This window comes from Cupressus sempervirens, chromosome 11 (genome assembly GCF_028749045.1).
Source record: "Cupressus sempervirens isolate cs-2001-9-10 chromosome 11, ASM2874904v1, whole genome shotgun sequence".
Taxonomy (NCBI): domain Eukaryota; kingdom Viridiplantae; phylum Streptophyta; class Pinopsida; order Cupressales; family Cupressaceae; genus Cupressus; species Cupressus sempervirens.
This window is the reverse complement of record NC_143128.1, coordinates 23,648,006-23,792,184: the sequence shown is the minus strand read 5'-3', so window position 1 is coordinate 23,792,184 and position 144,179 is coordinate 23,648,006. Positions and strand designations below refer to the sequence as shown.

General features: G+C 36.6%; 1 protein-coding gene across 1 annotated transcript; it reads right to left on the bottom strand.

Moving 5' to 3' along the window:
* Positions 1-43,663: 43,663 nt before the first annotated feature.
* On the bottom strand, positions 43,664-109,697 carry LOC149528044 (NAD(P)-binding Rossmann-fold superfamily protein). The gene is made up of 13 exons (XM_089811713.1): positions 109,563-109,697; positions 109,113-109,230; positions 108,300-108,396; positions 107,950-108,014; positions 107,746-107,831; positions 107,412-107,496; positions 107,244-107,314; positions 91,518-91,649; positions 44,944-45,059; positions 44,667-44,790; positions 44,524-44,592; positions 44,276-44,396; positions 43,664-44,096 (listed from the first exon to the last, which is right to left on the bottom strand). The coding sequence occupies exons 2-13, from the start codon at positions 109,216-109,218 to the stop codon at positions 43,960-43,962; spliced, it is 1,209 nt and encodes a 402-aa protein (XP_089667839.1). The 5' UTR covers positions 109,219-109,230; positions 109,563-109,697; the 3' UTR covers positions 43,664-43,959.
* Between the last annotated feature and the right edge of the window lie 34,482 nt (positions 109,698-144,179).

Below are 144,179 nucleotides of genomic sequence, written 5' to 3'. Positions count from 1 at the left end.
TCACAAAGGTATATTTGAAGAGTTGATATCACCAAATCAAGATTAGAGAAGGAGATGAGTGGAAGACAACCTTCAACTCAAAGGAGGGCTTGTAAGAGTTTTTATTCATTCCTTCTACGCTAACCAATGCACCAAGCTCATCCATGCAGTTCATGAATGAGGTATTGATAGTTCCTAAGTAAGTTTTTTAATGTTTACTTGGATGATATTTTGATTTTTATTAAGACACTAGAGGCACATATAATCCATATCCATAGGTTCCTTGAGAATTTAAGGGAAGAAAAGTTGTTGATTACCCTTAAAAAGTATAGTTTTTTGAAGATAGATTTACTGTACTTTGGATTTTTTGTCTCAACAGATGGTTTTTAAAGGGGCCCAAGGAAAGTGAAGGTTATCGTTGAATAGCCTACTCCAAGGAATTCTATTGAGCTAAGATTTTTCTTGGTTTGGATAGATTTTATAGGAAATTTGTCATAAACTCCAATAGTATATGTGGACCCTTGAATGAAATAATGAGAGGGGATAGGAAAGACTTCGAGTGGACTATAGGAGGAGGAAAGAGTTTTGAATTATTGAAAAGAAAACACACAAAGAAACCTGTTTTGACACCTTGATGTTTTAATAAGGTTTTTCAAGTAGACTATGATGTTAGTGGTAATATCATTGAGTTTTTTTGAGTTGGGAAGGTAAACTCGTTGCTTATTTCAATGATAATTTGAATGATGTCAAAAAATAAAAATGAGTAGGGGTTTTATGCTATAGTTCAAGCTTTGAGGAAGTTGACACATTATTGTTTTCCCACAGAGTTTTTTTTGTTAATTGGTCATCTCAATGGATGACAGAAAGGGTACTAGTAAGGGAGCCTAATTCCTTGACTCTTATCAATTGATTGCTCAAGTAAGAAGCGAAACTCTCCAATAGCTCGTATTTGAAAAAATTAAGAAATGATGAAAGGGGGAGGGGATGAATCAGTATTTCAAAAATTTAAAAGTAAATACAACTAAAAGAACACAAAGAAAAAAAAAGACATGGAAATTTATCTCATGGAAAGCCTTTTGAGTAAAAACTATGGTATCACTAATCATTGCAAATGTGGTCTACAACCTAGTACATCCAAGGCTCCAACCTTCTCAACAAAAAATAGGCTTCAACCTGATCAGATTGAAGCAACTACCTCTAGAGGCCACAACCTCTAGCTAACTAATGAAGTGATTGTATTACAACTAGTTTTTAATCTTATTTTATCATGAAGTGATAAAATTTTATAGACAAGAATATAGATGCAATAATTTCTTCCTTCCTTATTTTATATCACTATCTTCTTTCTTCAAATGAAAATGTCACCCTCTGATTCACACACTACCCAAAGAATTGAAAAACCTATTTACGTTCCTCACTCTTTGCATGCATATCAAAATCATCTTTGACATGGATATGCAACTTGTCCATAATATTCTCATTGCTAGCTGGATGAAAGTAACCACTAAAGTATGATTGTTACATCTTGCAGTCAAAAATTCATGAATCCCACACAAAGAGCGTTGACAATTACAATGGGTGCAGTGAAGAAATCTTTCCAAGAAGTTCAACACTTGGAAACTTAAAGACACAAACTGCAAGAAGGGCTTCTGCAAAACCATTTCTCATGGACCAAATATTCTCCAATGTACTTCATTCTCTTGTGGACTAACATTCTCTCGTGGATAACTTTCTTGTGGATAAATTTTCCCATGCAGAACTTTCCCGTGGAGAACTTTCCTATGGAGGACTTTCTCGTGGAGAACTTTCCCATGGACAAATTTTTTGATTGAGAAATTTCTCATGGAAAAACTTTCTTGTGGACAAAATTTCTTGTGGATAAACTTTCCTGTGGGAAAAAAAATTGTGGACAAATTTCCCGTGGACTAACCTTCTTGTGGACTAACTTTCCATGGACTTCATTTTCTCATGGAAACAAGTCACTCAGCCTAGAAGATTGAAATGAAAAATACTAACAATCTCCCCCTATTTTTCATTGATGGAAACCCATATTAATAGCACAATATTCCTAAAACTAAGTTTTTTTGAAACTAGACATACAACCCCCCCTACAAGCATATGACATAACACCCCCTTTGACATCAATGACCATTAGATATAGCAATGAAAATTTCCCCTAAACATATGTCATTTAATTAGGCAGAAGAACACCAACCTTGTTTTGAAGATACTCAAAGTGTTCTTGAGATAACAGTTTTGTAAAAATGTCAGAAGCTTGTTCCTTTGAACAAACATATTCTATCTTGGCCACGTTGTTAGCAACTTTCTATTTCAAATAATAATACTTAATAGGAATGTGCTTGGTGCAGGAGTGCATAACAGGATTCTAAGAAATACCAATGCCACTCATATTATCACATTATATGCAGATGGGATTATCAAACTGAATCTTATAATCAATCAAAGTGTTATGCATCTAAATTACCTGAGTGCAACATGAAACTACAGCAATGTATTACACTTTAGTAGTAGATAAAGAAGTGCAAGATTGTTTCTTGTTGAGCCATGTGATGGAAATATAAGAGGAATAACTAAGAGGGGAGGGTTGAATCAATTACCACTCAAATAAATCCTAGATCCCTTTGATGTCAACATAGAACGTAAACTCTAAAATATTGTAGCTCACTAAACACACATGCACTTGGTAAATACTGATAATATGTTGTAATTCAGTAACCACTAAAATAACAACTATAACTCAGCAAATGCTTAACATTAAAACCTTAGGATATTATCTATGACTAACCTTAATTAACTTAGTCTCATACACAAGACAGAAATAGCATGAACACAAGTGACACCAAGATTTAACATGGAAACCCAATGTGGAAAAACCACCAATTGCAACTAGTTATTGATTTTCACTTTTCTAAACTAAGCCCTGTTAGGATCCAACCCTGTTAAGAGTTACAAAACACATTGTTAGGTGTGACCCTATTACAATATTTAATCACCCTATTAGGAGTGACCTTGTTAGAGGTCTTTAGACACTTCAATCTAGAAATGCCTCCTTGGTAGAGGATTCGCAAATAGTTGTTAAGCCAACTTTATTAAGAGATTTAAATCATTGCTACAATGGTTAGAGAGTAACAATGAGATGACCTGATTTCTGATGCAATTATATTGCTGATTTCATATCTCAATTCTGGCTTGAATACTTGATCCTTCCTAATTAAATGTATCTTTGCATCTCCTCAAGGATATTTTGCTTATCCTTCTAATTTACTTCCTCTTAGCATCTTCTATTGTTCCATGTACTCACACTCACATTCAATCCTCTATTTGACCTTATACTTATATCATATCCATTGTCAAGTTGTCTTGAATACAACTTAGAATAATTAATATTCATCTCCTCAGTCAACTAGAACTAACAAACAAAACAATTAAACTTAATATGTCAAAACAAGAAAATCCTTTGTTAGCCAACCTTGCTCGGTAGACACTAACTCAAAAATGATTTTCCTATGTTAACCAAGTGAACTTGGTTAAAACTGCATCTTTACAAACTTCCTTTGGTAGTCGAGTGAGCTCGGTTAACACTCAACTTTCACGAACTTCTCTTCGATGCCCAAGTGAACTCGGTAGACACTATCTTTTTAACTTGGCAAACACTAGAATGCTCGGAAAACACAAGAAAATATCTCTGTCACCTGAGTGAGCTCAACATACACTGACTGGTAAAGATATGACATTTTGTGTAACATCAAAGACAATACATAATTAGTCAATTATTTTCAACAAGCCATTAAAGCAAACAATTTCCTAGGAACAAAGCATACCCACTTGTGTTATTTTTGCCATCCACCAAGCCACCCTAATCTGTATATATAAAGGTTCTAAGAGAGATATTAGAACTCTTAGGAAACCAAAGACCATATTCAATAGTTTTTTTTTTAAATTTAAAATTATCGTAAAAACTTTAAAATATGTTTGCTTGGGAAATGCTTGAAATCTAGTGACATAACCAATAACCTACATGATGTCTAGTCTGGTGGGAGTAACAAACAACAATCTTCCAACCATAAACCTATAGAAAGTTTGATCAACACTAGGGGATACATCATCCTTTCTTAGTTTGCATTTAGTTTCCATGGGAGTGCTAACCGTATTGCAATCTTCCAACTTAAACCTTTTAAGAAGCCCTTTAACATATTTAGCTTGTGAAATAAAAATACCAAGTCAGCTGATTGACTAATTTGCAGCCCAAGAAAACAAGATAGCTCCCCCATCATAAACATTCCATATTCATTTTTCATACAATCAGAAAAAAAAATTGTTCATTTGGAGTTATCACTACCAAAAATCATATCGTTGACATAGACAACAACAATAAGTGTGTTGTTTCCTTCTTTCTTGACATACAAATTTTTATCCACATACCCTTTCTTGAATCCTTGTTGTTGTAAGTAGTTGTGCAGCTTGTCATACCAGGCCCTAGGGGATTGTCTTAAGCCATAGAGTGTCTTTTTCATCTCACACACATAGTCCAAATAATTAATCAACACAAAACCATATGCTTGCTCCACATCAACTTCTTCATTCAACTTGTCATTTATGAATTTTGTTTCAACATCCATTTGAAATACCCTAGAACCTTTGAAGGAAGCAAAAGCGAGAAATATTTGAATTACTTCTAGCCTAGCAATGGGAGAATAAGTATCATCAAAATCCACACATTCAACTTATAAGTGGCATTTGCAAACCAAGTGAGCTTTGTTTCTAACAACTTTACCTTCTTCATTTACATTATTACAAAACACCCCTTTTGTCCCAATCACATCCTTGTCCTTGGATCTTGGCAAAACCTCCCAAGTATTGCTATTGTTGATTTTCTCTATCTCTTCCTTCATCACTGCTATCTAGTTCTCATCCTTGGTTGTCTCTTTATAACATTTTGGCTCACACAAAGACATGAATGAAATATCATCACCCTCAAAAAAATTAACATCCTTTCTAGTATCCCTTGTTCTTCTTTCAGCTATTACTTGATCTAAGGGATGATTCTTTTGAACAAAATTAGGAGTTTTAAATAAAGGGGAATCATTAATTTCACCTTGAATATCATGCTCAAACTGCCCATGTGAGGTTTTATCTTTGTTACGTGAAGGAAATTCATTTGCACTGTGTGATTGAGTCCTTTCTTTGGCATCTTCAACAATTTTGTTGGTTGATCCAGTTTGTGTGGGAGGTAATAAAGAAGATATAGTAGTCTTGATCTGAATTTTTTCTTCATTTGGGTTGTCCATATTCTCACCAGAATTGTTAGTAACCTCAAGAATCCTAACATTAGCACTTTCAACAATTTTATGTAACCTTTTATTGTAACACTTAAAAGATTTCTCTTTCAGGAGTACCCAAGAAATGATCCCCTCATCAAATCTAGAATCAAACTTACCCAAGTTCTCTTCATCTCTTCCAATATAACATGGGCTACCAAAGATTTTGAAATGCTTGACTGTAGCTGGTTTACCTTTCCAAAGTTTGTGTGGAGTCTTGTTGAACTTGAACCTTAAAAAGGACCTATTTTGAATATACACAATTGTATGGACAACTTCTTTCCATAATGTATCACTTACTTTCCTTTCATTCATCAAACAATGTGTCATCTCTTATATTGTTCTATTTTTCCTTTCCACAACACCATTTTGTTGTGGAGTTCTTGGGATTGAAACATGTCTTCTAATGTCATGAAGTTCACAAAAGCTCATAAACTAATTAGATGTCAATTATCTACCATTATCAGAATGCAAACATTTGATCTTCAAATCAATTTTGTTCTCAACTAGAGCTTTAAAGACCTTGAATTTTTTTAAAGCTTTTCATTTTTCTTTTAGAAATCAACCCATGTCATTCATGTACAGTCATCAATCAACAACATAAAATTCCTCTCACCTTGAAGGCTTGATGTCCTAGTTGTCCCAAAAAGGTCTATGTGCACTAACTCAAGTGGTTTGGATCTGGTATTTTATTTTCATACGAAGGAAATTCTAGTTTTCTTGCCTTCTTGATAGTTCTTGGAAACAATATCAATTTGCTTCTCTATCTTTGGCATGTCTCTAACTGCTTCCTGTAGACACCTAAATTTGATTACACCGCTTTGGTAATCATATTTAGCTATCTCTAAAGGCATCATTAATTAAATTCCTATTTATTTAATCCTTTTCCATCCCCTAGCTGATTAATTTAATTAATCATCTATAGTCCTAATTGATAAATCAAATAACTTATTATTTATCAATTAAATTATATTCTTCTATCTAATTCCAAAATCTCCATTTATTAAATAAATCTATTTGATAAATAAATCCCTCAATCTAATAACCCCTAACATATTCCTAAACCCCCCTTTTAGCCTAATCCACCCCATCCACCCATACTAACTAGGCTTAGTCACTAACTCACCCACCCTCATTAATGCCATCCACTTGCATATCTCTAACAAGCTTAATCTAATCCTAAACCCAAGCCTAATCCCCTCCCTAACCTTGTCACATTCCCTAAGAAAGCTTAAGACTTTCCTAAGCCAAGCAAAGTCAACAATCTCAACTCCCTCCAAAATATCCCAACCACTAAGCCTTCAATGCTCTTACAAAGCCATAAAGACTCTTACAAGCCCATTCATTACTCTTACAAGCCATTTATGAAGGGTCTTTATGAAGATATTATCCTTTGAGCCTCCTTTGTTGACTCATATATCCTCTTTCCTCCATCCACTCACCCTGTGACATGTGTCACTTCCTGGTTGGTGCTAAACAAGCACAATCCATGTGCTCCCCTTTGAGTGCATCCTAGCCCTCCTTAAGCTTTCATCTCTCCTTGCATCTTAACTCTCAAACTCTCAAGCCCTTAGCCTCTAAATTGAATCCCCTCCTAAGCCATTTCATCACAACCTTTTGAACTAAAGTTATAATGCTAGTTTGAGAAGCAAAGCCTTAACCATACCCTTATAATGCCAAATTGAGAGCTCACAAAGCTACCAATTTGACATTACCCATCCATCTCCATTGAAGCTATTTTGAGAACCTTGAGCATACATACCAAATCTAACCAAATAGACTCATCCCCAAATCAAGAGAACAATCTCATTGAGAGAGCCCCTTAATGGCTCACATTCTCATTTGAGTTTTGTTTCCTTTTAGTCTCTCTTAAAGTTTATATTAATCTTTGTTAGTTAATGCTTTGTTCCTTTAATAGATTAGTATTACTTGCTAACATATTAGTATACACATTTTTTCACGGCCGGTGGGACCCCGCTATGGGTCATATCAATCCATGTTTTGTTGTTTAAAACTAACCATCTAACGTTTTTTGTTGTTTGAGTGAGTTGTAGGGTGTTTTTCTTGTTTTTGCAGGTTGAAGGGTGCCCTTAGGAAGAAGACATACCCTCTAAAATCTGAAAATAATCAAAAAATTAAAAAATTCTAAAAAAAATCTACACATTTCAATTTTTTTCACATAGTGTCGTCTCTACAGATTGGCGTCTGCACCTGCAATCTGTCATCTCCGCAACCAAACTAACATCTCTGCAATTTGGCATCTCCACCTGGTCTTCTGCTGTCAACACCGCCACTAGACTGTCGTCTTCGCATCCTTGACTGTCATCTCCGCAGATCAGCGCCTCCACCAGATACTCTGTCGTCTTCGCCGTCGCCTCTAGTCTTTTGTCATCTCCACCGCCGCCAACCTCAACTGTCGTCTCCGCAAATCGACGTCTCCATCTGTTTTCTAGTTAACTGCGCTGCCAAACTAAGCTGTCGTCTCTGCCTTTTTCTTTGTCATCTCCGTAGATTGGCGTCTTCACATTTCAGCATCTCCATAGTTTGGTGTCTCCGCCTGATGAACTGTCGTCTCTACCTATTATTGTTGCATTTTTGTTTTAGCATCTCAGTCCTTACACTTTTAGTATCAAATTTTAACTTTTGGTGGTTCCATAGAGTAGAGATTTTTCTAAGCGTTTTTACGCCTAGGAAAAATTGTTAGAATCTGAAAAGATTAATAACCCAGAAAACTAGTGCAAAGAGTAAATATCTAAACTATGAATGCAAATGATACAAAATCAAAATAGCATCATAGAGTTAGTCTCCAAGAGAGTAATGCAAATGTTGGAAGCAAAATAGCAATAAGAGGATGCAAAAACAAGAGATACAAATACAAGCCAGGTAGCATGCTTATATAGGCTATGAAGAGGGAGGAGGTGGCAACACCAACCAATGAGGAGCAACCATCTATCAGACTAAAGATAGCAAAGTATCTTCCCAAGATAGCTAATGGATGCTCACATGTAGGAAGGTGACACCTCACAACCATTCACCTAATAAGACATGCTTTATTAACCTAAACAAGATTATTAAAAGTGTAGAAAAAACCTAGCAAAATAGGAAAAATAAAAAACTACACTAACACCCTCCCATAAGCGAAGCTTAGGTGGATGCTAATCTAGCAAAGCTATGAAAGCAGGAAAGTTGGTCCCGGTAACAAGGCCTGATCAGGTACCCAATACAAGAAAAAGAACTAGATGAAGGAAACTAAGCCTCCAATCTAGGAAATATCCCAAAGAGAGGAACAAAAAAGAGCATGAAGCATCTCTGAAGCATGAAGCTGCAAACACTGTCAGAAGAAACTGCTGGAACCCCCACTGAAATAGTGCATGACCAGGTAGAGAAGACAAAGTCTGAAGAGCTGATCAATCGAAGAGGTGACCTCCAAAGGTAGGAATGAATGAGTGTCTATATAGTAGATGAACCATCTCACCGAAATGCATAGGTGCCTAGCCACTGCATCTGCCTAGTACATAGGAACAAAAACTGAATACATAGATCACTCAACCGAACCAAGGAAGCAATAGAGCCAACGGATGAACCCCCCCCCCCATAATGTTGAATAGGGAGAGGGGTGACAGGAACACTAAAATGCAATGCCAAAAACATCTACAAGAAGAAGAATTAGGAACACCAACAATGCAATAGAAGTACAAGCACAGGATAAAGGGCAGTGTCATCGACACACTGCATGGGCTAATGTCATGGAAAAAAAATTCACTTGACAAAGGTGGATGAGCACAAAATGGCAAAACATCATGACCCCCCATGGCACTTTATAACTGAGTGCGAGTACAAACAAACACAAGGTGTACAAGATCCCAGATATGCAAAAGCAAGCACTTTATCTCAGTGCATTTACAGAAAAAGGAATGCAACAAAATAGAAACATACAATGCTCAGAAGTAAGAAAGAAGAGTGAGCTAAAAGAACAGAAGAAGAGATTCCAGGACCTGTAGAATCCAAGTAATCCACCAGAGTGCGAAAGTGTAAAACTCAAAGGAGAAAGAACTTGGAGAAGAATCTGGATAAAAGACCTCTGCAACTGAATAACTCACAGAACCAGATTTCCAACGATATCTGGCGAGCCCAGAAAAGAGTCTGAATGAGCGAGATATGGCTCCCGGAAGGAAAAATAGAACATCTGGCTTTGACTGCCAAAACAGGCAACCAGACTATAGCAAAAACTTAAAAAACCCGTACCATCATCTCCATCTCAGAACCAGCTTTTCGACGCATTTTTCAAATAAAAAAAATACGTCTGTATGCTCAAGTTACGGAAGAAAAATTGACAGGGCCTCCTCATGAAGAGCATATGCTAAAAGTGAAACTTGGGCACAATAATCAAGTAAACAAATAGCACCACTACGATCTACTCGAAAAATCATGCACTTTCAAAAAAAGAATCACCTCGATACGAGGTCGTATGAGAAAGTTATGATCCTCCGAAGTTTTCAAAATGAGAACTGTGCACAATCACGGCTAAGAATCTGCAATTTCTGAAGAATTCATGCATGAAAATCAAAAAAAAACTCCATTAGTGGGTAGAGCACAAAAAATAGCCAATTTCATAACAAGAATCATCAAAATCGGAGTCCTTATGAGCAAGAATGAGACATTTGAAAACTGCGTTCAAATCTGCGACTGCCAACGGAGAGGGGTATGGTTGTAGCTTTGCATGCTTGATTCTGCAAAATATACAACTTTCATGCAAAATCTAAAAGATACCCAGATGGTTTTTCGGGGCTGCAAACAAAACTCAGAAAGCGTTTTTCTTTTTGATGTATAGAAGATGCTGCTGTAGTGTAAATTGGACGCCTTTAACAGTAAAAAATGGCTCCAAAAATCAAAAAACGACCCCAGCAACCAAAATATGACATGTAAATGTTGGATCAGCCTTCTAAATCCATCAATGGCATGCTGAAACCTGCAATACTGATTGAAAACTCCAAATATTCAAGTTGGTTGTCAGATTTGAGATTGAAACCCCAGAGAAAAATCATTTTTGTCAAAACTTTTCTAATTCTCAGGATCATCCAAAGATGCAAGAGAAGAGCATACTTCATTTTTTTTAAAACTACAATAAAATTTATTAGCCCCCCTCGAATCTCTCAAATAAGGAAACTAAAATCTACTCTTGCACATAGAAAAGCTCTGATACCATGTTAGAATCTGAAAAGATTAATAACCCAAAAAACTAGTGCAAAGAGTAAATATATAAACTATGAATGCAAATGATACAAAATCAAAATAGCATCATAAAGTTAGTCTCCAAGAGAGTAATGCAAATGCTGGAAGTAAAATAGCATTAAGAGGATGCAAAAACAAGAGATACAAATACAAGCTAGTTAGCATGCTTATATAGGCTATGAAGAGGGAGGAGGTGGCAACACCAACCAATGAGGAGCAACCATCTATCAGACTAAATATAGCAAAGTATCTTCCCAAGATAGCTAATGGATGCTCACATGTAGGAAGGTGACACCTCACAACCATTCACCTAATAAGACATGTTTTATTAACCTAAGCAAGATTATTAAAAGTGTAGGAAAAACCTAGCAAAATAGGAAAAATAAAAAACTACACTAACAAAAATAACAAAAAAAGTTTTAAAAAAAATTTCCGTAGTTAAGCTTTCATTTTGGAAGATTTTGGGTGACTAATCAATTTGCTTTTTTGTCTCATTGCAAGTTGGAGCAACAAACTTAATCATGTTTATTAGGTTTTTCGTGGAATGAACTTGCATGGTTAAACACATTTTTATTTGAATGAATGTTGCTCAAACATAATCTTAAATGCCATGGATTAAAATCAATCTTTCTTGGAATGCATGATTAAAACAAACAAACTCAATCTTGAATGCAAAAGATCAATTAACCATTGCAATATCTCACATTTCAACTTTTGGGCATAAAAAGAATCTAAATCCACATTTTTGTAATCTTCTAAGTTATAAAAATAAATAAAAACGCTTTGAGTGAGTTTGTTGTTGGACTCACCCTCTTTAATCACCTATCAATTTAACCATTGGTTGCAATCTCAATGCCATCTATGGGGATGGGTCCACCTAAGAGGGTGTTAAGTGCTCCACAAAAATCAAACTCTACTTACTTGTGTTTTTATTAGTTTTTCTAAGTTAAAAAGTTTCTTGAATGCACATTAGGTTCGCTAACACTACATTTGGGCACTAAAATTTGAACAAATCTTGACGTGGAGGGCCTCCGGGCGCATGCTTGAAATCGAATTTCCCACACTTATATTTTGGGCTTAAAACAAACTCACACTCAATTTTGAATGCCTTAAAGAAAAATCAATCGATACTTGACATGGAGGGCCTCTGGGCGCGTGAGTTTACTTTTGTTGACCCTAAATCTTCTTGGTGTATGCATTCTTCGATCGATTTTTACTTTTGTTAACGCTTCAAGTTGGAATTGAACATTGTCTCTTAAACATGAGTGCTTGCAAAGTCTAGATCAACACACATGAGAGTCAGTTGGTAAAAGAACAAGCATATTTTTTAGCCCAAGGTCATCCAAGTCTTCTCTCCTCTTGTCGTCTTTCGAGGCCATCTTGGGTGCATAAGATTAGGATCTAAAACCTTGTTTCTCTTTTTAGGAGGCCTGCTTGGGGATTTCATCACCCCTTGGATGACCTCAACTCCAGTGTCATGGCGAAGTATAAAAATTGGGAGGTGAATCCAAAGAAACCTCTCTTGGAATCAAGATTTTGTCACTCGGGCTAAGCCTCAAGGAACTTTATACCCTTGAGAAGTGAAAGAGGAGAAGTGGGTTACCGCTCCTCTCAGCTGTGTGACATCTTTTTGGTTTCATCTACGGACTTAAGCCTCTCGTACCTTGGGTATATTGAGGACTCCCTAGCTAAACTAACTGTCAGCCTTGTAGACAACCATCTAGGGTGTTAATGCGTTTGAAGTGACTGATCGAAACATTTGTAAAACATACACACTCCTTGGCGCAAGTATCACATTCTAAGAATCAAAAACTTCTATCTGGTTGTTCCTATCTATTGCTTCATTTTTTATTTGTTGAATGAATGTTTGCCAAACTTGGTCAATCCTAGCTTAGGGCATACTTAGCGTAGTCATTGCCTATTCCAGAAATTGAACAAGTCGAAACAAAATAATTGAGATCTCTCAAAGCCAAGCAAATTCAAGAATTCATGTTAGAACAACCCAAACCCAAACAGAAGTTTCACAAACCCAAACTCAAGCCATCTCAGGCATACCAAGAACTTTCAACCAAGAGAAAGGAATTAACACCAAGCCCTTGAATTGCAAAACTCCACAAAGCAAAGGACAAAGCCGCAAATGAAGCCCTTCAAGACTTTGGTTAGATCGCACTATCCAACTTAACCAACTACCAAGAGTTAACAATGCTTATGCCTTACCAACTAGGCATGATTTCTATGATTAGACCCCCTTGTTTCTCCACATCTTCTTGCATAAGCTCCACTTTAGAGTCATCCTTGTAGGAAAGCCAGCCATCTTTAGTCCTCCCCTTAATCATTTTAGCTCATCCATCTCATTTAGAACCAAACCATCTAGCCAACAATCCAAACTTCACATCCAAGCCTTCAAAATTGTTGTCACCTTGCCAAAAGTTTGCCATTCCTAACATCTTCCAAATCCACCAGCCTCACCAAGGTTATCCCTTTGACAGAGCTTTGTCTAGGGTAATCTAGCTTTTTCACTTGTTATCCCTCATCACCGTGAGCTAAAGGTTGGGATCCACAAGTGGTCAATCTCGTATTCTTCCTAAAGGATCATCAATCTATCCCTAAGTTGACACAATCACCACCAAGCTTGCACATAGGAAAGCAGACCTTTCACGATTTGGCAACATATCTTTGAAGTTAGAATCCCCAACCCAATCCTCCTTAGGTTTTGTCATATAGCTTTGCCTCAACCTAGGAAATCATTTGCATAGAAAAGCCTTCCCCTTTTGCATCCATTAGCATTGTTGCATCTCATCCCCAGGAAACATTCTGCATTTTCATGCCACCTGTCACTCGCTTAGCCAAGAAGAAGGAAACAATGGAGCTCTATCATTTGGATCAAACAGCTTCGCTATCCTTGAGCAGTCAACCATCCTACAGCCGAGAGAACACTATACCATCACCTACTGACATTGAAGCTTTCATGAACCAACCAGGAAATGCAGTATTGGTGAACGTCATTATAGACAAGAACAAAGAAACAATCATGGCTAACTTTCAAAGGGACAACATCGGAGCTTTCGACTTTGGAAGACCTCCTCCCTTATTAGATCCATCTCACCCCTTGTTTGAGCAACTCCCACCACCCATAGGCTCTTATGATTTGAATTATCCTCAATATGTGCCAAAAGAAGAGCCTCAACCCACCCCATATGATCCAACAGACCCAAACATACCAGCCTCCACTCAAGTTCAAATCTCCCTTCCGCAAGCCAATCCAGCCACCACCACTCCACCATTGGTCCATACCACTCCATCCCAAACCCCTTTCACCTAAGACACCTCATCATTCACTCCCTTCACTATCGTTGTTGTTGCTCTTCAACCCAGCCTTCCAAATCCACCCATCTCCCAAATCAGTGCTAGCATCTTTGGCCAACCTCAGCAATATACAATAGGGATGCCACCCATGGGGCCAAGCAATCAACCTTTCATCACCCCCAACTTGTTTACCTCAGCTCAGAACACAATTCCATCATTTCCACTAGGTCCTTGGAGCTCAATGTCATCAGCCACAAATCCACAAGCTACTACTCTCACTCCACAAAGCTATCAAACCCACAAGCTACTACCAATGTTCTGCCAAGCTCTCAAGTGACCCAAGCTCCTGCCACCACCCTACCAAGCTTTTAAATCCAGCCACCAAGCTATCAAACCCCATCAATTCCATTCCCAAGCTTTCAATTCCCACCACCTCCACCACCAACTAATCCATTACCTCCTATTACCAACTATTTTTCTATGCCACTTCTAGGAGGAAATCCAACACCACCAACCACCAATTACTTGGCCTCTTTTGCCATGTAGATACCTTCCCAAATGGGGGCATAGCCCACATATATTGGTCAAACTCTTCAAATCCAAATTCAAGTTCCACAAGCTACCCAATCCTTTCCGCAAGCTTCACAACCATCTTATACCTTACCTCCACAAAGAAATCCATTTATCCCACAGCCAGCTTATGTTCCTCAATCCCAACCTCAAATCCAATATCAGCAGCAAGCCTCACAACACATGCAGCAATATGTGCCCCTTCTACCTCAGCAACCCATCATCCACCATTCATTTGTCCAAGCCATGTACAATCCCTACCAGCCCATACCTCAAAGCCATCCATATTCCATTGCCCCATCTAGCACATACCTACCTCAGAGCACTCCTACATTGGGGGCACCCCAACCATCACCAATTAATGCAGAATGGGAAGTGTGTCCTTACCCATTTGATAGAGCTATTACCGTGATACCATTTCCCAAACACTTTGAGGTACCCAAGTTTGATAAATTCAGAGGAAAAGGAGACCCTGTCACACATACCAAAGAATTTTACATGCATTGCCAAGAAGTGGCATACAATGATGTCTTCCTCTTTCACCTTTTTCCCAAAAGCTTGGTTAGACCAGCTCTTGAATAGTTTTATAGAATACCATATGGCACAATTAAAAACTTTGCTGAATTGTCTGAGGCATTTGTAGCCCAATATGCCCATCTTGTTGAAACAGAGCTATTTGCAGTTGATCTTGTCCACACTAAGCAAAAAGGTGGAGAAAGCCTTCTCGAATATCTGCAAAGATGGAAAACCCTTACCACCTACATATCTTGCACCTTTCCAGAGCGCCATTTTGTGAAAATGTTTATTGATAATGCCCATCCCAGTTTGGCTCACCACATGACCATGAACTGTTTGTAGACCTACAAAGATATCAAAGAGAAAGGAATGATCCTTGAGCAAGGACTCATTAAAGATGGTGTGGTTAAGATTTACAAGGAGGCCAACCAAAATCAAACACATTCAAATGACAAGTCTAGGTATTGGAACAAATACAAGCACGTTGCAATAGATGGCGTCACTGACACCAGACATGTGAATATTGTTGGTCCTTCTCAAAACCAGTCGAACCCACCATATCAACCAAACAATCAACAAGCTATCAACTACCAACAGCAGAATCACCAAAGCTATCAAAGCCACAAACCAAGACCCAACTTCAAAGGTTCTAGCAATCAAGCTAGTGCCATCAATGTAGCTGCAGGGCAAAAGCCTAGATTCCAACCTGCACCTAGAAATTATACACCCCTTGGTGAGCCTTTGGATGTCATTTTTGAGAAATTAGTCAAGCAAAACCTCATCAAATTTCCTCCTACCCAACAAATTGACCCAAGCCAATCCAAAGCTGCATGGTACAAAGACAATGAGTACTGCAAATTTCATAGGGTAAAAGCTCACACCACCCTCAGATGCATGAAACTGAAAGATTATGTGCAGGACCTCATTGATCAGAAAGAAATCATCGTTGGTGCCCAAACCTCTCCCAATGTAGGCTTACAGATCTATCAAAATGCTTTTCCTCCTCACAACAATCAAAATCTTGGAAAAGCACCTATCCAAACCAACAACAACAACACCAACAACCGCCAGCCAAACCAACAGCATGGGAAGAACAATGACCACACTTCATCCTATATAGACTATGGTAGCCTTATAGGTTATATATTTGAGAAAGAGCCTTCTGTCAATGTTATCAATATCCAAGGACCAAACAATGAGTGTGCAGTCACCACTTGAAGAGCACGATTTAACATCGCAGGCCCACCTATCTCACCAGCACCATCAGCTCCATCAAAAGGCCAGTACAATATCTTGGAACACCTTGGGAACATGCTAGCCCAAATCTCCATTTTAGACCTTCTTCGCACTAGTCCTATATACAAAAACATCCTTGATAGTGCTCTCATAGAATCCCGTGTCCCTTCAGATATCAATGCTACTGATTTTTGTAATCTCGTTGGACACCTATCCTCCTCATGTGCCCTATCATTCAAACCCACCGACATACCCGTAGTCGAGCCAGATCACACCCTTCTGCTTCACATAGCCATCATGTTATCCAATTTTGCCGTAAAAAGTGTAATGATAGATAATGGATCAGCCTTGAATATTTGTACCGTAAAATTCATAAAACAAGCTGGGTATACTGAGGCAGATATCATCAGTGAGGTTATCACCATCAAAGCTTATGACAACTTAGAAAGAACCACAGAAGGAACTATCTTGCTACCAATCAAAGTTGGGCCAGTCATCCAAGAAACACTCTACCATGTTATTGATTTAAACCTACCATTCAACATCCTCCTCGGCCGCCCATAGATATTGGCACATCCATCGCCAGCTCATCCCACACTTGTAATGACCCAGAAACTATGCTTGCCTCCACCCTATCTACCGTGAAGATCAATAACAAAGGCTGTGGAGAATATAGTCTGTCAGAGGCATTTGCTGTTGGGGCACTCCCACTTGATCCACATGCCCATGAACGACTGACATATCACAAAGCTAAGGAGATTCCACCTCCTCGATACAAACAGTTTGGCCCAACAACCTTTGTATCCTTCAAAATCCCTCTTCATGAGGAGCTAACTCCAGACATCAACAATTGCTTACATAAGGATGCACCTCAAAGAAATCAAGCACGCCTTGATCACTTCAGCTAGAAGTATCCCCAAGAACATAAGCTCATCACTAACAAATGGAACTATCAAGGTGGTGGTCTAGGACCAGAAGAAAGAGGCATGCAGTGCCCCATTGATGCACACAAGTGGGAAATGAAGTCAGGTCTGGGCTTTGGCATACCCACAATTGGGGGCACCAATGAGAACGCTCACGCTTTTTCGAACATTCACCGCGACCTTGTCAAAATCGAAGACATTCCTGAGGAAGTTGAAAAGAGAGCCTACGACGATATCCCAGACCAAATTTCCCTTGGAGACTCTGTTCTCCAAGAACTATCCATCCATTTCATTGACCTACCACTTGCCCACCCACAACTCATAGATTCGGACCAACCAAGCGTCATACATATTGATGAGTTCACATCAGAGGAAGCACTTCTAAGATTCATGGGAGCTAACACACCTCACAAGAAAACAAAGCCAGATTCTACCTATATCTATAAGCTAGATCCCAAGGGGTATTTTGGAGAAAATCCCCAACCTGGCTCTGGTACACCCAAAACTGGAATTAAGGTGAATTCGGGACTAGCTAAGGCAACAAAGAGAGCCCCTCAAAGAAAATCCAGAGTCACAAGCAGAACATGAGGATTTAGCATTGCCTCCTCAAGATAATTGACCAGAGGTGTCTTCTATTCTAATTGAGGATACTAGAGAAGTCAACATCGATTCTTCAGAGATCCCCAGACTTGTTCACATTGTTGCATCCCTCTCACAAGACCAAGTCGACCTCCTCTTTGAGGTCTTAAGAGAGAACATTGGCCAATTTGCATGGTCATATCAGGACATGCCAGGGCTAGATCAAAAGCTTGTAGTTCATCATCTTGCAGTCGATCCAAAGATCAAGCCCGTCAAACAAAAGCTTAGAAAAATGCACCCCAAAGTGGCATTACTGGTCAAAGCTGAATTAGAAAGAATGTTAGCTGCTAAGGTTATCTGACCTATCGACTATTCAGAGTGGATCTCCAACATGGTCCCCGTCACTAAGCCTTCTGGTGACATCAGAATCTACACTGATTTCAGAGATCTAAACAAAGTTTGTCCAAAAGATGATTTTCCCTTGCCCAACATAGATATGATTGTAGATCTTACAACTAGACATGAAATTTTGTCCCTTATGGATGGATTTTCTGGGTACAATCAAATCAAAATTGTAGAAGAGGATCAGCATAAGACAACATGCACTACCCCTTGGGGAACCTTTTGTTACAACATGATGCCTTTTGGCCTAAAGAATGCTAGGGCTACCTATCAAAGAGCTATGACAGCCATTTTCCATGATCTTATCCATAGCATTTTGGAGGATTATGTGGATGATATCTTGGTTAAATCTCATACATTCATGGATCATCTTACTGACCTGGAGGAAGTCTTTGATAGGTTAGCCAAATATCATCTCATGCTGAATCCCAAGAAATGTGTTTTTGGGGTCACATCTGGTAAGCTTCTAGGCTTTATAGTTTCTAAACGAGGTATAGAGATCGACCCCAAGAAGGTCAAGGCTATCTTAGACATGCCTCCTCCCCAGACACTGCGATAGCTTCACTCTCTTCAGGGAAAGCTCCAATCCATTTGACGCTTCATCTCCCAACTTGCAGATAAGTGTACACCATTTTCACATTTACTGAAGAAAGATGAAAACTTCAAGTGGGATCCTTTATGTCAATGCGGCTTTGATCAGCTCAAGCAATATCTCGACAATCCCCCTATCTTGGTTCCACCAGTTCCTAGTCGTCCCTTGATCTTGTACATATCAGCAATGCCTACTGCTCTAGGGGCACTTCTAGCACAGCTTGATGACTACAACAGAGACAGAGCCATCTACTACATCAGTCGAACCCTAGTTGGTTATGAACTCAATTATACTCCTATGGAAAAAGCTTGTTTGGCAATTTTTTTCTCAACTCAAAAGCTTCGCCACTACATGCTAAGTCATACCAGCCAACTAGTCTCCAAGATAGACCCTCTCAAGTATATGCTCTCCAGAACAGCACTTACAAGCCATTTGGCCAAATGGGTTATGCTCCTTAGCGAATTTGACATCTACTATGTGGACATAAAAGCAATCAAAGGGCAAGCTATAGCAGATCACCTAGCTGATGCACCTCTAATAGATGCATATCCTTTGATCACAAAATTTTCAGATGAGCATATCTTCCTAATTAAAGCACAGTCCCCATGGAAGCTTTATTTTGATGGTTCATACACATCTCATAGATTAGGGGCAAGAATATTGTTGGTCACACCTCAAGCAGATTACATTCCAAAAGCTTTTAAGCTACAATTCCCTAGCACCAACAATATAGCAAAGTATGAAGCTCTCATAGTAGAATTAAAGATAGCTGCAGAATGGAACATCACTGAGTTACAAATCTTTGGCGATTCTCAGCTCATCATCAAGCAAGCCCTAGATGAATATCAAACCAAAGACGAAAAGCTATTACCCTACAAAGAGCTAGTTGATCAGCTAACCCAACATTTTACAAAGCTTCAGTTTACACAAGTGCCTCGAATGCAAAACAAAGTAGCAGATGCTATGGCTACTATCGGCTCACTCTTGGAAATTCCCCAAGCAGTTACGCAATATGAGTTTTTAGTCGAGTAGCTCCTCACACCTGCCTATGCAAATGATGACTCAAACCGTGTTTGTATCTTGGTTGGTCCCCAATCCCCTTGGTACCATGAGATTCATGCTTACCTTAAAGATGGTATCATCTCCCCTCACCTCACACGTACCTAATGCCAAAACCTCATCCGAAAATCATCCCACTATGTTATCATAGCCAATACCCTATATCGTCGAGGTTATCATGATACTCTCTCTCGATGTTTAGACCAAGATGAGGCCGCGATGGCATTAAAAGAAGTACACTCTAGACTTTGTGGTGCCCACACGAGTGGTATTTTCCTAGCGCGAAAAATCCTTAGAGCAGGCTACTATTGGCCTACCATTGAAAAAGACTCCTATGACTTTCTCAGAAAGTGTCTCCCATGTTAGCAACAAGCAAATCTTGTGCACGCTCGAGCACAGAATCTACAACCTATTGCACCACCTTGGTCTTTCGCTTGTTGGGGCCTTGATCTAGTTGGAACTATCACACCTCTCTCATCTGATGGACATAAATGGATAATAACAGCTACAGACTATTTCACTAAGTGGGCGGAAGCAGTCCCCCTAGTCTCAGCTACATGAGTTCAAGTCTCCAAGTTCATCTTGTACCACATTGTTTGCCGCTTCGGCATCCCATCCACCATCTTCACCGACCACGGAGGTAACTTTAAAAATCTCAACATGGAAGAATTATTTTGTTCCCTCCGCATCCATCACCGCTTTTCTAGCCCATATTTCCCACAAGGTAATGGCCAGGCATAGGCAACTAACAAAACCCTCCTCAAAATCCTAAAGAAACTTCACAATGATTCCGGCCGCAATTGGAACCTACAAATAAATCCAGCCTTATGGACCTATCGAACCTCCTTCCATACATCCACAAGCACAACTCCATACTCCCTAGTCTATGGTGTCGAAGCAGTACTACCCATAGAGGTTTAACTTCCCTCCTTGCGCATATCTTTGCAAGGAAAAATATTAGATGAAGAATATAGAGTAGCCAGACTCACCTAGCTAGATCTCTTAGACAAGAAGCGACTACAAGCCTATGATCATCTCACAGTCTATCAAACTCGTCTCAAAAGGAATTTCAAAAAGAAGGTGCTTCCACGACACTTTTAGCTGGGTGACATGGTCCTCAAAGAAAATATGAAAGTCCAAGCAAATCGAGAAAAGAAAGGTAAGTTTGAACCTACCTAACTTGGTCCTTATGTTGTCAGCGCATCCTTCGGATCCGGAGCCTATCAGTTATCTACACCAGAAGGAGAACTCTTGAATGATCCTACTAACATCATTCATCTCAAGAAGTTCTATGCTTGAAGATCCTTGGTATACCCAGCTTGGAAAAATACAAAAAAATAGTAAAGAGAAATAAGCGTCCAATGGTGAAAACTTGGCAATTCAAGCGCCTTGGATAGGTACCTAGGTGAAAATATGGTAATTCAAGCACCTTGTGTACTAAGACTAATCCATTATCTATCACTATCCTATCCCTCATCCATCCATCCACCATCCCATAAAACACTTGCTTGTTCCCTTGGTGTTCCAACCAAATATCCAAAATCTAATGAAGCTTGTAAATACCTCTTGTACCTCATCTTGTAAATCTTGTACCCCAGCTTGTAAATCATGTATCATCCCTTGTATCATAGCTTTTATATCCAAATCTTTTTCAAAGCTTATACCATATTCCAGCTTGTATTATATGCCAAATCTTGTATCCTAGCTTGTATCTTATCACATGCACACAAAGAATCCCATTTTCACTTAAGCTTTTTGCAAACCATCTACCTATCCGCCTATCAACTATTACCGACATCTCACCCTTCAAAAACATTTCCATCTCACAAAAACCAAAACATGAACAACCTTGTACATCCTCTTTAGCTTAGTACCATTGTATCTATCCAGCTTTTTTGTCAGTTCCTCCTTGATCAGCATCTTGCACACATCGCACAACCCTTGGTTAGCTATTCCAATGCATCCTTTAGCTAGATCTCCTGTCACCAAAGTGTTATCCTTCTTAGTTCAGCTTGCCAGATGCATCACGCATCCAGATCCATCAGCTTAGGTGCTCTTCGATAGATCCTTGTAGGATATAGCTTTCCTCATGTCTAATCTTGGTCCATTAGTACCTCGTCCTACCCATCTCGTTAGCAAACCATTCTCTTTTGGATTTTCGCTTTCTTTTGATTTGGAATCTTCCCTTTTGGGTCTTGAAATATCTTTTCCAAGTAATATTTTTGTTCCCTCCTCAAGGTTGCCATGATCTTCCATATCATGGTATACTGCGAATGGGGCAATTTGAGCGTAAGGTCTTGATCAGGTCTTTCATTTGTTTTTCTTTTTTGCTTTTGGGTTACCCAGTGTTGATTCCATGATGCTTCCTTTGGGAATCATGTGTGATGCTAGGGCAATCCTTGCGTGTGTTTTTTTGAGTCAGTTCGTCAGTCCTCTGGACAGTTGGTGAAAAGGCCTTGATGTTCTTGGTAACCTTGGCAATTAACCAACAGTCCTATAGCAAATCTAGTGCTCAACTACATGGTGGTACTTCTCTTTGAAGTATCCACCCGCTCAAAAAGCTTCAATGGAATCCCTTCATCTCCATTATCCCTCATCCATATCCAGCATCTGTCTCTCTTACCCCAGCTTGTGCATCAGTATATCCTTGAACTCAATCATCACTTTTAGCTTTAGGGATCCACAATCCTAGTCTTAGGGATCCACCAAGCCTCATCTTTCGAGATCCACAATCTTAGTCCTAGGGATCTTCAAAATCCATCTTCCACTAATCTGATTCTTTGAAATCCTGTTGCATCAGCTTTGTCATCTCATCATCCTTTCCCTTATCTTGGATTCCTTTTTATAGTGCTTCGCTCCTTCATCCTCCCCCCAATCCTTAGAATCTTAAGCTTGCTTCCTCTTGTGCCTCTAACCTCCGTTTATCATTCTCTCGTAGTGAGAGTTTGAGCTAATTATGCCTCTTCTCTTAAGCCAATCTGAGTCTCCTTGCTTGTCTTGATTTCTGGTGCTCTTCAAGAAGCCATCGTGCCTCATTTCTCTCTCCGCCGCCTTCTTGAGGGGGCATCATCTAAGTCTAGTCTCTCCTCTTCTTATTCGAGACTGGGGCAACCTTGTTGCTAAAACATCTTCCTCATGTCGTCTTCGTTCGAACTTCTTTGAAATAATGTTGTCTCAACACTATGTCAAGAGGGGCAAAATGTAGACACCTAAATTTGATTACACCGCTTTGGGAATCCTATTTAGCTATCTCTAAAGGCATCATTAATTAAATTCCTATTTATTTAATCCTTTTCCATCCCCTAGCTGATTAATTTAATTAATCATCTATAGTCCTAATTGATAAATCAAATAACCTATTATTTATCAATTAAATCCTATTCTTCTATCTAATTCCAAAATCCCCATTTATTAAATAAATCTATTTGATAAATAAAGCCCTCAATCTAATAACCCCTAACCTATTCCTAAACCCCCCTTTTAGCCTAATCCACCCCATCCACCCATACTAACTAGGCTTAGTCACTAACTCACCCACCCTCATAAATGCCATCCACTTGCATATCTCTAACAAGCTTAATCTAATCCTAAACCCAAGCCTAATCCCCCCCCTAACCTTGTCACATTCCCTAAGGAAGCTTAAGACTTTCCTAAGCCAAGCAAAGTCGACAATCTCAACTCCCTCCAAAATATCCCAACCACTAAGCCTTCAATGCTCTTACAAAGCCATAAAGACTCTTACAAGCCCATTCATTGTTCTTACAAGCCATTTATGAAGGGTCTTTATGAAGATATTATCCCTTGAGCCTCCTTTGTTGACTCATCCATCCCCTTTCCTCCATCCACTCACCCTGTGACATTTGTCACTCCCTTGTTCGTGCTAAACAAGCACAATCCATGTGCTCCCCTTTGAGTGCATCCTAGCCCTCCTTAAGCTTTCATCTCTCCTTGCATCTTAACCCTCAAACCCTCAAGCCCTTAGCCTATAAATTGAATCCCCTCCCAAGCCATTTCATCACAACCTTTTGAGCTAAAGTTATAATGCTAGTTTGAGAAGAAAAGCCTTAACCATACCCTTATAATGCCAAATTGAGAGCTCACAAAGCTACCAATTTGCCATTACCCATCCATCTCCATTGAAGCTATTTTGAGAACCTTGAGCATACATACCAAATCTAACCAAATAGACTCATCCCCAAATCAAGAGAACAATCTCATTGAGAGAGCCCCTTAATGGCTCACATTCTCATTTGAGTTTTGTTTCCTCTTAGTCTCTCTTAAAGTTTATATTAATCTTTGTTAGTTGATGCTTTGTTCCTTTAATAGATTAGTATTACTTGCTAGCATATTAGTATACACACTTCCTTCTTGTTGATCTTGACTAGATAGTCAAGATTTATGTGCCCAAGATGCTTGTGCCAAAGCCAAGCATCATCCTTACTACTCAAACAACAAGTTACATCATTAGAGTCCTCAAGAATGTAAAGATTTTTAGCTTCCCTAGTTGAATTTGTAATGACATATCCCCCTTTCTTAATAATACAAGAGTTTGAATTGAAACCGAGATCATACCCTTGATCACATAGTTGACTTGTGCTTAACAAATAATGTTTTAGTCATTTAACATAAAGAACATTTTCAACAATAGTTTGATCATTATTCAATAAGAGATTACCTACTCTAGCAACTCTAGCAGAAGAACTACCAGCAAATCTTACTTTTCCACTCTTCATAGGATTAATGGAATGACACTTATTTAAATCACCTGTCAAATGTCTTGACCAACTACTACCAATGTACCATATATCATTTTCATTCTTAGCTAGAAGAGCAGTTAAGACAACCAAAGCCTTCAAAGACTCCTCTTGGTTCTTCTTCCTCCATATCTTGACAAATTTTGGCATGCTCTTAGTTTCAACCTTTGTGAGTGAACATGTACCATAATTCTTGCAGAACTTTGAAGTATGATCAAACTTATTACAGTTGTAGCATACTAGATTAATCCTCCTAAAAGAACCAAGGCAATCCTTTCAAAGTTGTAGGAATTTATTCTATAACCAGTCTTGCAATCAATGGCTTTGTGCCCAAAGTAATTACATGAAAAATAATAACCATAAAAGAAAAGTATGGTCACCTTGTCAGCTTGCATGTGTTTAGAGATAGCATGTTGACCATTGTTTGAATTCGGCTGACCCTTTCTTTTTGACAGAGAGCTTTCACCTTCTTCCCATCACCTTCTTTCCATCTAATTCCTTTCTTTTCAAGAGTTGATTTTTGAGAGGTAAGAATGCCATCTGAGGACATATTTTTGTTATTATTTGAGAACTCCAAACTAGACAAGGTAGCAGACTTACAAATATTTCTTATTGAAATAATCTTAGCTTCTAGCTTGGAAATGTTGTTTCCTTCAACTAAATCTGATTCTCACAAATTATCTTAGCCTCCTCATTTTGAATTTTTAGATCAGTCAAGTGTTTTTCATCTTCATAAGAGTCATAGAAATCTTCAACTTTTCTTCACTCTCTACTTGCAGCAAATCAACCAGATTCTGATTTTCCTTCTTGAGCTTCTTAATTTCAAGTAGAGTTGCAACCAATTCAAGCTCTAGGTCTACTTCATCATCATCCATAACCTTGTCTTCAAAGAAATCTTGGTCTTCAAGTTCAGTGTCCTCCATAGAAATATGATTCATGTCCTTTTGAAGATCGTTGCCATAGGTATTCTATAATAGATCCCAAATTTCTTTGGTAGTATTGATATGTAGAACTTTGTCACATAGAAAATAATTGAGACAACTTATGATAGCACTCACTACATTTGGATTTGCAGTCACCCCTTTTTCAGAATTCATAGGGTTAAGGGGTGGACCATATTTAATTGAGACACATTCCCAAACCTCAAGACAAAGAGCCTTGATGTAGGTCATCATTTTGAAGCTCCAAATTGTGAAATTTGAGCCATCAAACTTTGGAACTCCACAATATATATGTTGTTACAGATTCAAATCATCAATAGCCATGAACAAAATCTCATCATTTGAGCATCATCCTCACTACTGGAAAAATTATCACTGCCATCTTTAGAGTATAATACCCTTTTTTTTATCATCTTTCCAATGATTTTTGGAGAATCTTCTTGTTCTTCTAGCCTTTTCTTTCCTTTCATCTTGATTTTCATCTTCTTTCTCAAAAGGGCATTTAGATGCAAAGTAGCATTGATTCCCACAATTGAAACACTTCAAAGAGATTTTTCCTTCATTCTTGCTAAGACCATTTTTCAGCTTCCTCACAAGGTCTAAAATTTCATCATTTGAGCCTTCATCATATCTTTAACTTGGTTTTTTCTCCTTGTCCTTACTAGTGTTAGATGCTTTCAATTTCATTTCACCTTTTGGAAGTGCCTTCAACATTGGATCTCATCTCATAGGCAGTTAAGATACCATGCAATTTATCAATGGTGAGAGTATCTAAATCAAACATTTCTTCAACGAGAGATACCTTAGCATTAAACTTCATAGTAAGAGAGAAAATAATCTTTTGAACCACTATTTTCTCCTAATTCTTTCGATGCATTGATAACTTCATCAACCTAAAGAAAATAAGAAGCAATGCTCTCATCTTTTTTCATGTGAGGACTTTCAAAAATAACCATATGTATTTGAACCTTGGTGGTCCTAACTTTGACATCTCCATGATAGGCATTGAAAAATTTATCCCATAACTCTTTGGCTAAGGTGCAATTCATGACTTTCACAAATTGGATTTCGGTTAGTCCACATAATAAGGCATTGATGGCCTTAGCATTGTTCTGAAAGTCCTTTTTATCATTGAGATCAGTGGATGGTTGGGTTGGAATGGTGTAACCATTGACCATACTAAGATAAACATCCTAGCCTAATGACATAATGTATGTTTTCATACACACAGCCCAAAAAGGCATAGTTGGTTCCATTAAAAAAGGGTGGACGGTTTCTGGCAAGACCTTCTAAAGCACTGATGGTGACACATGACATATCTACTCTCAGGATTTTAAGATTTGAAGGAGGGACTCAGCTATGATACCAATTGAAAAACTTAAGAAATGTTGAGAGGAGGAGGGGGTGAATTAGTATTTCAAAAATTTAGAAGTAAATGCAATTGAAAGAATGTAAAGAAAAATAAATGCACGCAAATTTATCTCATGGAAACACTTTTGGGTAAAAAACCATGATATCACTCATCACTGCAAATGTGAGCTACAACCCAATACATCCAAGCCTCCAACCTTCTCAACAAAAAGAAGGCTTCAACCTTATTAGACTAAGACAACTACCTCTAGAGGCCACAACCTCCAACTAATTGGTGAAGTAATTGTATTACAAACATTTTTAATTGTGTTTTATCATGAAATTATAAAATGATGTAGACAAGAATATAGACACAACAATTTCTTCCTTCCTCATTTTCTATCACTATCTTCTTGCTTCAAATGAAAATTTCACCCTCTGATTCACACACTACCTGAAGAATTGAAAAACATCTTTATGTTCCTCACTCTCTGCATGCATATCAAAATCGTGTCTCTAGCATGGGTATGCAACCTGTCAATAATATTGTCATTGTTGTCTACATGAAAGTAACTATTGAAGTATGATCATTGCATCTTGTAGTCAGTGATTTAAGAATCCCACATAGAGAGTGTAAACAGTTACAAAGGGTGCAATGAAAAAATACTGCCAAGGAGTTTAAACACTTGGCAACTTAAAGAAACAGACTGCAAGAAATGCTTACCCGAAACTATTTCCCATGGACTAAATATTCTCCAGTGGACTTCACTTTCCCATGGACTAACATTCTCCCACAGACTAGCTTTCCCATGGATAACTTTCCCAAGGAGAAACTTTCCAGTGAACAAACCTTCCCATGGACAAACTTTCCCATGGAGAACTTTTTCATGGACAAACTTTTTCGTGGAGACCTTTTTCGTGGACAAACTTTCCCGTGGAGAACTTTCCCATGGACAAACTTTCTTCTAGAGAAACTTTCTCGTGGACAAACTTTCCCATGGAGAACTTTCCTATTGACAAACTTTCATGTGGACTAACTTTTTGTGGACTTCATTTTCCTATGGAAACAAGTCACTTAGCCTAGATGATTGAAATGAAAAATACTAACACAATTGTTCTATCAAAATATATTGTAGCATCCTCATATTTTTCATAGCGATTATAGATATATTATGATAAGAATTTGATATCCATAATATATTCTGACAATGCACTGTAAAACAAAACACATTGATATCATATATAACTTTATCCAAAAAAGGTTCAAACATAAGAAGTTAGTTTCAAGTGTATACAAATAGAAAAAAATCATAAATATATTCACAAAACCTTTGTCTAATAATACTTTTAAGTATCTCAAAGAGAAATTGGGCATTATGCCCCTTCTAAGTGTTAATTAGTGAATCTTGTGAAAAATCTATTACAATTATTGATGATATAGATTATTTGATTGTCCAAAATTAATTCTTTGCAAATATTGAGTAATAACACAACCGCAAATTCACAAATAAAACACAAAAAGAAATATGCAACAAAATGAATGCAACATTTTAAGACAAGTTGTCCTTGGAAAGAACTCTAAAAAGTGGTATTATGAATGATAAATATACTAAGCTTCAGCAAATCAAGAGATACATATAATTGTTTGCCTCTTGCTGGTAGAGCTCCAACAATCCCTCAATTCCTCCTAGTGAGATTTGACAATTGTTATCCCCAATGCTATCATTGTACCCTTGCTAACATTGAAGAATATTTGATCAAACTATAAATTCGCTTGCTAATGCTGCAAATATATTTCAAACAATCAACAGCTAAGATAAAGCAGACCCTGGCAAAATCTAACTAATTAGTTATTAGGTTCTCTAAAAGAGTCACATAATTAATTAAATAATTGCTTGTATTCTTAACAACAAAATAATTATTTGCAAATGGACTAATGGTTGTCCATGCAACTAAAACTAACACTACCTCTTAGTGAGGAAGTTGTTCAATAGAACACCCAACTTATCTCAAGATGGATTTTTTCTTCCCTGATGCCTTCGTCATAATGTCTTCTCGAGTTTTGTAATTAGATATTATTACTAAACAATCCCCCAATGTGCACAATCCATAATAAATTGATACATGATATCTATATGTTTAGACCTATCATGAAACACTAGATTCTTAAATTGAATAATGGAACTTTGATCATCGCGATGTAACACAATAGTCTCAACCCTCTAAAAAAATAAGACTACTAGAAACTTTCAAAGCTATATAGCTTCTAATGTCACTATACTAGTTGTTATGTATTATGCAAAACTTACTACAGAAATTCAACTTCCTATAGAACCAAGAGAATTCTCCTAAATTGAAGGAACGTCCTGAAGTTTGTTTCTTGTTCATTGTATTGCTTTCCTAATATGCATTAATATAGCCTTTCAACTTGATCCCTTCACCTCAAGCATATTTAATTACATACTTAATTTTACCATGCAAATAATGCAACGCACACATTTTTGTTATCCAATGCATTATCTCTTGCTCAATCATAAATTGATTAAGAGTGTTAATTGCAAAGGTTATATATGGCCTAGTGTTGACCAAATACATGAGAGAACTAATGATCTGTGTGTGTGTGTGTGTGTGTGTGTGTGTGTGTGTGTGTGTGTGTGTGTGTGTGTGTCTACATCCTTCTCCCTATATATGTCTACCTTCCTCCAATTCATGATCATGGGAGTAGATATGGCTTTGCAATCCTCCATCTTGAACCTCTTCAAGATTTTGATGCAATATTTTCCTTGTCCATGGAAAGTCTCTCCATCTATCTACCACACCTCCATGCCTAGAAAGTAGTGCTTAAGTTGCAAATCCTTCATCTTGAACTTTGTTACAAGGTCCCTCTTGCACTCCTTGGTGAGCTTCAATGAACCTACTAGAAATAATTCATCCACATATATAACAAGAATGAGAATCAAGCCCCCAGCCACCAAGTAATAAAGATTGGCATCTGCCTCACTCTTCACAAAGCTCATTCATCACAAGTAACTATCAATGTGTTCATAACACACCCTAGGAGCATGCTCGAGCCTATACAAAGCGCTCTTTAATCTACACATGTGAGTCTCTTCGTGTGCTCCAAATCATTCTATTTTTTCTATGTATACCTCCTCTTTAAACTCACCATTAAGAAATGTTGTCATGACATCCATTTGATGGGATTTTCCATCCCATCTATGTTGCAAATGAAATCACATCTCCAATAGAAATATACTTGACCACCAGAGAAAATGTCTCTTCATAGTCTACTCCCTCCTTCTAAGAGAACCCCTTTTCCACAAACCATGTCTTGTATTTCTGATGCAGAACCATCCTAGGTGTAAGAGCAATCTTGCATCACCCAAAAAATTATTTATGTTCAGTCTTTTTCTATTTTGATAAGGACTAGTAGACAGGGTGGTTACTATTTATGGGAACTTGCTATTTTTAGTAAGTTTTTCATATGAGCTCAGAATGCTCTCATTTTCTATATGAAGGTTAAGGTTCATTTTAGAGTTATAAGCAATGGAGAAGTTATTGTGGATTTTCGGTGGAAATATTTGCAGAAAAATCTATAGGATCACTATTAGAGGCCTTAGAGTGCCCGGCTGAGGTCCAAAAACTCGACGAAAGGGCACGAACACAGTTTCCAGCCTATAGATCAGGAGCTGGCATTTCTGAAAAGTGGTTATAATAGCCAATCAGAGCAATAGTTTGAGAGTTATGGCCTTCCAAACTTAGGCTACTCAAAATATCTAAAATAATTGTTAAAGATGTATATGGCCGACTCTATATGTATTGTTAAGGTCTGTCAGCCCTAGGTATTAAATTTCAATGTCTAGAACCTTCTCGGGCAACATAAAATTGCCTATTTAAGAAAGGCTCAAACATTGTCTAGAATAGCTCTAGGTGATAGTTTGCAGCTTGTCTTGCAGATTACTCTAATGAAGACGCACATGGGTTAGCATATTGTACTTTTGAATTCCATAATTCTACATTTCTGATGTAAATAAAATATCCATATTTTATTCTCGCATTTGTTTTTGTTCGTTTGTTTATGTTATGAGTTTATGGTATTAAGGGGAGCACCCTTCATCAAGTGGTATTAGAGGTAGAGCTCTTCAATGTCAAGCAATTCATATGAGGACCATAGTTTGGGTTGAACATGTAGAAAGATCATCGATTATCAAGAAGTTTGCACTAGGGTTTCAGCAAAAGTACAAAAATGCCTTCACAAAGAGAGTGTGGTGGAAGAGTTGCAGGTGTTACACCTGAGGGTTTTAGAGCCCTTCAAAGACAAATGCAAGCATTGGAAGAACGAATGCATAGAGGAATGAATATTCCCATAAGAGATGAAAGTGAGGATGAAGACGAAGTAGAAAAAAAGGTCGAAGCAGAGGCAGTTCTAAACTCAAAGGAAGAGAGGCTATTTATGGCCATCTCCAAGATTGGAAAAAGACTTAAGTTTGAGGTTCCCACATTTTTAGGAAATCTTGACCCAGAGGAGCTGATCGATTGGATTAATGAATTGGAGGAGTATTTTGAGTATGAAGATATTGAAGATCTTGATATGATCAAGTTTACGAAGGCAAAACTGAAGGGACATGCAAAGATCTAGTCACAGGAGGTTCAGTTGGAGTGAAATAGAAAGGGAAAGGAAAAAATCACCAGATGGTATCAGATAATAGGTAAATTGAAGTGACAATTCATTCTGATGGATTATGAGCTTGATTTGTTGAAAAAAATGTAAGGAATGAAGCAAGTGAGAAAATCTATTCAAGAGTATACTGAAGATTTCTACCGAGTTCTAATTAGAATCGGTCATGCAGAAGCTGATAAGGAAAAAATCATCTGTTATCTTAATGGGTTAAGGCCAAGCATTCAGGACGAGTTAAGTCTAGTTCGAATGAACAATATTGAGGAGGCATACCAATTTGCCCAAGGAGTTGGGAAAAAAATTAGCAAGAAGTTTGACAACAAGAATAGGTGAAGAGGTCACAGTGAAAGATCTGGCAGATGATCTTATAGAAGTTGTAATGATGATCAGAAGAAGAAGGATGAGGTTGGAAGTAGCAGTTAGAACCAAGGGGGAAACAATCTCAATCCTTTCTATGATCAAAATAATAGAGATCAAAGAGGAAGAGGTAGAGGACAAGGATATAGAAGAGGAGGCTTCCATGGGAAACGTTTTCACTGCGAAGAAGACAGGCATAGAGAATTTGAATGTTCCTAGTGCCAAAGAAGGACAGATCGAAGAACAAAAGGCCAGGCCAGAGTTGCACATGTTGATGAAGATGCCAGATCCTCACATTCTAAAGATGATGAAAGAGGAGAAGTCCTAGTTAACTTTAGAGTCCTGCTGAGTGGTGAGAATGAACCCGATCAAAGAAGGAGCTTGTTTTGCACACAGTGTAGATGTGAATATAAGTGTTGTGATGTGATCATTGATGGCAGAAGTACTGACAATTTGGTGTCAGGAATGATGGTCACCAAGTTGAAGTTGAAGAGACAAACACACACGTCCATATCGTACTGCTTGGATGCAAGATGACCACAAGGTCATGGTCAATAAGAAGTGCTCAATGAAGTTCAAGATTGGAAGCTACCAGGATGAGGTACTTTGTTCTATCATACCTATGGACATATGTCATATGTTGCTAGGTAGGTCATGGCAATTTGACAAGCATGTTGTACATGATGGGCAAGCAAATAACTACACTCTAACCAAGGACAGAGTAAAGTATAAGTTGAAGTCGTTGAAGGAGAAAGAAGAAAAGGTATATAGTCCTATCAGAATATGTTTTGTTGATGGAAAAGATTTTCTTAAAGGTATGAAGCAGAACTATATGTGTTTTGCTATAATTTGAAAAGATAGTAAAGAAGAAGTAGAGGAGGTACCTGCAGAAGTTATAGATATGTTGGGAGAGTCTTATGATATCGTACCAGATAATATACCTGATGGATTGCCCCCATGAGAAAGATCGGTCACCAAATGGATTTGATTCCAAGAGCCAATTTGTCAAACAAGGCAATGCACAGAATAACACTAGCAAAAAGTGAAGAGTCGAACAGACAAGTCCATGAGTTGTTGTAGAAGGGGTTGATTTGAGAGAGTCTAAGTCCATGTGTTGTACCAGTTGTATTAGTACCTAAGAAGAATGGAGAATGGAGGATGTGCACAAATTCTCCAACTATCAACAATATCACAATCAAGTACAAATTTGCATTGCCAAGGATGGATGATATTATGGATTGTTTGAGTGGGGTTGAGTATTTCAAAAATATGGATCTAAAGAGTGGGTACCATCAGATTCATATCAGAGAAGGTGATGAGTGGAAACTGCTTTCAAGACAAGGGAAGGATTATACAAGTGGTCAGTCATGTCTTTTGGGTTAACCAATACACCGAGCACTTTCATGTGACTCATGAATAAGATACTGAAGGAGAGTCTAGGTAAGTTTGTCATTGTTTACCTAGATGATATTTTGGTCTTTAGTAAGACATTGGAGGAGCATTTGATTCATATTCACAAGGTGTTTGATAAGTTGAGAGAAGAGAAGTTGTTGATAAACCTGAAGAAGTGTAGTTTTGTAAAGGAGTTGGTGTACCTGGGATTTGTTGTCTTTGTAGAAGGTTTAAAAATGGATCTAGAGAAAGTGAAGTTTGTCCTTGAATGCCATACTCCAAGAAGTGCGACAGAGGTAAGATCTTTTCATGGACTAGCTAGTTTTTACATAAAGTTCATAAGAGGTTTTAGCAGTATTTCTGGACCCATGACTGAAACAATGAAAGAGGATACGAAAGAATTTAGGTGGATTGTAGGAGCAGATAAGAGTTTTAATTCGTTAAAACAGAAAGCTACTGAGCAGCCTGTTTTAGCACTTCTTGATTTTAACAAGGTTTTTCAAGTAGACTGTGATGCTAGTGGTACTAAAATAGGAGGTGTTTTGAGCCAAAAAGGTAGACCTGTTGCTTATTTCAGTGAGAAATTGAATGATGCAAAAAGAAAAGATTATGTTTATTACCAGAATTTTATGTTATAGTTCAAGCATTGAAGAAGTGGAGACATTATCTTCTTCCTAAGGAGTTTGTTTTGTATACGAATCATCAAGCTTTCCAATATTTGAATAGTCAAGGAAAACTGAACCAAAGGCATTTAAAGTGGTTTGAGTTTTTGCAGAGTTATACATTTTTTTTGAAACATAGGAGTGGGAAATCTAACATAGTTGTACATGCTCTTAGTAGAAGAAAAAATTTTCTGACAGAAATGCAGATAGAGGCGGTTGGGTTGAAGGAACTCAATACGTTGTATCTAGATGATCCTAATTTTGGTGATGCGTGGAATGCTTGTAAAGAATCTATTACACTTGACAGGACAAAGTGGTTGAATTTCATAATCTAGGATAGTATGTTGTTCAAAGGAAGCCAGTTGTGCATTCCTAGGAGTTCAATGAGAGAGAATCACATCAAGGAGAAGCATTGTGGAGGATTGGCTGGACATTTTGGCAAAGATAAAACCATAGCTTTGGTTGTTGAGAATTATTATTCGCCACAATTGTAGAAAGATATGAAGAAGTTTGTACAAAGTTGCAGAGTATGTCAAATGGCGAACGGAGTGAAGCAGAATACAGGGTTGTATCAGCCATTACCTACATCAGAGAATTCATGGGAGGATGTCAGCATGGATTTTGTTCTTGGATTACCGAGGACACAACACATGCATGATTTTATTTGTGTGGCGATTGACACGTTTTCAAAGATGGCACATTTTATTCCTTGCAAGAAGACTAGTGATGTTTTTCATGTGGCAGAATTGTTTTTCAGAGAAGTGGTAAGACTACATGGTCTGCCAAAGAGTATACTTTCAAATCAAGATACCAAATTTGCTGGATATTTTTGGCGTACATTATGGAAGAAATTGAAGACAAATTTGAAGTTCAATTCATCGCATCATTTACAAACTAATGGACAAACAGAAGTGGTGAATAGGAGTTTGCGCAATTTACTGAGATGTTTGGTTGGAGATCAGCCAAAAGGATAGGATATAATTTTGCCACAAGTAGAATTTGCATAGAATAATTCTGTCAACAAGAGTACCAGTAAATCACCATTCCAGATTGTATATGGGAGTAGTCCTAGAAATGCTTCTAAATTGCAGTAGTTGGATAAAGGAGAGGTAAGTAGTGTTGAAATAGAAGAATTTGTTGAACATTTGAAGAACATCCATGAGGTGAGGAAGCACAACAAAAAGATGAATACACAGCATAAAGCTAAGGTAGATGTGAAAAGGAGGTATAAGGAATTTCATATTAGAGATGAAGTTATGGTTCATTTGAGAAATGAGTATTTTCCAATGGTTACATATAATAAGCTGAAGATAAAGAAGTTTGGACCATGCAAGATAGTGAATAGACATGATTTTAGAAATGCTTATAAAGTGGAGTTGCCTATTGAATTGAATATTTCACCAGTATTTAATATTTCAGATATGACAAAGTAGTATGAAGGAAGTGATGGAGATGAAGTTGGAGAAGCACAGTGGAGTATTCCAGAAGCTAGTTTGACTACAAAGGAGATTTAGGAGACACTGGACAGTCGTATTGGCAAAAGTACAAATAACATAACTTATGAGGAATACCTGATCAAATGGAAAGGGAGGCTAGTAGAGGATTCATCATGCCTTGCAAGAGAGGAGGTTAATTGTCTTAGTTTTCCTCTGAACACCTCAAACGTGATGGAGTCACTTCTCAAATTACCTCGGGTATCTGATGCAAGGCATCCTGGGTGTAAGAGAAATCTTGCATCATCCAAAAAAATATTTTCTTTTCAGTCTTTTCTATTTTGATAAGCACTAGTAGACAAGGTGGTTACTATTTATGGAAACTTTTTATTTTTTGTAAGTTTGTCATACAAGCTCGGAATGTTCTCATTTTCTATATGAAGGTTCATTTTAGAGTTATAAGCCTACCATAAAAATGTCATTGCTCCAGCTTAAGTATCAAAGAAGTATTGAGGATTTTCAATAGAAATATTTGTAGAAAAATCTTCAAGCTCACAGTTGGAGGCCTTAGAGTGCCCGGATGAGGTCTGAAAACTCGATAGAAGGATGCTACCACAATTTCAAACTTGTAGATCAAAAGTTGACATTTTCGAAAAGTGGCTATAATAGCCAATCAAAGAAACAGTTTGAGAGTTATGGCCTTCCAAAGTTGGACTACTAAAACTATCTAAAATAATTGTCAAAGATGTATTTGACTGACTCTATATGTATTGTTAGGGTCTGTCAGCCCTAGGTATTAAGTTTCAACGTCTAGAACCTTCCCAGGCGGCATACAATTACCTATTTAAGAAAGGCTCGAATATTGTCTAATATAGCTCTAGGTGATAGTTCGCAACTTGTCTCGTAGATTACTATAATGAAGGCGCTTGTGTGGGTTAGTATATTGTACTTGTGAATTCTGTAATTCCACATTTGCGATGCAAATAAGTTCATATTTTGTTCTCGTATTTGTTGTTGTTTCTTTGTTTTTCTTATGAGTTTATGGTATTAAGGGGAGCACCCTTCATCAATTTCTTGATGCTACCATGTGTATCATGTTTGATCTTATAGATCTAGCATGATCCAACCATTTCCCTATCTATTGGTCTAGGCACAACCTTCCACACATCATTCTACATTATTGAGGTATATTCCTCAATCATTATATCTCGCCACACATGATTTTTTGTGGCCTCTTGATAGCTTGAAGGCTCATTGTCTACCAACTAGCTGACTAAGGCCACAATCATTAAACTTGATTGGTTGTCTCCATTGTCTAGTGTTGCTCCTACGAGCACCCACAAACTCTTTTTGTAGCCTCTTGATAGCTTGAAGGCTCGCTATCTACCAATTGACTGACTAAGGCCACAGTCATTAAACTTGGTTGGTTGTTTCCATTGTCTAGTGCTCCTCTTAGGAGCTCCCACAAACTCCTAAGTATCCCTTTGTGTCTCTTGAACCTCATGATTCCTATTGCCAATTGTAGAAGAAGAAACATCAACATCCATGCCTTCTTGATGTGTCTCTTTTTTGTACCTATTGGCACATACTCTATGAACTCTCAACACCTGAGCTTGTTCTTGTATTGGTAATTGTACTAGCACTTGGTCGCCCCTAATTCGGTTGAGCAATCCCTAGAGCTTTTGTTGGTTTCTCACTCTTATTATCTATTGACAAATCTCTAGACCTCGTAAATGTCTAGTACTCCATGGATTTGACATCACATCTTACTATAATCCTCCAAGTACCCCACATTGATATGCCTTTGAGATTTCATAGTACCCCACAAAGTACCCTCTCCTTGTATTATAATCTAAATTAGTGTGTGTGCCCTTTGGAATGTGACATTATGCCAAACCTTCAAAATCCTAAAGTGATTAACACATGGTTTCTTCCCTATGAAAGCCTCCTCCAATGTCATCTTTCCCACCTATGAAAGCCTCCTCTAATGCCATCTTTCCCAATACCTTATGTGAAACCATGTTTCGTATGTCTATTAATGTACTACATGTCTTTGCCCATAAGTAGTGTGGCATGTCCCAGTCATGTAGCATAGCCCCTTTTGCCTCTAATATAGAATGATTATTCCTCTCACCAACCCCATTTTGTTGCAGGTCATAAGAAATAGTGCACTATCTCTTGAATCATCCTTGGTTTTCAAGAAGTATATCCAAGTCTTCATGGAGAAACCATTAATAGAAATTACATGGTACTTGTATCCTCTAAGAAACTTTGCCAAGATTGGTCCACATATATTTGATTGTACTAGGTCAAGAACACCCTCAGATCTAGTGTCACTCCTTGGAAAAGTTGCTTTCACAAATATCCTCAATACACATCCCTTACATACATCATCATGCTCAATGCTGACCTTTGGAATACATGTCTGTATTACCCAAAGTAATTTAAGTGTCCCATGATGTATATGGCCCATCCTTCTATGCCATAGGTCTCCTTGATCTCTAGGATTACCAATGCTCATGAGTTCCTTAGGCGCATCATATTACAACCTATAAATCCAACCACTCCTAACTCCTAAAGGATGGATATAGAAATCAGATTCATACCTAAGCCTAACACATGAAACACATCATGAAGAGGAATCAACTTTCCATTCTCCCTCTACAATTAAATAATTCCTTTCCCGTTTGGGTTGAGTTTGGACAAGTTCCTGCTAGAAATTTGGATTCTACCGTCCTTATAACTAGAGAAGTACTTCCTAACTCTTGTCATATGAAATGATGCCCCACTATCTATATACCAAACACTTTGTGATGTTGAGCTAAACATACATGCTATCAGTATGAAATCAACCTCTATTCTACTAGAGAGCTCATCTGCACTTGTCAAAGTTGATATTTGCTTCTTATCTATATTTGTGTTCTTCCTTTGTGGTAATCAATGACATAGTGGCCAAACTCCTAACAACCATAACACTTGATATAACTATTTTCAAGCAATAAAGACATTATGGCTTTCTAGATACCAAAATCAAAGGTTCCATCCAATCTGGCATGATCTCTTAAACTAGTTGAGGCCATCTCAAAGAAATAATAATGACCAAAGAAGATGAATTAGGTTTTATAAACCTTCCATTTTCTTTCACTTGCCTAGTGTAAACTTCTTCTACCCTCAGCTTTGATACCAAGTTGAATTATATTGCAGTTACTTAATATTAATACCTCATCTTATATAGATTGTTTGAATATTGAAAATTAATTCACATCCAATATTGATTAATAACACAACTACAATTTCACAACAAAAAAAAATGCAACACAATGAACACAATATTTTTGGACAAATTGTCCCTAGAAGAAACCCTAAGGGAAAACCAATATTGCAGATAAAAAATATATTAAACTTTAGCAACTCAAGAGAAACATAAAATTGTTTGCCTCTAACTAGTAGAGCTCCGACAATCTCCCAATTTTTCTTGTTGAGTCTCGCAATTGGTATCCCCAACATTATCATTGTGCCCTTGCTAATGTTGCAAGACTATTTGCTATAACTGCAAATTCACTTGCTAACACTGCAAATGCATCTCCAACTTGTGTTTTCCAAATCTCATATGACCTCCTTTTATACTACTTTCATTGGAAAACCAATGACCGAGATTTAATTACATTCAGTAATTGAAACAAGTGAAACCTTGACAAACCCTAACTAGTCGCTTATTAGGTTCTCCAAAAGAGTCACAATTAATTAAATAATTATTTGCATTCTCGACAACAAAATGATTATTTGCAAATAAACAAGTAGTTGTATGGGCTACTAGAACTAACAAGCCCTAGTATGTGCATTGATCTAGTGGTTTGCAGATCTATATCTTTCTAAATTAGTGTTGGTATGTTTCGTCTCAAGAAGCGCAATGTGTGTCAATCAGAAGGAGCGGCATTTGTTTTTATCCTTTGTCATTGTCATCAAAGGAGGAGAGTTTTGGTGTTTTGATATTGAGATCCTATTGATCTTTCTATGCTTTGTTATTGATGAATAACTGTAGGAGTTGTTAGAATGTGAGGCTATGGTTGTCATTGATGTCAAAGGGTTTTTCTCAACCTCTTATGTGTCAATGGTTGCCTAATGACAACATGGTGTATCAATTGGTTATTCTATTATTTGTCAATAGCCTATTTCTCAAGTGATGTGTTTTATGTTGCTTTGTCATTAATTATCTTACCATTTCATGTCTTCGTCATGGTATGCATCATTCTTGGTGGATTTATTTTAAGTCTATCGTTTGTGATGCATGTAATTTTGATTTCATTCCCAACAACTATTTTCCTAGTGTGTTCATCATAACTGTTGGCACCGGAGATTGTTGTGACATGTTGATGTGCCTGAGAATCAAGTTGGTGCATCTTATCTCAAATTTTATTTAGTCAACAGATTTGTCGTGTGCACCTAGTATAAATATAAGTATCATTCAACTGGCATGTATGTGACTCTATGAATTCAAGCATGTGTATACAATTCATGTTATCTTCTTACTTATATGCAATCTATATGTGATGCAAGTGTGAAAAAACTTAATTAGTTGATTCAAGGAGGTGCAGATAGTCACATAGTATAATTGTTGAGGCTCGGTAACTAAATTTTGCAATGGTTCTTACATTATCTTTCATGTAACGACAATAAACATGTTGACAGCGAGCCTTATTCTATCAGTAGTGAGCCTTATTGAATTTCTCGAGCATAGCCACTAATGAAGGGTGCTCCCTTTAATACCGCAAATACATAACATAAACAAATATATAATAGCAATTTGTGAGAACAAAATATGTGCTTCTTATTATTGCCGCAAATGCAGAATTACAGAATTTTGAAATAAATATGCAAACCCACATGGGTGCCTTCCTTACAATAATTTGTAACACAAAGTTGTGAACTATCACCCTAAGTTGTCCTAGACTATCTACGGGTCTTTCTTATATAAGCAATTTTATGCTGCTAGTGAAATTTCTAGACACCAAACCCTGAGTCTTGAGGCCAACCAACCCTAAAATTACATACAGGGTTGGCTCAATTCAATTATGACATTTATTTTGGAAACTTCAGTTGGCTTAACTTCGGAAGACCATAACTTGGGCACTGTTGATCCAATTTTCTATTATAACCCCATTTGAAATCCTCAACTTCTAATCTACAAAGCTTAACTCATACAAACTCCAGTCAACCCCATTTTGGAGCTCATTTGGGGCCTTTATGGCTTTCAAAACTGAGCATGAAGTTTTCGTACCAAAATTGCACACCAAAAGCTTGCAATAACTTCACGAATACCCATGATATGGCAATGATCCTCAACTAGTAGGCTAATATATCCAAGATGAACATCCACCTCTGAAATTAGGACATTTTAAGATCATATGACCATCTTAATAAGTAGCAAGCCTCCAGAAACAACTCTGCACTAAGACAACCCTTATTCAATAAACAAAAAGGATATATTTTTTTGAGTGATGCAAGATTGCTCTTACACCCAGGATGCTCCTGCATCAACCACCTTGGGCGTGAAGCCTATATACCACTTTATGTTGTAGTAAGCATTTAAAGCATTTACCCTTATACAAACTCATCTTAACCATTGTCACCCTAATTGGTGTTTTTCATTTCCTGAGAATTAGCTTTTCTATAGTTTTTTCTATTTTAGGTTTTCCATGTAAATCATGTTGTTGATTGTGTTAGTGTTCTTGTACTGTCATATTGTTCTATGCTTTGGTGATTTATTGTTCTTTAACCAACAAATCTAAAATGGTGTTTGTTGAATGTTAAAGTATTAACCGACATACACAAATTTTTGAAGTGTGTAGAAATGATTGATTCGACTCATTCATTATGCATTGTTGTCTTTAACATGCAAATCAAGAGTTCAATTGATATGTAAATGATTAAAGGTATTAGTGTGCATAAAGTGCACTACATATGTTGGAGGGGTGGGCGAGTGGAACCCATAGATATAGATGCATTGGTCAATTTAAAATCAAGCGTTATATGAATGTCAATGGGAATGAAATCTTACATAAAAATTTTAGATAATTCAAACCCAAGAAATGGCTAAAGATTGTTTCTAACAAATAGGAAAATGGCAAACTTGACTATGCACAACTTTTCTAAGATCTTTAACTTTAAAATGTGCACATGGGTGGAGTGTATACAATTTAAATTGTACTTAATTAGTCTTAGATTTGTAGAGACCAGACATTCACTTATTAAACGACTATGGCATGCCCCTAATATTGATGTTGAGGATGCAATAATTGGTTAAATTCGGTATTCCATGGGGACGTGCCCCCCATGGTTTTGGGGTCGTACTCCTACCGGGGACGAATTTTGGCCATCCCCTGAGTCGTTCCCTTTTTGGAAAATTTGGAAACATCCCCAATATGGCCATTTGTTTTTGCCAAAAAACTTGGGGACAATCAGCATTCCTAGGAACAGTTTTTATGTCCCCTATATGTCCCTGAAACTATTGGTCTTCACCTTTTTTCCAACCAATCTAGTAAAGGCAAAATGCCTCCAAAAAATTAATAAAAATATGCAACCCATATTTGGTTCATTAAAACACTACCTCTTCTAATCATTTTTAGATTTGACACATTTGCCAAGAGAAAAGAAAAAAGCATAAGAGCAATAGCAACAGTGAGGAAAGATTGTGTTATAGTGAGGAAAGATTGCGTTTAGTACCTTCTAACTATTTTAATTAGACTTCTCTTTATTTCATTATGATTTCAACATGATACTTGGAGCCTTTAGGCATTTTAATTTTTGCTATATATGTGTGATATTGTTATAATGGAAGTATTTAGTATTTGTCATTTGATAATATTTCATGTATTGATCTTCTAAAATGTCTATGGTGAATGGTTTATCAATGTTATGATACGCATATTTGAATTATGTCTCTAATACTAAAAAACAACCTATGTTTTTAATCGTCGTCCACTAAGGTCCCATCTCATAAATTTTGGCTTTGACTCGTACTCATACCGGAAATATGTCCCCGCCCCCTAAAATGTCCCCATCCCAAAAACTTCGTTGAGCGTAGATTAAAATTTTTATTTTATAGACTTGCACTGTTAATACATCATCCCACATTAATTGAAATTGTGATTGCACTGTCAATTCAAGCTACCATATCCTAGCAGTGTCTTCAAATTTAGTAACCAATCCAAACTCTATTTTTCATGTGAGAATAGTCGACTATTAATATTATCAATTCAAATCATTTCTCTATCTACTGTTGTTAATGTTTTTGGTAGTTGCATGAGAAAACATTCATTCCTGCTTTTATCATTTGGTTCGATCTCTTGTTTTGGTTGTTCAGCTGCTTCTCATCTCTGCAGGGACTCTTTTGTAAAATTATTATTTATCAGATGCTAGGTATTCTATTGAAGATGAAGTGAGGTCTTTCATGAACTGTCACCACCCAGATTTATGATAGCATTATTGAGTTGTATATGATTTTTGTTCCTATGTCATCTATCTTCTTTTATTGTCAGCTCTCTTTGTGTATTTCTTTCTTCAGCTTAAATGTTGGTTGAATGGCCTTTACAATGACTTAAGTCTCGTATATATTGTACTTATTATATGGTATGTTGCAACTGCCGAATATTCATGTTATAGTAACGGGCACCTATTGGTATTCCATGCAAGTCTTTTCAGTTCGTGTGGAATACAGCTTACATGTATCAGGGGTGAGTATTTAAGGCAGATGTTTTTCATCCTTCATATAGAGAAGACAGTGGTGTGTGAACTGTCGCTGGTGAATCATATCAAATATACATTTTTATACCTCTGTAATATGCTTGATACAAAATACAGAATGCTTTTGTATATGATCATATCTGATCAGTGAATGTGTATCAGAAGTAACTGTAAGATACTTGTAGCATTTTATATTCTGTATTTGCATAGCTAAGTGATAAAACTCTGTATAAGGCTGAAAGATTGATTGTTAAGTGTTAAAAATCAGAAGCCTGAGATCTCTGCACTTGTTTTTACAATAAATGGTCTATATTTTGGGGGGTTGGGTTTTTCACCCTCAAGTGGAGGGTTTTCCCAGAATAAATATTTGTGTCATCTGTTCTTATGCTTCTCTAAGTTTTTGTATACAGCATTTATACTATACTGGTTCAGAACATCAACAAGATATATAACATAGATAGGTATACAAGCTTATAAGGACATGCAATACTAATTGTTCTTTGGCTAGTGTCTTAATTTCATCGACCAAATGAGTCTTGGGTCATTCACTAGATTGACCCGAAACCTATTACGGAAGTTATAGAAATGGTTAATAGTAATATTCAGATACACCAGTGTCATTTTGATATCTATAATTGCTAGCATACTGAAATTATACTTGTACATATTCATTATTAACCAGCAATGGGAGCATATAATCTCCGCCAAACATGATAGGGGCTGCAATAACTCCAAGAACAGTCAAATCTTGAATTATTGTGGTAAAACATCCTTGTTCTCCAAACTAATGTTCTTTTCTGGTCTGAGGCTCAAAATAAAACAAAACTGAATTTTGAAAAAACTGTTTTTACCTTTGAAAAATGGGGTTTGAGCCTGAAAAGAAATTACATATTAATTTAACAGAAAACGGATTATGCTAAAATCCTGGACCAGCCACACGATCACCAATGGTTGTGCCATATGATGGACCCCCAGAACGATATTGCAAAAGATAATCAATAGGATAACCCTTAAGCTTGCGAGGAATAATACCCAAATCCCTGAATGTTAAAGCTGCCAATCATTGATGTACACAGTGTATTAGTCATTAATGCTTTGGTATCAATATTTTACTACTAATCTCTGAACTTAAAACTCTTGGAATCTCAAACTCTTTAATAAAAAGCTGCATGAAAGTAGAAAAATGTGTACTTCAACTACCAGTGCAGGAACATAACCATAGAAACACATACCATTTTGAGAGACCACATTATCAACTGTAAGTGAGTCCACATAGTCTTGATTGAAAATAACAGGTGTTGGAAGAGGAAAGGGGACTTTTTTAAGCAAGAACTCCCTTGGTGATGCAAGAAGCTGCAACGTGAACAATTTTTAGTTCATGGATGCTTTCAGAATTAACAAATCATTTCCATTTTAATTTAAGCAGGTTACATTGTGAAATACATCACTCTAATGAAACTTGGGTGCAAAAGATTTGTACCCTAGCAATTGGGATGGGAATTTTAATATAACGAGGCTCCTCTCGAATAGTTTTGTACATCAATTGAACCTGTAGTGAAAATAAGAATCATATATATTGATTAAAAACTGTATGCCAGAGTAATTGTACAGCAAAATTCATACCAGCTGCTCAATGGTGAAAACTTCTGGGCCCCCTAGTTCATAAGTTTTTCCCATACTGTTCCCATCATCCTTTAAAGCCGCAATAATTGCAGCAGCAACATCAATCACATAAACTGGTTGAAGCCTGTAAAGACATATCAAAATCAATGAACACTGAACACTGAAGAACGCCATTAGAAAATTTATAATCTTTGAATTTCAAAAATAATGAAGTTTGGTCTGCAAACAAATTTTGATATTGTTTAATTTTTCTTAAAGACTAGAGCATAAATTATACTTAGTGGAACCATCTCCAATAATAGGAAGTACCACCCAGTTCTTTGCTATCTGAGCCCACTTATTAAGAATGCGATCTTCTGTGCCAATCATAGCAGCAGGCCTTAGAATAGTTGCCTGCAACAATCACAAGGTTGAATATATTTAAATATTGTCTCTGATTTGAAATAAAAAATCAGGGGAAACAAAATCACAAATGGGGAAAAGCATGGCAACATCAAACAGTCTGTAAGATGATCCCCTGCCTGTCACCAATTGACAACTTTTCCAGCTCAAAATACAAATCTAGAGTTACTTTTAGTATAAATGGACAGCGCACAGGTTATCATGCAAATATCAAACCTGTTGCCCAGATCTGACTGAAAATAATATGAATTCACAATGTGAACTAATGAAAAGAAGCAATTGGTACTCTGAATGGCCCGAGTCAGCAGACAAAATAGGGATCATAAAATTTTGAATATGACCAGCAGGAAATATTCAACACGACTGCACTGTAAGGATCAATTTTTATTTATCCTAAATGGTGTAAGGAAAGAAAGCAGAGGCCAAACCACTCAAGTTAAAAACCCAAGCTCAAAAAGAAAGGTGCGGCCAATTGGCAACAATGAAGATATTTGGTCCAAAAAGACCTCTTTGACAGGTGCCAAGAAAAAAATTGAATCTAAGCTCCTAACACAAAGCAAAAGCTCTGTATATTAAGGTAAAGAAAATGTCATTTAAAGAAGCCAACTGTAAATTTGGCATATATGTTCAAATATATTGTCAAATATCATGCCCATAAATTTCTAACCTATGACAAAGTTTTGATACTAATCAAACATTGTTAGCCCACCTACACTAGAGAGGCGATAACCCACAAGCAGAATAATACTTAAAGGTGGGTGTCGTTAAACAGTGAAGCTTCAACATTCCATGTCAAGTTTTTCTTCACAAACCTAAAATTTCAGATCCTTAGCCTCAGCTAGAAAAGAGATTCATCACTTGCATTTTATCCTCTTCAGTCACAACCTTGTTCTTCTTGCCAAATTTGATTGATCATGTTATTGAATGGACTTCTATTGAATTCCAACTTTTTACAAGGATAATAGTATTTTATTTGATGCATTTACATTTGTTTTAAGGAGGATGCAATCAAAACTATTTAGATTAAAAAGCTTAAAAGGTGACAAAAGGTTTATTTGTTAAAAAAATTGAGAAACATTTTCAGACAAAATGTTACACAAAATGTAACATAACGAATGCCTAGAGAAAAAAGAAAAAATCTATGTTGCCAAATCAGAGACTACACGTATGGGTATGTAACATAAAACGAATCCAATCAAAATTATATAAATTAAAAAGCTTAAAAGGAAAATAGTATTTTACTTGATGCATTTACATTTGTTTTGAGGTGGATCCAGTCAAAATTATTTAGATTAAAAAGCTTAAAAGGTGAATCTTTTAAATACAGAAATTAGCTTGACAAAAGATTTATTTGTTAAAAAAATTGAGAACATTTTCAGACAAAATGTTACAGAAAATGTAACATAACGAATGCCTAAAGAAAAAGGAAAAATCTAAGTTGCCAAATCAGAAACTATATGTATGGGTATGTACTGGTGAGTGTTTTGTGACACCCCTCGACATAGAATAAATTACCAAATGTACTCTATCCTCTTTTGAACAAAGTCTTCAATGTGCTAAATTATGTGATCCCAAATTCAACTCCAAGCTTCCAAGCGTGGGTACTTAACTTTCAGGATAGACTCAATTTGGCTTGATTGATGCTGGTATAGAATATATATATTTGGTATAATATATATATTTGGCTTGACTCAACACTTTGGGATAGTATATATATAGAAATATTTTTGGAAATAAAATGAAAAAGATGAGGGTTTAAGAAGAAAATTCTAAATCTACACTGACGCTACGAACTAATCATATGAATTCAAGAGACGAGTATGGCGAAGGTGATATATATTCTGGGTTGAATTTTACGAAGATTTTTGAAATACTATGAAAAAGATGAGGGTTTAAGAAGACAACTCTAAATCTACACTAACTATTACGATAATAGATAAGCTTCTATTATTAGTTATTGATTAACTGTTTGTAATCTATTGTGAATATTAGAATGTTTCTAATATTTAGTTAGCAGTAGTTATCTATTAGCTTTCTTTAGCTTTCTTTTAGCTAGAATAGAATATTTCAATTCTTTATGAAAATTGCAACTGGTTTTTTGCTAGGGGTTTGCAAATCAAGACTGATATTTTTTGCAGGCAGATTCAAATCACGACTGGATTATTTGCTAAGGTTTTGGCAATCGTGTTCATATTTTTTTGACTCGTTTGACTGCAAAAATTGGGACTGAGGTCGTTTTTTTCAAGTGTTTTTTGCTGGTAACGGGTCCGCTAAAATCACAATTTTAAGGTGAAGAATCTCCTTTCTTTGTGTCAACTCTTCATCCTCTATGTCATCTCAGCAAAAACCACAAACAGAAACAGCCGGAAAGAGAAAATGTGAAAACAATGCCAAAGCAAAACATCAATTTATGCAATCTTGCCGAATCATTATTCTTAAAAGTTATGCATTATAGATCGGCCAAGGACATTTGGGACAAGCTGAAAAATGTTTATGAAGGAACCGAGAATGTAAAGAAATCCAAACTACAAACTCATCGCAAAGTGTTTGAAAGTCTCAGCACGAAGGAATATGAGAATATAGCCACTTTTCTTGATCATGTAGATGATGTTGTCAATTCTATGCAAGCTCTTGGTGAGGAAGTAAAAGAAAGTCTTGTGGTTGAAAAGATTTTAAGATCACTACCTATGAAGTTTAATTCTAAAATATCTGCAGCTGAAGAAAGAAAAGATTTAGATACGTTGACAAAAGATGAATTGCATGGAATCCTTACTGTTTATGAAATGCGGGTTGGAGGAAATGAATCAAAGAAGGAAATAGCATTCAAGGCATCTAAAAGGGGTAAAAATAAAAATAAAATTTCAAGTGAAAGCTCAAATAGTGAAACAAATGCTTACTTTAAAAGAAAGCTGAAAAAGAGTAATGGGAAGAACAAAGGAAAGTTCAAATGTTTCAGTTGCGGAAGACCGGGACATTACGCATCAAAATGCCCTCTAAACAACAATGACTCTAGTGATGATAAAGAAGACAAATATTCGAAGAAAAAGGATAAGAAGCATGCTAAGAAAAAGAAGTTTCACAAGCACACAAAGAGCCTATACCCGAAGAAAGAGAACAGCTCATCGGAAGTGAGCAATGACGATTACCAAAGTGATGATGCTGAAGATGAGATACACTTTTTGGCCATGACCAGCGAGCAAGAAGAAGAAGATGTTGATAAGCTATGTAGTGAGGATGAAGAAGTTGATGAGGCAAGTGGTGAAGATGAAGAAGCTGATGTATCATCTAGTGAGGAAGATGTAGATGTCATGGAAGAGTTACACTGTGCATACAAGCAGAATACAAAATTGAAAAAGAAAGTCACAAGTACAAAATGCAGATTAAAGAATTAAAGACTCAACTAAAAAATCCATACAAGCTGAGAATGATGAAGAGGAGTATACCAAATTAAGTCAAGAAGTTGAAGAATTAAGAAAGGATCTAGAGGAAAGTAACACCAAATTGAATAATAATATTTGAAAAGCGCTCAGAAATCCTATCTGATACCATTGATGGTCAAAGACCATCTACAAGCAACACGGGAGTAGGCTACAAAGGACAATCAAATAATAAAGATCATGCGTTCAAAGGATTTATCAAGGAAGGAAATAGTATGGAAGATTCATCAATAAAATTTAGAGGAATGGAACTTAAAAGATATTATAGAAAGCAAGGTTATAAACCAAGCTTCTATGGATGTTGCTATTCATGCAGCTATTTTGGGTACTAGGCAAAAAAGAATGTAGTACACAAATGAAAAATCCTCATGAATGGAGAAGCAGGAACTACAATCCATATCTGAACTTTATATGCTATAAATGCGATAACTATGGACATATAGCAAGATATTATAGACTTGATGTTGAAGAAACTCATAGAGATGACAAGAGACGGGATGCCAAAGATAATCAAAAAGGAAAGACTATCAAAATCTGGAGAAAGAAGACCATCAAAGTAGAAGGAGAAACCATTGCAAGTTCAACTTGCAATTCATAAAGCTCTTAATTGAGAAGAGAAGCATGAGTGCAGGGTGAGATACAAATAAGTTTATTCACTTGAACCCTTGGAGGAAAGAATGAGATGGTTAAAGAGCGAGATGGTTGAATTTGAACATTACATTCAGAAAATTGAAAAGCTGGTTGCATTGATGTCAAAGATTGCAAGAGGAACATTCAAAGAGATACAGTAATGGCAGAACTAGAGCATGCACGAGCATTGAAGAATTCTTCTCATAGGAAGTACGAGATAATTTTCTGAGGGGGAGCATTTGATGATTGGTTTGCAGATGGAAGCATGATGGTCATCCCTTTGCCATTGATGTCAAAGGGGGCGAATAAGAGGACATTATGAAGATTTGTTATTCCCATCAATGACAAAGGGGGAGATTGATAGAAATATTGTCATCGATGTGAAAGGTATGACAAAGGAGTTACATTTGATGTCAAAGGTAGAAGTTAATGCTATATAATGGTCTTTAATGTGTAAACAGTTGTTGAGAACTTTGTGATCATCAAGTCTAAAGTTCTGGTTTATGATGAAATCAAATGCAAGACTTAATATGCAGAAATGATAGTATGAAGACCATCTGCAGAGATTATTGAAGAGATGCCATTAAGGTGATTCAATTTTACAAATATAAGACAACAAAGCATGATACGCACTATGTAGATTTGTTCAAAGATGTTGAATCTGTATACCCAGCAATAGCATCTTCAGTAATATATTAATGATGGCAAAGAAAGAAAGTAACGTTAGTCAACAATATGCTTCAGAAGTAGCAATTGTAACATCAAGCTTCCTCTGTAATAAAGATGGTCATCAACAAGAATAAATGTAATGAAATGGCGATGATGAGACTATGAAAGAAGACAACAATAAGAATAAACAAGTTTGTTTTAATTAAGGAAGTTGAGAACATGTTTCAAAGCAGCAATCATTGAGTAGTATGAAAGAATACACACAATCCTTCCACCATGTCAATGCATTGCAACATTATCATTAAATGAGACATTACTAATGTCTGAATATACAACGCTAATATACAAAGACCAAAGGATTCGAAAGCAGCAAATAAAAGGTCAAATACCTCTGTATAAGATAATGATGTAAGTGCAGAAATGAGATCAAATAAGCATACACTAACATCTTGCGTATCCAGTGCCGGAAGTCAGAGTACATATGTCGTGGAAGACTTAAGGTAATTGAGTCATAATGTAGGCACATATACACTCAGCAGTGACTTCTAAAATGAAATAATAAGTATGGAATTTTGGTAGCATTCACATCAAGACAAACTAATAAAATACCACCAGTGAATGTATAGAATGATATGAATGTGAATAGCAAGTAGCCATGTATGTGTAGCAGCAAATGGTAAGACATTGAAAATCTACAACAGCGATTTATTTATTTTTTGATCGGTTACAACAGTGATTTATTACAAAAGAGAAACAGTGATCATTATGAAGTCAAAATGTGCGATGGATAAACAAGAGCTGTCAAACAAATAAATTTTGTTGTCGCCAAGTGAAACACAGAGCTATGGAAATGATTAGAGGCAACTCCTGTCTGCAAACCACAAAGACCAAAAAGATCATTATGAAGTCAAAATGTGCGATGGATAAACAAGAGCTGTCAAACAAATAAATTTTGTTGTCGCCAAGTGAAACACAGAGCTATGGAAATGATTAGAGGCAACTCCTGTCTGCATTCACATCAAGACAAACTAATAAAATACCACCAGTGAATGTATAGAATGATATGAATGTGAATAGCAAGTAGCCATGTATGTGTAGCAGCAAATGGTAAGACATTGAAAATCTACAACAGCGATTTATTTATTTTTTGATCAGTTACAACAGCGATTTATTACAAAAGAGAAACAGTGATCATTATGAAGTCAAAATGTGCGATGGATAAACAAGAGCTGTCAAACAAATAAATTTTGTTGTCGCCAAGTGAAACACAGAGCTATGGAAATGATTAGAGGCAACTCCTGTCTGCAAACCACAAAGACCAAAAATAAAATTGTGTTCTACTGGAGGCTGAGGTACGAAAATGAGTTCTACAAGAGGTTGAAGTCGAAGCAAGAAGATTTACAGCAAACTAAAAATATTATCAAAATGGAACCATCAAAACTATAATAAAATATCTATCCACAATATAATGAAAATAGTATGAGGTTAACAGGTCAGCGATACTGAAAATCAACGTCACCTTAAATTGAATGGAATAAGGCAGAGCTTGATAAACTAAAAAAAAAGGGATTGGTAATATTCATTATGTGTCGGCAGTGGTAATTTAATTAAAGTTGAGAAAATTAAATTAAAAAAATGCAATTATAATAAAAAGGAAGGTGGTGTTTATTTTTGAAGAGATATATATTTTCATTCGAAGAGACAGGATCGCTAGAAGTAAAAGATATATATGGAGATGCATTTTGAAAATTAAAAAATAGGTGTGTAAATAAAAAAAACTATATGGCAGAAATTAAAGAGAGAAATGTGGAAGATAATAAAGGGTATTGCTGTGAATGAAGAATTTAAGCAAATTTTAATAAAATATATATGGTTTTATTATTATTATTATTATATATTAAATGGGAAGTATAAGATAAGAAGGTAAAGTGTACAGTATACATAAGGAGAGTTGTGGATACTAAAAGGTGTCCATTATCAGTTAAGTAAGCAACGTTGCCAAGGTGGTGTTGTCCCACTTTCCATCCGACACCAATTTTGCAAAGTGGAAATTGAACCCATATCATGTTTAGTCCAATTGAGTCAGTCGGTCTTTTCTTCCTCAAGTGATATCTCCATCGGGTTTCCATTTTCCCCCTTCCTCCGCATTACATAACCGGGTGGGTTTCCTTATCATCATGAATCTTGTGGGTAGTCTAGATCCTGGCTTGATGGAGATTCTTGGATTATATTATCTCGGATGAACTTACTTGCACCTCATTTTGCTCCGGGCATAAAGAAAATCGAACTTGTGGGAATCTAGTTTCGCCTTCTCCTTGACGGGTTTTCGAACCCTGAAGGTGAAACTCCGCAGAGACCTACGAGTACGGTTTGTGAGCTTAAGCAAGAAGAGTTGGATTATGTTATGAATAGATCATTCAAGTACTGCAATATTTTTACCGTGGGAATCATTCAAAATTCACTAAGATGATCATAATAAGGTTCGGCAAAAAACTCTGAAGTAGCTTCTCCTCGGCGAGCTTCAAACCAAGAAGTCAATTTTCCGAAAAGGCATTTGTGGAAAGGTAAAGTAAGTCAGTGGGTCCCATTTTTCACTTTCGAAGCCACTTTCATGTTTTCCAAAGGCTTAAAGTCAAGTGATTTGGGCAAAGAAGGTAAAACAAAGGCAAAAGTAGAAAAATGGAAATTACCTTCTCCTCTACAGGTTTTCTACCCTCGAGAGCAATTTTCCGCATCTAATGGAAAATCGCTCCTGCAAGCATAGTTATTTTGCAAATCGATCACGGGATGTGTTGGGAAAGTAATGGAAGCAAATTTGTTACATATGTGAAGGTATTTTAAACAAAATTCAGCCAGGCAGGTTTTCTTCCAAGGAGTACTCTGTTTTTATTTCTCCGAAAGTGGGTAAAAACGGGGAAGTAAGTCTGTAATTAAAGAAAGTTACCATTGAGCCAATTGAAACAGTGAAAGGACAGGGAAAAATCAGTTAGAACCCTCACATTTACTAATTCAACAGATTTATCCTTAAATTCGCTCATGTGGCGCGGATCATGAAAATCAACGGACAGATTAAGGGTTCCTATATAAAGATGAGCATAACAGATTTTCAAACTACAGTTTTCTCTATTGAACTGTCATATTGTTGTGTTGAATAGTTGCTTTCAAGAGTTTTCAAAGTTACAAAATCTACTCCTTGCACTATTCGCAATTTTTAAATTTAGTTATCTTTGTATTAGACAAGATGGCAACAAGATTTGTTGGTTTTGATGGATTGGGTGGAATCATGTCAACATGGCAGAATATCACAGATACTTCACTCCATTTCTTCGACATGCAAGATTTCCAAAGAAGGTTGAGGACAGACCCAATTCACCCCATAACGGAGAAACTCTGAGGAAGTGAGCTTATAGAGGCAGCCGGATTTCCAGTAGCAATACAAGCCCCGGAGCTGATTATTGAATGCATCAATCATTACAAACCGGATACTAAGCAAATTCTACTGCCTGATCAAACTGTGTTAATCTCAATTGATAGGCAGGCAGTAGTGAATTGCCTATAGATTCCACAACAAGAAGAGTTCTCTGAACTGACGGTAGGAGGAGCTATGTCCAAATTCTCTCTGAAGAAGATGGTGTGGCGAAAAGAGATCATGAGGTCTTGGTTCCAAAAACCAAGGGGAGCTAAGAGTAAGGTTCCTAAAACCCTTTTTGGCACTGATCTCAAGCCCGAGATCGTGGACATCCTGGTCCTTTTGCATCGACTCAAAGGTGAGGTAAAAGCACTTAATTTTGTAGAACAATGCTTCTTTTTGGTACAAATCATTTGCTTAGATACACAATATGTTGACCAGGCATACGAGATAAGCGAACATCTGTCCAAAGCTCTCAGTACGGCTAAGTTCTACAATTCATTTTATATGTCTTCCTTCTTGATATATATGTTAGCCTCCCTACAATTGTGGCCAGGACTCCCCAGAATAGAGAATTTTCCCGATGATGTAAAGAGCTATGAATTTTATCCATGCTTGCAGTTATAGAATAGTTATGCTGAGTATGTTAAAGTTAATGACGCATTCACAATGAGGATTTGTAGGGAACTCCAAGGGTGTCCGAAGCGGAGATTTAGCCCAGAAGCAATTGCGGCCATCAATCAACTTGGCAGTTATTTCATTCAATTCTCATCCTTTTTGTATTTGCATCTTGCAGCTTTTGATGGATTTCCCCTGAAGCTGCCCAGATACCCGAACGACATGATCGTGCTCATTGAGATCGTGAGAGAAGCAATTCAGGTGAACGTGCTAAGCGTCAGTTTGAGGAAGAAGGGGTATGAATTCCCCATGAGAGTTGGAGCCTACAGTTGTGAGTCTCGATCCGATGCTAAGAACATGCTCAAGGCATTCGAGAACAAATACAAATTAGAAGAATATGAAGTGGTGAGGCCTATGTTTGATCCAAATGGGTATGCCAGAGATGTGCTTCAAATTGGAAGCGTAATCAAGCATGTAACTACCATAGAAGATTATTGGGCAGATTGTAAGGATGAGCTGGAGAGCCAAGACTGTGCTTTTGCCAGATTCACTATGGATCAAGTGAAAACATATGTCATTGACTTGGAGCTGGAAGAACTAGAAGATGATGGGCAAAATATGTACAGTAATACATATTTGACCAAATTAAGAAATACTCCAATCAGTTCCGAGCCATATGTGGATATAGAAGAAGACCTTGATGTTATGGTGCCTCGGATCACCAAGAGAACTGGAAAATGGGTCGAGTGGACATCAAAAAGGAGTAGGAGCAAGAGCAAGACTACTCAAGCTTCTCCAACTGCTGCTACTCCCACTTCTTCTCAGAGTGCCACACCCAGTATAACAACTACAGCTGCTCAAGGACTGGCCCAACCTACAGGAGGAGGTGATTAGCCTCCGGAGAGGAACATTTCAATAACTCCAACTTGCCAAGGTGGTCCTCTGCCAGTTATTGGAGCTCAAGCCAGTATTGAAGAAAAGGGGACGGAAGAACCGAAGGATGGTGCTATTGCTCCAGTCTCACCCTCTCATACTACTCCTACTCCATCTCCCCATACTACTCTGTTTCCTTCTCCTCATATCAGTCCAATTACATCCCCTCATCATAGCCCTATTCCTTCTGCAAGTGCTTCTCTTCTGAAATCAAGTGGATCCCCCATTCAGATAGTAGAAATTGGGGATGAAAAGAGTAGTAGTAGTGAGTCCACTGAATCTGATGAAGCCGCGAAGAAGACTCAAGAAGTGGAGAAAGTTCCGAGTTCATCTAGGCTCCTTTCTCAAGATCCAAAGAACCCCTTCTTTGCGACAACAGTGGCAATGACTCCAATCAAAAAGAAGATGTTTAGCATAGAGTCACTTGGGGTGGCTTCTAAGGTGATTAGTACAGAGTCTTGGTTAGAAGACACCTTAGAAAGGAAGAGGAAAAGAAAAGATGAGAGTGTACTTGCGAAGGACATTGTGTCTCAAGCGGTTCGCTCTGGAACTGCAATGGTGAAAGCTAAGAAGCAGAAGACCCTATCAACACTTGGACAAGATCCAAAAACAGAGCACTTGACCATGGAGATAGCAAAGCCGAATAAAGCGGGGAGAATTGAAGATATGTCACCTGATGACTTCACTCTGCATTCAATTCATCTTGGAGAAGCTAGACACAATACAAAAGTGTGCTTATGGAGGTCAAGTAATGAAGTAATAGAAGGACAATTGGAAAGCCTAAAATTGTCAAAAACCAAGATGAAGGCCGAGATAGAAGAATTGAATAGGTTTATCAGGCAACTGGTTGTTCCATTAGCAACCATCACTAGTGTACCTGCTACTCGGAATCCTACCGCAACAGAAGTATAGGCTTTCATCTCACAGCTCCAAAAACATAGACATTTCGGTCAGATTGGGAAGGAATGGATTGAGAAACTCAATTCAGATGGAGTTGCTCTGATTGATCAAATTGGAAATGTTATCCTTCGATTGGAAACTGAAAAAGATAATATCATATCTAATTGCAACACTTTGGCCGCAAAGAAGGCAAGATGTGATGATTGCATTTCCCTCCTTAAAATGATCATCCAAATGAAGGCAAAGGAAGCGGTTGAAGCAAAGATTTTGAAGAAAGGAATTGAGCCTCTGTTTGAATGGCTTCAGAGTATGCAATTTAAGCTGGAGATGATTCAAGAAGCTGAAGTACTCGAGGAAACAGGGGATAAAGTGAAGAAGATCCAGGACAGAGCATTTGAACTTATGAGAGGATTACACACTGATTCACAAACCAGTGAGCAAGGGAAAGCCCTTATTGGAGTAGAATTAATGAAGAACAACTTCTCCACATACTTGAGTAATCTGTCTGGAATGGCTTCAAGCAGTCAAAACAGAGTGGTAGAGTTGCAGACACTTGGTGGATGCGTACACATGGCTACGGAAGAATTGCCAAATCAATTAAATGATGTGAAGGCGCTGGCTCAAGAGCATTCAAAGTGGCTCTTCAGATTCACTAACGTACATGTGCCTAGTCATGAGGAACTAGTTCCAATTATAGTTGCTGCCAAGGCATATAGGGCGAAAGCTGAAAAGGGAAAGAAGTCCAAGTGATCCAAATGATGCCTACTTTTCACTTTCTTTTGTAAATTTTGTCAATTTTGTAAATTTTGTAATGCGACAAACTGGTATCTTGCCATTTGTCATTCCCAGAAGATGAACCGATTAAGTTCCTATTGTACCGGTCATCTCTCAAACTCTATATGTACAAAGTTGAATGATGAATAGGTCGGCAAAAATTTTGGTGTGAAATACTTTTTGTTGCAGAGACAATCGAGAGTATTTTATATTGATTATTTTCTATTCCAGTAGGTGTTAGTTTAAATTTGTATCTTTCTCTTATGGTTTGGATTGGAACGAGGAAGAAACAGAGTTTTACTTCCCCTATTTGTAATACAACGAATGAACATGATAAGTATTGTTATTGTTCTTTCTAAGAGGAATTTTAAGTGTTATCAATTTAACAGTTAAAGTATAGATTTAAGTTCTTGTAGTTTAGCTCGCAGGAAAAGTTTTGTGAGTTCATAAGATGTGTGGATGCATAAAACCAAATAGATTATTTAAAACTTTTGTTCGCCTGAGTTAGATCTTGTCTAAGTCTAGCTTGGTTATACCTCTATTGTTCTCAGGTTAAGAACACACCCCCAATTAGATGGTAAGAATAAACATAATTCATTGAAAATCAATCATAGGGAGCTGTACCTATCAATTTAGAGAAAAGCTTGTTCATCTATAGATGGCTTTTCAACTATTGTAATCAGATATTGTTCGGAACTTCAGGTTTTTTAAGAGTCAAAATCAAAAGAACAAATATGTTTACCAACAGGTGGAACAATAGCTTGTGTGGAGTGGGTTGGTGCTCACGAAGATAGCAGAGGGAGTTGGAGTCGGTGCTCATAAAAATTGGGGTCGAAGCCTCAAGTAGGTTGCAACCAACAAATTTATGTAAAAGAACATGTTTATATAAAACATTTATTGTCATTGTTTTCTCACACATTGGGTTTCTACCTAAATCATTGTGTTAATGTGTTATGTGCATAAGTGTTCATTTCAGCATTTGAAGTTAATTGTTTGGATAAAAGTTTTAAATTGGCAAAGTTCTTATTATACTGATTCACCCCCTCCCCCAGTATAATCGTGTGCTCTTCACTAATGAATTCTCTAGCTTCTGTGATATTCATGGCATCGAGCGCCAATTAACCACACCCCACAAACTACAACATAATAGTGTAGTTGAACATTGGAAGAAAACAATCACTGGGATGGCTCGAATAGTGTTCTACCATAGACATGCTCCAAAGAAGTTTTGGGCTGAAGCAGTTAACACCGCAATTTACCTTTTGAACCAATCACCAATCGTGGCAGTCAAATGCAAGACTCCAGAAGCGGCAAGCTCGTTTAGTTGCAAAGGAATTTTCTCAGTTTTAAGGCATTGATAACGAGGAGACCTTTGCTCCTTCAACAAAGATGGGCACTATGAGAGTAGTCCTAGCCATGGCAACACAATTTGGATGGAATGTCTACCAAATGGACGTCAAGAGTGCTTTCTTGAATAGTGACCTAAAAGAAGAGGTCTACATGACGCAACCTCCTGGTTTCAAGGTCACTGGTAAAGAACACACGGTTCTTCGATTGGTGAAAGCTCTCTCTATGGCAGGCCCCTAGGCAATGGTACATGAATATTAATAAGTACCTTAGTGATCAAGGCTTCTAGAGGAGTTCTTCACACTCATATTTGTACATCAAGACTACTGACAGTGACATCATCCTTCTGGTCATTTATGTGGATGATTAGATCATCGTTGGCAGTCGACATCTTTGATCCAAGGAATCAAATAAAGTTTATACCAATCTTTTGATATGACTGACCTTGGGTTAATGCATTATTGCCTAGGTGTGGAGTTTTGGCATCAGTCTTCTGGTATATTCATTTGTCAGTCCAAATATGCTAGGGCTTCGTTAGACAAGTTTCGTGTGTAGGATTACAATCCTGCACCTACACACATGGTGAAAGGTCTGAAGTTATCAGCCTAGTCTGATTCTCTTCCAGTTGATATACTACATGCAGACAACTAGTAGGCAGCCTCATCCATATCTTTACTATTAGACCTGATAACAACTTCGCAATCAACTACATCTCACTCTTTATGAAGGGCAACAAAGTGTGTGTTTCGTTATGTTAAGGGCACTACAAATTATGGGCTTCTTTACTCTCAAAGTTGTAATCCTAAACTTGGTGGGTTCATAGAATTAGATTGGGCAGGTTCTCTTTGACGATGAAAAGTCAACTTTTGGATATGTGTTCAATTTGGGATCCAGTGTTGTCACTTGGACCAGTAAGAAATAGCAAGCAATTTCTCTCTCCTCTATAGAGACTGAATACAAAGGGATAGTTAAGGCAGGTTGTGAAGTTGTTTGGCTTCGTTGGATGCTTGAGGATATGCAGATGTCATCAACAAGACCGACCACCGTTTGTCGATAACGAAAGCTTATCAAGTTAGCATGGAATCCAGTCTTCCATGAGCTAACCAAGCATGTGGATGTTCATTGTCACTATGTATGACAACTGCTTGAAGACGAGACAATAGACTTGCAGTATGTTCCTACAACAGATCAAACTGCAAACATTCTCAACAAGCCTCTTGGTCCAAATAAGTTTGTCAAATTCAGAGAACTTGGTGTAGTGGATAGATTAACCATTAAGGGAGGGTATTACGATAATAGATAGTTTCTATTATTATTTAATGGTTATCTATTGTAAATATTAGAAAATATTTTGTTAGCTTTTAGTTAGTTGTTAGTTATCTATTCGCTAGAATAGAATGTTTATTTTCTTGACAATCATTTCCTAAGGAAACATCATTTATTCTTTCGTCTATATCGATTTATTGATCACTATTAATAACAAGCAAGTAATTTACCAATTACTTTCCGTAATAATTTTCACCTTTAATAAACATCATTGTAAATGATATGTATTTTCCAACTTAATATATGTCTCTTTAAATTTGTATGAACACGATTGCTACCTCTACCTTTATTTTGAATTAATAATTTAATGTATAGTCTTCCATCTCTTTTAGATATGCCTCTTTTCGTCCCTTTGACATTGATAATGCTATATAATTTTGTTTGTACTTATGAAGTCCTTTGACATCAATGACAATACTTTAAAGTCTCTAACGTTATTTCTCAATTGGAGACCCTAATTTTTAAATCATGACCAACATCAAAGAGCTCAATCATGACCAACATCAAACACTAACGTCATGCAAAAATATTATGTCTAATCTCAGTAAGAAGGAACGTCTCTAATCTCTTCCAATCATCCTCAAATAGAATCCTTAACTCTTAGATGAACCATCAACAACAGTAGTTTGTTCCTCACAGCTAAAAAAAAGTGGCTTCAACAATCACTAGAATTACATCTCGTAGGCCAATTCCCATGCTTGAATATGAAGGATCACATTCCCGATTGCCACATATAACGTCTATTCATTTGTATTCTTCGTTGAATCCTAATCAAACGTCTTCTAGATTGCCAATTTCTGTAATTTTAATCATTCATGTATCCATGTTGTCAATATTTTCCTTCTAAAGTCTATATGTCTCTTGCTATTGTTGTTTCCAATTCCCACTGTATATTGTTCATTTTAGGTGCTTCCATCTTTACCACCACACAACTTTGCTAATCATCGCTCGTGTGAAGCCACTATCCTCCCATGGTCTTTTGCACTCTTAATATTGTGTTTGCAAATAATCATAATATGCTACAAAAATGTATCGTTTCCAAACGAGGCACAAGGCCACTCTTTATTATCCTCTATTGTTCTCTTATTTTTCAACTATGGACTTCCGATATAATTATAATCTAAATATCCCTTTTTTTAATATTATCTCTTTGATGTACTAGATAAATGTAGGGGTGCCTAAGTATTGTCTCATTGTTGGTAGAAACTCATGTTAGATATATTGTTTCCAAGGTTATGTGATCTCACTCAATATCATTAATGTATGATATTGTTCCCTGTCACTATTCTAATTTTATGCTCAGTGTTCATCCAAATGTCCATACTTGTCTTTGATACTTCCTATTAATGTCTTTGCTATGATTTAACTAACATGTTCTTCCAGCCTTCTGGCCTTATCGTGAATGGCATATGTCCTCTCGCTAAGATAGATCAATACACACTTCTTGTTTACTGTATAGGGTAAAAGGATACTTATCGCATGTAGTACAGCAAGATATAACACAAAACAAATGTTTTATTCATATACACAATATGCACTCCAATGCTTACAATATGATTATGATGATTATCCTATAGTCCCTTCTAGATGGTGTACATATACTTTCCCGAAGGGGTGACTCAACCATCACGCGCCCTTTCAGATACAATTCTACCCATCGGCTACAATATAGAATTTAGCCACAACATCATTCCCCCAAAAAGGTAAAGTCACTCCAGACAACAAAATAAAAACAACAAAACTCAAATTACACTAAAACAATTAATTACATCAATGTTTAGACACTAAGAAGAGGGATGTGTCCCTGGTGTAGTAGTCGTCCATGCTCTAAGCTTGTTCAGCTGCGCTTGTAGCTTATACACTCGCTCCTTTCGTACTTTCAATTCTGCTTCAGCCTCCATCTGAAGCTCCAGCGCTGATTGCATCATTTCAGCAATCTATCCCAGCTCTCTCTCTTTCTCCTCTACCACCTGCTCCTTCTCTGCTGCTAAATATTCCTTCTCCGCTACCACCTTCTATAGCCGACTCTCTCGGGCTAACAATGCTGCCCTCTTGGATTCCCAGGCTGCCCTCTCCGCGGCTAGCCTAGCAATTGACTCCTCCCGAGCCCTCTTTGTTGCTACCTGATCTGCCTGGCTCCTTCGAAGGGTGTAATACGCATCCCTGTGTATCTTGACTCTCCTGAGTCAAAGCCTCTACTCTGCTTTCTATACCTGGATCTATCGTAGTGGCCCAATTCTGGTGCATCTCTGCAGTCTCCACACTCAGTCATCCTTGTTCCTCAAAACAAACTATAAAGGCCACCGGACATCCTAAATTTATGAAAGATACCACTCTCTCCAACTCCTTTATTACTGAATCCAAGGCCTATATCTTTGTAGAGGCCACTAATTGGCGAGCCCGAGTCACTAGAGTTGCTATATCAATGAAGAATGTCTCTCTCATCACTGTTTCTGGCGCTACTGGAGGCTGCTGCTAAGCACCCATAGCCCTCTCTACTGCTTCCGCCATCTGCTCAACAACGCTATGTGGTAGTCCATCCGTCTATGTCGGTTGATGCTCCACCTGTGCCTGTAGAGGGTCTTCCTCCAGAGCTAATTCTTAGAGGAATGTGAATGTGATGTGACGGGAAAAGATATATCCTGTTATAGTTAGTCATAGTTAATGTATTCTATTTTGTTAATCTGTCTTGGCAATGTTGTAATTGTCATCCGGAGACTTTTTTTTTTTTTTGGGGGGGGTGATAAATTCTATATAACAACCGACAGGTAGAATTGTATCCGAAAGGGCACGTGACGATTGAGTCACCCGTTCGAGAAAGTATGTGTACAGTTAGGAAGGGACTATTGAGAAAGCACCATCATCATCATCATCATATTGTAAGCATTGGAGTGCATATTGCACATATGAATAAAGTATCTATTATGTGTTATATCTTACTGTACTATATGTGACAAGTATCCTTTTATCCTATAAGGTAAACACTTCCTTGGTTGTGATATGTTCCTTAAGCATTACCGGTATTCACCGTAAAATATATCTTCCCCATACATCTCCTCTTACCCTTGATGCAGCTAAAAACCCTTGTATCTTACATATTGTCGGTTATATGTTGTCTTTTAATCTTTGCTATTTTCCATATCATTCATCAATTCTTGACTACTGCTGTCCTGTGAAAATCACAGAGATATTCACTTTATTGTAAGGTTGCCTTGGATATTTCTTCCCTGATTTTGATGTTGATTTTCAAGGATCGGTGCAAATGCACTAAGCATTGTCAAATTGGTATGTGTGTTCCAAATGGCAGCAACCTCTAATTTTTAATGAGCAAAGGCTATGATGAGACACGTCCCTTCATGGGACATGTCTATCATATTAATTTCTCTCATAAACTTGTATCTCATATGTAATTATATCTCATAAACACAATTTTTAAGTTATGGAGTCTCTTACATGACATCCACCATAGCTATTGATGGAGCCCTAAAATGTGGCCTCCATTTGTGATAAAACATTTTTTGAAGACTTGATGAAGTTTTCATTGTTATCAGTAAAATTGATAGACTTTCTTCTTGTGATCAATGTGAAGAATCCTAGACTGAGTTTCAAGGAATGAAGTGGCACTTATTGGTATATAAGGTTGAGATAAAGTTTCCAGTCATAATGAATTGGACTGATGAAATTTTTTTTCACAAATCTGTTCCAACCTAGATGTCCATATTGCTCTTTATCACAAATACATAGTGTCTCAAATAGCGATGGAAGATTGAGTACTATACTGGAATGATACATCTTTATATAGGCAATCAAACAGAGACGTCAAACTTAACAATACCATCAAACACACAAAGCAAATTAGGAGACGAAATTTCGGAATTATTCATAAACCTGCAATGGTCCACAGTACCAGGAAATTCGACCATGTCAGCCATGGAAGACAAAGTTCAATAAAAAGAAACCGTCGGGTATGGATATTAAAGACAGAATAAACGTGCCCAATCAGATTTTTTTTTTTGGAAAGGATGTTCGACTTGTTTCAAAATAATGAAAATATGTGAATGATATTATATGGCGATAATACATTTGAAATGTTGCCGGATAGAATCAGAATTGGCTGATGTGAACGAAATTTACATATGAAAGTATTCATAACTAGACATCACGGTGAAAATAATATTCAGACAGTGATAGCTAACTCCAAGAAACGTTAAATTATATTAAAGCATGTGCAGCAATTTAAAGACAGAGCAGAGACAAAGATAAGCTACGATAATAGCATATGTGTGCTTGACAGCCTATAGGAAATTAACGTGAGTGAAGCAAGAAGTACCAGATAATATAGCATTAAAGATAAAAGGATGGCCAAAAAGATTATGGTTTGTATCAATGTGCAATTTAGAGTTTTTTCGTATAAAGAAGTGATTAAAAGAATAAATAATGTTTTATGAAAAATAAGAAATACCTTTTCATTCTAAAAGGCACGACCTTTACTATCAAAAGATATATATTGAAAATCAACGCCATTTTAAAGGGGTGATAAAAAAAAAAAAAGTAATAAAGCAGATGGATAATAGAAATTAAGAAGTAAGAGAAGCACAAAAGTAGAAACATAGAAGATCAAAGAGAAAAGGAACAGATGTTTTATGCAGTTTTGATAGACTGGATATTGTAATTGAAGCACAGACTATTTGTATTCATTTTTCATATTTAATGCAAGAGACCTGTTTTCTTTATTCATCTTGAAAATCAAAGCTCAAAGTATTTTGTTCACATTTACCCCCTATAATATTTGATTTTAAAATCAATTACTACTAACGGTGAAGAAGTTAATTTCAGTACAAGTCTTTTATTATCAGAATTTGCATATGAATTGTTGTCTATGTGATTTTGTCTAATTGGTTTTCCCAAAGAAATTAAATATAATTAAACTAGGGGTTGTGTTGCCAATTGAAGCTTCATTCTACCAAGTAGTGGATGGTATAGCATTGTCTCTCAAAGTTGTATATAAGGGTCTCGAGAAGTTTGACTCTATTTGCCCAAGGCTGGATAAGGGACTGGTCTGCAGTTTATTTTGTGAAAGTGAGTTGATGTCTGATGTCTTAAAGTTCAATGATCTCCCATATTCATATCTCATAAACACTATTCCTTACATTTAAATAACATTCATTTCACAAGTAAATATCTAAAAGCATTCATACAACTTTTATTTTGATCGCATTTAAGGATTTTGTCAATTTAAGAACTCACAAAGTTTAAATTTGCTATAGAAAAGCTTTGAACCAAGCAATCAGAGTTTAAGGTGAAGGTTTACCCACCTAGTTCTAGCGAAGCCTAAAGTGCAGGAGAACAGAATCATGAGGTTATTCCCATTCGTTGGCCAAAATTGATGGAGTGATCCTATTAGAGAATTGGTAAAGCTCTTGGCTTTCCAATCTGTGGTTTTGGGAACCAAAGGTTGCATTACTCATCTAAACCAAGTCCTCCTTGATCGGGTATGACCATTCATTCTAGGCATAAGCTTTTTTTGGTGCAGGTCCCTGGTTCATGGCACAAGGATTGCTGGATGACAGCAGCTTAATTCTCTGAGCATATCAGAGTTATTCCTTTGGTGTTTGGAGTAGAAATGGTGTAAGCTATGTATGGACGCATTGATAAAGATTTTTGTTTCTGTGCAGCTCCTGAAGTCTTAGTTTGGATGCCTATTCTCGTATTATGGCCCTTATTTCTGGAGCCAATACCTTGTAGTCATTTGTCACTTGTTATAGTGATAACATGGCCTTGGCCGACTTGAGAGAGCTACTCAATTATTGGAGGCAATTTCAGTTTTCCCTTCCAAACAGCAATATCAATTTGAGTTTGATCTAATCCCTTCCCATTCACCACAATACATTTGGTTGCCAATATTCTGATCTTTTTTTGACAGCTCACCATTTGTTCTCTCTTATCTGACTGTGGTTGGTAAGCTACAGCTTCAGGGATCGATTTGTATTGGTGCATTCATTGCATCAAAGGCATAAGTTACAGCTGTATTATTTTGATGTTTAAGATTCACATTTATCAGAGGTTGCAGCATGTGGGTGGTCGTGATGTGGTGACTACAACGACATTATAAACAAGTGGAGGTATTTCATACTATGCTGATGGAAGTGAAATTAATCTGCCAGAATACAACTATGGTGAACAAAGAAAATTGTTGCCTACACTCCCGTGAGGAACTATATCTATCACACTTAAGTGTTTGGAAGATATATGAGAGTTATGAGTCACCTTTGTGATTACTCTGCCTCTAATCATGTGTGTGGAGTCGCTTCTACTTCAGTATAGATTCTTCAATTTTGGATGGCAAATTGTTTCACAATATTGGATACGTTATTCATTACTGAGAGCAAAGAATTTATATCTGCAAATACATTGGACTGATTGGGTATTTGAGGTTTGGAGTCTTCTGATGGTTGCTTCATATAGAGGTTGATATGAACTCATGCATGATTGTCTCTCATTGGACTTAATACTGATTGAAAACTCTATAAAATCAGATAAGTGGGAATTGTACATTGTGGGCGGGGGGGAGGATAATAACCAATGTTCCATTCCCATTGTTTGACAAATGCTTATATGGAGGCATTTTTTGATTTAGAGTGGACCTTTAGTGGAGCAACTTGTACCAAGTATGTTAATGTGCAGATAAGTATTTATTACTTTTGAATGTTACATTTATTTGCTTATTATAGTCTCTCCCTTATATGTATGAAAAATAAAGCACCGTTTGTCTTGATCTTTTCCTTTGTCTTTGCAGATGCTCTTACAGGAAAAGAAGATCGGTACATTAGGCCTGCCATCCAAAATTGTAGGACTCAATCTTATGACAATAGCCCCAAAGAAGCTTTAATCTAGGATTCATCAGTCATTTGATGATAATGCTAGATAAAGTAAGGCACTTGAAGCGAATATCTTTGATGATTGAGATTATGAGTATCCTTCTATATCAAGAGGCAACCTCACATTTCATTAGAGGGAACCTTGGAAAGAGAAGAAGCAGATAGAGGATACGCTTCTATCAACTTTTGATAATCTTGGTCATATTGATTCAGAGGGACTAGACCATGTCGAGATGGATTCACTAGTGATCAAGAAATTGTAGCAATTAGAGAAGACATTTATACATTACTGAAGACAAGGTTAGAGTTATTGACCAGAGCTCTTATTGAGAGGGAGACTCAACATCAGTAACTACTGAGATGTACTATAAAGCATCCTTCTCTGTGAGAGAGAAGTTTGAAGTGAAAGCCATTGATCTACCCTCTGGAAATGTTCATGGTGGATGTCATGTGAGTTACTACATGACTTTGCAGAAACGTCATGGAAGTTGACAATCTTGCATTGATGTTTGTTTATGGTTACTATAGTAAGGTGAAGATCTTACAATAGTCTAATTTTCTATCATGATGGATGTCATATGGCTGATACCTAAGCAGATCATGATAGATTATATCTTGTAAATCAATCAACTAAGAGATAGATATCTTTACACATATATGTGAGTTGTATTGTATAGATATATCATGGTGGATTTAATATCCATGGACAAGCCATGATTTTCATGTCATTGTGGTATCATAGAGTGATACATGTGCACATACCTTATGAACATTTTAATACTTAGTGAATATCATGCGAACTGATATTCTAAGGCCATTACTCGGAGTACTTGGTGAATATCATGCGACTTAATATTCTAAGGCCATTACTCCTAATATCATGAGATTATACCATTATAATGAATATCTTCTAATCATATATATCCATAATCATGTCATTCTTGATATAGCATTGAGGTAATATCAAATCATGTTTTTATCCTCCCTTGCTAAGAGGGAGGATTGATGTTTTTCCAGCTTATGACAGATAAATCCTATCAGACAAAACAAATGAAAATACATATATATGTTTTATATATATGAGATGTGATATAAATACTTTAGACACACACACACACACATCTATCTAAAATATAATTATTTTGTAAAGCTGAAGAAATTAATATAATGATCCAAGTGATATTATGTGCATATACATATATACATGTGTATGTCATATAGTTTATGCCTGAGGCCCTACAATAATATAAAGGGGGGCATCCTGCCGGGCAGAGGGAATATATACACACACAGTATAAATAATTGTCATTATATTAACCACATAATAATGAATAAACATTTCCCATGAAGGGACATACCTCTTCTTGGCTCGTCCTCAATATAAATGGAAGAGATATCGCTGCCTTTGGAAAACACAGAAATTACAGGCAGTGCTATTACATTTGCAGCAATCATAACTTAAACAAATATGATTATTATAATTATATTGATCATATAATAATTGTATTTATTGAGATAGTATAATTATATATTAATATAATTTATTAATATATAATCAACAATAAGAGATAATTATTATAATAATATAATATAATTATTTTATTGTAGTTAATTGGGCCATCTTGAAAGAGTGGTGATTCATGGTGAAGGGGCACCACCAATAGATATAAAAGGATGAGTAAATCTTCCTTTCTTTCTTGATAATGAGAATTTATACAATCCAACACACATAAGATCTGCAAAAACAACACTTCGAATCATTTGTTTTGCATTTGAGGAAAGGGAAGAGTATGTTTTAAGTTTTTGAGTTTAAATATGTTTTTCCTGATTGGGATTAATCTTTTGAATTATCTCAATTGTTTCTTTTTTAATGGTTTCCTATTCAATCTGATCATATGCTTCCTTATCATGAAATCTTTGAGTTTTGGTTATTCATGAATCTGAAAGGGAAAATATTGAAAATCCTTTTTGTTTATCTATAATAGGGTGTTGAGTAAATAGTATTTGTGCTATTCGTCTTTGTTCCCCTCCGCTTTTTCAATCCATGGTCACAATTATTTCATAGTGATGGATTATTGTTAGATGTCTTTCTTTCTTTCTCGTCAAACGCATAGCTTTATTAGATTCATTTATTTAATATTTATGAAGTAAGTTGTACCTTCTAATTCAGAGAACAAACTATGCACAGTTTGTTAAATTGTTGCAAAATAGGTTGGTGTAAAGGGCTTGAGTCGGTATTCCTTGAAGGCCAATCTGTTATCCAACAGATAGCCTCTTATGACATTGGTTATTTTATAATTGTCTTCATAGTGCAGCTGAGGTTAGCAATCATAAGCTTTGAACTGGGTACTCCTAACTCCCAATTCGACTTGCATATGAATCGGGTTAGGATATACATCACATAGGAATTCATGTTGAAGGCCTTTTTTGCAAGTTTCTCAATTGGACATAAATGTTATCACTTATCAGCTTAGCCCAATTTATCAGTTCAACTCCCAATGCAGTCTCTTCTATGTACAGGAACATCCCCACTTCAAAGAATGCACCCATGACTCTATTCAGCATATAAATCATGTCACTGTACTATCATTTTAAGTCACTGCAAATAAGTCTCTTGGGCAACCTAGAACGATGCTTATTCTGTGCTTCCATGCAGCTGGTGCCAATTATCTCCATGCGTGTGTTTTGTTCTTGATCAAACAGAACTAGTGATTCTTCTTGAGTTGTATTCAGCATCTTTCAGTGGCCAGAGATGCCAAACACCTTCCAAACAGAATCTTCAGTGAGGTAACCCACAGTTATTCCATTGATGGTTTTGATGGATCTTGTTTGTGGATCATACCTTTTAGCACATTCAACCATCAACTCACTGAACTGAACTGCTAGTGTAAATCCCGCAGCTTGATGAATTCCACACTTCATTATATTGTTTCCTATGATTGAAAGTATTCAACCTGACATGTCAAACAGACTTCTCTTATACTGAATAATGTTGAATTGCTCAGAATTGTGTCTCTGAAATTTTTCCATTTAAATGACATCTAGGATTCACGATAAAATCCTTTAAAATACCTCTTTAACTTGATATTTCCTTATTGGAGCTCCATTATTTCTTGGTGCAGACATAGTACTTCACGAAATTTGTAATTAGTCACATTTAAAGGCAGCAAAAACATTGAAGAAAGAATAATACACTCCTATCCTGATTTTATTGAAGATTTTTGGAAATTTCCCTAAAAGCTGATTTTTAAAACATTAGGATGCTTAAAACTTAAGAATTACCCTCTTCTTATGAAAACTTTAAAAAAACAGAGAAAAATCTGCAGTTTAGAACAGAGATTATCATTACAAGCTTGAAGAAGGGTTTGAATAATGTTGAATTGCTAGAGGTTGGTGGCTCCAACTTTTTACCATTTAAATGACATCTAGGATTCATGATAAAAACCTTTATATACCTCTTTAAATTGCTATTTACTTATTGCAGCTCCATTATTCCTTGATGCAGACATAGTAATTCACAAAATTTGTAACTAGAGAGACATTTAAAGGCTGCAAAAACATTTAAAGCATCATATGGTTTATCATCAGGACAAACATCAGCACTGCTGAAAAAATAGGCAGTGTACACCTTGCATAATACTATTTATAATTGTAATATTTTATTTAGTATGAATATTGCGAGGAGCATGTAGATGGGTGTGCAACAAGTAAAGATTCCTTTGGAATATTCTTAGAGTCACTTGATATTGTACTGTAACTTTGCAATATTATATTATTATAATTATTTAGTATTGGGAAAAAATTAATATGTACCCAATATTAAATGTGGGATCAAAGGTTAGCACATGGTTTAATAACATTTGGTGATTTTGTAGGAGTTTGTTCCAATAATAGCAACAACAAGGGTAGCTATTGAAGTTAGTCAGCCTAGCATTTCTGAAAGATCATGGCATGGGATGTGTGGTTACATGCTTGTTCACATGGAGTATTTGTTGATGGTTGGATTTCTGAAAGCTTTCATGAATGTACTATAAGGTTGCATCACTGAATAATACATAGATGATGGATGTTTTTGAAGGCTGAAGTCTTCCCTCATGAGGGTTTTCCCAATGTTCATCTTGTGTCACACCTTTGTAGGTATGTTGCTCTTGCATGTAGATTTGAATTTAATAAATTTTTCATATGGGTTATGTGAAAATTGTCATTATATGGCTACAAGTTTCATTAGAAGTGGTATAAGGGCCATGGTTTTGGCAGTATAACCCTAAGAGTTGAATTTATAGAATGCATTAAAGAATGATAAGGCATGCAAGAAATCATGGTTTCTTGCAGGTTTTGGGGTTGTCGATTCGTAAGCATTTTGTAGATATAATTTTGTAAAAATTTGCTTCAAAAGGGTTTCATTTTTCCTTGAAGTGTATTTTAAGGGAAGTGTTGGGACACACGTTTCACATTTGACTTAGTGGGACAAAACAAACCTCATGGGTTTACATGTTTCGTTATTGGAAGAAGGAAGCATAGCATGGGATGTGTGGTTACAAGTTTGTTCACGTTAAGTGTTTGTTGATGGTTGGAGTTCTAACGGCTTTTATTGATGTATGGTAATGTTACATCATTGAAAATAAATGGATGATGGATGCTGTAATATCCCTAACAAGATATTTAACCGATTTCTTTCCCAGTTAACATTCAGAACATAAACATGTGAAGTTGCATTGGACAACCAGTAATATAAATCCTAGGAAATAACCCCACTAGATATAAAACTGATATTCAGCACTTTAACATAGGTGGATGCATTACGAAAACACAATGAAACCTAGTAGATTCTCCAATAGATACTACTCTTCTTTCTCAAAACAAGATTTAGGATTCAAGCATATAAACATGCATTACAGACCCACAATATAAAACCAGAAAATCTCTCATAAAACTCCTTAAACAACGTTATTGCATGATACAACAGCAATACAATAACCAGTACCCGAAATCCAATCTTAAACATGGAATTTACAGTCAGATTGGAACACACAAAGAAGAACCTGTAAGCGCATGCGAGACACCTAAAATGACATCTGCACGGACAATGGGTTTGCGTCCACTATCTACCGGCATGAGGGGCTACGTCCTCACACTAGCTAACAGCTGAAGCTTTCTGATTACTCTCCCAAGAGAGAAACTGAAATCTGAATAATAAATCAAGCATGCCCAACAATGAGCCTCTTTTCCCTTTAAATACGCAAACTAAGTCTCTTTGACTCCCTTCTGGCTTTCGTCCTATTCCCTTGTGACTCCTCAACTTCTCTCTGATAATTCGTCTTATTCCTCCTTGACCCTTTGTCCTTTTTTATAACATTAAATTGACCTTTTAATATTTTGAGTCTATGTCTCAAAGTCTAACATTGTATAAATTAAGACTTCAATATTTCTAATGTCCCAAAAAAGGGACATTACAGATGGTTTTTTACTCATGAGGGTTTTCCCAAAGTATATCTTTTGTCACACCTTTGTGGGTATGTTGTTTATTCTCTTGCATGTCGATTGTAATTACATATTTGATTAATTTATTATATGGGTTATGTGAAAATTGTCATAATATGACTATAAGTTTTCGTACAAAATAACCCTAGGAGTTGAATTTATAGAATGCATAAACAAATGATAAAGCAATGCAAGATATGACGGTTTGTTGCAGGTTTTGGGGTTGTAGATTCATGGCCATTTTGTAGATCAAATTTCGTACAATTTTGTTTCAAAAGGGTTTCACTTTCCGTGAATGTGTATTTTATGGAAGTGTTGAGGGAAAGATTTCACTTTTGACTCTATGGGACAAAACAGGCCACATGGTTGCATTTGCAGAAGCTAGGAAACGAATTTAAATATAAAATTTAACCTATTTTGGTGATAGATACTTGAGTTGCCAATTTTTTAGGAGGTACAGCCATATGGTCCTGCAGCAATGTCAAAAAATAATTACTAAAAAAATCACTGCTTACATAGCCCATCAGCATTTTTTGTTCTTGATTTAAGTTTGTGTGGGCAATGAAAACATCATATAAATATAGATATATATAACTGTAGGATAATCTCCATACCTTGACCCATTGTATTGTGCTGGTACTAATAGGCTGGAAAAGTACTGTCAGCCCGCACAGCCATCAACCAGTACCACAATATCGGCACGTATCATGAGGCACAAATCTAGTAATGCCAGTACTGCCAACCCCACAAGTATTTAAAACAGTAAAAACATTTTTTATTTTTAAATTCACCAATAGCATTTTTAAATGCTAGTTAACTTCATCAATGTTTTTTGTTAATAATTGTAGCTCATAAAGTTAAGTTCGAAGTAGAGTTCAAGTAGGACTCTACTTTGAGGAAGTAGAGTTCAAGTAGAACTCTACTTTATCCACCTAACTAATTAAAGCAGTCACCTGAGAAGAAGAGTTCCAAGTAGGACTCGACTTTATGGAAGTCGACTTCAAGTAGGACTCTACTTTTCCCAACTGCTATATAAAAGGAAGCTAAGGGTTGAATAGAAAATAATCTTTCTCGAGAAGGATATTGAGAGAGGTCAGTCATTTCTAGTTTTTAGCAGGGCAGAAAGAAGTTAGTTTACAACAATTAACAGTAAAGGAGGAGGTAGCAATACCAAGAATATTCCATGTTTGTTGTTTTGTTTGTAACTTGTTCCGGAGCCATTTTCCCATGTATTGGGAGCTCTTGTAGGTTCTGAATTTATTTTGAATGATGAACTGATTGAAGAGCATATGAATTGTGTTTTGTTTTTCTAAGTATCCGCTACTTTATTTCGTTAAATAAATCTAGTAATGTAATCTAGATCTGATCTATTTACCTAGATACTAGATTTAAGAAATTAATATGGCATCAAAGCTGTATGCTCTAAAAGAAAAGCACAAGACAGATATGGCGGCCAGCAGTCTCAGGTTCGAGGACAGGCTAGATGGAGTTTCAAACTTCTTGCCATGGAAGGCAAGAGTCATATTGCTTCTCAAAGGGCAAGACTTCTGGGAAAATGTAGAAAAGCTTCTTCCACTACAAACAAATCTTGCACTTCAGGTAGCATAGGATAAGGACACTAAAGGATAAAGGGTCATTCTAGATGTTGTAAAGGATCACTTGATTCCGCATATAGCAAAAACAACGAAAGCCAAGGACATGTTTGATGCCTTAGTTGTTCTCTTTAAAAGTGACGAAATGAACTGGAAGATGGTTCTGAAGAACAAGCTCCGAGAGTGTCAGATGACCAAATCTGATAATGTTACCAGTTATCTTATGAGGATCACACAGATCCGTGATCAGCTTGCAGTAGTTGGAGAAAAGATCGTGGATGAAGAGCTGGTAAATGTAGCTCTAAAAGGGTCCACCAAGTCATGGGAACTATTTGTGAAGGGAATTTGTGCTCGAGAAAACATTCCAGATTGGCAGAGGCTATGGGATGATTGTATTCAAGAGGAGACTCATGAGGAGATTAGATCCAACAAGCAAGGAGGTGGTGATGAAAACTTGGCCCTCATCACTAAGACTAAGAAAAGAAAAGGGAAAGCTTTTACCAAAAAAGGTAACAATTATGGAGGACATCATCCCAAAAAGAAGAAAGACTTAAGCAAGAACAAGTGCTTTGTTTGCCATAAGCAAGGTCACTATGCTTCTCAATGTCCAGAGAAGAAGAAAGGCACAGGAATGACACAACAAGTAGCAGCAAAAGCAACAACAGAGACTCAACTCAATGAATTTGCAACGAAGTTTGAGAATGTTTTTTCCCTTGTAGCATGTCTTTCTACTAGCACTATTGTTAGAAGTGCTTGGCACTTGGATAGTGGTGCCTCTTGTCAAATGACTGAAGCACAAGAGTTGTTCAGTCAACTTTCTGAGTATGAATTAGGGATCACTGTGGAGCTTGGCAATGATGCCTTGTGTGTAGTTAAGGGACAAGGAATCATGTAGTTTTTGATGCAGAGCCTCACCTTGGAAAACTTAGGAGGAAATCAATCACTCAACTAAGTTGCTTCAAGGGGCACATACACCTTCCAGGATCAATTCTAACTTGTCTCAGATTGCTATTCAACTGATTCTCTAATTAACAACTCGTAACCTTGACATGCAACAGGAGCTTTCTTGACCTCCTGTCGCAACATTTGTTTTCTGCCTCAAATTAACCTAGGCCGACCCGACTCTTCCACAATGTAATTGCAAAACATAGACTTATCACCTTCGAATGTAAAATTGAATATCAGAAAGAATACAAACTGTCTCCTTAATCAATGATAACTACGTTCACTCCTTTCCGCATGTCTGCCTGTGAAATTAAAACTCGAACCCAAGTCGGCTGGCCAAGATAATCTCTCTAAAATGACTCGAAACTGTAGTTTCATACTTCAATTTGATACTTATTTCCATCACATACAATCATAAGATTTAACATATCGGTGAATAAACGAACACATTCACCTGATTTAGAGGTTGGATTCCGTGCCGCTATAAGCAAGAATAAAAGAAACAAGCAAACAAAAGAAAAACCAAAACATATTATACTCCTCTGCGATCCCAGAAAACAGATCGCAAAGAGTCTAAAAGAGTCCAATGGAATATTACGACCCTCAAAACAGTATATAATCACATTCACAAATACAGTAAATTGACTACTCTGTAATGAAATCCAACACCCAAAAACTTAGATGGGGTTCAAGATCAAACAAATTACATACTATTATGCAAGGATTAGAACATCAGTGTATTCTTAGAATATAGACTCCCAAATTCTAGAAAGAAAACAAAAATCACACATCCAACTCAAAAATCGTCAAAACAACAAAAAATTAAAACTTTCTATTCCTCTTTTGCATTCGATAACCTTTCTTTTTTACATCCCAAAAATCTGCCTTTTCAATGCTTCCCTATATCTGACGTAGGAAGATGAAACATCATTAAAAATCACGAACACAAAGTTGTTTTACAAATATGAGGAATCCAAAACTACCGCCAACTTCCTGTAGCTGTCCAATGCTTAGTTGGCTTAATTATTAAACACTCAAAAACTCTAACTTAAAGAAAACTGACTCAATTGAAATCAAACACACATTGTCCTAAGTGGCTATATCTGGAGAGTTCATCGAATTACTACTCCATTTATGCCACCACACATAGGACTTTATTACAAACATTGAAATTGAAAACACACATAAAACATTTCGTTAACTTCATGTAGCGTTTTCAACCATGTGAGTTCTTATAGGATTTGTCTGATCTACCACTGCAACAGTTTCAACTTGAGTCAGGAGGATCAATTGATGCTTCGGAAGTGGTGTATGTACCTGGTTTAAAGAAGAACTTGTTGTCCATCTCAGTTATGGAGGCAAAGGTTACACAATTATCTTCCAGAAAGGGGCAAGTGTTTATATGCCCAATGGGAGCCAATCCAGACACAGCTATGAGGATTGAAGTTAGTGAAGGCAAATTATATAGGCTACAAGGTAAATCCATTCAGGCACTAGTGCATAATAGTGAGAGCTTGTGTGAGTTGTGTCACAAGAGGATGGGGCACTACATCACAAAGAACTACCTATATTAAAAGAGATGGTCACTGGACTTCCAGACTTTAGTCTGAAGCAAGAAGGGGTATGTAAAGGTTGTGCTCTTGGCAAAAATGTCAAAGCTTCATTTCCCAATAGTGAAACTTGAACCAAAGAGATTTTGGATCTAATACATTCCGATGTTTGTGGGCCTATGTTAGTGGCATCAATGAATGGTGCATCCTATTATATCACCTTCATTGATGATTTCTCCAAGAAGACTTGGATCTACTTCATGAAAACCAAAGATGAGGCCTTCACTCTATTCAAGGAGTTCAAAGCTAAAGTGGAGAATCTGGTAGAGAAGAAGATCAAGGTGTTGAGATCAGACAATGGGGGTGAGTATACCTCAAATGAGTTCAGAGATTTCTACAAGGATGTAGGAATCAAGAGGGAGAAGACAGTTGCCTACAATTCATAACAAAATGAGGTTGCATAGAGGAAGAATAGATCTATCATCAGTTCTATAAAGGCCATGATCCATGATCAAAGTTTGTCATTGTTTCTATGGGCAAAAGCATGCAACACAATCGTAAATTTACAAAACAGGAGCCCTCACAAGGTTTTAGAGGACAAGACCCCAATGGAGGCATTCACAGGGATTAAACCGGAGATAGGACATCTTAGGATTTTGGTTGTCCAATCTATATTCATGTACCTGTAGAGAAGAGGACAAAGTTGGAGCCCTTAGGTGAGAAAGGCATTTGTGGTATATAGTAAAGAGTCAAAAGCCTATAGGGTCTTTATACCAACACAACGGAGGACAATTGTGAGCAGCAATATCAAGTTGAAGAAAACTTGGCCTCCAAGAAATCCTTCTCGGGTGAGAAAGGCGTTCTTGTGGGATACAGTGAAGAGTCAAAAGCCTACAAGATCTTTATACCAACACAACGAAGGATAGGACAATTGTGAGCAGGGATGTCAAGTTTGAAGAAAACTTGGTCTCCAAGAAATCTCATGATCTACCGATAGTTGCATAGGATAATTTGCAAGAGGATTCAAAAGGTGAGAAGAGTTCACAAACCTCTAGTACAAAGGGTCAAACTTCAAGAGAGGGACAATTAAACTCTTCTGAATTAGTTAGGAGGCCCAGATGGTCTAAGTAGACCTTGAGAGATGCTCAGAAACATGTTGAGGCTCCCACAACCACATTCAGGGAGAGTAGGCCTCTATTGAAGTTCCCGATGTATATTGCATTGATAACCAACATCATAGACTTAGAACCTTCCAGTTTTGAGGAAGCAGCTAGCCAACATGTGTGGAGAGATGTCAAGATGGAGGAGCATAACTCCATCATGAAGAATGTTTGGGAATGTGTACAAAGAACCGTGGACTAGTCAGTAGTGACTTCTAGATGGTTGTTCAAAATCAAACATGCGGCAGATGGCAATGGGGAGAAGTATAAAGCAAGACTTGTGGCCAGAGGATTCTCCCAGAAAGAGGGAGTAGACTACGAGGAGACCTTTGCTCTTGTTGCTAGATATTCTTCTATTCGAGTTGTTATATCCATTGCTTCAAAGTTAGGGTGGAGGATTCACCAGATGGATGTCAAGATGGCATTTCTCAATGGAATCATTGAGGAAGAAGTATATGTAGAGCAACCACAGAGAGTCGCATGTATCCAGGCTTAAGAAAGCCTTGTATGGACTCAAACAAGCTCCGAGGGCATGGTACTCTAAGATCAACAGCTATTAGCAAGGCATGGGTTTTACAAAGAGTGAGACAGATTCCAACCTATACTTCACAATTGTTAGATCTACAATCCTCATCTAGTGATCTTGTGGATACTTAATTCTTACAAGGGCAGAAAAGTTGATCGCTGAGTGCAAGTCAGGTTTGGTAAAAAAATTTGAGATGAAGGACATTGGGTTGATGCATTACTTTCTAGGACTTGAGTTTTGGCAAAGATCAAGACAGAGCTTTCTTGGACAAGGGAAGTATACGATGCAAATCCTTAAGAGATTCAAGATGGAGAACAGTAGATCAATGGCTACTCCAATGGTAACCAACTTGAAGAAGGTTGATTCTTCAAAGTTAGAATTGGTAGATTCTAGACAATATAGGCAATTAATTGGCTCATTGATGTATCCCATCAACACTCGACCAAACATTTGTTTTGTTGTAAACACCTTGAGTGAGTCAGAATTGGTAGATTCTAGACAATATAGGCAATTAATTGGCTCACTGATGTATCCCATCAATACTCGACCAAACATTTGTTTTGTTGTAAACACCTTGAGTCAGTATATGGTAGAGCCTAGGCAGGTTCATTGGATCGCAGCAAAGCTTGTGCTCAGATATTTGCAGGACATAGTGGAGTATGGTTTGCAATACCTTTGTGGGAATGGGGTAAAGTTGCCAAGGTATTCTGATTCAGATTGGATAGGGAGTGATACAGATCAGAAGAGTACTTTAGGGTGTTGTTTCAATTTAGGGTCAGCCATGATTTCCTAATCCGGCGAGAAGCAAACCTCGGTAAGCAAGTTGTGAAGCAATTTGGCTTCTTAAGTTGCTTACAAGATCATTTGATCAAAATTTGGAGCCTGATGTGATTAATTGTGACAATCAAAGTTGCAAAAAACTCTCAAACAATCCAATGTTTCATGATAGGTCAAAACAAATTGAGATTAGATAATTAGAGATAAGAGCTTGAAGAGAGCAATTAAGCTTCAATATATTTAGACGAATGAACAAGTTGCGGACATACTCACCAAACCCTTGGTAAACACCTAATTAGAGTTCAAGTAGGACTCTACTTTGAGGAAGTAGAGTTCAAGTAGAACTCTACTTTATCCACATAACTAATTAAAGTAGTCACCTAAGAAGAAGAGTACAAGTAGGACTCTACTTTATGGAAGTAGACTTCAAGTAGGACTATTTTTCCAGTTAAATAGAAAATAATCTTTCTCAAGGACATTGAGAGAGAGAGAAAATCAGAGAAGACATTTCAGATTTCGAGCAGGGTAGAAAGAAGGAAGTTTACAACAGTTAACAATAAAGGAGGAGGTAGCAATACCAAGTATATTCCATGTTTGTTCTTTTGTTTGTAACTTGTTTCAGAGCCTGTAATGCCCCCTTTTTCTGGGACATTATAATTCTGTGTGGCCAGCTCACTTCGCCTAGGTTCGAGAGCGGAAAGGTTCTTTATGGGGTTCAGTTCGAGATTTGGCCTAGACATTTCCAGTTCCAAACCCATCAAAGCAGTTTTGGCAGGTTGTCTAGATGCTTACTATTTTTAGTAAGTAATTAGAGCAAAGTATTTTTGGTACCTCAATGTTGGTTTGGAAGCGTCTCGCCGAGAGCTTTCCAATGAGCTATTGCATGAGATTATCTGAGTTCATTTAGTCAGCTATTTTAATGCCTGATGATTATATGGTTTCCTGACTAAGTGACTATTAAAGTCATTTAACTTGTCACTTTATTTTAAAAAGTTACTATGTCCACTTAAGTGACTAAAGGACAAAAAAGGTGCTTTATCCCACATTGCCTAAAAGAGCATGCATCACATTGGGAAAAGGCATAAAGGTACAATGGACTCCACTTGGGAGGATATATATGAAGATTATAATATTCAAGCAAATATTAATCTGGGAGCTGGAAACAGTTGCTAGTTATCTCTTCGAGAATGCAAACCCTTGAAGGATCTCTGAAGGTTGGACGCAAACCTAGCCTTCTCACAAGTTTTATTTATAATTCTAATCTAACTATTATTTCTGTGTATAAAATTGGATTACTTGGATTGTTGCATGTTATTGTATTATTGTTATATAATACAGTAACATATTTTGGCGGATTGTTGTGTTAACTCTTGATTTATATATGTACCTTTCTGATTATTGGAGAAATAAAACAAGTTTTCTAAGTTTCTTTGTATGCAAATCTACGGGTTACAAGTCATTTAAGGTTTTGAAATTTGTATCAAATATTGGTTTCCTATTCGGATTTAAATCTGCACTTTCCATCATGGTAGTGGTATCAGAGCCAAGAATCCTGCCATCCTGTGGAATCATGCAACACACAAGAAGTTTATGAAATCAACTATCCTAAGTTCTGGTTACTTTGATGTGACTGGTTCGAGGCTTTGGGGATGAAAACCCTCAATGTCTAAAGCATTCTAGGAGTTGGACGATACCCCAACTTCTTTCTTTCAATTGCTACAGAAGTTTTGGGCAGGAAAATCAGCAAAGATTCAAAGACACGGTTCAAAGGTTGAAGTAAGTGCAAATCTAGTCACTGCAAGTAAAGTTAATTATATTTGGCTCAAATCGTAGGTGCCTGGAAGGAAGGTTTTGACAATTAAGTATCTACTCTCTGATAGTTGTAATGGACATTGGGATAACGACTTTAGCAGCCCTTGCATAGTGAAGAACTTCCCTGGCGATCTAACTCTTCATGTGGAAGTTTGGAAATAGTGTTGTGTTTTGTATCTGTATCGAATTCATCGCATAACATTCAGTCTAGGTATTAAACCACGCATTTTTGCTCCCATGTTCAGAGGACGTGGTATGACGTGTTGGAAGGAACGTATATAGCTAGTTATACCCGTAGCTAAGCAAGGTATCTCTGTAAGCGGATTGCACAATTTGTAGTCGGGCTGGAAACTACTATCTTACCGTGTGAAGGGCATATTCAATTTTTGGGAGGCAGTCGCAATGTGTTAAAACGTTCACCTCACATGGAGGGTTCTCTATCGTTTCCAGCCCCTATTATCAGTCATGGAAGGAGGAATGTCTACGTTTTGAAAAGGATTTGGATTGCATTCTTCTTAGGTAACAATAGGTATTGTTATTCCCCACCGGCAGTAAGCATGCATTCACGGGCCCAAGCGAGTGCATAGGGTGTAGTCATTCACCCGCAACAGTTACAATCACGGGCAGAGTTCGGCCTTTTTGGAAATCAGTCAAACTTGGAACTATATCGCAGGTATCTCCAGTTGGGACGTTTATATCCATATCTATATTGCAAAATCTACTGAGTCGAGTCATCGTCAAGAAGACTCCACACGTGCAACGTTCAGCATGAAAACAACGTGAATGGTCTTTCCTTGATTTCCGCGGCTTCATCCAATCCAAAAATACAGTGGTGGGAGGCGTCGTGTGCCATCAAATCAGTCACTGCTAGGTCGGGTTACAAACAGCATTCTCCTTGCACAGGGAGTGTTTCCGTTTTTATTTGGGCGTCGAAGTGCCAAGACAAATACAAAATTTGCAAAAGTTTAAATCGTCCCCGCTACATTCCATTGTCACGCGGCACTATAAACCCAGAAATATTGCGAAATCATACGCGTATGAACAAAACAATAAGTCAAACAGTCAACAAATAAAACATTTGCATTTAGGGTTTTGATGGGTTTGTCTTTTATTAATAATGTGATGGGAATGGTTTTTCGTTTCTGTGAATGCCAGACATGTGGACGCTGTTGTTTTTCCTCTGAATGCCAAACACGACGGTGGAGGCAGATTAGACACCAAAGAGACATGTGCAGGGAAGGGTGATTTATAATCAGACACCATTTCACAGAGTCACAAACGATTGTAGGTAAATTTTATGCACTAATATGAATGAATTTCAGATATTTTCATTTGGGAGTGACGCTCGGGAAGGAACCCCATAGTAAAGGCGCTTCACCAATAGTCTACACGTCCGCACACAAACGGGCTGTAGCTTTGATTGATGGTCAGCCGCTGGGTTATGAGCAGAACCTGTGAAACAATAGATTTTTGCTTTAGTTACATTACGGGGAGACACTAAAACAATGAAGAAGCTTCTGTGGGTGCTTGTATGATTATACAGTCTTAGGCATAAGGGAAGCATCTTGAACCTGGACAGAGTGTGTAAAGGTCATTTTCAGTCATCACAAGATTGATAGTGATCTTCATTGAGTTGGGTGGTTGTTTTTCTTCAGCCAATACAAACTTGAGAATGAGGTAAAGTAAGTTTACACAGTGAAGAAGAGGCAGAACAAATACCATTTATCACAGCCAATGAAAACTTGAAACATATTCCTACATTCTGTTTCAGAGTCTCCAGATGGCTATACTGTTGCATCAGCTGCTGGAGTTGAGACACAATTAGTGTTGGCCGGTGTTTCGAACTCCTAATAACTAAAAGGGGACAAAGGAGCAAAGATTCATCTACAGCATTCAACAGATATATCACATTCTTGTTGCAATATTAGTGTGAGGGGTACCATTTAGTAATCTGGTGAGAGGATTCAATTTCCTTGTTGTTTAGCTTTCTCTATTTCATATCTCCTGGTAACTTCTACAGCAACAATCAGTATTTGAATGTACAAAATGGGATTGGATGACACTTGTTTGAAAAATTCCTCTCAAGCTACATATTCAGCATTTTGTTTACAGAATTTAAGCTCAGATTATTACAGTCTCTCTTAGAGTGGAGCTAGATTCGGCAGGTTGGAAATTTAGTTAGTTTATTAAAGTGCCACAGTGTGTTCAGATTTTGGGAAGTTTATTACAATGAATTGGACATTGAATCAGTTAGTTAATCATGTTTACTTCAAGTACCCAGAAGCAGTGGGACCGAAATATGGAGAAGCTTAAACAAAGTTTGAAAAGGTTGGATGAAAATCAGAAAAGGATGAATGAATTGATTTCAGACCCTGCAAAACTAGACAAAGTGGCACAACGTATGATTTCCATTATTAAGAGGACTGCATCACAGAGCGAAGAGAAAAAGGAACAAGAGGTCTCTATAGTATCTAAAAGCCTCTATGATGAATTCCCAGCAGTTAGTGACCATCATACAGCTGACCTTATGGAGAGCAAAAATCAGACCTTAGAAAACAAATCAGAAAATTCATTTGATGACAATGAATCCCAAGATCATGATATAGATGGACACATAGTCACCTTGGAAGTGGGAGTACATGAAGATACTATTATATCAACAGCTTCTACCTCGCCAGTTGAGTCATCCATTGAGGTGCATGGCAACAGAACCCTAGATATTGAGGAGTGCCTAGATGATAGCATACACGATGTTGCTTATCATATGGTGAGTGACATTGATTCAGTCTCATATCACAGTGCGGATGACTAATCGGAAGATTTGTGTGGAAATGTTTTGTTACAAGGGGATCATCATTTAGCAAGCCAATTGAAGGTTAATGACAGGATGGTTGCCTCAACCATTAAGCATTTAGATGCTGCTGGTGAAATGTTGGCCACCTATGGTTGGAGTACTCCTTTGATAGATGAGCATGGTGATAGTGTTTTTTCCCTTGCAAAGGTACATGCACTCCGAGAAGCGATTGGAATGATGAAACAAAATTACCTACAACTACTTGCAGATAGAGATTTTCTTCTCGAATGGGATCGCATTTGTTATGTTGCATTGCAAGGAAACAAGGAGAAGGTTGATAAGCTCACTCATGAGCTTGAGGTGACTATGGACTCTTTGCAGAGTGCCCAGTTGGCCCTTCAAGAGTCACAATTACAGATTGAGAAGCTTATAGAGGAGTTGAGTTTGGCACAGTCTCTATCAACTGCAAATATAGTATAGTTACATACAGAGGCAGTTGATAAGAATTTTATATCCATGGGTTGTAGTAGGGAGGTGGTTACATCTATCACAGATATTTCAGCTGGGACAAGTACCTTGGTGGAGAACAATAGAGAACCACTAGTTGTATCGAGTTCTCCTGAGGTTAGTGTCATGACAGTTGATACAGGACAATTTACTGGTAGCTCTTGTGTCACAATGGTGGATTCTCCTGAGAGTTGTGTGGTAGTACACGACACTACTCCGTCATCCACACAGGGAATTCACAGAGTGTCATCCAGTTGAGAGTATAACTCTCATGTTGATTTGTTTCCATCTCCTAGAAGCAAATCTGTCACTTCATTCCATGAAGCTGATTTTGGATGCTGGCTTGTTTATTTTCAGAGTTAGAGGGATCAGCTGTTTGATTTAAGTGTTTTTAGTGATAAGCCATTGACAGAGGTTGGAGCATTTTACCGCGAATACACAGTAAGGAGTGCTCATCATTTTTCTTTTGACCCACGCACAGAGGACTTGATGATGCATCAGTATGGGTTGGTTCCAAAATTATATCATCCTTTGTGGGATGGGTATACACCATCTTCAGAAGGTGGGATTAGCGGATGCAAGCATCCAACTCAGTTGTTTGTGGGGGATTACTTGCAGGGAAAGCTATCAGCTATACATCATGCTAATATGTATCCAACATGGTTTGCTACTTCTATGTCACAAAGTTCTCTTATGGGTACATGGTTACAGGACGACTATGGTGCCAGTTGGCATGATGGTTTGGTTAGTTATCACATCCATGGGAGTTTAGCGGGAGCTGCAAAGAGATGTTGTGTTATAGACGTTACCAGGTATTTCTACCTCTATATGGCGAATGGATGTGAGATTCGATTGTTTTGGGATCCAAGTGGTGACAGGTTTGACGCGATGTATTGGTTGATCGAGGATCCAAGTGTTCTAGTGGATTATGCAGTGACTATCATCTGTGTGTTTCAGCCTTCTGACACATCAGATTCCAGAGAATAGGATTACTCTGTTTCCACCAGGGTGATATAGTGGTGGAGTCAAATTGGCTGGATCTACCATTGGCATTGGTACGGATATTGCCCGAGTGGTACAGTGGTGCAGATACTATAGGAGCTGGTCAGTGGTAACTCAGTCAGTGCATGAGTTCTCATTTGGGATCCAGGGGGAGCATCCCTATACACATTATCATCTTGGGGTGGATATTGGTATATTGTCGAGCTCCCATCATCACTTGACAGTAAAGACTCGCAGGGGCACTCATGGAGTGAGGCATTCATTCTGACTGAGGGTAGTGGCACACAGGGCAGTAGCACATGGCCACTGGTGTCCCTTTATGGTGAGACTTGGGATCCTGGCATTCAGTTATTAGGCACATTGATTCCTATTTTACTGTTTCACCATTTTGAGTTCAGGAAGATGCATGCTGGGGTACATCAGCTGAGTAAAACCACATTCTCGAGGCGAGTATGGGATCCTAGCATTTGGTTTCTACAGGTGTGAGCGGATTGCTTGAGGGCAAGAAATCTTTGAGAGGGGAGGCTTTGTAATGTCCCCTTTTTCTAGGACATTATAATTCTGTGTGGTCAGCTCACTTCGCCTAGGTTCGAGAGCGGAAAGGTTCTTTACGGGGTTCAGTTCGAGATTTGGCCTAAACATTTCCAGTTCCAGACCCATCAAAGCAATTTTGCCAGGTTGTCCAGATGCTTACTATTTTTAGTAAGTAATCAAAGCACAATATTTTTGGTAGTTCAGTGTTGGTTTGGAAGCGTCTCGCCAAGAGCTTTCCAACAAGCTATTGCATAAGATTATCTGAGTTCATTTGGTCAGCTATTTTAATGCCTAATGATTATATGGTTTCCTGACTAAGTGACTATTAAAGTCATTTAACTTGTCACTTTATTTTAAAAAGTTACTATGTCCACTTAAGTGACTAAAGGACAAAAAAGATGCTTTATCCCACATTGCCTAAAAGAGCGTGCATCACATTGGCAAAAGGCATAAAGGTACAACGGACTCCACTTGAGAGGATATATATGAAGATTATAATATTCAAGCAAATATTAATCTGGAAACTAGAAACAGTTGTTGGTTATCTCTTCGAGGACGCAAACCCTTGAAGGATCTTTGAAGGTTGGACACAAACCTAGCCTTCTCATAGGTTTTATTTATAATTCCAATCTGACTGTTATTTCTATGTATAAGATTGGATTACTTGAATTGTTGCATATTATTGTATTGCTGTTATATAATACAGTAACATATTTTGGCGGATTGTTGTGTTAACTCCTGATTTATATATGTACCTTTCTGATTATTGGAGAAATAAAAAAAGTTTTCTAAGTTTCTTTGTATGCAAATCTGCGGGTTACAAGTCGTTTAAGGTTCTAAAATTTGCATCAAATATTGGTTTCCTGTTCGGATTTCAATCTGCACTTTCCATCACGGTTTTTTGGTAAAATATCCTGAAAGGGATATTACAAAGCCATACTCCCATGTATTAGGAGCTCTTGTAAGTTTTGAAGTTATTTTGAATGATAAACTGATTGAAGAGCATATGAGTTGTGTTTTGCTTTTCTAAGATTTTTGTTGTTTTATTTCGTTAAAATATCTATTAGTATAAATCTAGATTTGATCCATTTACCTAGATACTAGATTTATGAGATTAACGTTTTTAACATTTAATTTTCTGTTTGCCCCTAATAAATAATATATGCCTATTGCCAATGGAAGTTGGGGTCAGAAAGACCCTACAAGGGTTAAAAGAATTTAAAATTGAAAATTATTTTTGGTGGTGAGTACTGGAGAAATATATTTTGGTCATGGAGATTTATTTTCGGAGTCCATGCTTTGCATTTATAGCCTGATAGGCTTCCTTTTGTGTGGATCATTACTTGGGGATTTAGTGTTAGATTTTCAATTTTTTATAGTTGTTGGAGAAGTGAATCAAAACACTATTGTTTGGTGTGATCAATATTTTAAGATTTTGTTGTTTGGGCAGTGAAATGCTAACTTGAAGATAAAGGTGCCTTGTGACTTTCAGGCATAGTAACGAGAATCGCATGAATCGCCGATTTGGAAATTCGATTCGGGCTTCCCAAATTTTTTTGAATTGTTGAACCAAATTGGCAATTTCATCGCCATTAATCCCATGAATCGTCAATTCAGCCATTCATCCAAAACAACATCAAAATCGCCTGCATGAATTGCAAAAAGTTGGCCTGCGTGGCTCGATAATAAGTCAAGTCAATTTTTTTTTAAAACACATCTTACATGCAGGGGCTATGGCTCAACAATCCTCTAGGACCCACCTTAGACGCCTTTGTAGAAGGCAAACAGGATACTCTGAGGTTGAGGTCGAGGTCGAGCTTGAGGATAATGATGAGGCTTGAGCTAGAGCCTTATTTTTTCATTTTGTTTATAGATACTAATAGACATATGTTTCATGGATCTTCATCTTACATACATTTATGATTTGATGTCTTATGGATCTTCATCTTACATACATTCTATGATTTGACTCGTTATGATTCTATGATTTCTATTTACTTCAGCTACATTTTATATTTTACATGTAACGTATGTGATGGATTTATCATTTTTGTTCCTTGTTTATGTATGTTAGCTTCTATTTGATTATGTTATAGTGTGTTTAAGTTATATTCAATAAATGGTGCATGAAATAAGTTTTAAATTGTTAAAATCTCTAAATTTCTAGGGCTTTTTTAATTTGCCAATTCACGATTATGAAGGAAAATATAGAGAGGAAGCTAATAAATCACAAATTACGATAGCTATGGATATTTTGATTAAAGAAATGGGAAATGCTAAATATTAACAAGTTACCAAACAAATTTGAAGCTCTCAAACGCGAACAATAGTGCGCTAAAAGGACATCAACAAACCACATAGTCTTGCTCTCGAGAAATTAGAAAAGCCACAAACAACTTCAAATAATCCAAAATCTACAAAATGGGTGCCTATCTGTTACCTACACACATAGTAACAGGAAAAAGTGTTGGGATTGTATAGAGGATTGCCTTAGTCAAACCCCCACTTCGGTGTTCCCACCTTCACAGCAACTAGATAGATAGATATGATAAACCGAAATGGAGACAAGTAATAGAAATAACTCTCTGCATAATGGGAGAGTTCTTGATGGAGGAAAGTCCTTGTTGCATAGAGATCAAATAGGTCGTAAAAACAAAACCTCTCTTGAGAAAGGAAAGCCCTTACTACAGAATAAAATGACAATCCAAGATACAATGGTATATAATAGATCCACTAAAGTAGACAAATACAAATAACTATACAATTGAACAATAGACAAGTGTAGATGTCCTCCAAGTTGAGAATTAAATTCGACCAAGCTTCGTAGTAAGAGATTAAGAGAGAAAGAAAATTGACGACTTGAGAGACAAACAGACAGACAAAAGAGCAAAACTTGGCCCAACCAAGCGGAAGTAGCTATTTTGTAGGTATCCAAGAGAAGGACTACACATCGAAAGTGGTACTCCGCTTTCAAATTTTGTGGATGCTAGTGCGTTGCGCAGAGGTCGACTCGCCGCACTCACACCCAATCATGTGAGACTCAAACTCGAATGGTAGATCATGAACACTGCACTATGCAAGGCCATGATGTCAAAATTTAACCATTTGAAAATGATTCGTCGCTATTAATGAAGAGGTTTAATGTGTGTCATAAATGCAGAGGTCCAATTTTCGGACACTACACTTGTGTATAGGGATATTGACATGACATGATTAGATTTGTAGGTGCTTTGACTGGCATAGATTACCTTGGTCTCACGTAATGTTATTAACATATCAATTGTGTGTTTGTGTAGACCATGAGGATCTTCATTTAGGAGGGGGATATCATGATGTCGTGTGTGGCTTGGTACCACAATCTAGTAAGGGTTGTAAGTAGTGATGTGGATTCACCATTGGATGGTGGATGGTCTTCTTTAGTGGTTTTGTGGGAGCTTGTTTTTATAAAAGAAACCACATTTTTATAAAACAAACCACAAGGGTAGTTGTTCAAGCTAGCTAGGCTAGCATTTATAGAAGTTGAAAGCATGGCATGGGATGTATAGTTACATGCTTGTTGACATGGAGTGCTTATTGATGCTAGGTTTCGAAGGCTTTTGTGGATGTACTATAATGCTGCATTGCTAATTTATACGTGGATGATGGATGCTTTTGGAGGCTAGGTTTTTCCCTCATGAGGGTTTTCTCATGGTATATTGTGTGTCACAATTTTGATGGTATATTATTGTCTATTCTCTTGGATATAGTTTCTAAGAACATATTTGATTAATTTATTATATGGGTTAAGTAGAAATTGTCATTATATGGTTACAAGTTACCTTACAAGCAGTATCATCGACATTAGGTGTTGCAAATAGTTAAGAGCACATGCCACCCCTCTGATAAAATAAATTAAATTGGGCATCTGACTCTAAAAATGTGAAGATTGAGTAGTAGCTGAAAATCCCAACTCCAAACACTATAGAACCCTTCCTTGTACTCACTTTGTTTAACAAGGCACAAGTTGGAATGTACATTAAGTAGTTCCTTTTCTTGTTCTCAATGGATTGCATTTCATTGAGTGAATGAAGAAATATGCACTCCCCCTCCATGCAAGGAAAAAGAACTAGCAACCTATTGAGGCCAAGTGAGAAAGTTATAGTCATAAAATTATTAAAAATTCAAATTTGAAATCAATAAATTTTATTATTTTAAAAATTTAAAAACAATTTAAAATTAGAAAGTCCAATAAAAAGTTGGAAACTATATTGCAACAAAATTTTGACAAAGACTTTAGGGGTAAAGTGATGTACAGCAACTGAGGTAGCTCCAAGCATGAACATCCTTACTATATTTGTCAGTGGCCATCGAAGGCTAAAAACTCAAAACTAAATCCTTCATTTTAAAACAAGTATGCATTCAGTAAATATTTTCCTATACCCTTGGGCATTCACTAACTTCTCTATCTTTTTATGGTAGCCCCTTTTATGGCAATGCAAGAATCTCGTCAATGTAAATATCAGGCATCAATGCAAAAGCAAGACATAGTAAAGTGGTCATTTTCTTCCACTACTCAACACATTGTTTACAATTCAGAAGAAAGTTTCTTGAGGTTGTTCTTTTTCATTTTATGCCATCATATAACTCTCTCAAATATGGCTTAACAATAAAAACAAATCATACTCATAATGTGTTCAATGAAACTATGAATATCCCACACAACCCTCACATAGCCCCACTGAGTGCCATCTACGACCATCTTCTTTACATGTATTGCCCTGTCACTTGTGGATTGCCTCTATAGGGATCAATCATGGCTGATGGCCATGTTGGAAAGTGACCCGCACATCTTCAAAATTTATCTCAAGATGATTGTGTGGGATGTGAATCAAGTGTCAACACTGTACTTAAAAATTAAACATTAATAATTCCAAGGAAAGCAAACACAAATTTTAAAAAAAATAGATTAGCAATTAAGATGTAAAATTCAAAATTTATTGTGATTCAATGACATTCAATATCTCCAATTGTGAGAATGGTCTAAAATAGCCTACAATGTGTTGTAGTTTGTAGTGAACAGCTGGATCTCTTCAACCTTATAGCATAAACTTGTTTGATACAATCTATTTTCCAACTCAAATTTTGCAGCATGGGGTTATGTGAATGGACAACACAAGATGTCCAAAATATATTTGAAAATCACATTTCAAACAACAGAACAAGCACTTTACATACTTTAGATTGTTTATTATGACTTGGGCTATTTTGAGGACTCTCACCTTGAATGCACTATAGAAGGATGTTGACCATAAACTGTGCATCTTTCACTTGCCCCTCACTATCATGACCCCAACCAGATCGACATGTTGGGGGGTGAACTAGTATAACATCAAACCTTTTCTTTTCCAACTTAATAACAAAATCACATAACTTATTCCCAGAGCATAATCATTTCACATAAACATTCACAAGAAATCTATCATGTAATACAGGTACAACACTATATATGTGTGTGTGCGCGCGCGCACAAACCCTTACGAGAAGAAAGCGATGAAAAAACTAATGCTTTTATATAAATACTTCTTACACAAAGTTTATAAGAACCAACCTCTAGAGGTACCAGCCCTACATTCTCCTTGTGAGCACCAACTCACTAGAGGGACCAACACCTCAGTCATGTTTCCACCTTAGTAATGTTGCTAATTCATGTGATGATAGAATAGCCTTTTTCTCCACAAGTTTTTCTATGAATCTCTTTTAACTAATTCCACAAATCTGTTATAATCTCTTGTTCAAATCTGTTATAAGATGACCATACATCTGTCATACAGTGATTGCAAACTCATATTATAAATCTGCTAAAATTCTTTAGATCACTCTTATGGAAGATTGTGTCATAGCATTGAGGTAGCTGGTGAATTCCATGTGACACCATAAAGCAAAGAGTATTTGCCCGGCTTCATTGGATACTGGTTTCAGTTTGATAATTCAAAGAATGCTTGTGGGCAAGCATTTTCAAGGAGGGGAGACTGTAATATTCTCATCTGCTAATCATTTCCATTCAGCATAAAGTAGCATAAGTTCGGCAAGGGGTGGCAGACCTTGCCTCATTGTTAGCAACAGTTAATTATAGTTTGTATGTTCAGATAGTAACGAAACTATATATTATCAGGATGGTTTCCTTGAATAAAGATGATTGATGAACTCAGACAATCACTATAGCATTATTGCTTCATGTAACCAGCACTGGTAAGGTACAATTTACTAATGATCATCTCCTGCAATCACCATTAATGGTATTTGATCCATATCAAGCAATAACTACACTGACTTCATGTTCAGCTAAGCCCACCCATCATCATGTAACCATATTTCAAGTTTGCATCTTGTAACAATGTTTGGCATATGCATTCATATGCCATGATTCATATTTGCATCATATAGCAATACCTCATATTTCATATCTGCATTATACAGCTGTACTTCATATTTGCGACCATCCATTATCATGCAGCATTACCTCTCGATTGAACTATACCACATTTGCATTCACCAGCATCATATATACATCCGTATTATTCATTTCATATTTGCATTCCATGCTGGAATAATATGCATACATAAGATAATATAACACCACTCTTTATTCTATTATAGAACATACTCTTTCTTATGGCCATGTACAATTATGATGAGAATCACCTGCTATGATATCTTGTGCAACTTACAACTGCGGTTTATAATCATCAAAAAGACTTTGGCTCAAAACCAAGATAATTTATTACCAAATTTGACTACTAAACTATCACAACTTCCATGCTCAACAGGGTATACTGAAAAAATATGCAAGGTAAATAATGGAGACAAACCTCTGGAATTTCTTTAAGAACAACTTCTTCTCCTGCTGCTTTTGTTCTTAGCATTCGAGAGGGTGATGATGGGGATGCTCCAAGACAAGAGACTTGTATAAACCTCATAATACCTCCATGTTCTTTAGCTATCTGCATCATTTGCCAGTTAATTCGATAAAAATCATGAAGATATAAAAATTTTTAAAAAACCTAAGTATGAATGTTCAAAAAGAGAAAGCCTATCCGCATGAATACATATCTTCAAACCAGAAATCAGAGACACAAAAATGCTAATTCCATTTTGTGGTTAAAACAATTAAAAGAATCAACATACACAACTTTCATATGATTGTAACATTATACTATTAAAGCAGAGGACATAACTTTCCAACTAACTAGCATTGTTTAATACCTCTTGTTTACATTTCAAACTGCTGCTAATGATAATATGGTTTTGTTAAGATTAATTGAACTCTGGTGCCTCCAAATTTTAAAAAGATCTGCAGTCTTAATCAATATTCAAATAAAGACTGCTGAAAGAGTTTCCAGATTACCTTAGCTTAGTTCAAGGATATACAACTTTGTACATGTTCAAATTTTCTTTGAAAAACAAACTGAACCATAACTAAAAACCAGTTGAGGTATCATCCAAGTTCAAATTTATTTGCCAATTACATTCCTGTCTAAGATCTGAGCGTCTGATCCCAATTGTAATCAAATTACAATATAATGGTACTGAATTCATCATTCATATTGTTATGTATAGTTTCAGCAGTAGTTTATGTGGGAGTAGATTTACTGTAACATGAAAAAAGTAGGCTGTGCCAACATAAATGTTTTCAAATTTATTTACAAATTACATTCTTGTATAAAATATGAGCATCTGATCCAAATTGTAGTCAAATTACAATATAATGACATTGAATTCATTTATTTTGTTATGTATAGTTTTACCAGTAGTTTATGTGGGAGTAGGTTTATTGTATCGTGAATTAAAGTTGGCTGTGCCAACATAAATCTTTTTAAAACTGGTGCAAAGACTGTGAACTTCAAAGAAATGCATTAGTAGTATGTTAGCCCCTGTTTTGAATTAGTTTTTTGTATGACACTTGTTATTTGTCTAATTGAAATATGAGCGTTTTGTAGAAATATCTTCAAGACGGGTCATCATCTGATTCAAATCAAAGGCCTTTATCATGATTCTTCTGATGAGTTAGTTGAGATGATTGTCATCTTTTCAATCTGTCAAGCTCACCATGAACACCTGAATCTAATTGGCTACTGAAGCTTGATGAGGATAATTTGAATCTCAACTTGGCAATATTTCTTGAAGAGTACCATCACAAGTGATGCAACTAGCAAGTGCGAAGACAAATTTTTCATGCACCCAATGAGACATATGAAGGTCACGTGGATGCACATTCTCGATGCATATAGGAAGAAGTAAAGTAGGATAAAATGCAAAGAAAAATACATCCACAGATAGAAAATATATACAATATTGATGAATTTGATTTGGGAATCGAAAAAATTGCCTAGACATTACTAGATTCAAGGCATCTAGTTTAAGTCATTAAAGAGATGAAAAAGAAAAAGAAATATTTACCAAAATGTTCTTAATTTAACAATGGTATGTAGAAGGCCATGGAAAATCAATGAGATGTTTGAATCAATTTTGAAGACCAATGACCAATGTTGTGCATTAAGTGACCATTTTCGTCCCAATCTTTGAGTTGATATTTTTGACAAGTTACATTCGCAAAGCAATTATGAAGATGCCTTTGATTCAAGCATTTTATTCAAGTCACTAAAATACGAACACATTTGCAAAGAATTAAATAGTTCATTTGCTCATCGGTAATTTATAAAAGTTGGCCAAGTTGGAAAGGAAGTCGGTTATCATTTTTCGGTGTTTCAAAGAATTTGGCTAGGTTTATTAAAACACCAATGCATTCTCACAATCCAATTCATCGGCATGTTCTACAACTTGGGCAGCTTAATCAAAATACCAATACATTACATCTCAAAGGAGGAATTAATTGGTTACAATCTATACTCCACAGAGTTTCCGGGATGGTGATGTTTTTAGGGGATGGGAACGTGTTTCCGGTACAAGTACAGGTCAAAGCCAAAATTTAGGGGGCAGGACCTCAAAGGACGGCTATAAAATATAGGGGGTTTTTTAATTTTTTATATATGCAATATTAGACTTTAGAGATATATTTCAAATATGCATATCATAACATTGATAAACCATTCCCATATAATACATGGAAATTGAAAACTATAAAATCAAAATGAGAATATGATATAATGATATATCTGAAAATCGCGAACAATTAGCAAAAACGGGCACCTGCGTCCCCGTTTGGTACCGGGTACGAGTACGAGGGTAAAACCCCAGGAAATGCATACCTGTGAAGCACAGGTTACAATTCATTCATCGAAAACTTGCAGAACTTGTCTAAGTTATTTGAACACCGATGGGTGCTTCACAGAGTAGTTAGTTATTATAACTAACTCTGAAACTGCTTTACTACTTCATCTTCTTGGTTTGTTTGGTTAAGTTAATTTGTAAGCTCTGAGGAAAATGGAGTCATCAACAAAGCATCTAGGATATTTGGCAGCATCTCAATTTGATGCCATCAGATGATGTTAAAGCATTCTAGGGAAATTTCAACTGTTTGACAAGATGCCTTAGAGAAATGTGATCTCGCAAAATTGTGCAATTAAAGGGTCGACATAAAACAGTTATCCCAAAAGGCTTTGGAAACTTTCAAACAAATGCAATTGGTGAATGTTGAGCCAAATTCTACAACCCTTGCTAACATACTATATCCCGAGCAGCTCACATGGATGTCCGCAAAAACATTTTTAGAATGAAAAGTTAAAATGGATTGTATTAAATTATCGAGCTTCATGGCCATAGCAGTTGTATTATTGTAATTTCTTGGTGCCTATTGACTACATATGAACACTGGTCATGCAAAAACATTATCACCGTGTTTCATGGACAAAGAAATTGATCCAAACTTGAGAATAGAAGAATTCACTTATACCATCCACAAAAACTTTGTCGAATAATGGGAATGATTATTTCATCCAAAATTTCAATTTCTAACATATGCCTAGCAATATTTACAGCACCAATACTTTACCTGGATGAGTTTATAGAAAAATAAAAATAAACTAAAGTTCATGTTGTCACAAAAGTTTGCACCCTTGTCCAAAGTTTTTACCTAAGGAAAACCTTGTGAAACATGGAAAAAACCTCTAAGCTGTGGGACTTGAACTGTGAGGTTGAGTCTCTAGAGAAGGTTGACTTCCTTTATTATCAGGATGCACCTAAATACACTTGGAGAGGAAAAGGGAGAAGAAATGCATAAAAGAAAATCTACCTAATCCAACCTAAGGGGTGATGCACCAAAATAGAGTGTCCAAACCAATCTCCACCCATATATGCACACTTGAACTATGATGACATCAAAGATTTACAGATCCAAACATTGTTCTAATTTAACAAACACATGCAGATCAGAAAACCCAAATAAATGACATAAGCAAGAAGAGAATTCACTTATATATCATTCACAGGCCAAAAAGAGATAAAATCATGCAAGATTGCAAATATCCACAATACACTAGTGAGAGGCAATTAGGTCTTGCACAATACATTAGTGGCTGAAGGAGATAAGGCAGAATGCCATATAGTTCAAAGGCAAAGGGGATTTACAATAGCATGCCAAAGTAATGTCAGAGAAACAGGAGAGGGTCCGAACTTCACAAAATTTACAAAAACTACCTTTATAGCTCAGGCATAACTGAGATATTTTCTGTCTTAAACCAAACTCAACCACTACCATTTAAGATTGCAGAGAACAATCATACAGATCTAGAGAAAATCTGATCTTGGCACAAATTCAAATGCAAGAAAATCCAATATTTCACACAAAACAGAGCCCTGAGAAGACAAAAAAGATGCCATTAAGTCACTCTGACCAGGTAGATGGATAAAACCAGAGGTGGGGGAGTGTTTCCTTCGTTGTTTCTAACCCTGCCTTCATTCAAGAGTGGTTAGAATCGATCATGAAGATCGAATCGTGCAGAAAACCATCTCTCCCTCGTTTCTAGCTTTACAAATCAACGAGATCAATAGGTGAACCAAGTCCTGCAACCAAGATGAGCCACGTGGACCAACCATGTTATTTCTTTCCGCCACCCTGCAAAGTCTTCACAGGTTTGACCATCCTACCCATCATAACTGTGTCATCCTTCCAAATTTAATTGCGACGGTTTATAATACTGTTAATTCTAACTGTGATGTCAATTTAACTGCGTCTGTCTTCCTTACTGGGCCCACTGGGACACATGGCAAGACCTCGCTATGTCGCTATGACTAAAGGTCAAGCAACTTCCTATAGCGACAAAGCAAGAGACTTTGATCTTTCTCCATCTAACGATCCCGAAAAATCATCAATCTTGCCAGTGCACCAACCAATAGAAACAGGGTCTTTTGCCAACCTGTCTAACACTGACCCACTACACCTCAGCCCACAAAAGGAAAGGACCCACCTGCCATGTATCAATTGGTCGCTTTGTCGCTATAACTAAAGATCGAGCAACTCCCCAAAGCGACATAGTGACCACCCTTGATCTGTTTGCATTGGACGGTAGGAGGTAGAAACTGAGAACATGTGGCCCATGACGTCAACACATCAAAGGCTCAGCCAATGAAAATCCCACCATATGCCAGCTCAATTTGACTCATCACCCTGTCACCCTGCGACCCACACAACACGACATTGGCATGTCAACACAGTTGGAAGGACGGCCCACCAAAGAAACTCGGACCACATAGACACGTGGCGCGATGTTTCTTTATCGCGTGAAATAAAGGTCGAGCAACTCCACAAAGCAACAAAGCGACAACCGTGGATGATGAAAGATCTAACGGTGAGTAAGGTGCACCAAAGGAACTGGCCCACATCTTGCAGTCATTACCCTAGCCAATGAGAAACCAACAAAATGTTGATGTGCTCTGACAACTGCTCGACTATCCTAACATGAAAGGGGGGCCACCAAGATCAAAGTCAAATCGTCAATATGTCGCATGACATAACTCCCTCACATCTCTCCATGGCGACAAACCGACGATAGTAGATGATGGAAGATCTGACGATGGGGAAGTTGCGGACCCATGGAATTATAACTTAGGAAAAATAGGAAATACAATAAGGTTTTATTTTCGTATTTCCATTGGCATTAAAATATTTAAAAGTGGGAAATGACCATTAGGTGGGCTTAGACATTTAAATTCAATTTTTTGGCGGGAGGCAAATATGGTTAACATTTCTGGCGACTCAAAGGGGATGCAAGCCTGCTATGCATAAAGACCAATGGCCTAAAGCATCAATTGGGCTATAGAGTCATAGAAAATGTGGATCCTGTGCATTGTGAAACCCTAACCCTACCTCTGTAACAGCAAAACAAGAACTTTGCAACTGAAAACGGGAATGAAAACCCTCTACAACCTCAAAACTTAAAAACTTGGCTATCTCACAGAGAGAAAACATGTGCTCATGCACTACTTGGAAAACTGGAAAAGACAAAAAACAAAACTACTTTACTATGTACAAGATTTTACATATATTCAAGGTTAAAAAAAACCCATTGACTGGTTTGTTGAAGTAGCTCCCCTTCCTCACCAGTTGATTTCTTGTTCCATGCATAAGGGCAGCTGAAAATAACAGCAAGTGTGACAAACACGCTACTACATGAAATACCTTCCTCCCAATGTTGAAAACAATGAAGCTTTCCAGCACTGGGGCATTACCTTGTGGAGCAAAACATACTTGCTCCTCTTTGTGATCTTCGTCCTCATGCTAAGGTGTAAGCATGACCGGGGGCAACTTGCTGATTTGTTGCAAAGCTAGGTGCCTTATGGGGCATCCTCTTGATGGTGTAGGGCCAGAGGAATCATCCTTGACCACTTGATTGTGCTCTGCAATGGTGGTATCTAACTGGTTTGGAAATGGCTCCTCCTCCTGTAAAGAAAAAATCTCCACATCCTGCTTATGAACCACTTCCCTGGGAGCTACTAGTATAGTGTGGCTTTCCACCTGTTGTTGTAGTGGAACATGCTCTTCATATATAGGAGATGATGATTCAATATCTATGGAAGAGTAGATAGCATCAAACTCATCCAAAAGATCATCCTCATCACCAATCTCCTCCATTATAGTTGTATGACATGCATAGGTTGAGGGGCAACCTCATTCAAGTTAGCATGTTCCTCCTCAAGGACAAAGCTATCCTTGAGGCTCTCTTTTCCATCCTCCACATCATGGAGGACTCTCTCCTACAGCAAATGATCTTCCTCCTTTTCCAACAGCAAATCCTCATTTCTTTTCAAAGGCTCAAAAGCCATGATTTGTTCCTCAAGGGGAGGAACAACCTTGTTGTCTTCTTCTTCCTCAACAAAAGAGGGAAGCTCTTCAAATAAGAGGATTGGATCCTCTTCTTCTCAACAACTACCTTCTTGCTTTCCTCAGCAGGCTACAACTCTTCCCATGGAAGTTTTATGGGTTTAGATTCACTTTCCCAAAACTCCATATTTGGACCATCAGGAGTCTGTACAACTAGTCTATCTTGAAATAGGGAAATAGTGATAGGTCTAGAGGGTTCATTACTAACTCAACTTTCTTTTACAAGGGGTGGAGGGGCTACAACAAGAGGTTTTTGTAATGAAGGGGGCTTATTGAAGCTTGGAATGACGTACTTGGGAGAAGGGGGGAGATCTACTTCCTTGGCTTGAAAATGAGCTGACTAGAGCCTTATTTCCTCCTCCCTTACTGCAGCAACTTGCCTTGCAAAATTCTCCTCAAAATATCTCTATCTCTCCCTCTCTTCTTTTTGTTCTTGGGGAAGATAGGCCTAGTAGGCCATCTCCTCCTGTTGTCTCTCTATCTCCTGTTGCCTTGCAACCTCAACACTGCCCATTAATCTCCTCAAGATTTCTATCCCAGAACAATAACTGCTCATCTCGTTTATGAAGCTTGAACTCAAACTCCACTCTTTTGGAATTCCAACATCACATCCTTAAGCTCTTTATATGGGAATCTTGGGCTTGGTGGAGTAGGGGTAGGAAGAGAGTAATAGTTTTGAGCAGCTTGGCTATAAGCAGCTTGGGGTTGAGATTGAAATTGGCAATATGAGGGTCAAGGAATAAAATTTTCATGGTATGGGGGGCAGTAGTAGTTATTTCTATGAAATGGATTCATGATTGGAGAGTCATCAAAAACTACAATTTCATATAAAAACTTAAAGAAAATAACAAAGATCAAAGATGATCCTTACATACCGGCACTGTGTCTGTATGAAACCAGAAGATGTGCACTAGAGTCAATATGATGTTTGATTGAATACCTCCAAAGGCTGATTACACTAAGAAAAACACCCAATTTCTCAATGGATCAAGCTCAATTGGCTAACTAGCAGACTTATGTAGTTGAAAAGATTAGTCCCACCGGGCGTGCGAAAAACCATTGTCACAAAAGTTTGCAACTTTGTCCAAAGTTTTTACCTAAGGACAACCTTGTGAAACATGAAAACAACCTCCAAGCTGTACGACTTGAACTGTGAGGTTGAGTCTCTAAAGAAGGTCGGCTTCCTTTACTATCAGGATACACCTAACTACACTTGGAGAGGAAAAGGGAGAAGGAATGCATGAAAGCAAATCTACCTAATCTAACCTAAGGGGTGATGCACCAAAACAGAGAGTCCAAACCAATCTCCGCCAATACATGCATACTTGAACTGTGATGACATCAAAGATATACAGATCCAGACATTGTTTTAATCTAACAATCACATGCAGGTCAGAAAACCCAAATAAATGACACAAGAAAGAAGAGAATTCACTTATATATCATTCATAGGCCAAAAAGAGATACAGTCATGCAAGATTGCAGATATCCACAATACACTAATGAGAGGCAAATAGGTCTTGCACAATACATCAATGGCTAAAGGAGATAAGGTAGAATACCATATAGTTCAAAGGCAAAGGGGATTTGCAGTAGCATGCAGAGCAATGCCAGAGAAACAGAGAGGGTCCAACCTTAACAAAATTTACAAAAACTGCCTTTATAGCTTAGGCATAACTGAGATATTTTCTATCCTAAACCAAACTCAACCACTATCATTTAAGATTGCGGAGAACAATCATACAAATCTAGAGAAAATCTAATCTTGGCATAGATTCAGATGCAAGAAAAACCAATATTTCACACAAAATAGAGCCTTGAGAAAACAGAAATAGCGTCGTTAAGTTGCTCTGACTAGGTAGATGGATAAAATCAGAGATGGTAGAGTGTTTCCTTCGTTGTTTCTAACCCTACATTCATTTGAGAGTGGTTGGAATCGATCATGAAGATCGGATCGTGCAGAAAACCATCTCTCCTTCGTTTCTAGCTTTACAAATCAATGAGGTCAACAAGTCAATTGAGACTTGCAACCAAGATGAGCCACGTGGGCCAACCGTGTTATTTCTTTCCACCACCTTGCAAAGTCTTCACAAGTTTGACCATCTTACCCATCATAATTGCACCATCCTTCCAAATTTAACTATGACGGTTTATACTACTGCCAGTTCTAACCGCGATGTCAATTTAACTACGTCTTCTTTACTAGGCCCACTAGGACACGTGGCAAGACCTCGCTATGTCGCTATGACTAAAGGTCGAGCAACTTCCTATAGCGACAAAGCGAGAAATGTCGATCTTCCTCCATTTGACGATCCTGAAAAATCATCAATCCTGCTAGTGCACCAACCAATAGAAACAGGATCTTTTGCCAACCTATCACCACCAAGATCAAAGTCAAACCGTTGTTATGTTGCATGAAATAACTCCCTCACATTTCTACATGGCGACAAAGTGATGAAGGGCCACACCACCCTTCAAAGTGATAAATGGAATGACAACCATTTTTATTTTTATTTTCTATTTATGCCACCTATGCACCTCGAAAATAGAAATTCCTATTTTTTTTCTCTTTTCCTTTTTTTATTATTTTTCCTCTAATTTTCGTCACTTTCTCTCTCCTTCAATTTTTTTTTCCATGCAAGATGCTCTCACATCAGACTCCCCAGGTAGATAGAAAAGTGTGTCCCACACTTTGACACCAAAAGAAAGATCTACAACCATCTTCATCTTCACCAAAGGTTTCCACCTCAATAGGGACAAGAAAACCAACATGCAAATCTTCCACATCTGCATCCATATGTCAAACACCAAAATCTCAATCATCCAATCAGTATGCTCACTCCCAGGAACAAACTGAACATAATGCTTCATCGACAAACCCTCATTCACATCAGCAACTAGTGAATCCACACCAGTAGTAACAAACCCCGCATCAGCAGCAACATGTAGATCTCCATCAACACATTCCAAACTCACAACACCGGCAGTCTCATTGCTCACAACAAGATGCTCTACAACATACCAACAACAACAACTGGATCATCCACGACTGAGTGCTCTGCAATCTCCATGTCAAACTCAACCAACTGATCATGAAAAGGAATCTCCATCCCAAAATCAACAAGGTTAGGAATATCTTCAGCAACAACCTCTAGTTGCTTTGTAGGTTCTGCATCAGGTTCCACAAACTGATCAGCAAAACCAACCTCTTCCATCTTGACCTTACGATGCCATCTTCTCTCACAAACAAGTCTCGTAACTGGCCAAACAACTCTCTTCCAGGTCGGTAGACTCTAGCTCCACAAACATCTACGGAATGCCTTCCTCATCTTGTCCTTATCTCGATCAGCTGAACTAGTTTCAAATAGACCAACCTCCTTAGATCGATCAGCCAAACTAGCTTCAAACCGAGCAGACATCTTAGAAAAATTTCTCTCCACCACATCACGAAGATTTGCAATCATCTCAGGGTCCAATCTTCTTGGAGCCATCTCCTAAGATCTTCGTAAACCCTCTGCAACAAATCCTTCTCACGCTCCTTGTGACAACCTCAAATTGTTTGCAAGTTAGATTGCAACCTGCCACTTCGCATGAACAATCAGGAACCACATCACAAGTTTAGGACAACGGATCTGCAATCCACAAAATCTCTACGATAATGCCTCAACAAGATCAGTCTTCCATCTTCACATCCATCTGCAAGCCCTCTGCAATTGCAAGTTAGAACCACGATCTGCCACCTCGCAACCAAGACATCTAGGACTTCAGAAAGAACAATACACGACCAAATCAATATCAACTCAGATATACTTCTCCAACCTAAGTCCTAGCACAAACTACCTCAGCTTCGGCGATCTGTCTACACGCTCAAGAACTCCCGCTCTGATACCACTTGATGAAGAGCCACACCACCCTTACCAACTCATAACCAAGAATACAACAATATGGAGACCAAGAGAAGTAAAAATGCTTCACAAAGCACGCTTTTATTATACTTGAAAATCCTTACAATATTCTCCAAATGAAAGAACTCCAAATTCTTACAATATGAGAGAGCTTTCAAACCAAGAGCTTCAAACTAGCTTGCACACCAAGAGCTTCTACAAGAAGAGCTTACAACTAAAGAGCTTGCACTTGAAGAGCTTGACCTTCCAAAGCTTGATTAGAAATGCTCATATGCATTGCTTAAATAGGCACATACCAACCAAGATGTTGCAACTACCTTTCAACAAACATTTAACTCCCACCCAAACACAACTAAGCACCCAACAAATATTAAATGCATGATTTAATAAAATATCCACAACTTTCTAAAATTCCACCTACACACCTCGATAAATGGAATGACAACCATTTTTATTTATTTTTCTATTTACGCCACCTATGCACCTTGAAAATAGAAATTCCAATTTTTTTCTCTTTTTATTTTTTTATTATCTTTTATCATTTTTCCTCTAATTTTTGTCACTTTCTCTCTCCTCCAATTTTTTTTTCCATGCAAGATGCTCCTGCATTACAAAGCAACGACCGTAGATGATTGAAGATTTGACAATGGAAAAGTTGCGGACCTGCGGAAATATAACATAAGAAAAATAGGAAATACAATAAGGTTTTATTTTTGTACTTCCATTGGCATTAAAATATTTAAAAGTGGGAAGTTTTGGCGGGAGGCAAATATGGTTAACAGTTCACATCTACATCAATTGCCAAATAACCTACAAGAAATTCATGTCCAAACTGTATTCTTATGATTTAGTCCATTGCTTCTTTTGCTCTAAAGTGGAAATTGGGTATTGAGTCCATTGAGGATGTTCCAGCTTGATCCGTGAAAAATATTTATCAATCTAATTCTATTGATAATGCATCAGGAAGGCTGCTACTGTTTGCTTTAATGTATTGAATATCATGCGCGTACCCCATTAGTAAAGACTGCACCAAGCCGCTTAGCAGAGTTGTGCTCCAATTGGTTTGGACATTAATCATTTGAAAGTTCTGTTATCAGTTCTTATCATAAACTGTTCTGGGAGAAGAAACAAACTTCTTCACTTCTCAGCATGCCAATAATTCAATTCACTGATTTGCATTTTCCACTGCGCTACAAAGACAATTCTCCAATTCTCAATCAAACTCTAGTTAAATCGCACCCTAATTTTCTTTGGATGCATTTTTTTAAACAAGTTGTGGAAAACAAGTTCTTAATACTGGCAGACTTGAGCATTTGGATTTACAAACCTTACTGCCTTCATTGCTTCAGCAGATCATAAAAGTGGTTGGTACTACATGTAATCCAATATTTGTCTTGATATTGCAGACATGTACAGATTTATGCACATAATTTGAACATCCTAAAACAACAAGCTTGGGGAGATAATGCTAATAGGGGATCTTAATGCCTAAAAAGCAAACAAACAAGCTAATACTCTAAGATTCAATGAGCACACAGATGACAGACCATTACTGCTAGAGAAAGATGAAGAAAGCAGATTGAAAAAGAAATCAGCAAATGGACAGAAGAATATAACTGATTTTAGGAAAGAATGATTAGCATTATGCAGCATACACAACCTTGTCATGTGCAGTGGTACAAAATTAGCATTACAGCTTATATGACTTTGCTATTACGGTACTACACATGCTCTCAATTGTGTTATTTTCTTTCCTTGCTCATTTGCAAATTGTGTGACTACAACCCTGTAATTTGTAAATCATTTTCAAAAATAACACCTTTAATCGACTTTGATGAGGTTGACCACTAGGTCTTTCCCTGGATCCCTAAATATGATTTCAAAGTGATAGGTCAGAGTCTAGAAGGATATATTTTTACAATTCAATCTTCAAGACGATAAGACTTCCAGATCATACAAGGATATGTCTTAAATTGGAAACCGCTTGGACCCTATCAAAAAATCTCACCCTAAAAGTAAGCAATCCAGAATGATGCAAACCCATGACAATAACTCTAAAAGTAAGTAATCTAGAATGATGCAAACGCTTGACTATGAGTGTATACCCTTTCATTGTAGTAAGTGTCACAAATATGGCAATTTAGTTGGAGATTTTACAATAACAGATGATTTATAGCTGCAAGCTCTGAAGAGACAAAAAAGTCCAAAAGTAAAAGACGATGCACTTTAGAAGCCAAAAAAGTAACACTCAATCAAAACCAATGGACAAAAAAGGAGAAACAAAGCATGCAATGATCAAGGAAAGATGAGAAGATGAACAAAGATAAGGTTCAAGTTTGTCAAGGAAAAAAACACATCTCTCATGTGGGCTCCAATGAAAAGAAAAGGATGGCATTCTAAATGAATAAGTTTATGAAGGTAATGGTGGGGATATTGAAGGTGGAATAATAAATTAGTAAGACCTTGGCGAAAGAAATTAATGAGGATTTCAATGCAAAGACAAAAGAGGAATTAAGACTATTAAAAGGAGCAAATGTTTGAAGAATAACGAAAGACAAACATAGACCATGAAGAGGACACAAATGGGTTGCACGCAAAATAGTAGAACTACATGTCATCATCATATAATTAAGAGAAGCACAAGAGCTTTAGTCCCATAATGCAATTTACAAGTAAAGTCAAATATTTTGGATGGCAATCAAGAAAAGGAGAATGAATAATAAGTCGGATCAAGATTCAAAAGGAAGAGACAGAGGCATTTCAAGTGGATCTCAATTTCTGTAGAAAGATCTGAGGAGTATTATAGGATGTATATTTTCAATGGCTCCCCTTAAAAGATTGTACACCTTATCACAACAGTATCTCCAATGGCTATGTTGATGTCCACCATGAGGTGGTTTAATAGTGACAACTCTGACACAAAATATTTGGGTCCTTACTGGTGTTTTTGGAACCTAAGGTTTTATAATCATTGGATTGTAATACTAATTAGTGGTTTCTTTCATTTGTGTATCTACAAATACTCACACAGAATTAAGGGTCAGGCAAAAATGTAAAATAATTATTAGTTATTGCATTGTGAATGATCAAGATTAATACAATGAATGCTTTTTTGCGAAGATTTTGCCTGAGAGTGATTCTCAATGTAAAGTCTCTCAGTATACAATAAGTGCACCATTATTTAATTATGTTGTATTTTAAAATTCTAATGGTGCCAGTACCATGACATCATTTAATACTTTCTCTTCAAGGAGACCTAAGAAACATAGTGCTACTCAATCAAAACATCTCATGGGAAGTAAGAAGCAACCAAGCTCAAAACCAAAGAGCAATTGGTCAAAAGAATGACTGTAATGGAAGAACCTGACATCTTACTCTTGCTAAAAACTATATTATCTCAAAAGCATAAAGAAATGCATGCATATAGAACCACATATGCAAACAGAAAAGTATAAATGCATGTTAAAAAGCTAGTCAAATACAGATGATTCAGTGTTGGCTGTTGCTCCTTTTGGCATGGAATTTTGTAATCTGTTTTGTGTAATGCCCCATGTTTTCAAGATATTGTATCTTTGTTGGGTTGGGTAGTTCAATTTTGGGGGTTTTTTGGGTGATGACACTACTGGCCACATGTTGGCTACTCTTTTATGTAATCTTTTTTTCTATTAATGCAAAATCTTTATTATCGATCAAAACAAAAGGTAGTCAAATTAGAAACAACAATGTAAATTGCATGCTTGCATTGCAAAAAATTAAAAAACTGCAATGATGTTTTTCTATTAACAGCTTTTTAATACTTTTTTATCTAAGTTGCCGGTTCCGGTTCAGTTCCAAGTTCAAAGTTCGAGAAGCAGTTCGCAAGTTCGACAAAATTTTGGAAAGGGGTTTGGGTTCGTTTGGGTTCATTAGTACAAAAACATGTAAAAATATATATATATATATATATATATATATATATACATTTTTATGAAGCATGAGTTAAAATTAGAATGTGATCCTTGTTCCATAAGCTATTAGATAAATCAAATCTACACTTGCTGCATTACATATAATATTGAAGCAAGCTGTGTACTATGAAGTATAGCAGAATGTGAAGAAACCTAAGGGTGTTAAGCAATAACTGAGAGTCTTGATATACAAACCTCATAAGTAAACCTTCATCACAATAATAATAGAATCTCATAAAAATGATTTAAAATATCTGTTAATATATATTCTGTTCACAGTTTAGAACAGGCTGAAACTTGAGAAAATCTGTTTAAAGCATCCAGGTTTTAAAAGCTATTTAAGCTTCGTCAACATCGTTGTTCGACTGGATTTTAGGCAAGTTATCTTACCTTCAATTATATAATATAGCTTCCAATTGAAACTGACCTTATTGACCAAAGACTTGATATAGTTCATAAAGGTAGAGCCTCCACTTTCTTGATGGATTCATTACATAATTCCACAAGGCCCATCCAACATATCTCTTGAACTACTCAACAATTGTGCTTGCAAAAAAAGAAGCCATGTGTCACACGGGAATGCAAGCTTATATTTTGTGGGTTGACTTTGCTTATATGTCAGTTGACGGTCCTGTTTATAACTAGACGAGATCGCAAATTCAGAGGACAAGATCTGTTTTTGGAAATGCTATAGAATGAAACTTCAAACCTTGGGGTGTCATTGGATATGAATTACCATGAAATGTGTTTATAATGCAGTATTTAATATTGCAAAAATGATAAACAGTTCATTATGACTCAGAAGCTTAGCTGCAGGTTCGAACTGGGTTCGAAAATTTCAAGATGGTTCGCACGGATTCGAATCCAATTTGAACCAGATCGAACCAGGAGTGCCAAAATCGCACCCCGGTCGAACCAAGTTCGAACCAGACCCGAACTTCGAACCAGTTCAAACTTTCCCGGGTCCGGAGTGGGGGGAGGGGGAGGTACCCATGCAACTTAGCTTTTTATTTAAAAATTGTTTCTTTCTTGCAAGTTAAACATTTTTTGTTTGCCACTTAATGCAATGGTTGCTTAATTCCCCTTTTTTATGGTATATGATTTTAAATCGTATCAAAAAAAAGGTACAGACAGATATTCAGTCCTTAGGTCAAAAAAAGTTATGCTGCATGCATAAGAACATAACATTGGAGCAATCTAAGGATAATAGGGCAAGTTTAGCAAGGGCATAAGAAATAGCACACTAGATGATAATAGCTATCTAAAACTTGATACAACTTAAAGAAGGTTCCACAATTCACCTAAAACTCTGTCAAAAGCTCAAATTGAATGTTACATAGATTGCCACTTATCATGACAAAACCAGCTAATTTTTCACATTCAGCAGTGGAAGAAAGCATATTCTACCTTTGCAAGATGCTCAGAGATTACCCCATTGACATCTTCAAAACTAAAATTGCGTGTCTCATATTCTCTCCCTGTCATGATGAAATCAGAATATACCAGAGTCAAGAATGCAATGCTTAATTTTTTTACATCCAGCATAGAAGGAAAGCCCATTCAGTGATCAAATACCAATAAGATTGATGACGACATTAGATTTTGCCATCACTGCTTTTATTGAACTTTCGTCTCGTGGATCATACTTCATCGGAACAATCTGACATTAAGACCATCGTTCAAATCCAGCCATAGACGCAACCAAAATGTTATCACATTGAAAGAAATTGATGCTAACGAATAAAATACAGATCTATAATTTAAGATTACATGTACTCTTTTGAACAGAAGTATTATGACGATTCAAAGTTTGATAAGTTTCCTAATTCTCATCTGCATGTTTACAATGCAATGAAAGAAATTGAACCAAAATATAGTGATTATAATTTAAAATAATTATGCCTCTTACCTGTCCCAAATCCCCCATTAGTTTCAAATGCCTTGGTGAATCCTCTGAACCCCTAAAAGGAACTAAAACTTGAGAGCCCACTTTAGCTGGACATTGATGAAAAGCAAAATTACAATATTAAAAGTATATGAGCACATGAGGTATAACAAGAAACTGCAGCAGACACAAAGTAGATACGAAGCACCAAAAAAGGTGTACCCATACCAAGCTGCTGGACAACATATCGACCTAAAAATCCTGTGGCTCCAAATACAGTTGCAATGATACCACTGGCATGGTAAATAAGAAATGAGATTATCAGTTAGACATTTTACTTTTTAATAATTCTCATTTACTGAATTAATTTTCTCGACAACAACCCAAACAACAATTCCACATTTACTGTTTCTCCCATTAGTTACTCCAAACTGTGTACTTCAGTACCAATGACCAACTTTAATCTGTGGTAGGAATTAATGTAATCTGAATTATGCAACAATCAGCTCGCATGAAATAGATTTGTGCATAAATTCAAACCCTCCTTGCCATCTCCCATAATATACATATTAAAATACCTGACAGAAGATCGGCCTCCTGTTCCCTTCCGAATAAGGTGCCCAATACCCTTGGTGGATAAAGACGAAGCAAAACGTGAATCACCAATTCTATATTCTGTGTCCAAAAAAAATTCAATCAGTAAAAGCCCAAATGAACTTGAAATGTCTTATTAAGTTATTTAAGAAAACAAAAAACAATTTTCAAACATAACAGGACAAAACGTCTAACATTCAAAAATGCAGGTCCAAAGTCACAAGCTTTGCAGTTCAAGCTACTAGAAGACGTTATAATCTTAATATTAGAAGAACAACATATCTAAAACTCTATATGCAGCGTACCCTACAGATGAACCATGTTGCAGCTACCGAGCATGAGAGAGAGGTTGTTAAAAGCTCAAAAGAAGGTTATACCATAAGAGAAGTCCATAAATAGGTCGAACTTTTACATCCAGAAGATCCAAAGAATTTTGAGCTATCCTAAAGTTCAAGTTCCGAAAACTAATGTTAAATGTTGTGAACGAGATTTCTAGCTAATTTAACAACAATGAAAATGAACCTTGCAAAACCAGAGAACCCTACAAATCCAAGGTGACCATCAGTCAATGCATCTAAGCCAAAACTTTGACCACGAGAAGAATTTCCCAATTTATAGTTAAAAAATATCAGAATCCTCAAGATTCAAATGCGCAAGCTTATAGTTGTATTGCACAGAGCCACCTAAATCTTTATACATTTGACATTTCCCAGGTGCATCATTATGTATTTCAATTTTTGGGAATCGGGAATCTTAATTACCTAGAAATAATTGTTAAGCTAGGAATTTCTTCTTACCTCGAGAACTAGCTGCTTGCAAGGAATAAGCATAACGCAATCCCAGAGTGGCCGAACTGTCCGACAGTGGACGCAATTGAGCAGCCCGCCTGGCACCAACCTGCATTTTGCCGATTTTCTGCCATATACAATTTACACAAGTCATTACAAATAAATATTGCCGATCCCATAAATGTTGCACGAAAACCTTCAACATCCCCGAAAGGAAGCATTTAAACCCAATCAAAAACGAAATAAATTAAGGAAAGAAAGATTCTATTTCTGCCCTAATAAGGAATAAATTATGAAGTTGAGAGTGAGTCCGAACAACGTGAATATGATAATGCTTGTTTGAATAAAATATGATTACTGAGTAAATGCTTAGAAGGTTTAACAAGTCTCATTGAGTGATATAATCAAATGGTTACAAAATCATCTAGAATCAAAATAAGAAAAAATATGGCATCCTACCTTGCAAAAATGCAGGGCCAAAACCTTGGTGAGGTACAGAGATTTGTCCTATTTTCGAAGTATGGATTGTATATCCTCGTTCAAAGCAATTGGTGCCGTTTCCCTTCTTCGTTTTTGAAGTCTATTTCGTTTCTTATTTCCAACTGGTGGAACTGGTTCGTGTTTTTCAATTGTTATAATTATTAATTTATTATTTCTGCCAGCATCATATATTTAAGAAGCTATAAAGGGCACTTTTCGATTAACGTGGCAAAATAATTATTTTTGTCCATAGCGAGGAGAGATCTATGTGTAATGTAGAACTGAGTTGTTTATTATTAGTCCTTGCTTTATGAGGCAATGAGCTAATGTTTTTCACTTGATTTTTATTTTTTATTTTTTTATTTTTATTGAAACAAAGCAAATTTACAAAGAATAACAGCTACACGAGGTAGTTGGAAGAGAGATACAACATAAATCACTACAAGCATATTTAATTCATTCAACCATACAAGTCTCATATGGTAAAGTTTACAAAGTTTTATTTTAAAAATAAGTATAAACTAGCACTTGCACCCGAAGGAGCAAGGGATACGCCGATAGTAAGAAAAGGTGGTAGTTTACATGTAAGATACATGACTACATCTAGTTTGTGCCATACATATAATAAAATGGTGAATATAAACAAAAAAAATTGCTAGGTTGAAAGTTGTTATTTTGACAATCAAAAAACAATTCATGAAAGGAATCTATAACTTTATTTCAAACTTTGCATGTTGACGACCATTTTTTTAACATCTTACAAATCAAAACACATTCGAATACAATTATTTTTATTTATTTATTATTATTTAAAATTTATGATGAACGATACTATCTGTACATCACCTAAAGATCACATCTTTGAGAATGTACATGCGCATATAAACTTTTGAAGTACACCATTTAAAAATTTAAAACATTAATAATCTACAATATTTGAAAGTACACAGTCTTGGAGCCTCCATAAATATGGACCCATTGAAAGCCATGCGGGATACAAGTAACATATATGTAATTAAAGTTTGTAGACGAAGAATGATACCAATAGTTTCTCTACAAAGACAACATATTTATTATTCAATTGCATCATACATTAACAAAATAGACGTGGAGATTGTATTACATATTAGATACAATAGAGATATACTAAACAAGACAACTTATAGATCACATTGGATACATGCAAGTATCCATATATAAGTAAATTTCAACGGATCACCAAAAGGGGTTTTTTTTATGCACCATACCTATAACACAACAATTATATACATTAGCATACGATGAGATTGAAATGCAAAAATTTAGCCAATTTCAGAATTAATGATGTAAGCACAAACATAGTCATATAAATTAGAGGAAAGTAATATATTTGATAAGTAGGAGATGATTTCCACAGCTAGTCAAATTGTGATGTGAATATTAGGATTTAACTTTGTGATTTTGAGTCAAACTCGATGACCCATGTTTCATGAGTAGTGATTCAACATGAATCCATCTCTCATGGGAATAATTGGAACACTTAGCACTCATTGGATCTAGGTGATGCTCACAGGGGTGAAGCACCGGGACTTCCCGGGAGGTCACCCATCCCAGTACTACTCCAGCCTGAGCGCGCTTAACTACGGAGTTTCCTCCACAGTTAAACCCAAAGCTTGCAACCCCATTTGCAAAACCTTCACCAAGTGTTGTGCGTTATGAACCATTCATTAGAAAGCCCCTTAAGCTCATCAATTGATAAGTAGGAGATGATTTCCATAGCTAGTCAAATTGTGATGTGAATATCAGGATTTAACTGTGTGATTTTGAGTCAAACTCGATGACCCATGTTTCATGAGTAGTGATTCAACATGAATCCATCTCTCATGGGAATAAATGGAACACTTAGCACTCATTGGATCTAGGTGATGCTCACAGGGGTGAAGCACCGGGACTTCCCTGGAGGTCACCCATCCCAGTACTACTCTAGCTTGAGCGCGCTTAACTACGGAGTTTCCTCCACAGTTAAACCCAAAGCTTGCAACCCCATTTGCAAAACCTTCACCAAGTGTTGTGCCTTATGAACCATTCATTAGAAAGCCCCTTAAAACTGCATCCAAAGTTCAGCAAAATCCCAGAGAATGGGGCCAAGAGTGCGTAACCATTGGGCACCCAAAACCACATCACAGCCACCTAAGGGTAAGGCAAACATGTTAGAGCGCATGTTATAATCTCCAATAGAGAGACGCACATTGCGACATTTCCCTTTACAAGGTAAAGTGCCCCCATTGGCAATCATGACTTCAAAGCTAGAGCAGGGATGGATAAAGCAATCAGCCTGTTTGGCTATTCATGGATCAATGAAGTTATGAGTGCTACCAGAATCAATGAGTATAGTAAGAGGGATCTTCTTGAAGAAACCCTGGACCCGCATGGTTTGTGGAGTAGTGACTCCTGCCAAAGCATGGACAGATATCTCTGGTGGAGCTTCTGGTGAAGGAGGTTCAGGCTGGTGAGGCTCAACCTCATCATCCACTGTTTCCTGAGCATCTACATATTCTTCCAGTTCCGGTGGAGAATCCACATCCAAGAGATAGAGCTTTTGTTGAACACATCTATGGCCCCGAGACCATTTCTCATCACAATTATAAGAAAGCCCTTTGTCTCGCCTGACTCGCATCTCTGTTTCAGACAAGTGCTTGATCGGAGTAGTTCTGGGAGCTGGTATGACTGGAGGGTTGTGAGAACCTGTATTTCTGAATGGAACAAAATTAGATCTGGAGCGTTGTAGAGCACTAATCTTGTCTTCCGCTAACTTAGCCAACCCAAGGGCTTCCATCATTGTAGTAGGTCGAAACATTTTGACTTCTGAGCGAAGTGCATCCTTCAGACCACTGACAAAACAACTACGGAAGAATTCATCAGACAAGCCCTCTGTGTAATTAGCTAATTTTTCAAACTCTGTCTGGTATTCTCTTACAGTGCCTGTTTGACGCAGTTTAGTGAGTGCTCCTATGAAATCATCAAAGGAACTAGGGCCAAAGCGCTCCAAAATGAGGGTGCACAATTCTCTCCACGTTGGGCCTACATTAGCCTTGATGTACCAACGGAACCATTGAAGAGCTTCATGTTCCAAATGAAAAGATGCAAGGGGGACTTTGTGGTTATCCAAAGTATTATGCAAGCTGAAATACTGCTCTGCCCTATAGATCCATCCAGTCGGATCAGAACCATCGAAGCGTGGAAAATCAAGCTTTGGTCCACGGAAATTGCCAGAAGAGGACCCAGTATCTCCTGAATGGTTTCGGCTCATGGCTGACTGCTGAAAGTTAAGACCCAGAATTTTGTCATCCAGATCTTGAAGTTTGGTTTTGAGGGATGCAATTTCCTCTTCCATGATTTTTGCTCCTGTACGCGTAACAACCATAAAGCAAGGTTTTTTTTTTTTTTTGGAATGGGTAGAAGATGAGAAACAAAAACTTTTTTAGTTACGGCAAACTTGGATTTGGGTAAAACTCATATAGGAAATGGGTGTTCGACGGGTGGTGGGAGACTATCTGGGGACAAGGGAAAAAGAAAAATGAGGGTTTCAAGGGTAGGGGGGCGAAATGAGGCGAACAGTCCAAGAGGGATAAGGGAGCAAAATGAGGAATTGAATCTTGTGGCTCAGTTTGGTGGCGATTGGATGAGAGGTGAAAAAGATAGGGCAAACCCTAAAATTAGATAAATGAGGGATTTAGGGCTTTGATATGTAAAATTTGGGGTTGGGTCGCCAAGGAAGGAAGTATGCGAAATGATATTGCAGACGTTCTGCGGAAGTATGAGCAGAAACAGAAAGCAAACAAGGAAGCTACGACTAAAAAACAGAAAAAATTTTACTCTTTTTTTTTTTTTTTTTTTTTGAACAGTCGACTTAGAAAAATTCACTCACAGACAGAACAACTGAAAAGAGTTATTGCAATAACAAGAGATATTAGAAGTGAGAGGAACCTGAAGGCCACGACAGAAAAAAAATTTGATGTAATTTCCACCCAGCGAGCCCAAGAGAGTGCTCTGATACCAGATGTGATGAACCTCTTTATAGCAATATCGTGAGAATGCTCGAAATAACAGAATACAAAGTGATAGCAGAACTCAGAATGAATCTACTGATCGCAGGCCACTTCGAGGGGGTAACCTCCTTTGAGCAAGCTCAATACAATAAATTCGTCCGTGCCCATCAAGGGCCTCAACCTATTCTTATATACTGAGTACGATCTAGAAAAGTAATACTACCTATGCATGTGGGATAATAAAATATACTCACGGGACGACTTACAAAGCATATGCGTCCAACAACACTACTCTAACAAAATAAACAGAAGGAACACACAGGTTCCTAACAGTCACCCATCCCAGTACTACTCTAGCTTGAGCGCGCTTAACTACGGAGTTTCCTCCACAGTTAAACCCAAAGCTTGCAACCCCATTTGCAAAACCTTCACCAAGTGTTGTGCCTTATGAACCATTCATTAGAAAGCCCCTTAAGCTCATCAATTGATAAGTAGGAGATGATTTCCACAGCTAGTCACCCCTGTGAGCATCACCTAGATCCAATGAGTGCTAAGTGTTCCATTTATTCCCATGAGAGATGGATTCATGTTGAATCACTACTCATGAAACATGGGTCATCGAGTTTGACTCAAAATCACACAGTTAAATCCTGATATTCACATCACAGTAATATACATGTTAGCTATCCACTCTATAGGGAGAGTTGTTGCAATCGTGACTCTTCCTTTTTTCTAATAATGGTATATGGATTATCTTTCATTCTTGAATATCGATCAAAAGAGAACAATGGCTTTATAAGCAAGTTGTTGAGTGATTTAACTCTTGATATAGTTGTAAAAGTCAAACCCTGTCGTTCTGTTGTACCAATATCAATTGTTGCCCTTTGAAGTGTTAATCCTTGGGATTTATGTATGGTAAGTGCCCACAACATAGATAGTGGGATCTGTCTATAATTACCCAAGGTTATAGGTGTTATAGGTAGACTATTTGGGGCATTTTGGTCCCAAGGTGGGCCAGTATAATTATCAAATCAGACAACCACATATAGAGGTAGGTTAGGGGGCTTACATCCTGGTGTATAAACAATATCTACCACCTCTCCAAGCGATCCATTTACAAGGCCTGTTTGAATCCAAAGGTTTGTCATTAACATTGTTCTTTGGCCTTTACATAGCAATAGTTCTTTTGGAAGTCAATCGACATCACTATCAAGGTTTGGTTGTAAGTGTATTTTTACAGTAATAATAAGTGCAACAGGAAGATTGAGTAATTTAAGCATTTGTCGGTTGTGTATCTCGACTAAATTATTTGTAGAGTAAAGATGCATTGACTGATCAAATGACCTCTGTTCAGAAGCAAATATCATTTTATTTGTACATTGCATGAGTAATTCCCAATCTTTCTCAATTGGATTTGCATTTCGCATATTGTACAACATGTGATGAAATTTGATTTGAGCTTGAGTGTCACCTTGTTGGCGAAATATGGTTGTGAATGTGATGACCTTTGTAAATTTATCCCAAAGGTATTTGGCATTTGAGTGCGACGTATTAATTGGTTTATCCATGACAGGGGGTAGTTGTGCTAAGTCACCAACAAGAATTATAGATGTTCCACCGAAGCATTGTTTTTGTTGATGGGGGAAAGCCTCACGCAATCTACTATCTATTTTCAAAAGCAACTTTGGCCCTACGAAGCTAAATTCATCAATAAGGAGGTATTTCACATATCTCATCTCTTCTTGAAAGACTAGTGGTGACTGTCCACGTAGTGGGTACATCTCTCTTATTGGTATTCTAAGGGTAGCATGTATGGTTGAGGCATTTATGTTGAATGTCGCAACTCTTGTAGGTGCAACAATAAGGAGTGGACTATTACTTTTAGATGCTAAAAGCCAAAGTGCATGTCTGATGCAATTTATCAAGTATGATTTGCTTGTGCCCATTGTTCCTTGTATGATCATATAGAGGGGTTGTTTGGAGGAAATATCATTATAATGGTGAGTGCTAGTTCTTGTTCATAAGATAATGGATATAGTGGAGCATGTTCTTGTAATATGGAGTGTTCATCTCTCTCGAATGTCTTGTTTGTACTTATGAAATGTTCTGCAGTATTGTGCAAATGGGGAGGTATAAAACTGTCATGTCCCGCCCCGACCATCATAGCACTATTGACATTTTGTTTCTTTTGGACTTTGATAGTTAGACTCTAGATGACACATTATTACCCCCTATGGACATTGATATTTTGATCCTTAGACTATTTGATTTCATGTTATGTTATTGGGACATTGATACCTATATCATTAGGCTATATGATGATTCCTTATGATGTTACTAGGACACTAATATTCTAAGTAGTTTTTATGATGTTATTCAGATATGCTTACTTACCTTCTTGATGATCCATATGTCATGATTAAAGCTTATGTTATACTCAAGTGAATGTTTGATTTTTGAATTGTGGTCTCCATATGGTGCTAGATTATCATGTCTTAGCATATTTAGAGTAACATTAAGAATTCATGTATCATTTGAATAAACTAGAGTTGTATACTTATATTATATTTGATGCATTGCTTAAGGTAGATTAATTTCATAATTTTCTGTAAGAATAAATGATCATAATGTTTTACTATCTAGATTAGAGAATTGCTACAAATGTGAAGTGTGTAATGTGATATGAATGGAAATACATATTTCATATTAGTTATGTTATTCATTGATGATAGAATCTATGTGATTTATATTTATGTTATCATTTTATCACCTTATTCTTGGACTACTGATATTTGCAATAAGTGTGCAGGAAAGAAGCCCATGGATTTATGGAGAACCTTGCTAGGTGTTTGGAAAAACCAAGGTTAACCCTAAGGAGGGTATAACCTTTTTACCCTTGTATTTTATTTGTAAAACCAATTTGTGTGTATTATTGTGATTCTATAAAAGTAAATTTGTTTTTCTTGATGGCTTGCCAAGTGTGTTGTGTGTATTGTGGTGTCACTTGACACATGTTCTCCTTTGTGGCATGCTTAGCGGGATGGTAGGTGGTTGAGTGAACCAAGGAGTGGTTTGGTAGGATTTCTTTTCCCTAGGTGTATTTATGGGTCCAAGAGGGATTCTTTCCATGCTAGGTCAAATGTACACCTTTTGTGAATTTCTAGGAGGTTTACACCATCCCTAGGGGTAGTTTGAGATCTTATTTTAAAGCCCATATGATATACCTAGGGGGTAGGGGCATTTTTAAGTATTATAAGCTTCCCCAGGCATTGAAAAGAGCACCCAAAAATTGTGGATTCCCAAGTTGGCCGAATTTGGAAACTTAAGCATCAAAAGAAAACATTCTTTAGAGGGAGTTGGTTGGAGAGTTCTTGGGGGGAGAATTTTTGGATAGATCTGGAAAAAGAATCTAAGTGGGGTAAAATTTTGGAAAAGGGAAAAAAAACAAGGAGAAGAAGATATCTTAGGAGGAGGATTGCTGGTAAAAAGAGAGGGAGCTCAAATTTGCTTGGAAACCAGGTTGGTAACCTTATGTACCCTTGCTATGAAAGTTTGTTGTTAAGTAGATTATTTTTATTGTGTTATGCATGTGAGTTTTCTGTAATGTAGTTGTAATATGGTGTGTTGTAATGTTGTGTTGTGTGAGGTTGAGGGACCATGTTTCAGTTTTGGTGTATGTGTGTATTGTGATTTACTTTGTGTTGTGAATTCATATGTTCTTGTTGCAGTTTTTCTGTTTTGGGTGTGACAAGGTGAGTCTCATCTCTTGGGAGGGAAAGAGAGCCTTGTGAGGGTAAGGGGTGCATAGGGAATGTGTTGGGTGAGAGTCTCTCCTAGAGTACGAGAGGGATGCCATATGGGTGTTATGGGCCCCATATGCCACCTTGCTGGAGTTATAAGTATTGTAAAGATGCCATGTGAGGGCATGTATGTGGTGTTGGGTTTCCTTGTGCAGGCATGTGTATAAAGTGTATAGCCTAATGAAGGCATAGTTGCAGGTGGAGTCTCCTCAACATTCATTTTCCACCCTTACCCCTTGAGATGGATCTACATGTGATCCTAAGTGGTCTACCTTGGTTGGGAATTTTTGTGGTTTTATTTGTCAACTGTAAAATGTGTGAACAATTTTGTAATGTGAGCATTGTGTTGTAAATGGTTGTTAGTAATGTATGTCCACCTAGTCAAGGTTCTCCCTACTCGGGGGTGGCCTTTAAAAGGCCTAAGGTTGGGAGGAGAGTACCATGGGCTTGTTTGTGTGTGTTGTACTACAGGTTGTGATCTATGGATTGAAGACTTGAAGAGAAGAAGGATGTTGTCTTATTTTCATGTGCAACAAAAACATACTTCCAAGTGAATTCTTATTGTATTAGGGAGAGTCACCCTTGGGTAACTCCCAATCTTGTGTTTTATGACAGCTTGTAAGCTGAAAAATTGTATAAGTGGACTGTATAAGTGGACTGTACTTGTTGATATGTTGCTACATTCAGTGATTAAAGAAATTTATATATCATGCACTATCCTATAGTATATAGAAATGAGTAAAGTTGTTATGTTTTTGTTTCTAAAATGATTCTAAGAGAAAATGTGTGTCTCCATTTGAAATTGATACATTTGGTTATAAAGACATTTTGTTAGAATTTCAAATAATGTTCTGGTTGGAAGGAACTAAAGTGGTTAGTGAAGTTAGTTAAATGTATTGTAGGAATGTACATCAATATTGTAGATCAAGGAAAATAAATATAAAAAATAAAATAAAATAAAAATGCTTTTATTGAAAAAGAAAAATATATTTATATTTGCTGGTTCCTTTGACTGTAATATTGGTGCACTACAAAAACATTCACCTCAATTGTTGATATTATCAAAGTCATGTCTTCCTAGCATTTCAAGGGCATTCAAGTTCTCACCACCACCAACTCCCATATGTGATAACATCTCCCATTCATCTAGGTCACTTGTCTTTATTGGATCCACCTCACTTGTATCATTGGAATCATCCTCATGGCCATCTTCTGTAACTATCAGGCGGTCCACATGCTAGACATGGTAGTTATTTAATTTTAATTGTTTCCAATTTGCAACAACCACATCTTTAGTGAGACCAATATCTATAGCAATGTTGCGATAATGCTTGTACAAAAGTAGCTCACTCCAACAAAACAACTCTAATTGTTCAGATTCCTCATTAGGGGTACTATAGAAACGAGGAAAAATATTGACAATTGCCTTTTTTTTCCTAACCATCCACTTGCACCCTTTGTGAGTAGCTGAAAATGAAAATGATCTAGCAGTTTCGATCAGTGACATTAATTCCATACTAGTGGGTTGTTCTATGTAGGAGTGTAAATAACTTACTAGTATTGTATTATCACCTAGTTTTTTGCTAATCTGATGCAAACCTTTACATCCAACATTCAGTGTTATAAAAGAGTGACTACTAACAACAAGTGGTAACTTTTGTAGCATATGGCATGTCTCCTATGCACCAATATCACGATCTGCAATTATCTCAAACATAAATCTATGATATGCTGATATGCATGGTCTTCACCCACTTGTTGCTTTGTAATGAACCTGGACAAATCTGACCTAAAAATGATGATTTCTGAATAGACAAGACTCTTGGCAAATTACAATGACATACAATTATGGTCTTTTGCTGATATAAAAATGCAAACCTATAGCTACAAATAAAAAACTATGCAATGGCCACGATCTCCTAATGCACTCTTATGCAACACGAATGACTGAAATTTCACTGCCTCACTAACAATTTTTTTAACAATGCAAAATAGGTAGATTAAATATTACTATACTCAAATGCAAATGGTTGGAGTAAACTTGGAAATGAAGAATGTTGCAAATCAAACCCTAATATTGCCAGTAGATGAAGACTTTGATCACACAAATATCTCCAACAATTCATCCAATTGATACCACCAAAATGTTTTGCTTTACAGTACAAGTAGAAAGTCTGAAGCAACTTCCTCAACTTTGCAATAATTCAAGTGATCTTTCACACCCTCAAAATTGCATACCAATTAAGAGTTTTCGTTCTCAATGGCCAATTGTGACTACTTGCAGAAACCCTAGGCTCCACAACGCACATCAACAAAATATCAACAATAAATATGGATAATAGACAATGAGCCCTCGATGCCTATTTATTCTCAGCCTCCTTCTTGAACTTTCTCAAGTCACCTTCTAGAAGGAATTTTATTAGTGTTTTTTTTTTTGCTTCTTCCAGCAAGTTCTAGAATATTATTTTATTAAGTGACTTTATAAAATATTTTATAATTCAAGTCACTTTATTAATTAAATATAAAGTTACCTTTTAATATTTATTTATTTGATAACTTTATAAATAATTAACTTAATACCACTTATTTATTTAATTAAAATAATTAATTAATCATCCTCATAAAATATTCATTATTTTGGACAACTAAATTAATTAAATTGCATTACCTCCAAAATGGGGACATTATAGTCTGCCCCTCCTGAAATTGCTTGTCCCCAAGAAATCTCAACAACAAGTGTCATTCTCCTCCACTTGGATCCCAAGTGAAGACCTGTGTAATGTCCCAATCATCACCAAATAGCTCTTGTAGCACAGGCACAACTTGTTGAATCAACTCAACCCCAAAGTTGCGATGATAAATCTAATGTGCCCATATTGTTGGAAAGCCACCTCCCATTGCTTCCCGTTGTGCCAGTCTGATACCCCCCATCTCCAAAATGTAGCAAGTCCCCAAGTCTTGAATCAAATGGTAATCATCATGAGAAAACAAAGTAGAAGACCTGCCAAACTTGGAATCACCATCTAAGATCGGAAGTAAGTCACCAACCAACAAGTAGATAGTTACCCTATCATATAAAATAGGTAACCAATCCAAAGATGAGTTGTAGATGCCTTCATTACCCTCCAAGGAAAACTCTTGGGTGGTTGGTCCACTAAGAGTGTAATCACTAATATCAATGTCCTCCTCAAAAGAATGATCAACCTCATCACAAAATGTATCCTTCCCTTTAGCATGGAGTTTTCTAATGTTATCTACTCCTTTTTGTCTTACCAAGTTGGAGAGATTGACTTTTTCTTTCATATCTTGAAGGTCGCCACTAACCTAGCCTCCTTGGCCTTCCTCATCCACTCATCATTCATCATTTCGAACCTTCTAATCTCTTCAATGCCAAAGTACACAAAATTGGTCCTCTTGATATCTTCATGTTCTCCAATGGGTGTAGTGTTGCCATCAAGAAATGATATCATATCTTTAGCTTGTTCATGATCACAAGCTTCCTTTTCATGAGAGTGATAATGCGCCAGGTTGTTGTCCTCAAACCTATCTGTTATGACATCATGCCATTGTCGAATGCCTTCTTCATTATGTGAAGAAAAAACACTAGTGGCTGCTCCACTAGGTAAAGGATCAAATTCCATATCCTCCCTTATATCTTGTGCCTCCAATAGACTTTCATATGAATCAATATTCATTGAACTACAATCTGATTCTTTATCATGATAAGAAGAAGCAATGTTAAACTCACATATTGAAGCATCACAAGAACCAATTGATTTGTCTTCAAACACCATTTGTTCTTCTTCAACCTTGCAATCCTCATGAAGTGTCTTATGCCCAACATCTTCCTCCAAGCTGGTCTAATTTTTGTTCTTCCTAGATTCAGCTATATGCTGGTCACCCCCTACATGAAATGTAGCATCATGCGTGCTTTCATTCATGCAAACCTCAACATCTAAGGTACTGATGCTTTGTACCTCAAGGGATGGCTCAATTGATAAGGTAGAAGTTGTTGGTATGACAGTATCTTCACACACTTCCACTCTCAAAGTAACTGCAAGCCCATCCAAAGCACAATCCTGAGATTCCAAATCAACATATGAATCTTCTAGCTTGTTTTCAAGGGTATGATCTAGAAAGTTAGACTCACCATGACATGAATCCTCCACATACAATGCATCATTAGCACCCAATTCCTGAGTACTTTCATGTGATAATTCAATATGACCATTTTGCACATGTGAAAACACTATTGTCTCATGCTCATGCAAAGTTTCATCATTGCTGTCATGAAAATTTGAAGTAGCCTCTACATTAGAAACTTCTTGAGTCACCTCTTGCAAGGATGATAAATCATTACCCAAAGTTGTGCTAGTGTCAACATGTCTATCAAATTCATTATATAAATTTTTGCATACTTCATAGCAATTTGAAGATACCAAATCATTTTGATGAAGAGTTGTATCATCCTTATGTGTATATTCTCTATCCATTTCATGTGTAAACAATTCATGAGCTATAATGTGATATTTCTTCCTTGCAAACTCTATCTTATGGCAAAGACTTGGGTGCAAATCCATGTAACTCATGAAAGGAAGTTCCTTCTTAATTCTTTGAGGAAGAGTGTTATACTCCTTAAACATGCTAATCACTTCTTCTTCTTTGTTTTGTAGTGTTTGACCTCTGCTGGAAGGAAGTGAATTAGATCCTTTAGGTAGTCCAAAATCTAAAAGTGTCTGCTCTAAATGTAGTAACTTTGTGTGTTTATATGCCTGCTTCTGTCTAGCAGCTCTAAAGTTCAGGTACCTGTCAAATGTCCATCTATCCTATACATATGTTGGTAATGAATCCCACTCACTCCTCACTTGTCAGAGTTCAACTACAATATATGTTACCATAGCATCAGGTATGAGTGTTGGAGTTTCTTCCCTGAATGTAGTACATGTAGGTCTGTCAGCTGTTCCAGACCGTGTCCTATGTTGTGATCTTGCTATGCTCCTATCATCCTGGTCATTATTATGATTATTTCTCCTATTTTCCCCAATAAAATGTTGCATCATAGCCATCATTGCATGTGTACTTGCCTCTATTGACTGCATAAGCCTATCTTGACGTTGTAAAGCCTCATCATCTTGCATAATTATGGGTGGGCTTTGAGAATGTCTCTCAGCCATGTTCTCAATTGTGCTAGTTCCTAGTGTAAATAGAGCCCTTTTGTTTTTTCTTTTGTAAACTAAATTGAATGGTGGCTACATAAACCTTGTCAGGCTGGCAAAAAACTGCTTTGATACCACTATCATGAACCTGGACAAATCTAACCTAAAAATGATGATTTCAAAATAGGCAAGACTCTTGGCAAATTATAGTGACATACAATTATGGTCTTTTGCTGATATAAAAATGCAAACCTATAGCTACAAATAAAAAACTATGCAATGGTCATGATCTCCTAATGCACTCTTTTGCAACACAAATGACTGAAATTTCATTGCCTCACTAACAATTTTTTTAACAATGCAAAATAGGTAGATTAAATATTACTATACTCAAATGCAAATGGTTGGAGTAAACCTGGAAATGGAGAATGTTGCAAATCAAACCCTAATATTGCCAGTAGATGAAGACTTTGATCACACAAATATCTCCAACAATTCATCCAATTGATACCACCAAAATGTTTTGCTTTACAGTACAAGTAGAAAGTTTGAAGCAACTTCCTCAACTTTGCAATAATTCAAGTGATCTTTCACACCCTCAAAATTACGTACTAATTGAGAGTTTTCATTCTCAATGGCCAATTGTGACTACTTGTAGAAACCCTAGGCTCCACAACGCACATCAACAAATATCAACAATAAATCTGGATAATAGACAATGAGCCCTCAATGCCTATTTATTCTCGGCCTCCTTCTTGAACTTTCTCAAGTCACCTTCTAGAAGGAATTTTATTATTGTTTTTTTCCACTTCTTCCAGCAACTTCTAGAACATTATTTTATTAAGTGACTTTATAAAATATTTTATAATTCGAGTCACTTTATTAATTAAATATAAAATTACCTTTTAATATTTATTTATTTGATAACTTTATAAATAATTAACTTAATACCACTTATTTATTTAATTAAAATAATTAATTAGTCATCCTCATAAAATATTCATTATTTTGGATAGCTAAATTAATTAAATTGCATTACCTCCAAAATGGGGACATTACATGCTTGCATATGCGCATTAGCATATCAATACAACTCTCTAATTTCCTCTATGCCTTTGATACATATTTTGCTATATATTTAAGAACAATTATCTTTGATACAACTGGTTGGCAATCCATATTGGCCCTCCATATTGAAATCATATCTGGGCTGTGTATATTCAACCTATCATCATTTCGAGCTGGAGCATAGGTTTTTTTTCTAGACTCATCACAAGCCAAAGATGAATTAACACTTTCTAACCAAGGGGCTTTGTATTGACACTCTAAAATACTACCTAATTTTTGTAAGCACGTTACTTCAGTACATTGTGCGTGTCATTGAACGTGGTTGACCAATTCCTCATAGTCAACACACATATCTCTAGAGAAGATAGTATTTATTTCCAACAGACAAGGATCCTCTTGCAATGATCGATGTTGTGTGTTGCATCTACAAGATGGAGAGTGGGGATTCGATGCACTCACATATTTGTGAAAGAATAATCTCATTTTTCTACCTCTGCATGATTATTCTAGTCAAGCTTCTCCATGTCACGTGCACCTAGAATCCAGATGTATATGTCCTGATCCTTGATGTTTCCATTCATACCTATACCAATAATTTGTCACACAAAAGAGTTTTTCTATTACTTCTTCACGGAATATTGTGAACCTTTCATGCAAGAATAGAGAAGTCGTATGTGGGTTATTGATAACATTGTTTGTGTGCTCTTTGTTGGTCAAAAGCATCGATGGAAGGCCATCTGGAAAAAAGTCGTTGTAATTCAGGCCATTTAGTATCTGCAACACTAAACATGAAGAAAAGAGTAGGGGTTCCTATTTGGTTGATCATATTTGTAAGTTCACCACGATGTTAACTCCAATACGCACGAATTTCCCTCAAGGAAGATCCAAAGTGCATCAATTCTTGAGGTTTTCAATGGTGGTTGGGATGGATTCCTCTAGATTTTTCTTCACAAACACAAAAGAGAGGCCTTGAGTTCAATGTCACATCATTAGATTGGGTACAAAATAGTGGAACCTTGGGTGGCTTCCAAATCCACTATCATGATATCTCATTAAGTGCAACACATATTCATGCATCTTAACTTGTCGATAGCAAGGTTGCATTGATAATGCAACACCATTTGGGAAAAGTGTGGGGAAAGCCATATCGAGTATTCCTTCAGTATTGTATTCATTTACTAGAGAGGGATCGAGCTCTGGCCAATGAATAAAAGCATTATTTGCATTTGAAATTTGCATTGTTTCTTTGATGATATCTGTCTCATGTCATCTATTTGGTAAGTTAGCCACAAAAGATGATGTGTATGTCATGTCACTTTCATTTTCATCCTCACCACATGGATGTTCAAATTCAGTTGAGAGATCATGTTCATTGTCTACATCAATAGTATGAAGCAAGCTTGAAATTTCCATACTTGTATTTGGGAGTTCTTGTAGACACTCATCAGAAATTAGAACATCCTTGTAGTATGGATCATATTTGATCTTATATTTTAGTGTAGCCCAAACTTGAGCTTTACTTACATAGCAATCATAGTACGTTCCATGGGTCTAGAGTCTACAAACTATTAAGACATCCAATTTTAAAATTATGTGTGGGAGGTACTTTGCTATTAATCTAATGTCTTGTGGGAAGCTAATCATATGACCGTAATATTCGTATTGTCCACCACGAGCATGGGTTACTTGCACTATTGAATTTACACATGCTATGAGCATCTCTTCAACTTGGGTTAGATTTTTTAATTCATCTGGTCATTTTCTTGGGTCCATATTATTTGATGTTGCAAAGCAATGTCTCCCGTTTTCACGAGAACATCTACTGCAAATTATGACATAAATTGTTGAAGAGGTGTGCATGCCAAGGTAACATTCATTGCACACTTCATATTTTTATGTTTTTTCCAATGCATCTATCCTAGTGCGGAAGTTTTTAGAAGCTATTGCAAAGTCTACATCACTTTGGGGCATGAGATTGCTTGAATTAATAGTTGGTATTTGAACACTCGTCCTTGTATCTATGCCGCATGTTTTCCTTTTCTATTTGCGTTGCATATGACGAAAAATACTAATTTCTTCTTTGTGGCGAGCATAGTACTCACGATCCCTTTTGCGACGTTGATACTTTTTATTTTCATCTAATAATAGCAATGTTTCACAATTTCCAAAGGAAGAGTTCATCTTCTGCAAACAACATTACACATTGCACAATAAATATCATATTCAGAATGATGCGTGAAATAAGATGCACATAATATTATTGTTAAACAAAAAAAATTGCATATTCAAATATGTAGTGTAAACAATGGATTTCGTAAAGTACTAGAAGCACCATTTTTAGATTCAAACACCAAATATTTAATTCATGAAAAGTTTATCATAAATAATTTAGTTGGTGCTAAAGATACTCATTGGATTGAACTAGATAAAATCATAAACATTTAAAATTGACCACCAAATATTTTCATGGGCTAAGGACACAAAAAACTTGCTAACTTTGAAAAACATTATTGTTGAGGTAACCATTCATTAGCATTTAGTCACTAAGACAAAAACAAAAGCATAAATGAATGTTGGGAGTACTAAATAAATTCATAAATATTTTAATCCACCAAATATATTGTAAATTTAATATGTTGACACATAACATCAACATTGGGAGTACAATTATGTATGTGTATTATGAGAGAAGAAGCAATACAAATATATTTAAGCATGTTTGCCTTCAACAACATCAATTGTATCGATCAAGAAAACATTTTTTTCTGCTAATTTAGAGTGTCAAATTTGGTGATTGTAGTCTTTAAATGACCTTTAGCATCACTTGAGTCATATAGAACTGAGATAGTGAAGAGGAATTGAGAAGAAGCAATACAAATACATTTAAACACTCTTGCCTTCGACAACATCGATTTTATCGATCAAGGAAGCATTTTCTTCTTCAAGATTTAGAGAGTCAACTTTGGTGATTGTCAACTTCAAATGACCTTGACCAGCACTTGAGTCATATAGAACTGACACAATGAAGAAGAACTATTTCAAACATCTTTTTTGAATTACTGTATCTGCATCAATATTTTCATCTTGATTAAACTGGAGCATGTATAGTTCATGAGCTGACATACCCAGAAGGTAGGTCGTAGGTTCATCAAAAGTAATAGCCCAGAGTGTTCCTATATGATCTGCTAGCTTTTATAAATACAATCTGCGAATGTGTCTTTGCATTTTGCACAAGTCCATGTTTCATTAGCATTTATAATAACTTTTTTCTTACATTGTTTTCCATTCAAGCGAAGGGGGCAAGATGGATAGTAAACTGAATTAGTTTTAATGAATTGAACTGTTGCCTTTACAATGTAAAGAAAAGGTTGGGAGACATTCCTAGCTTCTCCCTCAATCTCAATAATTGTTTTCATTGGAATTTTTAGGGGCACATCTATATCTTGTGTTGATGATGGTAACATATCCTTCCCATTATTGACAAACCATAACTTGGGTTTTTTTGCCTCCTATATGTCTAGGTTTATGAAGAGTTGAGTACTAGCCAAAGTGCTTATGACATTTCCATTGTATTTTGTGGCTTTTCCAGTTTTAATTGCAAGAACAACTACATTATGTAAATAGTAAATTTCTTGTAGGCGTGTCCCCTCTTTTTGAGTGGTTGGTCCCCATAAAGTTACATGTATAGTACATGAAGACATATCCATCAACTGGACACTTCTCCTAAGAACTTATGTCTCATCGAACCTCCTTATTGTGGTACACAGATCCACACAAACAACTATGTCGATAACATCAACAAGGAAATCATTGGTCACGTGCAAAATTTGATCAAGAGGGATGAATGAAAATTGATGTTTTGGAATTGACAAGTCATCATCTAAGAGTGAAACCCTTGAGTTGTCTTCCAAACAAATTTCAAGTTGGCTATTAAGTTTATTGTACAACTTATTTGTACCACCTGCTATTGTATATGTAGATCCTACTTCAATATTTATGTAATGAAGATCTACGATTTTGTTGAAGCAAGTGATACGTACCTCAGTTTTCTTACAATCTATAATATCAAAGGAGAAGACTTTGCCTTCTCCATTTTGGGTCTCAAATGGGTGAATCTCTTTTTTGGATGTAACACGACCCTTTATTAGCCACCTTGTCTGATATGGGTTCAAGTTTTTAATTGGAGTAATAGTAGGGTTGATTTCTTTATTCTTTAACGAAGATGATACCCCAAACACCAATTTTTTGGGAAGGTAGTTGTGAAACATCATTTTTTTCAAGTACACCTACCAATGCAGAACCCAAGTCCCATGCATGTAATTCCAGGCCTTGTTCCTTGCATATGTAGATGGGTTCACCAATAATATCATTATTCAAACAAGCGATGTCTATTTCAGAAACAACAATCCACCTACACGAGCAAACTAAGTCCAAGTAAATTATAAATTGTAACATACCAAAAAAATATTGGATTAAAACATGAGGTTGGATGTACAAATATTTTTGTATTCATAGCTAGAAATTACTGGATAACTTTTTAGAATTGCATACCTAGATTTACAAATAGCAAGGTAACTGTACCCTTTAAGTAACACTATAGACCCCTTTACAATTTCACCAAAGCTAACACAATCGTTATACTTCGTTGGAATGGTTGCTCTTTGTTTGAAAACTCCATCGGAGAGGTCCATTCTGTATCGAGGTGTTGCCTTGCGATTCAGACCCAACTCAACAATGTCTACTACTTGGAGGTGTGGTTACAATTGTACGTTCCCATCATTAATCATTGTAATTGCAGATTCAGTTAAGCGAGACATTTTTAGTCGTAGGAGGTAATTTAGCTCTATATATGACAAAACACGTGCATTAAAGTTTTCTCCTTGCAAATGTATGATATTACTTTCTATCATACCACGTAAATACTATAGATGATACTATATTTATCACTGTGTTCATAAATGCACTCTACATATACGTGTCAATGTCTCATTATGAACGTCAAACCTTTTAATGGGCAGGTCAGTGAGAGTATAGATATACTTGACAACATTTATTTTAATTTGGAAGGCAATTGACCATGCAAAATACAAAAGTTAGTTCAGATAAAAACAATTTAGATGCAATAGAATACACTCTTTTAGCGCGGGGAATACCTTAATGTGCTTCTTTTCTTCTAAAGATTTATTCTCATTTCAAAGGCACCTGAGAATGTGAAACATAAAAGTTAGCTAAAAAAAAAAACAATGATTTCAGTACATGGGAACAATATAACAATATTTTTCACTTAAAAATAAAATAATAATCACAACTCTCAATAGAAAATATGTTGGAGCATACGAATATAGTCATTATTGAAGTTTGATCATTTCCTTTCTCTTATTTCTTTTACATTATCATTAATATCAAAATAACAATATTTATTAAAACATTATTAATAAATTCATTAATAATAATAATAATTTGATAATAAAATTTATAGTCATAAGTAATTTATGAATTTCATTTTACATTTAATGTCATAAGCGATATAAACAACATCTACTTAGTTGTTCATTATTTTGGTTACAACTAGACAACCACACAAATTCATCTTGTTGCACAACTACAATATCTAAATTGTTAGAACAAGTTTTAATTTCACAACATTTAGTTGAATATTATAATTCTTGGGACATTTCATTGATATTATTGATGATTTGAGAAGGTTGCATATCAACACTTTAGGAAGTGGATTTGAAAGATACATGGACTTAGTAAAGACCCTAATTTGATCCATTATTGAACTTCAATAGCTATTACACTTCGAAATTGGGGATAGGACTATATATTCTCATTTTTGCACCAGAATGAACATATGTCCATTCCCATAAAAATCTATTATTGGAATAGCTATTCCTGTTCTCAATCTGACTTTCCCAAGTCGTGTACTTTTTTCAAGTCTGTGCATTGCTTGTGCCTTTTCCATTGTAAGGCTAGTAAAAGGGTTTCAACTTAATTACAAAACAATATTGTAAGCCAAAAAACTCCAGTGCTTCGAAACTATTACAAGGGGATTGAGTAGGATATAATAATAGTTCAATATTGAGAGCTTGAAGTTTCTCCGTTGCCACTACCAATTAGAGGTGGGGAAGGTGGGGGGCATGGGGAGTACTCAGTTGATGATGGTGCAAGTCTATAGGGTACAATAGGTGGAGGAGGTGAAGGAGGCATCTTGAAAATGTGATCTATTGGTGGAGGAGCATTATGTTTCCATTGTTGAGGTCTTCCTCCTTAGTAATCATTTGTTGATTGTCCAAGCAAAACATCAACCAAAAGAAAATCCCTGATTCTTTCTAGAAGGTAAAGAAATGGATAGGAAAAAAAAAGTTTCAATATTATTCTAGAGCTGAAAAAAATGCAATGTAAACAACATTCTAAAACTTAAGCTGCATGGCAGAGATCAATTAAGTTTTGTTTTGTTGAAACACATAACTTGCCATGAGGAAACAAAGTACTCCCATCACTAAAAGACAATCTATATTTTAGATGGGCTAATTGCTAAGAAGTAAACTACTAAACCATATTCCTCTGAGAAGACATAAATCCTTGTAATACCGTGTAAGTGGGGAATTGAAGAAGTGATAGCCTACCCTTCAGTCTTAATATAACAGAAATCAGATCGATAAGATTTACCAAAACAAATATAATCAAATGATTTAACACATTCTTTAGCCCTAGTAATATGCACCACATTTATTAGTTTAGAAATATAGCTTCTTTTAAAAGATGAAAATGAATGTATTGAAGTGTTTACAATAACTTGAGCTATTTGTTTCCTAATTTTTTTAAAAATATATATTAAAGTAGTAGATTTTATTATAGTTTACAAAGAGATAGTTTCCAGTAATCAAATTAAATATTTTGAATGTAATGCACAAATGCTATCTATCACATCACACCTAATAAAAATGAATTATAGCTACTCCTATGGAACAAAGACTAGGTAAGAAAAGCATTATTGAAATTCTTACAAAGTTTTCAGCTTGGATAATAAGCTTATGTCAAGAATAGTTCCAGTGATATCATTGTTCCTCAGAACTCTGCAATATGCCTAGCTATAATAAGTCACTAAGAATAGTAAAACTCAAGCAAATAATCATCAAAAATAGCATGTATACCTTAGAAGAGAGAGGTTACTAAGGATGTTCTTCTACTTACAGTGTCCTTAGGTTTCTTAAAATTCAGTATGAATTCCAAGTTCCCACCTTGTGTTATATCACTTATCCTCCTATTAATATATGATAAATATGACTAAATGCTTAGTTACCAATCAACATATATATGTTATACAAATGCACAGGTGAGATGGTAAGAGAATCTATAGGTGCAAATACAAAGGAGAGGTTACACAAAATGTGGCTTTATTGGAGACTGATACCATTTATCTTATGATGATTGATCATTTAGCGTGAACTGAAACATTGAAGCAAAGACTGAAAACACAATCTCTTCTTGAAACTCTTCAACTTAATAAAAAAGACCATGAAAAAATGATGTTTATTACCATTTATCTTGCTTTTGATTTTTTGGGACACAATAAAACACTTACAAATCTTAGAGAAAGAAGATATGAGAGTATTACAACAAAAAATAGTTTCTCTTTTATTTAATCTCCATCTAATTGCCGAAAGGCCTCTATTAATATATTGAGGCGGGGATATATATGGATCATATCATGGAAGACAGGCCAAAAAAATGCTAAAGAATAAATTATTTTAAATGGCTCACAAGTATTTCTCAAAAAACGAAAGATTGCCAAAAAGAATCCCATGAGACAAAAACTCCTTACCATAGCATGCATGAGAAAAACACTAAATCTGGAAAATACTTTCACCAACCTAGTTCTAGATTATTAGCTCACAAAGGCATTCAGGATATGCAAATTACATTCTCAGCGTAGCTTCTCAAACACAACTTTTTATAAAATTAAAAACCATACTTTTAAAATTTTGAATTAATTAGAAAAGTACGTTAAGAATGAAAATTTGATAGATTTGAGGAGCATAATAAATTAAACTTTACCAAGTGAAGCCTTATTTAATTACAATGTCTAAATAGTTGAACAACAAAAACAGAAGGGGTAAATATTTACATTGCAAACAAAAGTAAATAGGAAATTCATTATATCCATGTGGCTGCTTTAGTACATTCAAAATCATTTCAAAGCTGAGAACAAGTTGTAATAGTAATATTGTTTCAAGTAGTAATCCATCATTTCAGCAAGGAAAGTATGGCTGTCACACTGATATTCAACTTTAGAAGAACTGTATACTCACTCACTGATACCAATCCATGTACTAGTCCATAAAAAGATTTGAAAACATTTATAGTTATTTTTATTGACGTAAACATTCAGAGGCCAAAAGCGTAGTACACAACATATATGATTTAGTGACATCTGTATTAAACAATTGTCATGCCCAAACTACGAGGGCCAAAACACACAATTTTTTTTAAAATATTATAATTAAAATGCTCTAAGAAAATATAAGGTTATGATCACAGTTTTAAGCATAGGTTCTCTACATTACGTCTTATGTTTAAAAACTCTAGTGGATGAGTACATTGTTAAGATTTTGAAGCTCTCGTTATTAAATTGATATCAACATTTGTTTCGTTAATTTATTTCTTATAACACGTATTTAAAAAATTATAAAAAAAACACTTAAAATCTAACTAAATGAATAAAGCAAAACTACTTAACATTATTGAATAGTTTATCATTAACATAAAAATCGAGACACTTGCTAGCTTACTATCACTCTAAAAATATTCATAAAATGTCTACTAATTTCCAAATGAATTTACAATCCGTACACTTTCAATTAACACTAAAAAAAATAATTTAAACTTTCTTAAATTTTGAAGGAAACTTTACATTAATAAAACATGTCAAACTTAATAGTTACAAACATCTAAATTAACTACATATTAATGCTAAAAGATTTCCAAACTATTCGTAAATTCTACTAACTAAATTTAAATTTTATCTAAAACAATTTTTATCTAAAATTTAAATACTAACAAAAATAGACTGATTTAAATTAAGGTTACACTAACATAATTATAACATTATACTAAAAATATATCAACCTAAACATATTAATTAAGTAAATTCCTAAGCAACTAACGACTAACCACTATCTCCTAGATCCAATGAGTGCTAAGTGATCCATTTATTCTCATGAGAGATGGATTCCTGTTGAGTCACTACTCATGAAACATGGGTCGACGAGTTTGTCTCGAATCACACAGTTAAATCTTGATAGCAATAACACAACTAACCACTAACTTAACTTTAGTATCAAAAACAATTAAATACCTAAGCTAATTTTAACACTCTATTTACAAATTGAACAAGTATAAGCATTCTAACTACTAACTTAAATCTAAAACTAACTTCAATATAAATTAACTAAAACTTAAGATAAACTAACTACACTAATAATTTTTACAATATACAAATTTTTATAAAGAATTTTATTGAATCACAATTAAAATTCAAAACTAATAAATTAACATTTAAGTATATTTAACATAGACTAATTAGCACATAACTAAAAATAAGCTAATCTAAACATAATATATTAACATTGATAATAACTAACCCTTAAACAACTAAATAGAAAATAACTAACTCAAATACTAACTAAACTAATACTATTTCAAAATAACTAAATTGATATAATCTTGATATTAAACTAACCCAGAATGACAAGACAAAACTTAACTAATCCACTTGACAAGTGGATTCCCTCACACACCTACCCTACTCACCCACCCCTAAACCCCCATCCCAACTAGCCTGGGCAGATTCCCAGCTTCTCCATGCAGATCGAGGTACTCTGCCCAGGGTACGTGGGCAGTACAAGGGCAACTCACCAATCAGTGTACCCTTCCAAGGTAAATGGCAAGAGGTTTTAAATTAAAACTACTAAACAAACATTTTCTCCAACACATGCAACGACCTTAAAGCTAAGACAAGGGGAAAATGACATCAGCCATGTTATGATGGCACTTTTCATAAATGACCAAGCTTTAAAAAAAACAAAGGAAAAAGGGTAGATGGGTTCTAGGAACCAGGGGTAGTTATGTAAAAAGATTTATAGGTGAGATCTAGGGTAAGATAGGATAAGATTTTAGCATGATGTTCGTATAGTTATTAATATTTATATTATTGATTATTTATTTTTTTGAATTTAAATTTGAAACAAAGGATCAACAGAGAATATTCTCTGTTCCACATTGATTTAATTTCCTTCCTCCATGCAAAATTCAGAGAGCATTTTGCTCTTGGGGAAGATTTTTTTTTTTGAAGCTTTTATTTTTCTAAGTATAGATTACAAAGTGATGTATATTTTTGTTTTGTTTTGTTTTACAAAGAGTATATTAATTGAATGCATTTATAACATGGAGTTAATAATTGTGTCACAATAATGCATGATAAATTTGATCTCCTAAATAACTTGAATTGCAATAGATCAACCATAGCCATTATTTTCTTTCCTTAACATAATTTTCATTTTGAACATATAAGGAACTTGAAAATTTTGCTTAATTAAACCATCATCATTCATCCTATTTTTAATGAGAATCCATATAATTGAAAAATTACGATTAAATCTCATGGTAAGCAACATTACTCAATCACTATTTTTATTGGCAAACTTGATTCAAAGGCTCAGCCGGGAAAGAACCAGGAAGAAAACCCGACGTCGTTGCCATTACAACAAGGTTTTGAGATACAAATTACATAGGATTTCAATCCTGAATTACAACACTTAATTTAAATTTCCTTCATGACCCTCATCAAGGGATTCATAACGATTTTTGCAACACATTCAAGAACCATGGAGGGAACATAATTCTGATCAGGTGACAACAAGCATGACCAAGAAAAATTCAACCATGCATATTCACACAAGGTTATCACTATATGATTCACAATGAATCAGCACTAGGGAAAGGTGGATTCTTCCAACTAGGAGAAGTCAAGCACAACACCAAACAGATGCCCAATCGGGGCTATAAACCAAGAATTTCCGTTCTTCCACTTCAACATACCATAATCATACAAGGTTTGTGCTGACAGGTAGGGGCCCATAACACCCTACCCTTTCTCCCTCTTCTCATCCTGAGAAGAGACTCTACACTGGTTGGAGTCCAACTAAATAGACCTTTCCCAAAATTGGTCACTTCTGCCCTATCCAAGGGTGAGTAATACCAAAACACCCATGCAAGAAAATCTCAAAATTTCAAACATAAACATGAAAAGAAATCATCCAAAATAACATGGTTTTCAAATCTTCCCAACATACCCACAAACATACAAACATTCAAACAACAACAAGGTAGCATAAGCATGAAACAAGAATGAAATCTGAACAAGGGAGATGACAATTCCTACCTTCACAAAGAGGTAATGGCAATGAACAAGTTTGAGTAGAGCTTTCCCCTTCCTTGCTCCAATCTTCCAAGACTCCTCTCTAAATGTAGAGATTGGGTAACAACCTCCACTAGAGCAAGAAGGGCCTCTAAATAAGCCTTAAACTCAACCACCCAAGGGATCCATAACTTCTCCCACCCACTTGCAATTCTAGAAACTCCTAACTCTACCCTCACTATGGTTAGACACTAAAAGGAGGTGGGGTGAGGCATCTCATGGAACCATGGTCAATTTTCGCACAAAGGCAAAAAGAGACTTTTTGAGTGACCTCAAAAGTCAATAAAAGGGGCTTAGGGGTTGGAAAAGACCCCTAACCCATACCCATACCCTTTGGGTATAATAATTTCATGTTTTAAAGCCTTAGGAATAGGTTTAGAGCCAAACAAAAGCTAAGAATTAATTAGGACCAACTAACAACTCTAAAATGCAAATTAAGCACTAATCCGGATTAGGGATGACTAACCTCGATTAAGAACTCAATTAGCAAACTGACACTAACTTAAATCGACTTAGGTCCATGGGTTACACAACTATCCCTAAACAACATACAAAAGAACATAACCAATTTACGAGTGTCAAGCGACACTAACAGAACATAATTACGAACACTAACATTCACTGAACATAGAAAGATACATACATACATCTCACAATACAATACTTGAATTACGAACAACAAGGTTTCCAAAATTAACACATAGAGATCAGTTATGTTCCTTTGTCAGTTTCCTCGGCTAAAATATCTGTACACTCATTGCACACATCAGTAGTCCCGAAAATCACATGTACATATGTATGTATACGCATCATAATTTCACATGAATTGAAACATACATCAATCAGGGTTTCTTGCATCCTACTTATATCCTTAACCATAAAGATTCCAAAATCAATGTGTTGATCCTACATTTTACTTAATTCATCAACATACATATACCTAAAACCTTAAATGACGAACATTAAATATCTAAAAATAACATCACACAACATGAAATAATATAATATGTTCAAGTATCTGATAATGTCTCGACATCTCGAGTCGTGAGTATCAAAATGATAAAGTAACAACTAAGGCTACGAAGGGTCCGGGCGAGGCCTCACAACAATATACAACATGTACAACTTTCTGGTATACATTGTAATAACAACATGTACGACTCCTTTACATATCCTTAGGAGGCCAGTGCATTAAAACCACACAAAATGGTGTACACTCGATCATAGTTACTTAGTTGTACACAAAATAAGTCCCATTTCAGCAAGATTTATTTGACAAGAAGTAGGTGCCAGTGACTACTTCTTCAAAAAAAAACACATAAAAGGCGTACACTTGATCAAGTTCACTATTTTATGATACTAGTCACAATATATTTATGAGTATAAATTATATGCACTATAGATTACTGAGGTAACTCTGAAATGCAACTTTGATACTAGGAGCACAACCGAGGGCATAATACACATCAACATGCATGTCATGTAGGAAGTTGTAGTAACTACTCAACATATCACAAATCACGTGGAATTCTAGTACTCTAGCCTCCATCACCATGACATCGGTATCGTGCACATTGTGGATTGTTGAGCATGTGGCCTTTGCATGCTCTAGTATTTTAATGCAACTGAGTGCAACTCCAGTTGAAAACTCTGGAATATTGTTCGTTGGAAAACCAGTCCAATTAATTGATGGTGGTGACTCATTTGGCAACATAGGGGGTGCATTGCCACTGCTTATTGCAATAACATCCATAGAATTTGATGTTTTTTCCATATATAATTGAAAACGATCAATTAAATATTTAAATCTGAGAAAGGGAAATGGGGACTAAGTAGTTCATAACAAATGAATAAGGAAAATAAAAACTAATCTCATGCCAATACGTTAGGAGTAAAGAAAAATGCTTGTTTTAAAATTAGATATATGAAACAACGGACATTTTTCGGAGCATTCAAACTATTGTTACAAGTAATTAACTGTTGATGCATTCCCTCATTATTAAATAAATGCCCTTTCAAAAAAAGTCAAAAACAACTCCAAACAATTTTGGAAAAAACAAGTTGGATTGATATAACTCCAAAATTTTTTGGAAAAAGCAAGTTGGATTGATTTGGAATGGTCGCACATGGAAATGAAGCTCGAAAGCTAGATCTCCATTTGAAATAGCCTTACATAACTTCACAGCTGAGTTAAGACAACAACAGGGTAGGGATGATGTGCAAAATAAGGTTTCAGATATTGTGGTGTCATTGGTAGAGATACCACCGATTGTGATTGTCCCAGTTGCAAAATGGGTTTTGCATTCCTATACTCAGCAAATCTAGTATGATAGGATGCTGAGATAGATGAATGGACAATCTAGTTGGGTCACATGGATTGAACGAAGAGGCAATAAGGAACAAATATAGAATCTTCTAATATTGTTGCAGCTAAAACAAATTATCAGAATTTCATTTAAATGACACACAAGCTACAGTCGAATAGGAACTCTTATCTCAACATGGTGTATTAGACATATTGGCCAATCATAATTTCTATTTTCTATTAGGTAGGAGAAATTTTGAGCTCACGATGTAAGTGATGTTGATATATACCTCTTAATAAACAATCAAGTTTGTACAATCTTTTGAACATCTTATATCTGATTTTCTTAAGAAAAAGATCAAGATCTATCTCATGCCAATACGTTAGGAGTAATCACATGAAATGTACAAGAACATTGTTTGCTTCTTCAACCCTCCTAAACCTAAAGAAAAACTAGGAACACGTAAGACCAAACCCTACAAGCCATTTAAGTTTGTTATACTGTTGGTAAATAGATTTGTTCTTTTTATCTTCCGTGAAATTATGACTCTTAATGCCCAAATTATGAACAATATCTATTCACAATAGTTGAAAAGCCATTTTATGGTTACTGGCCTTTCTCTGAATTGGTAGGTATAGCTCCCTATATGAATGATATTCAAAGAATTCTGTTTGTTCCTCCTATCTAATTTGGGGTATGTTCTTGACCCGAGAACAATAGAGGTATAACCAAGTTAGACTTAGACAAGACCTAACTCAGGCGAGTTTGAGTTCTAAGCATCTAATTATTTTTGTGTATCCACAATCCTATCAATTCACAAAACCTTTAGATATCTAACTACAAAAACTTGAATCTAAACTACTGCTATTAATTAATTATACTAAAGCTTCCTCTTTGAATGAACAATATACTAAAGCTTCCTCTTTGAATGAACAATAACAATGCTTATTACATTCACTCACTGTATCATGAACAAGGGAAGTAAAACTCTATTTATTCCTTGTTCCAATTCCAAAACATATGAGGAAAGCACTAATTTCAACCATTCTACGGAACATAAAATGATTGATATTGAGTACTCTTAATTGTCTTTGCAACAAAAAGTATCTCACACCAAAAATTTGCCGGCCTTTGATTAACCATTAAATTTCATACATATAGGATTTGAGAGATGACCATTACAATAGGAATATCAATCGGTTCATCTTCTCAAATGACAAATGGCAAGATGCTAGTTTGTCGTATTTCAAAATTTACAAAAATTTGCAACATTTACATCAAAGAACATAAAAGGAGTGTTAAATAAGTCATTTAGACTTCTTTCCCTTTTCAGTTTTTGCCCTATATGTTCTGGCAACCACTATAATTGGGATCATCTCCTCGTGACTAGGCACATGTACATTGGTGAATCTCAAGAGCCACTTTGAATGCTCCTGAGCTAACTCCTTTACTGCACCCAGCTGACTTGTTAACTCTCCAGCTACCACATGCACACATCCACTCAGTGTCTACAACTCTACCACTCTGTTTTGACTACTTGAAGTCATTCCAGATAGGTTACTCAAGTATGTGGAGAAGTTATTCTTCATTACTTCTATCTCAATGGGAGCCTTTCCTTGCCCACTGCTTTGTGAGTCAGTATGTAATCCTCGCATGAGCTCAAATGCTCTGTCTTGGATCTTCTTCACCTTTTCCTTTGTTTCTTTGAGTCCTTCCTCTACCTCTTGAATCATCTCCTATTTGAATTGCATGTTTTGAAGCCATTTGAACAGAGGCTCAGTTCCCTTCTTCAAAATCTTTGCTTCAACTGCCTCTTTTGCCTTCATTTGGATGATCATATTTAGGAGATAAATGCATTCGTCGCACCTTGCCTTTTCTGCGGCCAAAGTGTTGTGATTAGAAGTGATGTTATCCTTCTCAATTTCTAACCGAAGGATAACATTCCCAATTTGATCAATCATAACAGCTCCATCTGTACTGAGCTTCTCAATCCCTTCTTTTCCAATCTGACCAAAATGCCTATCTTTCTAGAGCTGTGATATGAAGGCTTGTACCTCTTTTGCTGAAGGATTTTCAGTGGCAGGCACACTAGTGATAGTTTCCAATGGAACAACTAATTGCCGGATGAATCTTCTTAGCTCCTCTATTTCTGCTTTCATTCTGATCTTTGATGACTTGAGGTCCTCCAGTTACTCTTCTATCACCTCATTACTCGATTTCCATAGGCCTACTTTGTATCATGTCTAGCTTCTCCAAGATCAACTGAGTGCAGAGTGAAGTCTTCTGGTGTCATATCTTCAATTCTCCCTGCCTTGTTTGGTTTTGCTACCTCCATAGTTAGGTGCCCTGTTTTTGGATCTCATCCCAATATCGACAAGGTCTTCTACTTTTTAGTTTTTACTAAGGAAGATCCTGAGCGAACCACTTGAGATACAACATCCTTTGAAGGGAAATTTTCATCTTTTCTTTTCCTCTTCTTCTCCAAAGTATCCTCAAGCCAAGACTCTGTATTAATTACTTTGGAGGCTATTCTGATGATTCAATGTTGAACATTTTCTTCTTTACTGGAGTCGTTGTTGTTGTAGCTATAGAAAAGGGGGTCTTTGGATCTCGAGAAAGGAGCCGAGATGAACCCGGAGCTTTCTCTTCTTCTTGAGCTTTCTTGGCAGCTTCATCAGACTCAGTGGACTCGCTACTACTACTTTTATCATCTCCAATCTCTACTATCTGAATAGGAGAACCAGCAAGCTTAAGAACAGGAGTGCTTACAGATGGAGTAGGGCTACGATGGGGGGATAAGATAGGGGCAACATGAAGAGATGGAGTTGGAGAAGCTTGAGGAGATGGGGGAAGAGCAGCATGTGGAGGTGAGACTAGAGCGAGAGATCCATCTTTTTGTTCCTCTGTTTCTTTTTCAGCTTCAGCTTGAGCTCCAATGACTGGTAGTGATCCCCCTTGACAAGTTGGGGTTATTAGAACATGCTTCTCTAGGGGCTGGTCACCTCCTCCCATAGATTGGGCCGGTCTTTGAGCAGCTGTGGTAGTAGCACTAGGAGTGGCACTTTGAGATGAAGTAGGAGTAGCTGCAGCTAGAGAAGCTTGAGTAGCTTTGCTCTTGCTTCAGCCTTTCTTAGCTGTCCATTCAACCCACTTCCCAGTTCTTTTGATAATCCTTGCCATCATGACATCGAAATTTTCTTCTATGTCAACATATGGTTTAGAGCTAATGGGAGTATTCCTCAATTTTGTCAAATATGTATTACTGTACATATTTTGACCGTCATCCTCCAGCCCTTCCACATCTAAATTTATTCCATATGTCTTTACCTGATCAATTGTAAATCTGGCAAAGGCACGATCTCAACTCTCCAGCTCATCCTTACAATCTACCCAATAATCCTCCATGGTTGTCACATGTTTGATTACGCTTCCAATTTGGAGCACATCTCTGGCATATCCATTAGGATCAAATAGGGGCCTTACTGCTTCATACTCTTCCAATTTGTATTTACTCTCAAATGCTTTGAGTATATTCTTAGCATCTGATCTGGTTTCGCAACTATATGCTCCAACTTTTATAGGGAATTCATACCCTTTCTTCCTCAGGCTTGCGCTCAACACGTTCACTTGTATTGCTTGCCTCACGATCTCCACGAGCATGATCATATCATCTGGATACCTGGTCAGCTTCAGTGGGAATCCATTGAACATTGCAAGACGCAAATAAGAAAATGATGAGAACTGGATGAAGTAACTGCCAAATTGGCTAATGATCGCCATCACTTCTGGACTGAATCTCCGCTCTAGGCACCCCTGTAGTTCCCTGCAAATCCTCATGGTGAATGCATCATTTACCCGGATGTATTCTGCATAACTATTTTGTAATTGCAAGCATGGATAAAACTCATAACTTTTTACATTATCAGGGAAAACCTCAATTCTAGGGAGTCCCAGCCACAATTGAAGAGAAGCCAACATGTATATCAAGAATGAGGACATATAAAAACAATTATAAAACTTAGTTGTACTGAGAGCCCTAGAAAGCTGTTCACTAACCTCATGTGCCCAGTCAATATACTGTGTGTCTGAGAAAATAACTTGCACCAAAAAGAAGTATTGCTCTACAAAATTAAAAGCTTCTACCTCACCTTTGAGTCGATGCAACAGAACCAAAATGTCAACAATTTCTAGTTTGAGGTCTGTGCTGAAAAGAGTTTTAGGGACTTTACTCTTAGCTCCCCTTGGCTTCTGAAACCAAGACTGCAAGATCTCCCTCCTCCAAACCATCTTCTTCAAAGAGTACTCGGACATGGCTCCACTCATCGTCAAATCAGAGAACTCCTCCTATTTTGGAATCCACAAGCAATTCACCATTGATTGTCGATCGATTGAAATCAACATTGTCTGATCAGGCAATAGAATCTGCCTTGTATCCGGGTTGTAATGGTTGATGCATTCTAAAATCAACTCCAGGGCTTGTACTGCTACAGGGAACCTAGTTGCTTCTACTAATCTGCTTCCCTAAAGTTTTTTCTTTATGGGATGAATTGGCTCTGCTCTTAATCTCCTTTGAAAATCTTGCATATCATAGAAATGGAGTGAAGTATCTGTGAAAGTCGACCACTCTGACCTAATTCCACCCAATCCATCGAAACTCTCAAATCTTGTTGCCATTTTATTTGATGTATGATAGCAACAGTTCAAACAATTGCAATTGATACAAGAAGCAAACTCTGTAACTTGAAAATTACTTGAAAGCACTATTTAGTACAACAGTATAATAGTGAAACGGGAGTTTGAAAATCTGTTACTTCCCTTTTTATAAAATAACCTTAGATTTGCCCGTTGAATTTCATAAATTGCGCCACACGAGAAAAATTAAGGGTAAATCCATTGGATTGGTGGATGTAAAGGTTCTAACAGATTTATCTTTGTCTTTTCACTGTTTCCGTTAGCTCAACGGTAACTCTCATTAATTACTGATTTACTTCCCATTTCATCCGTCTTTCAAAAAAACACGAACAGAGTACTTCCTTGGGAAAAATCCGCTTAGGTCAATTCTACTTGCAAAAACCTAATCAATCCACTGATTTGCTTCTATTTACTCACCCAAAATAGTCTGCAACCAAATCACATACTTACCATGCTTGCAAGAATGACTTTCTCTGAAGTGCGAAAAATGGCCTTCGAGGGTAGAAAACTCGCAGCGGAGAAGCAGATTTCTGTATTTCCCCTTAAGCTTTTGCTTTTACCTTTCAACCCTAAGCACTTTTACTAAAAACATTTGGGAAACACCAAAGAGGCTTCGCGAATGAAAAATGGGGCCCGCTTAATAACTTTACCTTTCTATTTAGGCCTTTGCAGAAAGTTTACCTCTTGTTTCGAAGTCCGCCAAAGGAGAAGCTACTTCTGAGTTTTCCACTGATGCTTAGTCTTTTCTTGTTTCAGCCTACATATAGCATTTATGGATCGCTGTAGAGTTTCACCTTCTGGGTGTGAAAACCCGCAATGGAGAAGAGGAAACTTGTTTTTTCACCAAAGCCCATTGTTTTACTTCCTTTGCCCTATTCGCTTTATTTTAAGCTTCTGAAAAACACAAAACTAACTTCAAAAGTGAGGGGTGGGGCCCATTGGCTTTCTCAACTCCTTTACATAGACCTTTTTAGAAAATTGATTACTGACTTCGTAGTCCGCCATGGAGAAGCTCTTTTCTGGTTTTTTGCCGATGCTTATCCTGATCATTTTCCAAGCTTTAAAATGGTTCTCGCTGTGAGATCATGACATCACTTGAATGATCTTTTCTTTACATGATTCACTTTAATTCAAGGAAGCTTACAAATAGCATTTGCCAGTCTTTGCAGAAATTTGCCTTCGGGGTGCGAAAACCCGCCGAGGAGAAGTTGGAACTTGATTTTTCGTCGGTTCAATTTTCTCTAGCTCCAGATCAAATGAGCTGCATGGAAATCAAAAGATGTAGCACAAATCGAGAATCTCCATCGAGGATGGCTCTAAACTACCCCTAAGACTCATGACAACCAAGAAATACCCACCCGAGCTAAATGTGCTACAGGAGAAGGGAAAAGGTAAAAACTCAATGGAGAAACTCAGCACCTAAAGAAGAAAGACCTATTGACCCGACTTGACAAAATATGACATTAGTTCACTCTCCACTTTTCAAAATTTGTATATGGTGAAAAGTAGGGCAACATATACAAACAATATTGAACAGATGCACAATTTTGAACTAAAAGAACAAAAAACATCTCAAACAACCAAAGCTTGCACACGCGAATTCAACAAAAATTACCTAAATAACTAAAGGCTATTGTTACATGATTGATAATTAATACTTGCTTTGAATATCAAAATAGACACAAAATTCAAACAAATGCTACTAGAAGAACTCTGCCCTTGCTTTGAATTTCAAAATAGACACAAAATGCAAACAAATATTACTGGAAGAAATCTGCCCCTTCTTTAAATTTCAAAATAGACAAAAAATTTAAACAAATGTTACTAGAAGAACTCCACCCTTGCTTTGAATTTTAAAAAAGACACAAAATCCGAACAAATGTTATTGGTACAACTCTGCCCTAAACATTTCCCCCCCCAAAACAAAATATGAAGACCCTAGATCCAGATCTAGTACCTCACAAGGGCAAATCAACAAATTCTAGTGTCTCAATGTAGACCATGAACAACATGACAGGCACGATGAAGTGTAGTTTTAATGGAGCATGCTGAATGACATGGACA

Coding starts and splice junctions, on each gene's coding strand:
- LOC149528044 (XM_089811713.1), bottom strand. CDS start 109,218: ATGCAGGTTGGTGCCAGGCGGGCTGCTCAATTGCGTCCACTGTCGGAC. Junction 91,650..107,243: donor TCTCTGAGCATCTTGCAAAG/GTAGAATATGCT, acceptor CAAATGATGCAG/ATAGCTAAAGAACATGGAGG. Junction 44,593..44,666: donor TTTTCACCATTGAGCAGCTG/GTATGAATTTTG, acceptor TTTTCACTACAG/GTTCAATTGATGTACAAAAC.